At 47.2% G+C, this 103,891-nt stretch overlaps 2 protein-coding genes and 1 non-coding gene across 3 annotated transcripts; 2 read left to right on the top strand and 1 right to left on the bottom strand.

Annotated features, from left to right (window-relative positions):
• Positions 1-10,287: 10,287 nt before the first annotated feature.
• LOC133750165 (small nucleolar RNA SNORD44) lies at positions 10,288-10,344 on the bottom strand. The gene has a single exon (XR_009864667.1). It is a non-coding gene; the product is annotated as a small nucleolar RNA SNORD44 (small nucleolar RNA).
• Positions 10,345-10,875: 531 nt separating this feature from the next.
• On the top strand, positions 10,876-39,580 carry LOC133749424 (zinc finger protein 709). The gene is made up of 4 exons (XM_062178575.1): positions 10,876-10,962; positions 36,607-36,733; positions 36,957-37,017; positions 37,752-39,580. Exons 1-4 carry the CDS (start codon positions 10,960-10,962, stop codon positions 39,487-39,489), a joined length of 1,929 nt encoding a protein of 642 aa, XP_062034559.1. The 5' UTR covers positions 10,876-10,959; the 3' UTR covers positions 39,490-39,580.
• Positions 39,581-52,411: 12,831 nt separating this feature from the next.
• LOC133749851 (zinc finger protein 709-like) lies at positions 52,412-101,301 on the top strand. Its single transcript, XM_062179207.1, is given in 9 exon segments — positions 52,412-52,496; positions 57,103-57,874; positions 62,177-62,303; positions 62,505-62,565; positions 64,330-65,889; positions 85,414-86,163; positions 86,165-86,351; positions 96,511-96,651; positions 99,587-101,301. Coding segments are annotated over 6 exon segments (2,748 nt in total). The 5' UTR covers positions 52,412-52,496; positions 57,103-57,760; the 3' UTR covers positions 86,301-86,351; positions 96,511-96,651; positions 99,587-101,301.
• The last annotated feature ends 2,590 nt before the right edge of the window (positions 101,302-103,891 follow it).

Below are 103,891 nucleotides of genomic sequence, written 5' to 3'. Positions count from 1 at the left end.
GACACCGCTCAGGGTACACCAGCTCTCACAGCGTGCGGCTGAACCCCAGGTTCTCTGCTTCTGATCCAGCCCACTCGGGTCCCTAGCGCTCACGCAGGAGATCCAGCTGCCGCAGGCATTTGCAGGGTGAATGAGTGGGTTGAAGATCTGGCTCTCTGCCTTTCAAATAAAAATGGAAATATTTCTTTAAATGAAATGCAAGTAGCTATAATATTCTTAAGGCAATTGAATTAGATTTGCACTAAAATAAGTGGCAAAGACTGTTTGCCTTCTGGGACTTTAGTTAGAACCCCCTGAACCCTCTACCCAACAAGACCCATCCCTGCACTTTATAGAATCCACTTTGAGCAAGAATCCTGTTGTCAGTTTAGGGAGAATTCCCCCACCCTCTGTCTCTCCATCCCCACGCTCCCCAGATGATCTCTAATCACGTGGCCTGCTTTCAACCAGAATCCTGCCAAACTTGATGTCTCCTCTTACTAATTTTCCATCTATCAGTCTTTGCCATTTGCTCCTTGGCTATCAAATCCCCACTTCTGGTTGTGTTTTGAGTTGAGACTAGTTCTATACTGAATTCTCTTTCTCTACTGCAATAGTTTCTTGAATAAAATCTATCTTCACCATTATAACTTCTGTTTAGCTCTTTTAATGTAACAAGGACAACACAAGCATGTGTAAGTACGCCTTAACTTTTTATATTCTTAGGGGATTGGTTCAGAACTCCTAATACATTATGTATTTATTTGAACAGTTATGTTGTGTGATAAAATTCACATAATCCCTTTAGAATGTACAATTCAAGGGCAGACATTGAGGTGCGGTGAGTTAAGCCACTGCTTGGGGGGCCCACATTCCACCCAGGGGTGCTGGTTCAAGTCCTGGCTGTTTCGCTGCCCACTGAGCTTCCTGCCAATGTACCTGGGAAGCAGCAGGTAATGGCTCAAGTGCTTAAGTTCCTGCCAGGCTTGTGGGAGACCTGGATAGAGTTCCTGGGGCCTGGCTTCAGCCTGGCCCAGCTCCAGTGTTGTAGCCATTTTGAAAGTGAACCAGCAAATGGAAGATCTCTTTTCGTCTTCACTCTCTCTGTCACTCTTTCAAATAAATAAATAAATAAATATTTTTTTAAAGTTCATAGAAAATAGAATTAAAATACAAGTTGTTTTTTTTTTAAAGTGTACAATTCAGGTGTTTCCAGTATATTCACAGATATGTACAAACATCAGCACAGGCAATTTTGGAATATTTCCATCACCTTAAAATGAAACCCCTGATAAATAAATTTAAAAAAAAAAAAAGTGAAACCCCTGTACTCTGCAGCCATCATTCCTCTCTCTTCACATCTTCCTTCAATCCCCAGCTCCAAAAAACCAAAGATTTCCCTTTTGTCTCCATAGATTTCCCTTCTCGAAACTTTCACATGAATGGAACTACATAATATGAGGCCTTGTGACTGGCTTTGCTCACTTAGCATAACTGTCGCAGGAAACAACCATGTGTAGCATGTAGCAGCGCTTCATTCTCTCTCTCTCTCTCTCTCTCTCTCCTCTCTCTCTCTCTGCTTTTGAAATAATTTTAAAAATAAAACTAAAAAACAACAGTTATGAAACTGCAAGCAGCCCACTCCAGTCTTTATTTTTAATTAACTCACTTTTTTTAAGATTTATTTATTTTTTTGAAAGGCAGAGTTACAGAGAGGCAGAGGCAGAGAGAGAGAGAGAGAGAAAGAGGGAGAGAGAGGGGTCTTCCATCCACTGGTTCACTCCCCAAATGTCCACAATAGCCAGAGCTGTGCTGATCCAAAGTCAGGATCCAGGAGCTTTTTCCGGGTCGCCACATGGGTGTATCTTCTACTGCTTTCCCAGGCTATAGCAGAGAGCTGGATTGGAAATGGAACAGGCAGGACTCAAATTGGCAGGCATATGGGATGCCGGCACTGCAGGCGGTGGCCCTACCTGTTACACCACAGTGCCAGCTTGCTTTTATTTTTAAATTTAACTTTTCTACACAGGAAACCATTCTCAGATTTAGTCTTCTAAACACTAACAGTTGGGTGGTGGGCATGTGGCCTAGATTAAAGTGCCACTTGGGATAACTGCATCCCATATTGGGGAGCCTGGGTTCAAATCCCAGCTCTTTCTCTTGAACATAGCTTCCTGTTAATGCAAACTGGGAGACAGCAGGTGATGGCTCAAGTCACTGGGTCCCTGTCACCACTGGGGAGACTTGTATTGAGTTCATGGTTCCTGGCTTCAGCCTGGCACAGCCCCAGCTGGGGCTACACTGGTGTATGGAAGGTCTCTCTCGCTCTCACTCTGTGTGTGTGTGTGTGTCTTTCAAACAAATTTAAAAATTAAAAAATAGGGGCCAGCGCTGTGGCTTAGTTGGTAAAACCGCCGCCTGCAGCGCCGGCATCTCATATGGGCACCAGTTTGAGACCCAGCTGCTCCACTTCCCATCCAGCTCTCTGCTATGGCATGGGAAAGCAGTGGAAGATGGCCCAAGTCCTTGGGCCCCTGCACCCACATGGGAGACCTGGAAGAAGCTCCTGGCTCCTGGCTTCGGATCGGCACAGCTCTGGCCATTGCAGCCAATTGGAGAGTGAACCAGTGGATGGAAGACCTCTCCCTCTCTCTTCCTCTCCTCTCTCTGTGTAACTCTGGCTTTCAAATAAATAGATAATCTCTTAAAAAAATAAAGACTACTAAAAGCAAATGTGTTTACATAAATTTCTCCTTTATTTTAAAGAAATAATGTATGTGAAAGTTTAAAAAGCGGTTGGCATTGTGATGTAATGGGTTAAACTGCCACTTGCAATGCCAACATTCCACATCAAGGTTCTACTTCAAGTCCTAGTCACTCCTTTTTCAATCTGGCTTCCTGCTATTGCACCTGGGAAGGCAGTAAATGATGACCCAAGTGCTTGGTGCCTGCCACTCATTTGGGAGACCTGGAGAGAATTCCTGGCTCCTGGCTTCAGCCTGGCGCAGGCTTAACTGTTACTGCCTTTGTGGAGTGAACCAGAGGATGGAAATCAATCTCTCTATATCTCTGCCCCTATATCTTGCTCCATTTCTATCTATCTCTTTCTCTATCTCTATCTCTATCTCTATCTCCATCTCCATCTCCATCTCCATCTCTCTATCTCTATATCTCTATCTCTTTCTCCATCTCCATCTCTATCTCTATCTACATCTCTGTCTCTATCTCTATCTCTTTCTCCATCTCTCTCTTATCACCATGCCTTTCAAAAAAGAAAGTTCGAACAATCTGCATGGTAGGAAAGTCCAGCTTAAGAAGACTCCCTGCCAGCATGTACGGGTGAGCTCCAGCGCCCTTGCTGCAACCCCAAGTACCTGGTTTTGAAAATTTATTTTTCTTTCTTTTTTTGAGGTATACTAGCACCTCTTTTTTCTTTCTTAATGTATTTTTAAAATTTTAAATGACACATAACAATTGTACATACTCATATTTATGGGATACGGTTGACATTTTCAACCATAGTTACCCTAGTATGCTATAGAGCCTTAGGTGGTATAGTAACAATCAGTCTAGCAAAATTGATAGCTTCTAAAATTGAGGAAACAATTCCTCCTTTGCAGCTGTATCCCAGGACCCTTTTTTTAAAAAAAAAGATTTATTTATTTATTTGAAAGGCAGAGTTAGAGAGAGGCAGAGGCAGAGCGAGAGAGAGAATTCTTCCATCTGCTGATTCACTCCCCAAATGGCCGCAATGACCGGATCTGTGCCCATCTGAAGCCAGGAGTCAGGAGTTTCTTCTGGATCTCCTATGTGGGTGCAGGGGTCCCAGCACTTGGCCCGTCCTCCACTGCTCTCTCAGGCCATAGCAGATAGCTGGATTGGAAGTGGAGCAGCCGGGATTTGAACCGGTGCCCACATGGGATCGGCACTGCAGGCAGCAGCTTTACCCACGATGCCACAGCGCCAACCCCTTTTTTATCTTCTTCATAACTATGATAAGATATCTTTGTGGCTTTGATCTGCATGTATTTGCATTCTCCTGATGATTAATGATGTTGAACATTTTTTCCGTAAACTGTTGGCCATTGTCTATCTTTTGAGAAATGTCTACTCAGGCCAATTGCCCATTAAGGTTGGATTTTTTCTTTTTTTTTTTTTGGCTGTTGAATTGTTTAAGTTCATTGTGTGTTCTAGCTATAATCTGTGTCAGGTGAGTAGTTTACAAATATCTTCTCCCATTCTGTAGGTTGTCTCTTCACTCTGTCGCTTGTTTTCTTTGATGTAAGAATGCTTTGTAGTTTGAGGTAATATTTGCTTCTGTTGACTGTGCTTTTGGGGTCCCATTGAAAAAAATCTTTGCCCAGAACAATGTTATGCAGGATTTCTCATAGATTCTCTTTGAGTCGTTTCATAGTTTTGGACCTTTTTTTTTTTTTTTTTTTTTTGACAGGCAGAGTGGACAATGAGAGAGAGACAGAGAGAAAGGTCTTCCTTTTTCCGTTGGTTCACCCCCCAATGGCGGCTGCGGCTGGTGTGCTGCGGCCGGCGCATCAAAGCCAGGAGCCTGGTGCTTCTCCTGGTCATGCGGGTGCAGGGCCCAAGCACTTGGGCCATCCTCCACTGCCTTCCCGGGCCACAGCAGAGAGCTGGACTGGAAGAGCAGCAACTGGTACAGAATCCGGCACCCCAACCGGGACTAGAACCCGGGATGTCAGCGCCACAGGTGGAGGATTAGCCTATTGAGCCATGGCGCCGGCCCATAGTTTTGGATCTTATATGTTGATTTTTGTGTGTGCTGAGAGGAGGTGGGGCAGAACTTCATTTTTCTGCATATGGATATTCAATTTTTCCAGCACCATTTATTGAAGAGACTTTTCTTTCTTTTTTAAAAAAGATTTATTTTATTTATTTGACAGAAAGACAGAGGAGGGGAGAGGAGAGGAGAGGGAGAGAGGGAGAGAAAGAGAGAGAAAAAAGAGAGAGAGAGAAAGAGAGGAAGGAAGGAAGGAAGGAAGGAAGGAAGGAAGGAAGGAAGGAAGGAAGGAAGATCTTCCATCCACTGGTTTACTCCCCAGATGGCTGCTACAGTCAGGGCCAGGCCAAGCCGAAGCCAGAAGCCACAAACGCCATCCAGGTGTCCAACGTAGGTGGCAGAGGCCCAAGTACTTGGGCCATCTTCTGCCTTTCCAAGCACATTAGCATAGAGCTGGAGCAGAAGTGGACAAGCCAGGACACAAACCACAAGCTGGCACTCCTGGGATGCCAACATCACAGGCAGTGGTTTAACCTACTCTACCACAATGTCAGACCCTCTTTCTTCAATATGTTCTTGCTATGTTTGTCAAAAATCTGTTGACTATAAATAGAGTTCTCCATTTTGTTCCATTGATTTGTGTCTCTGTGTCTTGATAATTTAGCATCTTCTTAGTGTTTTGTTCTATAAGAACAACAACAAAAAAAAGAGCCATGTTTGTCTCATTTTGATTAGTCATACATTTAAAAACATTTTGGGGGGGCATGAGCCTCATGGCAAAGCAGGTTAAGCTGCCACCCACATTCCATATCAGAGTGCCTGGGGTCAAGTCCTGCCTCCATTTCTGATTCAACTCCCTGCTAATGTGTACCCTGATAAGAAAGCAGATAATGGATCAAGTATTTGGGTCTTTACCACCTGCATGCAGATGACCTAGCCCAGGCCTTGCTGTTGGCATTATGGGAGTGAACCAGCAGATAGAGATCTCCATCTACCTTTTTTTTTCTCTCTCTCTGCCTTTCAAATAAAATAAAAATTTAAAGAGTAGGCATTTGGAAAAGAAAAGGAAAGAAAAGAGAGGGGAGATGGGGCAGCTGTCATTATGGTGTGCTTGATGTAGTGTGTAGTGAAGGCCTGAGGACTGCCAGCTGGGGCACCCCAGCTCTGTGTGGCCCCCAAGCCCCACACTCTTCCTTGTCCACTGTAACCACCAGGGGGTTCACTGCTTAAGAGCCTGAACATATATGAACATAGCTGCATAATATTGAACATAGCTGCAGGCTGTGGACCATGATGATCATGAAATTTCCACGACCGGGGGCCAGAGTCATGGTGAAGCAGGTTAAGCCTCCACCTATGATGCCATAGGTGCATTGCATATGGGCGCCGGTTCAAGAGCTGGCTCCTCCACTTCCAATCCAGCTCCCTGCCAATGGGCCTGGGAAAGCAGCCGAAGATTGGGCCAAGTGCTTGGGACCCTGGACCCACATGGGAGACCTGGAGGAAGCTCCAGGCTCCTGGTTTCGGCCTGGCCCATCTCAGGCCATTATGGTCATTTGGGGAGTGAGCTAATGGATGGAAGATCTCTCCGACACAGCGCCGGCCCCCACCCTTGATATCTTATATGTGAGCAAACTTCTCATGCATTACTCCTGGCCTGCCTTCAGCCACAATCTCCACAGATACAACTTCCCACTCACCAACACCTCCTGCCTTCCTGCCAGCTTGCTCCTTGGCTGTGAAATTCACATGTTCTGATCCAAATATGAGTCTCTCTTGCCTTATTACGACACTTTATTGAATGAAATCTATCTTAATTTTGTGTTATGTCTGGCTCTGGTTTTCTGTCAAAGAAAAATCAGTCAATAAAAGGTTACATAAATTTGGCATGTACCTGGAAGCTCTTAATATGCTGAACAACTGACACTGACACCCCTAATTCGTATGTCATGTATTGGGACAGTTGTGGTGAGATAAAATACACATTACAATCTACAATATACAAGGCACCCCTTTAAAGCATACAATCCGGTTTTCAGAATATCCAAAGGTACACAGTCATCAGCAGAGTCCATTTTATAGCACTTTTTTCACCTTAAAAAGAAACCCCTGTCCTTTTTAGCTGACACTCATTTGTTTTTACAACTTCTTCCTTCAGTTGCTAGGCAACCACTAAGCTATTTGTTGGGTCCATGGATTTCTCCGTTGTGGACTTTCTTGTTTGTTTGTTAGCTTTTAAAAAAAAAAGATTTTATTTATTTTTTTAAAATATTTATTTATCTGAAAGAGTTACACACAGAGAGAAGGAGAGGCAGAGAGAGAGAGAGAGAGAGAGAGAGAGAGGTCTTCCATCAGCTGGTTCACTCCCCAATTGGCTGCAATGGCCTGGGCTGCACTGATCTGAAGCTAGGAGCCAGGAGCTTCTTCTGGGTCTCCCATGCAGGTGCAGGGGCCCACAGACTTGGGCCATCTGCTGCTTTCCCAGGCCATAGCAGAGAGCTGGATTGGAAATGGAGCAACCGGGACTTGAACTGGCACCCATATGGGATGCCAGTACTGCAGGCGGCAGCTTTGCCCACTACGCCACAGCACCGGCTCCTTATTTATTTGAGACATAGAGTTACAGACAGACAGAAGGAGAGACAGAGAGAGAGGTCTTCCATCCACTGATTTACTCCTCAAATGCTGCAAAGGCAGGGGCTGGGCCAGACAAAAGCCAGGAGCCAGGAGCTTTTCCGGGTCTCCCACACATGGGCACATGGGCCATCTTGTACTGCTTTCCCAGGCCATAGCAGAGCGCTGGATCGGAAGAAAAGCAGCTGGGACTAGAACCAGCACTCATAAGGGATGCTGGCGCTGCAGACGGAGGATTAACCTAGTGCACCACAGTGCTGGCTCCTGTTTGTTTACTTTTGAAGATTTATTTATTAGGCCTGCATTGTGGTGTAGCAGGTAATGGGGCTGCCTGCGATGCTGGCATCCCATATAGATGCCAATTCCTGTCCTGGTTGCTCCACTTCCAATCCAGCTGCCTGCTAATGGCCTGGGAAAAGTAGCAGAAGATGGCCCAAGTGCTTGGGCCCTTACTGCTCTCTTGGGAGACTGAGACAAAGCTCCTGGCATCAACCTGGCCCAACACTTATTTGAAAGGCAGAGTTACAGAGAGAGAGAGGGGGAGAGAGAGGAAGAGAGAGGGAGGGAGAAGGAGAGAGAGAGAGAGAGAGAGGAAGAGGGAGAGGGAGAGAGAGCTCTTCATCTGCTGGTTCACTTCCTAAATGGCCGCAATGGCTGGGACTGAGATCTGTCCGGTCTGACACGTGGGTGACAGGAGTCCAAGGACTTGGGCCACCATCTGCTGTTTTGCCACCCAGGTCTGTTAGCAGGGAGCTGGATCAAAAGTAGAGCAGCCAGGACTGGAACCGGTGCTCATATGGGATGCAGGCATTGCAGGCTGTGCAACCATGCTGTCCCCTGTTGTGGACTTTGATAAGAATGGAATTATATAATATATAATATGTGCCCTTTATGATTGATCTGTGTAATGGGAAGGACACAGCAAAAGTTGTTATGTAAACATAAGAAGTAGACTGAGGGGCCGGCAATGTGGCTCACTTGGCTAATCCACCTGCGGCGCCGAAATCCCATATGGCCACCGGGTTCTAGTCCCGGCTGCTCCTCTTCCAGTCCAGCTCTCTGCTGTGGCCTGGGAAGGCAGTGGAGGATGGCCCAAGTGCTTGGGCTCCTGCACCCACGCCAGAGACCAGGAGGAAGCACCTGGCTCCTGGCTTCGGACTGGCGCAGCACCAGCCGTAACGGCCATTTTAGGGGTGAACCAATGGAAGGAAGACCTTTCTCTCTGTCTCTCCCTCTCACTGTCTGTAACTCTACCTGTCAAATAAATAAATTTAAAAAAAAGTAGACTGATGGGCTGGCATCGTGGCACAGCAGGTTAAGCAGCCATTTGCTACTCCCTGCTTCTGATCCAGCTCCCTGCTAATGCTACTGGGAAGGCAGCAGATGATGGCCCAAGTGCTTGGGTGCCTGCATCCATGTGGGAGACCCAGATGGAGTTCCTGCCTCCTGGCTTTCTCTGTCTCCTTCTATGATACTCTGCCTTCCAAATAAATAAATAAATAAAAATTTTTTAAGGCAGTAGAGTAGCATACCCAAATGGCCCGAGCTGGTGGCCAGTGACAGGAACTTAGACATCTCTCTCCCACTCAGTGGACTGGGCTCTCAGTTTCCCCTTGCTTCCTTTAAATGAGCCATTCAGGCATTCAGCCTTGAACATGAAGTGACACACACATCCTATTCCCTCACATACACTGCTAGTTGCCTGTCTGTTGCTGTCTCTGTCTCTGTCTCCGCATGAGCTTGGGACAGAGGACTGCCCCTCTGACCCTCCCTGTCCCCCATGCTGGGAGCTGAATAGCCACCAGACCCCCCCAAAAAAAAATGAGTTGGGCCCTTACATCACCCACGTACATTAATTTACCAAAAATAGATCAAAGACTTTAAAGAGGGATCTATTACTCACAAAAAAAAAAAATAGGCAAAGATATTGATGTCTTGGATTTGGCAAAGAATTCTTAAATATGCAGCAAAAGCAAAAAAACTGCATTATACTTACAGTCTGTACTTTATGAAATTAATTTTTCGTGCTTTGAAAGACAGTATCAGGAAGTGTTCATCGGAATGCAAAATGCTGCAGCCAATGTGGAAAACAGCATGACTCAAAAAATTCATAACAGGGTTACCATATGGTTCAGCAATTCCAGTTCTGAGTATATGCCCAAAAGAATTTATTTATTTGAAAGACAGTTACACAGAGGAGACACACACACACATAGACACACACACACACTCTTCCATCCACTGGTTCACTCCCCAAATGGCCAAAATGGCTGAAGCCAGGAGCCAGGAGCCAGGAGCTTCATCCAGGTCTCCCACGCAGGTGCAGGGGCCCAAGCAGGTGGGCCATCTTCGGCTACTTTCCCAGGCGCATTAGCAGGGAGCTGGATTGGAAGTGGAGCAGCCGGGACTTGAACCAGTCCCCATATGGGATGCCAGTGTCACCTTTATCCACTATGCCACAAACTGGGCCCCCCAAAAAAGTTCTTAACATTTATGTATTTTCATTTTACTTGATAGGCAGAGAGAAGGGAGAGGAGGAGGGGGAGGGAGGGAGGGAGGGAGAGAGAGAGAGAGAGAGAGAGAGAGAGAGAGAGAGATCTTCTGTCCTCTGGTTCACTCCTCAAATGTCCACAACAGCTCAGACTCAGCCAGGCCAGGGTCAGGAGCTCCCACGAGGGTGGCGGGGACCCCCAGGGTGTGCATCCTTAGGCAGCTGGAATCCGAGGTCGAGCCGGGCTCTACAGTATGGTTTGCAGCGCACCGGAGCCAGGTCTTAGGAGGCTCCCTGGCTGCCTCCTTTGACCCTAGGCAGCCTAGGGCCCCGGCGGGCATCTGGGATGTCAATCAGCGGATGGGCGATTCTCTCTCTCTCTCTCTCTCTCTCTCTCTCTCTCTCTCTCTCTCTTTTTTTTTTTAAATCAAGTCAGTCAGAGCTAATTAAGACCCTCACATTCAATATTTGCTTATCGTCATCCAGAATTCTCCGTCTCTTTGTCTCTCTAATAAAATAAAACAAAAATCCAGGTCAATAATGATTTTAAAAAAGCCCAGTGGACCCGGAGTCACACTGAAGTGTCTGTCATCCAAAGTCCCAAGTCCACGAACGACGGCCAAGCCGGGGAGGGACCACCGACCCACCCGATCCAGCCCGGCGCGGCCCGGGCGCCCCGTGGCCTCGCTCCGCGGGGACCCTGAGTCCGCACGCCCTGCTCACACTCGCGTCCCCGCATTTAGACAAGGAGCCGCAGGCAGACTCCAGCCGTCCAACCCTGGGTGCCCAGCAAGTTCTGCCGCCAACGCAAAACCTGCCTGAGGGGAGACCGACACCCCGCCCGGCGAACGCCAACTTGGGCTCTGTGACGCGTCTTCCCGCCCGGCTGTCACTCAGGCAACGGGGGCGGGTCCGCCGGCACTGTCCAATCAGAGGAGCCGCTGCACCGGTGGGCGGGGACGACGCGGCGCGAACAGCGAGGACGCGGCGAGTTGGGGGCCGCTCTCCGCCTCGGGTCTCCGCGCCTCGTGAGGGCCTCGGGTGGCGCTGGGACCCCGGCACAGGCCGCGGGCACCGCCGGGGGCACCCCGGAAGCCGGGACATGGTGAGCGTGCGGGGCTGGGCGTCCTGCGACTGGAGAGAGAGACGGGGGGCGGTGGTTGGGACCGGCCGGTAGCGGCTGAGGCGGCGGGACCCGGGCCTCCTCCTCGCGGCAACTCCGGAGTCTGCGGCCCTCGGTGCCCTGGGGTCCGCAGGGTGGGTGGGGCTCGGGCCGGCGGCCGGGACCCCCGGAGGTCCTGTCTCGTCCCTGCGCGCGGCGACTTGGGCCTGAGCCCGCAGCCCCGCGTCTCCCTCATTGTGTGCGGGGACGACGCGAGGGTCGCGGGGGCAAATCCGGGCTGGGTGTGCGGGGTTCGCGCGCGGGAGGAGCTGCGACCGGCGGGGCGGGTCCCGTCCCTCCCCCCGCGTCCCCCTGAGTTTTCCAGATGCCCGGAAGTCAGGGTCTCAATTCCACAACTCTTCCTAGAATTCCTTCCCACATTCCCAAACGCCAACTTCCCGTCTCGGGTTCACAGCGTCCTTTAATCAGCTCTTTGTCCTGGATGCTGCATCGCAACCAGACCAGGATTTTAGTTACAACAAGTGAATGAATGATTTTTTTTTAAAGATTTAACTTAAGTTTGTCGATATTTTTATGAGAGGAAAGCAGAGAATAAGTTTACTTGGAGCTATGCTTGTGTCTCCCCTGGACCCAGACACCATAGAAAATTCCCATGGATGGAGGGCCCTCTTTGGAACCTTTCCTGAATGTTCTGTCGTTTCTGCACGGACCGCCTCTTAAGCTTATCACCTTGAAATCATTTAGGTGCTGATTTTTTTTTTTTTTTTTTGTAAGAAGAAAAAAACAAAATTGCTTGAAAGGCAGAGTGGTGGAGAAACAGACGGGGAGAGAGAGAGAGATCTTCCAGCTGCTGGTTCTTTTCCCCAAATGGCCACAATAGCTGGGGCAGAAACCAGGAGCCCAGAACTCCATCCCGGTCTCCCACCTCAGTTGGGGGGGCCCCAAGCACTTGGGCCAAAACCTGCTGCCTTTCCGGGAACATGAGCAGGGAGTTGGATTGGAAGTGGAGCAGCTGGAACTCAAACCAACACTCCCATGTGGGATGCTGGTACCTTAAGAGGCAACTTTAACCCGTGTGTAACAAGAGACCTTGAGTAAGGATGTAAAATATTTCCAAAGGAAGACGTGAGTTTAAGGGGGAAAAAATAGAATATTCCAGTCTTACATTGCATTTGTTAAAAATTCTTGTTTCTCTTTTTTCTTCCTCTGAGTGTGTGTAGTTATTTTCTTTTAGGTAATTTCAGGTCACAGGCTTATAACACCGGGAGCTATTCAGATATGATTAGTTCTTCACCAAAGGATTTCCTGCCTTGGGAATCATTAGTGTATTTTCTCAGTGGAAAAAGGTTGTTTGTGGCTTTTCTTGTGGAGTTAGAGTGTCTTCAAATTTTGTTCCCTCTTTTATACCCAAACACTGGATTTGAGTGATTTTGCTGAGTTTTTCAAAAACTAGGTTTGTCCCGTGTAATTAATGGTGGTCCAGACTGCTTGCCTGGGGAGCAGAGACTTGAGGCCAGGGACACCAGGCTGAGGCCACCTTGAGCCTGCTTAGGAAGGGGAGATATTGAAGGCTTAGATGCTTTCTCCTGGGAGCCTCGCCAGCAGGCGTGCTGCCTGCTCACACTCCCTACAGCAGAAGCTCCAGAGCCCTTGAAAGTGGGGGATCCACATGCATACTGGGGAGTTGAGGGGTGACGCCCTTTCTGATATGATAATTGTGGTTTCTCAAGGCCTACTCTAGATATTACAGTTTGAGTTTTACATCTACTTTATTTATTTTTAATTAATTTATTTGAAAGGTAGAGTTACAGAGAGGGAATGACAGAAAGAGATCTTCCATGCACTGATTCACTCCCCAAATGGCAGCAATAGCCAGGGCTGGGCCAGGATGAAGCCAAGAGCCTGGAATTCCATCTGGGTATCCCATGTTGGTGGCAGGGGGGCCAAGTACTTGGGTGATCTTTCACTGCTTTCCCAGGCACATTAGAGGGAACTGGATCGGAAGTGAGGCAGCTGGGACTCAGCCAAGTGCCTGTAGGGCATGCCGGTGTCACAGGCTGTTCAACCTACTGTGCCGCAGTGCTGGCCCCACATTCACAGCATAGATGTGTGCTCGGTGAAATTTATCCAGGAGACGCATGTTCTGTCTCCTGAACACAGTGATTTGATGAATTTGGGAATGCATTTAGGTTAGAATTGTGATCTGAATCCAGCTGATTGTTTTGTCACTTCTGAGTGTTAACACTGAGGAAGGAGGCTGGCCCTTAGAGCTTCCAGGTTCCCTCCTGTGGCCCCTAAGGTTCCTTTCCCTCCCTCTCCAGGGACTGACCCTCTCTGGGGGTGGTGTCTCAGCGTGGAGAGTGTTGTTCCCACACTGCGTGGGTTTAACCTCTGGCTGTGGCTTTTCCTTCTTAGTGGTAGGGAAGCAGGCTACATAGCTGAGCTTATTTTTTTTTTAATATTTATTTTTAAAAGTTTTACTCTTTACATTTATCTAAAGGGAATAAGTTTCATGTATAGTTTTAAGAGCATGATGAGGGGCTAGCGCTGTGGTGCAGCAGGTTAAAGCCCTGGCCTGAGTCACCGGCATCCCATATGGGCACCGGTTCGAGACTAGCTGCTCCACTTCCGATCCAGCTCTCTGCTATGGCCTCGGAAAGCAGTAGAAGATGGCCCAAGTCCTTGGGCCCCTGCACCCACAGGGGAGACCCAGAGGAAGCTCCTGGCTCCTGGCTTCAGATTGGCAATGCTCCGGCTGTTGGACCCATCTGGGCAGTGAATCAGCAGATGGAAGACCTCTCTCTGTCTCTACCTTTCTCTATAACTCTTTCAACTAAATAAAATAAATCAAAAAAAAAAAAAAGCATAATGAAACTTCCGACCCTACCCTCCCTCTCCCACTGATTCCCATCCTCCCTCTTCCTTCTTTCCATATTTTTCTTCTTTCACAATGACATACTTTCAATTTACTGTGTAATCACAATCTAAACAACCAACTAAATAGGGTTCAACTAGTAAGTAGAAAAACCGCTGTTTGGTGAGCTAATTTTTATCTGTTGAATATTGTTTCTGTAACTATTGTAACTTCTCTGTGTGAATGTATACAATTTCTAGTTTCTTGGGCTTTGAAGTTTACTTTGGAGAGAGATGATGCAGCTAAGGCAAGAAAATTCTGGAATCAAACAGTACTTGTTCCTTTTAGTCAAGGGAATTTCAAGATTTGAGATGTCTCGGTTTGAGTTGTCAGGTGCATCTTCCATTTTTAGATTAGTTTTTGTGTGTGTATATCCCTGGAGATCTTTGAAATTTAAAAGTCTAGACTATTCCTTTTTTTTTTTTAAGATTTATTTATTTATTTGAAAGAGTTTACAGAGAGAGGGAGAGGGAGGGAGGAAAGAGAGAGAGAAATATCTTCCATCTTCTGATTCACTCCCCAGATGGTCACTATAGCTGGATGTGGGCTGATCTGACGCCAGGAGCCAGGAGCTTCTTTCAGGTCTCCCACATGAGGCAGGGGCCCAAGCACTTGGGCCATCTTCTGCTTTCCAAGGCCATGACTCAAACCAGTGCCCATATGGGATGCCAGCCACTCAGACAGAGGCTCAGCCTACTACGCCACAGTGCCCGTCCTAAGAGAATAGTCTCAACTCCATAAGACTCACTGACAGATATCCTTGTCTACTCCTGGGCCTTTCTTCTTTCTTTTTTCCTTCCTTCTTTTTTCTTCTTCTAGAAATAGAAAGACAGAAAAAGAGATCAATCTTTGATTGCTGTTCATTCCCCAAATGCCCAGAACAGTTAGAAGTGGGCCAGGCTGAAGCCTGGGGCTTGGAGCTCCATCCAGGTCTCTTGTGTGGGTGAAAGGGGCACAAGCACTTGAGCCATTGCCTGCAGCCTGCCACGGTGCATTAGCAGAGAGCTGGATTGGAGGTGGAGGAGCTGGAGCTCAGACCAGCACTCAGATATGGGATGTGGGCATTCGGAGCAGTGGCTTAATCCACTATGCTCCCCTTTCTGGGCTCTTACTCAAGCCTTGCCCAGATACCCACTTTTAATCATTTGGGGCGCTTATCAGTGTTTTTGAAAGCGAACTATTGCAAATGCATATTTTTCTAACCCATATTCTTTTTTTTTTTTAAGTATTTATGTATTTGAAAGGCAGAGAAAGAGGGAGAGACAGAGAGAGCAACCAGGGGCTTCCATCTGCTGGTTCATTCTTCAGATGGCTATAAAAGTCAGGTCTGGGCCAGGCCAAAACAAGTAGCCAGGAGCTCCATCTGTATCTCCAACATGGTGGCAGGGGCCTAAGCACCTGGGCCAATCTGCTGCTGCCTTCCCAGGCATGTTAGCAAGAAGCTGGATTGGAAGTGGAGCAGCTGGGAGTCAAACTGGCACTCCCATGTGGGATGCTGGCATCATAAGCAACAGCTTGACCTGCTGTGCCACAAAACTGGAACTCCCCATATTCTTAAATTGAGTAGTCGGATTCCACATTTTAAAATTTTGGCTTTGGGCGCATAAACAAGATGAAAAAATATAAGGTGGGACTGGAATTTGGCTTAGCTGCCAGGATGCCTGTGTCTCGTATCCCAGGTGCCTGGGTTCAGTCTCTAGTCCCTGACTCCAGCTTCCTGCTGGTGCAGATCCTGGAAGGCAGTGATGATGGCTTAAGTAGTTGTATTATTCCTGTTACTCACATGGGAGACCTGGACTCGGTTTCTGGCTCCTGGCTTCGGCCCCAGTTGGGGGTACTGCAGGCATTTGGGGAGTGAACCAGCAGATGTTAGCTGTCTCTCTGTGCCTCTCAAATACATACATAAAATTTTAAAAGGAAGCACCTAGGGGCGAGAGATTGAAACCTCGGAAATCCCTAAGCAGGAATTCTCATACTGCTGCGTGCACATCCAGGCCAGGCTCTGTCCGTGCTGTCTGAAGCCATTTCACACCTCCCCAGGCTTAACCAAGTGACTGCTAAGCCTTCTCATATCGTCTCCGTGCCATTGTCAGTGCCAGCATTGGAACTACTCCTCTGCAAGTGACCACAGCAGTTGGTGCTGTGAGCATGTTGACCAGACATAGACCGCTACCCCAGGAGTCTGTCTTCCCTTGCTCTGACTTGCTAAACTGCTGTGCTGCCTACTGGCCAGCATGTGTTTCGACCTGCTGCTTGCCAGGAAGCTGGCGCTGTGAGCTGTAGTGCTTGCTGTCACATATTGAGCCCTTCCAAGTCTGCGTTCTGTGTTCAGCCATCGCAGGCTGCCAGTTTTGATTATTCCTTGGCATTTAGCAGCGGGAATATGGGATTGGGGCCCTCCTCTAAGTGGTCCTGCGTGGTGTGCTTTGGTCCAGCCAAGCTGTAACTGTTGCTGTCCCTTGGGCCTGATATAAAAGGGGCTCACAGGAAAGACTGTACCTGCAGAAAAGTTATTTTCTATTTTTAGGTTTTTTGTTTGTTTTTTAAGATTTATGTTACTTATTTGAAAGAATGACAGAGACAGAAAGAGATTAATCTTCCATTTACTGGTTTATTCCTCATATGGCTGCAATGGTCGGGGCTGGGCCAGGCTAAAACCGGAAACTCAATCTGGGTCTCCCATGAGCGTAGCAGGGACACAAAGTACTTGAGCCATTTTCTGCTGCTTTCCCGGGGCATTAGCTGGGAATGGATCAGAAGTAGAACAGCCAGGACTTGAACTCTGGTGCTCTGATATGGGAGGTCAGTGTTGCAGGCAGTGACTTAATCCACTGTGCCACAACACAGCCCCTCTGTAGTCTTTTTTTTATAAAGAATCTTCGGGGGAGGGGGGAGCGCTATGGCAAAATGAGTTAAGCTGCTGCCTACAGTACCAGCATCCCATATAGGCATTGGTTTGAATCTCGGGTGCTCCACTTCCAATCCAGCTTCCTGCTAGTGTGCCTGGGAAAGCAGTGGAAGATGGCCCAAGTACTTGGGCCCCTGTACCCATGTGGGAGACCTGGACGAAGCTCCTGGCTTTAGCTTGGCCCAGCCCCAGCCATCACAGCCATTTGGGGAATGAACCAGTGAATGGAAGATTTCTCTCTCTGCTTCTGTCTGTACCTCTCTGTAGCTCTACCTTTCAAATATAGAAATTAATTTAAAAAAAAAAAAAAGGAACTGGTGTGGGTGTTCTGTGCAGCAGTTAAGATACCCATATTTCATATCGAAGTACCTAAATTCAAGTGCTAGCTCTGCTTCTGATCCAGTTCCCTGCTATTGCGCACCCTGGGAGGCACCAGGTAATGGCTCAAGTGCTTGGATCCTTGGCACCCACATAGGAGACCAACCTGGATGGAGCTCCAGGCTCCTGCCTTCTGCCTGGCCCAGCCCTAGCTGTTATGGGCGTTTGGGGAGTAAACCAGTGGGTGGAAGATCTTTCTCACTATCTCCCTGTTGCTCTGCCTTTCAAACAAATACACAAGTAAATCAAGCTTTAAAGCAAGAGAGACAGGGGAAAGGCAGTCATTAGCCGGTGGACTGAGTCGGTGGTACTCCTAGGAGCACAGGGCTCAGTGCTGCTGCTTTTGTCCCTGCCTCCACCATCATGATTACTGGGAACAACATCCATGGTTTCCCCGAAGCACTGTGAAGAGTTTATTCAAACCCAACTTAAGCCCATGGTTCTTCAATCCTATGAAGCAACCATTGCCATGGAGTGTGTCCCTAAGCCTGGTGATAGTAATTTGTAGGTCTCTCAAAGGGAAAATTCATAAATACTGGGATAGAGAGGACACCTCCTTCCCTGGGATATATCCAGTGAACAAAAAAAAAAAAAAAAAAAAGCAAGCAGGTGTAAAGGAAGGGAGGAAGGGTGGGAAGGAAGGAACAATGGGAAAAATGCTGATAGAGTCCACAGTTTGATCCTGTTGGAAGTCTGAATAGACAAGGAATTATCAAACAAAAGGATAAAAGGACCCACACATTATAGGTTCTGTATCAATTTTAACATCTTTTTTGACAACCGTTTATAGGATTAATCAATACTAGGACTCAAATTACAGTTATACCTGGCTTTGGATAGATGCAGCGCACCAGCCGTAGCGGCCATTTTGGGGGTGAACCAACGGAAGGAAGACCTTTCTCTCTGTCTAACTTTGCCTGTCAAAAAAACTTTTTTTTCATTTATGACTCATTGGCTTAGAGCCCATGAGAGGACAGACAGCCATTGTAGCTGTTATCTTGCCCAAATTTCCCCATGGTCATAGCACCAATGGTCCTAAAATATCCTGTAGTGAACGGGAAGCTCTAAGCCATCCTCCACTGCCTTCCCGGGCCACAGCAGAGAGCTGGACTGGAAGAGGAGCAACTGGGACAGAATCCAGCGCCCCAACCAGGACTAGAACCTGATGCTGGCGCCACAGGCGGAGGATTAGCCTAGTGAGCCACAACCCCGGCCCATAAGTGAAATTTTTAAATCAAGTCCTTGGCATTTGCAAATTGGCTTGACTGGGACCCTGCAGGACTTAGTCACTAGTTAAATTAATTAGTGTAACCCAATATAAATTCATTAGGGCTTTGAAGTTTATTGTACAAAACCTATTTAGTGATGGGGCAATTATTCTTGGTGTTTCTCCTTTCAGCAGCTCACTTTAGCTTTTTTTTTTTTTTTTTAACTTTATTTGTATATTTGAAAGGCAGAGTTAGAGAGACTCTTCCATCGGATGGTTCACTTCCCAAATGGCTGCAACAACCTGGGCTCAGCCAAGCTGAAGCCAGGAGCCTGGAACTCCATACGGGTCACAGATGTGGGTGGCAAGGGCCCAAGCACTTGGGCCATCTTCTTCTGCCTTCCTATTTGCATTAGCAGAGATCTGGATCAGAAATGGAGCAGCTGGGACTCGAACTAGCATTCATATGGGATTGCTGGCGTTGTAAGCAGCAGCTTAACCCACCACCAGACCCTCATTTTAGCTTCTTAAACCTGAAAAGAGTGGCATTTCAGAGTGCATTATTGCCATCTTAAAGCTGTAATTGCACCAGTTAAGCCCTAACGCCTACTGCCAAACCGTGTGAGAATTACTGACACCATCCTGTCCACCCAGCAGCTGGTCAGTGTTCTATCACAGGTTCATATAGGTCTCTTCTGTTCAATGCTTATTTCAATAGCTCCATAGCTACAGTTTGCCTTCATCTCTGAAGGGGATGATACACCTTTACCTGTCTGCCTCCAGGGAACCCCCACATCCTTGCCATCATCACACACTGTCTCCACAGGCACAACTTGAATTGCATCCATCTTTCTGCAGGAGCACAGATGTGATATTAGCATAATGACATCCTCCTCTGGCATTCATTCACTACGTTAAAATACAAAAAAAAAAAAAAAACTTTCAAAAAATAGATGGGTTATTGCCCGAGACATAACCTGAGAGCCCCTTATTCCTTGGTTAAATTCCTAAAAGTTGTTTGGTACGAGAAGGGCTGCGACATCCCTGGCACCATAAAAAAGTAGCTTTTGTCCCTGTCAACACCCATAACCTATGGAGGTTCTTCTGATGTTCTCCACACAACATAGTCTGTGTTCATCTAAGCCCATTATGCTGTTGCTTGCAGATTAGCTCACTTTGAATGGGTACCTCCACCACAAAAGGCTGTAAGGTTTTTCATGCTCTTAGCATAGAGGTTTCATGAAGCAGAAAGTAAAATATTAAAAAAAAAAAAAAGATTTATTTATTTGGGAGGCATATAGAGAGAGAGAGCTTCCATCTGCTCGTTCTCTTCCCAAATAACCTCAACAGCCAGGCCTGAGCCAGGCCGAAGCTAGGAGCCAGGAACTCCATCTTGGTCTTCCACATGGGTTGCATGGGCCCAGGTACTTAGGCCATGATCTACTGTCTTCCCAAGCACATTAGCAGGAAGCTGGATCAGCAATGGAGCGGCCTGGACTTGAACTGGCACTCCATTAAGGGATGCTGAGGTTCCAAGTGGTGGCTTAACCCATTGTGCCACAGTGGTCCCAGAAGTTTTTCATTTTAATGAGATCAAGCATCACTTTTTTCTTTCATGAATCTTATGTCTAAAATTTCATTATTAAACTCAAGATCACCTAGATCTGATAAGGTATCTTTCTGTTAAGGTGTGTTCTGGGTATTTTATAATTTTATATGTACATCTGTGACCCATTTTGGATTAATTTTTGTGGAACATGTAAGATCTGTGTCTGAATTCAGTTTTTGCGAGTTGTGTGTTGATATTCTGTACTTTTAAAAAAAAGATTTATTTATTTATTTGAAAATCAGAGTTACAGAGAAAGGAGAGGCAGAGAGAGAGAGAGAGAGAGAGCGAGAGGTCTTCCATTCGATGTTCACTCCCCAACTGGCTGCAACGGCCGGAGCTGCCGGAGCTGCGTCAGTCCCAAGCCAGGAGCCACGAGCTTCCTCCGGGTCTCCCACGCGGGTGCAGGGGCTCAAGCACTTGAGCCTTTTTCTGCTGCCTTCCCAGGCCATAGCAGAGAGCTGGATAGGAAGTAGAGCAGCCGGGTCTCGAACCGGCGCCCATATATGGGATCTCGGCGCTTCAGGCCAGGGTGTTAACCCGTTGATGCGCAGCACCGGCCTCTGCCTCGATAGTCTGTACTTTTATCACTGCTTTTTTATTATTATTAAATTTATTTTCACTTTTATTTGAAAAGCAAAGACAGAGATCTTCCATCCACTGGTTTACTCCCAAAACTTGCAACACTTGGGACTGAACCAAAGCCAGGAGTCTGGGGCTCAATCCAGGTCTCTTATGTGGGTGGCAGGGAGCCAAATGCTTGAGCCATCATCTGCTGCCTCCCAGGGTATGCATTAGTGGGAAGCTGGATTGGAAGGGGAGAATCTGGGACTTGAACCAGATGCTCCGAAATGGGGTCCAGATATCCCAGGCAGAACTGTTATAGCCCATCCCTGCGCCTCCATCACTGTTCATTGAAAAGACTGTCTTTTCCCACTGAATTGCCTTTGTCAGAGGTCAGTTGACTCTATGAGTGTGAGTTTAAAAGGAAGCAGTTGACTTCTCCATGTTTATCTTGTATCCTTCAACTTTTTTTTTTTTTTTTTTTGACAGAGTAGACACAGAGAGAGAGACAGAGAGAAAGGTCTTCCTTTTGCCGTTGGTTCACCCTCCAATGGCCACCGCAGCTGGCGCATCGCGCTGATCCGAAGGCAGGAGCCAGGTGCTTATCCTGGTCTCCCATGGGGTGCAGGGCCCAAGCACTTGGGCCATCCTCCACTGCACTCCCAGGCCACAGCAGAGACCAGCTGGCCTGGAAGAGGGGCAACCGGGACAGAATCCAATGCCCCGACCGGGACTAGAACCCGGTGTGCCGGCGCCGCCGGCAGAGGATTAGCCTATTGAGCCATGGCGCCGGCGTATCCTTCAACCTTTCTGTGCTTTCTGTTGACCAGCCCTTCATGCCTCTCCCCTGCCAAGTTCCAGCAGTTTCTTTGTCATTCTCTGAGATTTTCCATATAAGCAATCATGTCATATGCAAGCAAGACAGTTATATTAACTTCCTTCTCAATCTACATGCCTCTGTTTCTTGTCTTACTGCATTAATTGTATTTTGAGTATAGTGTTGAATGGACCTGGTAAGAGGGGACTTCCGTGCCTACCTCTTCCTAAGGAAAGTATCTACCTTCTCACCATTACTTGTGGCTTTAGCTGCAGGTTGCTTGTAGATGGCACTTCTTAAGAAGAGGAAGATGCTCGTATTCCTAGTTTTCTGTTTGATTTTCACCCAGCAGCTTTTTCATCTTTATTCTTCCCTACCTTCATTTGTGATCTCAGGAATTTCTGTTCTCTCTTTTATTGTCAGTTTGCCTCAAGCTCCTCTTATCATACATTTTGATCTTTTCAGAGAACACGCTTTTGATTTTACTTTTTCTTTTTAACATTGATTTTTCTGTACTTTAGGTTTAATTTTCTCTGCACTTTAAAAAAAAGTTTATTATTTATTTGAAAGTCAGAGTTACAGGGGCCGGCATTGTAGCATAGCAGGTTAGGCTGCCGCCCCTGATGGCGGCATCCCATAGGGGCACCAGTTCATGTTGTGGCTATTCCTTCAAATCCAGCTCCCTGCTAATGTCTTGGGAAAAAGCAGCAGACGATGGCCCAAGTGTTTGGGCCCTGGCCACTCGTGTGGGAGACCCAGATGAAACTCCTGGCTCCTGGCATCAGCCTGGCCCAGCCCTGGCTGTTGTGGCCATCTGGGGAGTGAACCAACAGATGGAAGATTCTCTCTCGTCTCTCTTTCTCTTTCTCACCCCCTCCCTCTGTATCTGACTTTCAAATACATAAATAAATCTTAAAAGAGAAGGAGGGTCACACCCAGCCTGGCCCCTGGCTTTGGCCTGGCCTGGCCCTGGCTGTTGCAGCTGTTTAAGGAGTGAGCCAGTGTTTGGAAGACAAAATTATCTCTCTGTCTCTCTTTCAAATAAATCTTTTATAAAAATAGAATCACTTAATTTGAGTGAGAATGAGTTCCAATCTACTATTTTGCTCTTCTAGTCCCCACCATAACTGGGACTGGTGTTTCTTGTGTCTGAAACCCAGTTATTTGAGCTATCATTGCTGTCTCCCAGGGCCTACATTAGCAGGAAGCTGGAGTTAGGAACTAGAGGAGGGTATTGGACGGAGGCCCTCCAATATGGGATGCAGGCCCAACCAGCATCTTAACCGCTAGGACAAATACCCACCTCTGCTCCCCTTATTTATGTCCTCATATGGATGTTTGGATTATTGATTATAGGCCCGTCTTCTTTTCTAGTATGTGTGTTCCATGCTATGTGGTTCCTTCTAGACACTGTTTTTTGTTGTTGTTTAAGATTTATTTATTTGAAGGAGTTACAGAGAGGGAGAAACAGAGAAAGATCTTCCATTCACAGGTTCACTCACCAAGTGACCACAATGGCCAGGGATGAGCCAGGATGGGAGCCAGGAGCTTCATCCGGGTCTCACACAAGGGTGTCAGTGACCCAAACAGTTGGGCTATCTTCTGCTGATTTTCCTAGACTATTAGCAGTTAGCTGGATTGGAAGTGGAGTAGCTGGGACATGAACTAGTGCCCATATGGGATGCCAGTGTTGTAGTCTGCAGCTTTACCCACTAGGCCACAGTGCCTAGTTAGTTAAGAATGATAGTTAATTAGCATTGTTAATGGCATTGTGGTCTGAGAGCATAGTTTGAATGTTGTCTGTTCTTTCCGTTTTGTTAAGGTGTGTGTTTGTCCCACAGTGTGATGTGTCTTGGCATAGGTACATGTGAACTGAAGAATGTATATTCTGCTAGAGTTAGATGAAATCTTCCATGGATTTCTGGGAAACTCTGTTTGGTGGTGCTGTTCCACCATGTCCTTCCTGATTTTTCTGCATGCAGGAGCTCTTAATTCCTGATAGGAAGCCATGGAAGTTTCCAGAGATACCAGCAGATTCTTGCATTTCTCTTTGCAGTTTAATGGTTTTTGCCATGATACATATGTGCAATAAAGATTCGTTCCTGGAGAATTGACCTTTATCATTAAGTAATACTGTGCTTTATCTCTGAGTTTTCATTGTTTTGAAGTGTGCTTTGTGTGAATATAACAAAGCTATGCCAGTTTTCCTTTGATTAATGTTAGCATAATGTATCTTTTTCCATTTCATTTAATCTTTTATTTAAATTGTTGTTTTGTTTTGTTTTGTTTTTTTAAGATTTACTTATTTATTGGAAAGAGTTAGAAGGAGAGACAGAAAGGAAGATCTTTCATCTTCTGATTCACTCTCCCACATGGCTTCAATGGCCAGGACTGGACCAGCATGGAGCCAGGAGCCAAGAGCTTCATTTAGGCCTCCCATGTGGGTAGCAGGGGCCCAAACACTTGGGCCATCTTCTGTTGCTTTCCAGACCAGGAAACTGGATCAGAAGTGGAGCAGCTAGGACATGAACTGGCACCCATATGGGATGCCAGCATTACAGGCAGCAGTTTTACCCACTCTGCCACATTACTAGCCCCTAAATTATATTTCTTTAAAAATATTATTTGGGCCAGCACTGTGGTGTAACGGGTAAAGCCACCGCCTTGCAGTGCCGACATCCCATATGGGCACTGGTTCAAGTACTGGCAGCTCCACTTCTGATCCAACTTTCTGCTGTGGCCTGGGAAAGCAGTAGAGGATGGCCCAAGTCCTCGGGCCTCTGCACCCATGTGGGAGACCCGGAAGAAGCTCTTGGCTCCTGGCTCCTGATCAGCGTAGCTCTGATCAGTTGCAGCCAATTGGGGAGTGAACCAGCAGATGGGAGACCTCTCTCTCTCTCTGCCTCCTCTTCTCTATGTAACTCTGACTTTCAAATAAATAAATAAATCTTTAAAAAAATAAAAATAAAAAAATTAAATTATTTATTTGAGAGGCAGAGAGATCTTCCATCCACTGGTTTACTCCACAGATAGTCACAATGGCCAGAGTTGGACCAATCTGAAGCCAGGAACCAGGAGCTTATTCCAGGTCTCATGTGGGTGCAGGGGCCCAAGCACTGGAGCCATCTTCCACTGCTTTTGCAGGCACATTAGCAAGGAGCTGGATCAGAAGCAGAGCAGCTGGGACTTAAACTGGCACCCATATGGGATGCTGGTATTGCAGGCAGTGGCTTTACCTGCTACACCACATCGGCAGCCCAAAATAATGTATCTTAAAGACAGCATGTTAGGTATAACTTTCTAGCCATGAGGGGAATTTATGTCATCTGCATCCATACCACCCTGATCACATGGGGTCTCATCTCATCCCAGATGCTATACCACCCTGATCACATGGGGTCTCATCTCATCCCAGATGCTAAGCAGGGTCGGTCCTGATTAGCACTTGGATGGGAGAGTTTATATCATTTTGTTGTTGTATTTAGACATTGGCATTCAGGGGCCAGTGCCGTGGCTCACTTGGTTAATCCTCTGCCTGCGGCGCCAGCATCCCACATGGGCGCTGGTTCTAGTCCCGGCTGCTCCTCTTCCAGTCCAGCTCTCTGCTATGGCCCGGGAGGGCAGTGGAGGATGGCCCAAATGCTTGGGCCCTGCACCCACATGGGAGACCAGGAGGAAGTACCTGGCTCCTGGCTTCGTATCAGTGCAGCGCTGGCCGTGGCGGTCATTTGGGGGGGTGAACCAACGGAAGGAAGACTTTTCTCTCTGTCCCTCTCTCTCATTGTCTAACTCTATCTGTTAAAAAAAAAAAAAAAAAAAAAAAAAGACATTGGCATTCAGTGTGATTATTGATTGGATTAATAGCCACTATACCTTTTTTTTTTTTTTAACCAATTTCTATTTGTTGTACTTATGCTTTGTTTCTTTTTGTATTTGACCTTTTTCTTGACTTTTCTGGCTTTAATTGAGCATTTTACCTGATTCCATGTTTCTTCCCTTTTTTTTCCCCCTTTAAAGATTTGTTTGTTTATTTGAAAGAGTTAGAGTTAGAGAGGTCTTCCATCTGTTGGTTCACTCCCCAAGTGGCCACAATAGCCAGGGCTGGCCCAGGTTGAAGCCAGGAGCCAAGAACTTCATCCAGGGATCCAAGGTGGGTGGCAGGGGCCCACGCTCTTGGGCCATCTGCTGCTTTTACCAGGCCATTATCCGGGAGCTGAATTGGAAGTGGAGCAGCTGGGGCATGAACTGGCGCACACATGGGATGCCAGTGTCTGGGATGGTGGCTTTACCTGCTACACCACACCAGCCCCAATGTATTTTCCTTTGAATGTGACTTTAAAAACAAAACTTACTTGATGTTTTCCCTTCACTGGAACTGGTGTCCATATGAGATGCCAGCATCACAGGCGATAGCTTTACCCACCACACCACAGTGCTGGCCCCTGTCATAAGAACCTTGGCAAGCCACACTAGGTAGCTTCAGAATGGGATTTGGTCACCAGAGAGACCAGGCCTTGATTAGAGACTTGCAGCTGTCAGCTCGAGCCTTCACCTTCCAGAGAGGTCAGGGTCCACAGGTTGAATTCATCGTCAGTGGCCACTGAATTTCATGCCAACGTGATGAATCCACTATTTGAAAACCCTAAATGATAGATAGGATTCAGAGAGGTTCTCAACTGGAGAATGCCAATTCAGCTGGGAGGGCCATGTTCCCAAGAGAGGGCATAGAAGCCCCACGCCACCTCATCACCATCACCACCGCTACCAGCGGTACTCTGCCCCATGCAGCTCTCCCATTCAGCTGTTCCTGAGTTGTTTCCTTTATAATAAGCCAGTTCTGGTAAGGGAAGTGCTTTTGTGAGTTCTGAGACTTGTTTTTCATGAATTATTGAACTTGAGATAGTACTTTGTCCAGTAATCTCAGTGTGCTGATTGAGCTAAGCAGAGCTGTTTGCTTTAAGTTTGTTCACTTTTATCATGTAAGTCTGGAATGACAGCTTCCAAGCCTCTTACTTGCCAGATTTTTTGATGTTTGCTGACAGCTTTTTTAAAAAATATACACGGGGCCAGTGCTGTGGTGTAGTGGTTACAGCCGCCACCTCTGGCACCGGCATCCCATATGGGCACTTGTTCGAGTTCCGATTGCTCTACTTCTGATCCAGCTCTCTGCTATGGCCTGGGAAAACAGTGGAAGATGGCCCCAGTGCTTGGGCCCCTGCACCTGCGTGGGAGACCTGGAAGAAGCTTCTAGCTCCAGGCTTTGGATTGGTCTAGCTCTGATCATTGCAGCCATTTGGGAAGTGAACCAGTGGATGCAGACCTCTCTCTTTGCCTTTCAAATAAATAAATATTTTTTAAAAATACAGTAGCATTTAAAAATTATTTTTGATTAGTTTTTATTTATTTGGAAGATAGCACAATGGACAAATCTCTCGTACTCTGTTTCACTCTCCAAATGCCACAGTGACTGGAGCTGAGCCAGGCCAAAAACCAGGAACCAAGAACTCCAACTGTGTTTCCATGTGAGTGGCAGGGACCCAGGTGCTTGAACCAGCATCTGCTGCCTCCCAGATGTGCGTGAGCAGGGAGCGGGCTTTGGGAGCCAGGTTGAACTCAGGCACTCCAGTATGGAAAGTGGGTGTTGCAAACAGTGTCTTAGCTGCCATGCCAAATGCCCGCTGACAACTTTAAAGCCTCATCCTTCCTTTTCCATCTGTGCTAACATGTGTACTAACATACATACGTACATACACACATGAACAAGGCGATGGGAAAGCTTGGCACCCCCTGCTTTGGGACAGGCCAGAGTTCACTTCATGCAGTCCTGTTCAGGGTCTGTGAACTCTGACCCCCCATCTGCGCCCCTAAGCTGAGTAAACCCCAGGCCTGGCTCCTTTTGTTGCTCTCCAGAGCCATGTCACACCTGTGTCCGAGGCCTGATCTGCTCTCGCTGGACAGCTCACTTCAGGAAGTAGCAAGCCTCTTGATACCCTGTTGAACCCAACTTTCCCAGAGGTTCACCTGCCTTTGTAGGTGACCATTACACTTTACACAAATGGTGAGGGGTGGGCTTTGGCCTCGTGGTTAAGATGCCTTGTGGGATACTCCCATTCCTTATTGGAGTCCTGGTTTCGAGTCCTTGCTGTGCCACCTATTCCAGCTTCCTGCTAACACAGACCCTGCAAGGCAGTGGTGATGTGTTAAGTAGTTGGGTCCCTGCCACCCAGGAAGGAGACATGGATTGAGTTTCTATGGTGCTAATGAGATTCCTTTGGTCTCAGCTTGAAGGGTTCCCTTCTGAAGTTAGTGAGACAGCTCTAGTAGTGAGCTCCTTTAGTTTTTGTTTCCTGAGAGTGTTTAATCACACCTATAAAGCTGAAGGTTAGCTTTGCTGGGTAAAGTATTTTTGGTTAGCATTTTTTTTTCTTTCAACACCTTGAATATATCATCCCATACTCTTAGCCAGGAAGGTTTTGTGCTGGCAAATCTATTTACAGTCTTTTAGGCATCGGTGAGGATTTGGAAACGCTGGTAATTGTTGGTAGGAATTTGCACCAACCGTCATGGAGGTTTATCAGAAACTGGAAAAAGCTGTCATATGAGCCAGCAGTCCCACTTCTGAGTATTTGTCCACAGGAATTCACATTGGGATCTTGAAGAGATTCCTGCACTTCCATGTTCATTGCCACATTATTCACAGTAGCCATGATATGCAAACAACCTAATGTCCATCAGTGGATAAATTTAGCGTGATCTATACATGCAGTTTTTTGCTTTAAAAAAGAGAAAAGGAAATCCTGCCATTTGTACCGCTGAATGGACATGGGGACATTCTACTAGTTAAATGAGCCAAAGAGAAAGAGAAAAACTGATCCAGGGCCAGCGTTGTGGAACAGGGGGTTAAGCTGTAGATTGGAGTGCTGGCATCCCATGTTGGCATGCCGGTTCGAGTCCTGCTCTGCTAGTGTGTACCCTGTGAGGCAGCAGGTGATGGCTCAAGTAATTGAGTCCCTGCCACCCATGTGAGGAACCTGGATTCAGTTTCTGGTACTTGGCTTCAACCTGGCCCAAGTATGGCTATTGTGGGCATTTGGGGTATGAACTAATGGATGGAAAATCTCTCTTTGTCTCTCTGCCTTTCAAACAAACAAAAATAAAAGAATGTAAATATACATCTGTGTGCACATCAACATTTACGTGTACACACACTCACGAGCAGCCTCAGGCAGCCTCAAGTCTCCTGCTGTTCTCTTGATTAATTCTCATCCTGCCCCATGGACGGCCACAGACCTTTGATTATTCTTCCTGCCTTTGTCTAGTATTCTTTTTTTTTTTTCTTTTTTTAATGATTTTATTTATTTATGGGAGAGGTAGAGTTAAAGACAGAGAGAGAGGTCTTCCATCCGCTGGTTCACTCCCCAGATGGGCTGCAATAACCGAAGCTGGGCCAATCTGGAGCCAGGAGCATCCTTTGGGTCTCCCATGTGGGTGCAGGGGCCCAAGGACTTGGGCCATTTTCCACTGCTTTCCCAGGCCACAGCAGAGAGCTGGGTTGGAAGTGGAGCGGCTAGGACTTGAACTGGCACCCAAATGGGATACCTGCACTGCAGGTGGCAGCTTTACCTGCTCTGCCACAGCACCAGCCCCCAGGATATTTACTTTTTAAGATTTATTTTTATTTGAAAGGCAGAGTGACATAGAGAGGGGGAAAGACACAGAAACAGCTGATTAACTCTCCAAATAGCTGCAGCAGCCAGTTTTGGGCCAGTCCCTTTGGATCTCCCACGTGGGTGACAGGGTCCCAAGTGCTTGCACCATCTTCCACTGCTTTTCTAGACACAAGAGCAGGGAGCTGGATGGGGAAATGAAGCAGCTGGGACTCAAACTGGCACTCAGTTACGGATTTGGAATGCCAGCCTCCAAAGCAGCAGCTGCACCTGCTGTGCCAAGGTGCTGGTTCCCAGTGCATTTATAATGTAAATTTAGAGAGAGGAAAGTGTAAATCCCTGACATTGAACTTACCTGGGTTATGGGATCAGAGAGGCAGAGCTGTGGATAACCTCCTAGGATAGGATAGTCTGAGAAGAGAAGTGTGTGCTGCTCTTGGTTCGCTTGATTAATCCTGCAGGCAGGAAAGGAATGTGGAGCAGTAAGGTGGTATGTTTTTTACTGCTTTTTTGTCATTTTTTTTTTAAGATTTACTTATTTATTTGAAAGTCAGTGTTACACATACACACATAGAGAGATCTTCCATCCAAACTCCAGACTCCGAAGGGAAACGAATTGTGTATATACCATATTGTTAATGTAAACAGTTTAGATAACTGAGCCATTCATTTCATTTCAGTAGATGAGGCCCCTTCCATGCTCCCACTTCCCAGAAACCAGCAGAGGATGAACTTTGTGAGCAGGCGTTTCTAAGGATAAACAGTCTCAGGCCTGCTGATGTTAACTCGAACTCTCCTTTGCCTGCTGGGTAGTAGGACTTTGAGCAAGGGCCACAGAACCATAGTACAAGGAGTGATGAGGGCTGACACAGCAGCACATTTTACTCCTCGCGCACACCAAGACAGGAGTGAATATTCTATTGTTTTGCCAGATAGGTAAATTCTAGAATTAGAACTGGTGTCTGGAAGCTTTGACTCTGTTGCCTGCACACGGACATCAGTTAGTTAATGTTCTTTTTCAAAGACCAGCATTTGAGGCAGAGATGAGAAACACTTTTTTCTACCAAGGGCCATTTGGACATTTTTAACGTCATTTGAGGACCATACAAAATTATCAACTTAAAAATTAGCCTACTAAGGGCCGGTGCTGTGGTGTAGTGGGTAAAGCCGCTGTTTGCAGCTCCGGCATCCTATATGGGTGCCAGTTCGAGTCCTGGCTGCTCCTCTTCTGATCTAGCTCTCTGCTATGGCCTGGGCAGACAGTAGAAGATGGCCCAAGTCCTTAGGTCCCTGCACCCACATGGAAAACCCGGAAGAAGCTCCTGGCTCCTGGCTTCAGATCCGTGCAGCTCCCGCCGTTGCGGCCATTTTGGGGAATGAACCAAGGAGTGGAAGACCTCTCTCTCTCTCTCTCTCTGCCTCTGCCTCTTTGTAACTCTGCCTTTATAAATAAATAAATTATTTATAAATAAATAAATATTTTTTTAAAAATTAGCCTACTGTAGATTTACTGAATTTTGAGTCTCACCCGCAGTTGCCATGGCAGGGCCACACCAAATGATGGGGGGTGAGGGGGAAGCTGGACATTCCACACCCCTGGTTTTGGACATAGCTTCCCAGTGAGGGATTGCTGTGCTCAGATGTTGGGCTGTCACGTGACTGCACACCTAGTGGGAGTTGCACATGGGCTCAGCTGGGAGGGCAGCCTCTAGAGAGGCTGGTTGGAAATCACTTCCTCCTGAACCTGGAGAACAGATTTCATGTTCTTTCAGAGGACAGCATGGATGCACCTTTTTTTTTTTTTTAAAGATTTATTTTATTTATTTGAAAGGCAGAGTTAGAGAGAGCTCTTTGTCTACTTGTTCACTCCCCAAATTGCCAGAGCTGGGATAGACCAAAACCAGGAGCCTCTTCCAGGTCTCCCATGTGGGTACAAGGGCCCAAGCACTTGGGCCATCCTCCGCCACTTTCTCTGGTATATCAGCAGGGAGCTGGGTGGGAGGCTGAGCAGCCAGGACTCAAACCAACAACCACGTGGGATGCCGGCATGGCAGATGGCAGCTTTACCCACTGTGCCACAGCGCCGCCCCCGACTGCTGCACCTCCTATGCATTTCATAATCATGGGCAAACTGAACCATCAAGCCATTGTTGAGCTCCCGTGCAAACTGCAACTTTTAAGTTGTAACTTGAGGTTAGCAATGCTGGGGTACGCCGCCATGACCGTACCAAGCCAAAGAGCTGCTCTGGCTTCTCAGCACAGTCTTAACGCGTGCTAAAAACTGGCAGGAAGTGGCTCTATGGCTCATGGCTGTGGGGTTTTTGTCAAGCTCTAAGTTTGCCATGCGTGTGTTCTTTCTGTTTGTGCCCTTACTTCCCAGTGGCATCAGCTGCGACATGGAGAAAAGGGAAATCCAAGTCTGTGATGCACATTTCACAAACAAGCAAAAATGAATTCTTTTCTAAAGAACTATTTTCAGAATAGTTTAGTTGAAAGAGCTAAAGTGAGCAAGCAAGAGAGAGACTTTTTTTTTTTTTTGACAGGCAGAGTGGATAGTGAGAGAGAGACAGAGAGAAAGGTCTTCCTTTTTGCCGCTGGTTCACCCTCCAATGGCTGCTGTGGCCAGCACATCTCACTGATCCAAAGCCAGGAGGCAGGTGCTTCTCCTGGTCTCCCATGCGGGTACAGGGCCCAAGGACTTGGGCCATCCTCCACTGCCTTCCTGGGCCATAGCAGAGAGCTGGCCTGGAAGAGGGGCAACCAGGATAGAATCTGGCGCCCCAACCAGGACTAGAACCCGGTGTGCCGGCGCCACAAGGCAGAGGATTAGCCTGTTAAGCCATGGTGCCAGCCAAGAGAGAGACATTTTAAACCATCTGCTGGATTCTCTTCCTACAGATACATGGAAGAACTAGAACTGGGGCTGGGACTGGCCCTGGGCTAGGCTGAAGTTTAGGAGCCAGGAACTCCATCTAGGTCTTCCACGAGGGTAGCAGGGACTCAAATTGAGCCATCACCAGCTACCTCCCAGGGTGTGCATTAGCAGGAAGCTGGATCAAAAGCAGAAGTGGGGGTGCCAGAGTAGCGGGTAAAGCCACTCCAGCAATGCCACCATCCCATATGGGCGCCAGTTCAAGTCCCAACTGCTACACTTCTGATTCAGCTCTCTGGTATGGCCTGGAAAAGCAGTAGAAGATGGCCCACATCCTTGGGCTCCTGCACCCACATGGGAGACCTAGAAGAAGCTCCTGACTCCTCGCTTCAGATCGGCGCAACTCCGGCCGTGTGGCCATTTAAGGAGTGAACCAGCGGATGGAAGACCTCTCTCTGCCTTTCAAATAAATTAATAAATCTTAAAAAAGCAGAAGTGGGACTAGATCCCAGGTACTCTGCAATGGGATGTAAGTGTCCCAAACAGTGGCTTAACCTGCTGTGCCACATGCCCACCCCTGGATCTGACTACTTCAGGACAAACATGGCCAGCTAGATGCTGTGACAAACTGGATTTCCGCAACCTCTTGGCCTTAGTGTGGGATTTAGAAAAAAAGGCGTACAGTTCTTCAATATATATGAGTGCATTAAAACTTCATAGATTTTTTTTTAAGAATGATTTTATTTATTTGAAAGAGTTACAGAGAGAGGTAGAGCCAGAGAGAGAGGTCGTCCATCCACTGGTTCACTCCCCAGATGACTGCAACGGCCAGAGCTGGGCCGATACAAAGCCAGGAGCCAGGAGCTTCTTCCAGGTCTCCCACATGGTGCAGGGGCCCAAGGACTTGGGCCATAGCAGAGAGCTGGACCAGAAGAGGAGCAGCCAGGACTCGAATCAGTGCCCATATGGGATGCCAGCGCTGCAGGCTGGGGCTTTAACCCACTGTGCCATAGCGCCGGCCCCAACTTCATAGAGCTTTGACCCTGTATTTATTTCATGGAGTGCTTGAGTATGTTAAGGCAGGAGATGACAGTTTTTCTCACAAAGAATTGTTGGTCTTAAAATGCAAAAGATTTCTTTTTTGCTTTTGTAATTGAAGCATTTCTATTCATTTTTTAAGCACTGTCAGAATTTTAACATCTAAGTCAATTTTAGGGGGAAGGAACACTGTCAAATTCCTCCAGAACAAAACTATTGTTCATTTTTCCAAATACTCAATTGAAGTCTAACAAAACAAAACACAAAAATACAAAGTAATGAAAATCGTATAAGGAGTCATTCCATTTATCAGTCTTCACTCTGCTAACATTCTTATTCATCAAGATAGACATTTTTTCCATTTGCTTTTTAAAGAATGATTTTTTTTTTATTTATTTGAAACGCAGAGTTACAGAAAGAGGAAAAGAGACAGATCTTCCATCCAATGGTTTATTCCTCTAATGGCTGCAACTGCCAGGGCTGGAGCAGACTGAAACCTGGAGCCAGAAACTTCATCTGGGTCTCTTCCATGGGTGATAGGGACCCAAGTACTTGGGCCATCTTATGTTGCTTACCCAGGAGCATTAGCAGGAAGCTGGATGGGAAGTGGAACAGCTGGGACTCGAACCAGTGCTTGTATAGGATGCTGGCATTGCAGGCGGTGGCTTAACCTGCTGCGCCACAATGCCTTGCCCTTCCATTTGCTTTTTTAATTTATAATTTAATTTATAATTTATGATTTATAAGTAGTACTTAAAAAGAGAAAACTAAGGAGCTCACAGGCAGTTGCCTGACTCATTTCCCTGTCGTAACAGCATGTGGAGGTCAGGAAAGCTATTGGTAGCACACACAATTAGATGATATTCACCTCCAAGGTTTAGTTTCTTCCCAACAATGTAAAATACCCACAGTTCCATCTCATTCAGGAATTCCACAGGAGACCAGCACTGTGGCGTAGTGGGTAAAGCCACCACTTGCAGTGCCAGCATCTCATATGCGCACCAGTTTGAGGCTCAGCTGCTCCACTTCCAATCCAGCTTGCTGCTATGGCCTAGGAAAGCAGTGGAAGATGGTTCATGTGCTTGGGCCCCTGCACCTGCGTGGGAGACCCAGAAGAAGCTCCTGGCTGCCAGCTGCATATCAGCTCAGCTCCACCATTGGGCCTTTTGGGGAGTGAACCAGTGGATGGAAGACCAGCCTCTCTGTGCCTCTGCCTCTGCCTCTGCCTCTCTAACTCTGCCTTTCAAATAAATAAATAAATCTTTTTTTAAAAAATTCCACAGGACATTGCAAGTCCCACAGCTGATCTTCATAGAGCAACAGAGCTTCTGTCAAATTCATAGCAGTTCCCCTATGTAAAATATTTCCCATCCTGCTTCATGTTACTTTTTTTTAATATAAGGAATGCGGATTTTTTAAAGATTTAGTTATTCACTTGAAAGCCAGAGTTACAGAGAGAAAGACACGCACACACACAGGGCATCTATCCACTGGTTTACTCCCAAGATGGCTGCAACAGCTGTGGCTGGGCTAAGCCAAAATTAGTAGCTCCTTCTGGGTCTCCCACGTGGGTGGCAGGGGTCCAAGTACTTGGACCATCTCTTGCTGCTTTTCCCAGGCCATTAGCATGGAGCTGGGTCGGAAGTGGAGTGGCCACGACAGTAACCAGTGCCCACATGGGATGCTGGTATTGCAGGCAGCGGCTTTACCTGCGGCTATACCACAATGCCAATCCCCTGCTTCAGTACTTTCATTGAGATCAAGATCAGTCTAAGGGTGGTTTTTTGACCTAGTACTTAATTTTTTTATTTTTTATTTATTTTTTATAATTTTTTTTGGACAGGCAGAGTGGACAGTGAGAGAGAGACAGAGAGAAGGGTCTTCCTTTGCCGTTGGTTCACCCCGCAATGGCTGCCTGGGCCAGCACACCGCGCTGATCCGGAGCCAGGAGCAAGGTGCTTCTCCTGGTCTCCCATGGGGTGCAGGGCCCAAGCACTTGGGCCGTCCTCCACTGCACTCCCGGGCCACAGCAGGGAGCTGGACTGGAAGAGGAGCAACTGGGGCAGAATCCGGCACCCCGACCGGGACTCGAACCCGGTGTGCCGGCGCCGTAGGTGGAGGATTAGCCTAGTGAGCCGCGGCGCTGGCTGGCCTAGTACTTAAGATACCAGTTAGGATGTCTGCATCCTACTTAGGAGCACCTAGGTTCAGGCTCCAGCCCTGGCTCCTGATTCCAGCTTCCTGTTGATGCGGAACCCCAGGACGTTGAAGTGATGACTCAGTAACGGCGTTCCTGCCATCCATGTGGGAGACCTGACCTGAGTTCCTGGCTCCTAGATTCAGCCAAGCCTAGTCTTGACTGCTGTGGGCATTTGGGGAATAAACCAGTAGATAGGAGCTCTGTTTCTCTGTGTCTTTTCTGCATTTGAAATAAATCTTAAAAATAATCAGTCTGAAAAACTCCCATGTAGAATGTTCCTCTGGAGGTTTGGAGATTGGAACCACTGTCACATTGTTAATCATGTCATCAAACACTGTCTCTGCTTTGGTTCTGAAATACAGTCTTCTGTTGGAACCCGATAGGTCTCTCTTAAGACTAAGTTGGGACAACAGGTTTTTCTCATGTGTCTTGTAATCTCTGTCCATCACCAGCCTCTCTGCCATAGTGACATATTCAGTTTTGGTTTGTCTGTTTCACAAATTGTCGTCATCCCTCTCTCTTAAAATCAGCAGTATATCTTTGCCGGTATAATCTTTGCCTCTGTCCATGGTGGTCATAGTATATGCCACATCTGCCAAATTGACATTCCTACTAAGAATGAGAATATTTTCTGCAAACTGCTTCAAGTATGGGATTTCAGTGTTCTGAGAAGATAAATCTTTGTCACATATCACTGTATGTTGCACCCAACATACATATGTGATGCGCAAGTATTTATATAGGCACCCCATATGTGATGCGCAAGTATTTACCAGTGGCCCCTCCTGGAAATATGGTAGTAATCTATTCACTTCCCAGTAGTTTCCTGATTTCCTTTTGTTTTCTGTTGTACAGGATTCAAAAGGTTGTCAATTTCTTTGTCCTGTGCATTGCTACTGTAACACTCATCTGTGTGGGTAGTTCTCAAGTTAGCAAAGCTACCATTTTTGTTTGTGTAGACTGTGAGATAACCATGGTACTGCCAAGTATGCACTGATTTCACCATTCCCTGTCCTTAGAATGTGGACTGGAGGCCTTTTAGAACAGTCTTACTGTCAACTTGGGTGCTGAGCATGAATTTGGGTGTGCTATGCCACACCACTGCCACAGTGAGATGGGGCCCCGTGTGGTGCCTGTGGCAGGTGCCTGCAGGAGACCAGGGGCCATACAGCATGTCAGGCTGTAGCAAACAGCCTGTTTAATATGTATGGAAGTTCTGCAAGGCGCTGTGTTTCCTGTCATGGATAACAATAAGACTTGAGTGAACATGGTAAGAATATGGAAATAATTTCCATGTATTCTTGGTGGCTTTAAATGAGGAAGTACATGTGACCCAAGTTGTAAGTGTTTGGAGAACCCAGAACTGCAGGCAAATTGTTTTTTAATGAAGTGAGTATGGTTCCCAGCACTGTCAGTATCATGCATCCTCCTTTACACATCTGTGGGATGTTTTAGGACTCGGTGGCCTTTGAGGATGTGGCTGTGAACTTCACTCAGGACGAGTGGGCTTTGCTGGATCCTCTGCAGAAGAAACTCTACAGAGATGTGATGCAGGAAACCTTCAGGAACCTGGCCTCTATAGGTAAGAATGAGGTTAGTGCCTCTCTTAGTCAATGAGAGAACAAGTGTTTCTTGTTCATCAGTGAGGTTCCAAGATTTGAAATGTGGAAAAGAAATAGTTTGATAAATAAACTAGGCCTGGTGGCAGCTCATCGTGGGCCTAAATTAAAAAAAAAAAAAAAAACCTAGTAATTTTTCTATAGTTTCTGATAATTTATAAACACTTCTCTGGGTCTGCATTTTAGGGAAAAATTGGGAAGATTCAAACACAGAAGATCAGTACAAAAGCCAGGGGAGAAGTCTAAGGTGAGTTGTCCCCATAAAGGAAGGTAGTGTCTCATAAGAGGAACTTTGTATTTCGTGAAACTTGTCAAACAAATAAACAAAACAAATGAACTCAGTGTCACATAGATATATTTTTAGAAAATTTTTGCCAAGAATATTTTTAAATGAAATAGATATTTAATATACAAAACTTTGTTACTCAACTAGAAACAATAGTGAGATACCCCATATTATTCATATCACTGTTTTGATAGTAGCTATTATCAAATACTCTTCCAAAGCATTCATTACATATGCTCTCCCTGAAAATGACACAAATATATTTCCACTGTTAGTGACTGTGAAAATGTGAATGACCGGCCGGCGCTGCGGCTCACTAGGCTAATCCTGCACCTGCGGTACTGGCAGTCCAGGTTCTAGTCCCGGTTGGGGCGCCAGTTCTGTCCCGGTTGCTCCTCTTCCAGTCCAGCTCTCTGCTGTGGCCCGGGGGTATAGTGGAGGATGGCCCAAGTGCTTGGGCCCTGCACCTGCATGGGAAACCAGGAGGAAGCACCTGGCTCCTGGCTTCAGATCAGCGCAGCGCGCCGGCCATAGTGGCCATTTGGGGGGTGAACCAACGGAAGGAAGACCTTTCTCTCTGTCTCTCTCTCTCACTGTCTAACTCTGCCTGTCAAAAAAAAAAAAGTGAATGACCATTAGTAATTGTACAATTATTACTTAAAAGGCATTAATAATGTGCCTCTTATTTGTTACAGAAGTCATATTATAGAAAGACTCTGTGAAAAGAAAGAAAGTAGTCCATCTAGAGAACCCTATAGTCGGACTCCAAATCGGAAATTGAACAAGAAGACTCTCACGGGAGTAAAACCATATGAATGCACCATGTGTGGGAAAGTCTATATGTGTCATTCATCTCTTAACAGACACATGAAATCCCATACTGAGCACAAACCATATGGGTATAACAAATACGGAGAGAAGTCCTACGAATGCAAGGAGTGTGGGAAAACATTCAGCTTTCGAAGTTCATTTCGAATCCACGAAAGGACCCACACAGGAGAGAAGCCCTATCAGTGCAAACAGTGCGGGAAAGCCTTCAGTTGGCCCAGTTCCTTTCAGATACACGAGAGAACTCACACCGGAGAGAGACCCTACGAGTGCAAGGAGTGTGGGAAAGCCTTCATTTACCACACTACCTTCCGAGGACACATGAGAATGCACACGGGGGAGAAACCGTATAAGTGTAAAGAATGCGGGAAAACTTTCAGTCACCCCAGTTCATTTCGAAACCACGAAAGGACACACAGTGGAGAGAAGCCCTACGAATGTAAAGAATGTGGAAAAGCTTTTCGCTATTACCAGACCTTTCAAATCCACGAAAGGACTCACACCGGAGAGAAGCCCTATCAGTGTAAACAGTGCGGGAAAGCTCTCAGCTGCCCCACGTCCTTTCGAAGTCATGAAAGGATTCACACTGGAGAAAAACCCTATAAGTGTAGGAAGTGCGGGAAAGCCTTCAGTTTCCCCAGTTCATTTCGGAAACATGAAAGAATTCACACCGGAGAGAAACCCTATGACTGTAAGGAGTGTGGGAAGGCATTCATTTCGCTGCCGAGCTTTCGGAGGCACATGATCATGCACACTGGGAATGGGCCCTACAAGTGCAAGGAATGTGGGAAAGCCTTCGACTGTCCCAGTTCATTTCAAATCCATGAAAGGACCCACACGGGGGAGAAGCCCTACGAGTGCAAGCAGTGTGGGAAAGCCTTCAGCTGCTCCAGTTCCTTTCGAATGCACGAAAGGACTCACACAGGGGAGAAGCCTCACGAGTGCAAACAGTGCGGCAAGGCCTTCAGCTGCTCCAGTTCCGTGCGAATCCACGAAAGGACCCACACGGGGGAGAAGCCCTATCAGTGTAAACAGTGCGGCAAAGCCTTCAGTTGCTCCAGTTCCTTTCGAATGCACGAGAGAATTCACACTGGAGAAAAGCCATATGAATGCAAACAGTGTGGTAAATCCTTCAGTTTTTCCAGTTCATTCCGTATGCATGAAAGGACCCACACGGGGGAGAAGCCCTACGAGTGCAAGCAGTGTGGGAAAGCCTTCAGCTGCTCCAGTTCCTTTCGAATGCACGAAAGGACTCACACAGGGGAGAAGCCGTATGAGTGCAAACAGTGCGGCAAGGCCTTCAGCTGCTCCAGTTCCATCCGCATCCACGAAAGGACCCACACAGGGGAGAAGCCCTACGAGTGCAAGCAGTGCGGGAAAGCCTTCAGCTGCTCCAGTTCTGTTCGAATGCATGAAAGGACTCACTCGGGGCAGAAGCCCTACGAGTGCAAACAGTGCCACAAAGCCTTCAGCTGCTCCCGCTCCTTCCGCATCCACGAAAGAACTCACACTGGAGAGAAACCCTATGAGTGTCAGCTGTGTGGAAAGGCCTTCAAGTGTTCCCGATCCTTTAGAGTCCATGAAAGAACTCACACTGCAGAGTAACTCTCCCAGCGTCAGCAGTGTGCTCCTGCCTTCTGTTGCCCCAGCCTACTGGGAAGCCATAAACTCACACCGGAGTGCAACTTTTTGAATGTAAGCAATGTGTTGGAGTCTCCAGCTGGCCCAAATTAGTTTCACCAGATAGGAACAAAAGGAAAAATCACAACGTTTTCAATCTTAACAAATACTCTTGTGCTACTTCCTCTCAGGTGAAACTTCAAACTCATGTGGAAACTCCCACTAGAGAGAGATCCTGTAAATGTAGATTATGTGGGAAAGCCTGGTGGAAAGTAATCCATGCATATTCCATAAAATGCACATTATGACAAAAGGCATAAGTGGATTGTTCTTATGAGTTCATCCTTTTTAAAGTGTAACTAGAACATGGATTTCTGTTTGCTACATTTGCAGATGAGCAATGAGGTGAGAAGTTCTGCAGCCCTCATTAAGCAGTGGTACACAGTTTTAATAGGTAGTTTGAGTTTCTGTTGCATCAGTTTACTAGTGTTTTCTCTTTCCATTCTAAAGTATATGGGATTTATGGGTGAATGGAAGTGTATTTCCAATATGCAAGTAGGTTTAATTTTTATGGAGTTTTTAAATTGCTCTGGAGGGGCCACTGAAAGATATAACACCCATAATTCTTGGGATTTCCCTAATGGCCTGGGTGATAGGTGCTCCATGTCCTTTGCCCATTATGTATATTCCAGTTTTCTTTGTGACTTAAAGTATCTGATTTTGGGGAGGGCAGAGCTGTTGTATTCTGTTTTCTGTGCTAATAAGTAGTTGTCATAAATTTGTGATTATGCAAAATTTATCATATAATATACTCCAATTTGACTTGTTTTGATCTTTTGCTCTTTGCTGTTTGTCATTCCTTTCAGCTGGGATTTGGATAATAGAGTCTGCATTCAGAAGAGATACCTGTAACAGAACAATATAAACTACAATGGGAATAAACTATAATGGGAAACCACATTCCTGTATGTGTTCACATGGATGAATGTTGTGATCTGTGTTTTCTGCAGTTTCTTTGTGGTTACATGTTAGAATTCACCAATAGCCTACTTGCATGAGAGGAATATGGAAGGTAGTAGTTAAGAAGGTGTTAGCCAAGTTTTGTAGCTACCATATATAATGTGGCTGAGTACACAGGGGCTTCAGGGACACGTGTTTCTACTTCATTTTCCCAACACTGCCTGACCAATGAAGAGTACAGGCATGTGCCATGTAACAGTTCCATCAACAACTGACTACATTTATTTACAGTGGTGGTCCTGTGAAATTTTAATGGAGCTGAAAATTTACCATTGCCTAGTGATGTCATCACAAAGTGTATTCCTCAAGTGTTTGTAGTGATGCTGGTGTAAAGAAATCTGTGCTGGCAGCCCCTTAAAAATATATACAACTGTGTACAGTATAGAATACTTGGCAATAATAAACATGTATGTTATTTGTTTTTGTATTATTATTTTAGAGTGCATTCCTGTTTATAAAAATGTTAACTGTAAAACAACTTCAAGCAGATCTTTCAGCAGGGCCATTATCATAGGAGATAATAGCTCTTTGCCTATCATCTCCCCTAAAGGCTTTCCAGTGGGACAAGATGTGGAGGTGGAAGACAGTGATACGGATGGTCTTGACCCTGCGTAGTCCTAGACTAATATGTGTTTCTTAGTTTTTAGCAAAAAAGTTTATAAAGTTGAAAAAAAACTTTCAAAATAGATGACAGCTTATAAAATAAAGATATAGAGAAAAATATTTTTGTGCAACTGTATAGATAGTGTATTTATGTTTCAAGTGTTTTTATAAAAGCTAAAAGTAAAAAAGTTACAGTAAGCTTTTTATTAAAAAACTTTCATAGATTTAGTGCAGCCTAAGTATTCAGTTTTATGAAGTACACAGTAGTAGACGGCGATGTCCTATGCCTTCCCATCCACTAACCACTCACTGATATTCCTTTCCTGGTAAGTGCCCTATACAGCTGTACCCCCTTTTTAAATCTTTTATACTGTATTTTAATGCGCTTTTTCTATGTTTAGAAACACAGATACCATTGTGGTACCAGTTGCCTATGGTATGCAGTAGAGTGACATGTTGTAGACCAGGAGTAGTAAGCTATACCACATAGCCCAGGTGTATAGTATGCCATACCATTGAAGTCTTTGAAGTACATGGATGATCTCATAAGGACACATTGCCTCATGACATAATATCTGTCATTAAATGGTGCACGGCTCTGTTCTCAAAGCCACCACTTGCTTCTACATCTTCAGAGACCCAGTTTTCCACAGGTGCTCATGTCTTCACAAGTTCCAGGGAAAAAATACCCATCACGATTTGATTTTCCTGCAAACTATCATGTGTCCACCAGACGCCTAATTTGGACTCAGGGGTCCCTGATGCACAGACTCAGCTCATCTGTAGATTGAATTTATCCAGAGTCTGAATTCATGTAGTACACACCTTGTTACCACCACTGACTTTCTGATTCTGTCATGACGGTTACAGTAGGGCAGTGAGCACAGAAATTTCTTCCCTCGCTGCACTGTGCGGTGAACTCACTGGCACAGTTCTCAGTACAAGAATGAGCACCTTCCTCCTGTCAAGTAGCTCATCAGTGCTTCCTGTTGCAGTTGAATGTATTCTCGAAGTGCGTTTTCTATTGTTTCCTAGTATGTGATGAAAAACAGTGTGCATGTTTTTGTCAGACAAGAGCGTCTAGAGATGGATGTTACTTGGAAGTAATAACTTTTCAGATAATGTGTATATTATCAGTTATTGTATTTTTCATTTCCTGTAAGGATCTATAAAAATATTCCATTGCAATTGTGGACTCTCAGATTAAGTTTGTAATTTTGTCATGGTAAGATATTTTGAGTAATATGACCAGGTGTACACGAGATTGTGTATTTTTTCCCCTCGGGGAAAATTTTTACTTAATCTTATTCTTTTGTGTGTGAAACTAACTTCTCGTTCATTCTTTCATTCATAACACCAAAAATTTAAAATTTGATTTTTCTCAGTGCTTTCTAGCCAGAGACCAGCAGGAAAACACCTTAAGTCAAAGAGAAAGGTGTTAGGAATTGTCACAATAAGAATGACCAGAAGCCACAAGTCACTCTAGGGAGCATCAGAAAAGTACTCAACAGGACTTTTTGATGGATGTGGGCTTTTTGTTAGGAGACTTCATAGCCCTTCTCTGTATTTGATTCTGTGAGCTGAACAGAATTATGTCACTGGTAATCATAATAGTTCTTACCTAGAAAGCAGAAAGAATTTCATGGAACTAAGCCTAATATTTTTATTCTTTTTTAAAGATTTATTTATTTGAAAGAATTACAGAGAGAGAGAGAAAGTCTTCCATCTGCTGGTTCACTCCCAAATGGCCACAATAGCTGGGGCCAGGCCAGGCTGAAGCCAGGAGCTTGGCACTCCATCCAGGTCTCCCATGTGGGTGGCAGGCTTCCAAGTACTTGGGGCCCTCTTCCGCTGTCTTCCCGGGTAGCAGGGAACTGGGTCAGAGGTGGAGCAGCTGGGGCTCAAACCAATGCATATGGGATGCCAGTGTCATAGGTGGCAGCTTAACCCACTACGTCATGACTCTGGCCCCTAAACAATTTTTAAGAAGCTCCATTTTGGGGGCCAGCATATGGCATAGTGGGTAAAGCCGCCGCCTGCAGGTGCCAGCATCCCATATGGACGCTGGTTTGAGTCCCAGCTGTTCCACTTCCAATCTAGCTCTCTGCTATGGCCTGGGAAAGCAGCAGAAGATGGCCCAAGTCCTTGGGCCCCTGTACCCACGTGGGAGACCCAGAGGAAGCTCCTGGCTCTGGCTTCGAATTGGCTCAGCTCTGGCTGTTGCGACCATTTGAGGAGTGAACCAGTGGATGGAAGACCTCTCTCTGCCTCTACCTCTGCCTATCTGTAACTGCCTTTCAAATAAATGAATCAATCTTTTAAAAAAAAAGCTCCACTTGGCCATATTAGTGAGCCCGAGGCATCTTTGGTCATTTATATGGCTGGATTCTGTTCTCTTACCATTCTAGAGACATGATTGTATAATGCCCTTGTCTTGATTCATCGGGCTTGCTGAATAGATTTGTATGGTGACAGAAGTGTGTGGCATTTTTCTCTTCAACAGGTTGGTACTTAGTCTTGCATGAGTGTGAGGTTATCTCAGTTGTATGTAATTGTTTTTACCTTTCTTAGTGGTTAAATACAGAAATATTTCCTATGGTGTATTAGTATTTTTCATAAAACACGTCAGTTAACATATGTAAGTTGACTTACTTTGAAAAATCATGTATTTTTATTTATGTATTTTATGTATTAACTGAGGCTTAAAAGCTTATGTAAGGTTTTTTTTTAATTTAAAGATTTATTTATTTATTTGAAAGAGTTACACAGAGAGGTATTCCATCAGCTGGTTCAGTCCCTAATTGGCCGCAATGGCCACAGCTGAGCTGATCCAAAGTGAGAAGCCAGGATCTTCTTCCAGGTCTCCCACATGGGTGCAGGGGCCAAGGGACTTGGGTGATCTTCTACTTCTTTCCCAGGCCACAGCAGAGAGCTGGATTGGTAGTGGGGCAGGCGGGACTCAAACCGGCACCCATATGGGATGCCGACACTGCAGGCGGCGGCTTTGCCCGCTATGCCACAGCGCTGGCCCCAGCTTATGTGAGTTTTAAGTGAACACAATCGAGGAAGATGCAAAGACAGGATCACTACTCAAGCCTTTCTTGCTCAGGGACCACGGTCTTGACGCTAATTTTCAGGGGTTTTGTTATTAAGATTTATTTTATTTATTTGCAAGACAGAGTGACAAAGAAGAGAAAGAGAAATGGCCTCAACTGCCCTGTACTTCATCTGGGTGTCCCATGTGAGTAGTAGGGATCCAAGTACTTGTGGTATTTTCTTGCTTTCCAGGCACATCAGCAGGGAGCTGGATCCGAAAGTGGATCAGCCGGAACGCCAGCTGGTGCTCCAACAGGGGATGCTGGCATCGCAGACAACAGCTTAGCTTGCTGTGCCACAATGCAGGCCTCTGTGAATTTTCTAGCATCTCCTATTTGTAGACTGAAAAGATACACAGTTAAACACAAATAATTGGGTACCATAGGTTGTGGATGTAGACGTGAAACGAGTTCCTGAAGTCCTAGTGTTTGTATTTTGGTGGAGAGATGATAAACAAAGGGGGTTTTGATTCGTAAGAGGGAATTGGGAGCTTTGAAATAAATGAAATCGGGAGGGAACTTAAGTAATTTGTAGGGACTTTAGAAAGTTCTTGGGTCTGGACTGTGGCATAGTGGGTGGGGCCGCCTGCAGTGCCGGCATGCCATATGGACACTGCTCCACTTCTGATCTGGCTCTCTGCTATGGCTTGGGAAAGCAGTAGAAGATGGCCCAAGTGCTTGGGCCCCTGCACCCGCATGGGAGGCCTGGAAGAAGCTCCTGGCTCCTGGCTTCAGATTAGCATAGATCCGGCCATTGTGGCAATCTGGGGAGTGAACCGCGGATGGAAGACCTCTGTCTCTGTCTCTGTCTCTGCTTCTCTCTAACTCTGCCTTCCAAATGAATAAGTAAATCCTTAAAACAAACAAACAAACAAAAGTTCTTGGGGAGGGGGCAGGCTTTTGGTGTAATGGTTAGGATGCCTGCATCAGTGCCTTAGTTCAAAACTTACTTTTAGGGGCCAGCATTGTGTAGAGGGTTAAGCTACCGCCTACAGGGCTGGCCTACAGGGCCAGCATCCCAAATGGGTGCTAGTTAGAGTCTTGGCTGCTCTGCTTCCAATCCAGCTCCCTGCTGGTGTGTCTGGGAAGTCAGTGGAGGGTGGCCCAAGTATTTGGGCTCCTGCACCCATGTGGGAGACCCAGAAGCTGCTCCTGGCTCTTGGCTTCATCTGGCCCAGCCCCAGCCATTGTGGCCATTTGGAGAGTGAACCAGCAGATGGAAGATATCTCTGTCTCCCTCTCTCTCTAAACTGTGCCTTTCAAAAAAAAATAAATAAATAGGGGCTGGCACTGTGGTGTAGCGGGTTAAACCACCGCCTGCAGGGCCGGCATCCCGTATAGGTGCTGGTTCTAGTCCTGGCGGCTCCACTTCCGATCCAGCTCTTTGCTGTGGCCTGGGAAAGCAACAAGATGGCCCAAGTCCTTGAGCCCCCACACCCATGTGGGAGACCTGGAAGAAGCTCCTGGCTCCTGGCTTCGATCAGCACAGCTCTGGCCGTTGCGGCCAACTGGAGAATGAACCAGCAGATGGAAGACTCTCTCTGCCTCTGTTTCTGTAACTCTTTCAAATATTTTTGTTTTAGAAAGTTGTTTGTAACGGAGCCACACATTGCTGATGCTCTTGCAGTTCGGTCTGAGCAATTTGCCGTCCTAAGAAGAATTTTTTAAAATTTATTTTAATTTTCTTTAAAAGAGAAATGTCTTCCACCCACTGATTCACTCCCCAAATGCCTGCAACAGCCAGGGCTGGGCCAAGCCAAAGCTGGAAGCTGGGAATTCAACCTGGTTATGCATTAGCAGGAAGATGGTTTGGAACCAAAGATGGGATTCGAACCACACACACTGCAGAATATAATGCCAAATTGTGTTAATGCCCACCCTGTTTTAGTTTCTTTATTGGTTGTTGTCATCTCTTCCCACCTGTTAGCATTGTCATCCTGTACACACCGTTTGGTAACTGACTGTGTCCCAGTGTGGTTTGAACTCAGGCTCTGCCTGTGTTTGGCAGGTGGATTCCAAGGCATGCATGTTAAATCAGTGTTTACACAGCACCTTAACCGGTCAGTACTCTAGTACTGATGACCAAAAATTCAGACTAGAGTGCTGTGGTTACCGGATTTAGCATGTTAACCATCACTGAATACCTGAGATAGTCATGTGGACATCAGTCATCCTTGTACACCCCCCAACACTTAATCCTGACCAGTTATCTAAAAAGAATTCATCCTGGTCAGCTGCCTCAGAAGAGTTTTTGAGCCAAGAAGAGGAGTAGCCTTAGCTCTATAATGGGAAAAGAATACTCTTTTTTTTTTTTTAAGATTTATTTATTTATTTGAAAGGCAGAATTACAGAGAGGCAGAGAGAGAAAGCCTTGCATCTGCTGGTTCACTCCCAAGATGGCTGCAACAAATGGAGCTGTGCTGATCCAAAGGCAGGAGCCTGCAACTTCTTTTTGGTCTCCCATGCGGGTGGCCACAGCAGAGAGCTGGATCAGAAGTAGAGCAGCCAGGACTTGAACTGGCACCCATATAGGATGCTGGCACTGCAGGCAGTGGCTTTACCTGCTATGCCACAGCGCCAGCCCCAGAATACTTTTTCCACACACGGTGCTGGACACCTGAGTCACGTGCAAAATACTAAACTGGAACCCTTATATCACAGCACATACAGCAGTGTACCCAAGTGAGTCAAACATCTAATCAAGATTGATAAAACACTCTGGCACAGTGGGCTAAGCCATAGCCTACAATGCTGGCATCCTATACCAGAGGGATGGTTTGAGTCCCAGCTGCTCATCTTCTGATCCAGCTCTCTGCTAACGTGCCTGGGAAAGCAGAGGAAGATGGCCCAAGTACTTGGAGCCCTGCCACCCATGTGGGAGACCTGGATGGAGTTTTTGGGTCCTGCCTTCAAACTGGCTTAGCCCTGCTATTGTAGCCCTTTGGGGAGTGAATGAGTAGATGGAAGATTCTCTCTCTCTCTCTCTCTCTCTCTCTCTCTCACTCTGCCTTTCAAATTAATAAAATAAATCTTTAAAGTTGATAAAACTATAACACTATTAGAAAAAGCATATGAGAAAATATTCTTGAGTTTGTATTTGGCAAAGAATTCTCCAATATGCCACCAAAAGCATGTGCCGTGTGAAAAATTTTTATTTTCCCCAAAATGAGTTTGGTAGTTCAAAGGACATCATCAAAAATGTGAAAATACCAACTGGAAAGTTTGTGAACTATTGACTGGACTATAAAATGTAAGAAACAGTATGACCACTCCTTAAAGAATTAGAGTTATCATAATACAGACATGTACTTATGGAACTAACATAATTTAAAGCAAGGTTCCAACAGGTATTTTTACATCTTTATTCATAGTAGCTTTATTCATAGTAGCAATATGTTCAAATGAACCCTAACATCTATCTACAAATCAACTGGTAAATGACGTGATATAAGTACATTCAATGGAATACTATTCAGCTTGAATGGGAAGGAAATTCTGATACATCTGGCAACATGAATGAATCTTGCGGAAATTATACTGAGTGAAATCAGCCAACCAGAAAGCACAACTATTGTATAAGTCTGCTTCTATCAGGTCATATGAGTGATGAGGTTCACAGAAAGTAGAAGAGTGGTTCCTGGGACCGGTGGGAGAGGGAAGTTGGTAGTTGTGGTGTAAGGAGTACAGAGTCAGTTCTGGAAAAGGTGAAGGGGTTTTCACTTCACAAATATGAATATGCTGAAGACGTCTGAATGGTAGAACGTAAAAAAATAGTTAAGGGGCCAACACTGTGGTGCAGCTGATTAAGCTGCTGCTTGCAATGTCAGCAACCCAGATTTGAGTGACATTTCAAATCCTGGCTGCTCTGTGTCTGATCCAGCTCCCTGCTGATGCCCCTGGGAAGGCAGCAGAAGATGGCGCAAAGACTTAGGCCCCTGCACCCGTGTGGGAGACCTGGATGGAGTTTGAGGCTCCTGGCTTTGCCTGATCCAGCCCCAGCAGTAATGGGTATTTGGGGAGTGAACCAGAGGATGGAAGATTCTCTCTCTTCTCTTCTCTTCTCTTCTCTTCTCTTCTCTTCTCTTCTCTTCTCTTCTCTTCTCTTCTCTTCTCTTCTCTTTCCCTCTCTCTCTCCTCCCGCCCTCCCTTCCTCTATCTCTCCTGTCAACTCTGCCTTTCAAATAAATACATAAATCTTTTAGAAAATAGTTAAGCTAGGGGACGGTGCCGTGGCTCACTGGCTAATCCTCCGCCTTCGGCGCCAGAATCCCATATGGGCGCTGGTTTCTAGTCCCGGTCGCTCCTCTTCCAGTCCAGCTCTGCTGTGGCCTGGGAAGGCAGTGGAGGATGGCCCAAGTGCTTGGGTGCCTGCACGCATGTGGGAGACCAGGAGGAAGCACCTGGCTCCTGGCTTCGGATCGGCATAGCTCCGGCTGTAGCGGCCATTTTGGGGGGTGAACCAACGGAAGGAAGACCTTTCTCTCTGTCTCTCCCTCTCACTGTCTGTAACTCTACCTGTCAAATAAATAAATAAAAAATCTAAAAAGAAAAAAAAAGAAAATAGTTAAGATATAAATTTTATGGTATGTGTTTTACCACAATTAAATGTAAAAAACAGAAATGAAAATATAACTTACATAATGGAATAAAACATCTACAAATCATATTTTAATAGGGACTTGTATTGATATCATTTAAAGAAATCTTACAACTCAATGATCAGAAATTCAGTAACCTAACTTTATTTGATTTTATTTAAAGGTTTGTTTATTTATTTGACAGGCAGAGTCACAGAGAAAGGGAGAGACAGAAATCTATCTGCTGGTTCAGTCCCCAAATGGCCATAATGGCCAGGCCAGGCTGAAGCCTGTAGCCCAGAACCTCTTCCAGGTCTCCCATGTGGGTGGCAGGGGCCCAAGCACTTGGGCCATTCTCCACTGCTTTCTTAGGCATATCAGCAGGGAGCTGGATTGGAAGTAGAGCAGCCAGGACTTGAACTGGCACCCATATGGGATGCTGGCACTGTGCCACAGCACTGGCCCCTTTATTTTGTTTTAAAAATTTTTTATTTATTTGAAAGGTAGAGTGACAGGGTAGGGATAGACAGAGACAGAGCTTTCATCTGCTGGTTCCCTCCCTAAATAGCTACAATAGCCAGGGCCGAGCCAGGTGGAAGTAGGGAGCTAGGAACTCCATCCAAGTCTCCCATGTGTGTGGCAGGGACCCAATGTCTCGAGCCATCTGCTGCTGTCTTCCCAGACACATTAGCAGGGAGCTGGTTCAGAAGCAGAGCAGTCAGGACTCAACTGATGGTCTGATATTGGTTGCTGGTGTTCCAAGCAGAAGCTTAGCCCACTATGCCAAAACAGTGGTCTCTAATAATCTAATTTCAAAATGGGTAAAAGAACTGAACAGAGGTTTTTCTAAGGCAGATATTCAGATGGACAAAAACACATAAGAATGCTCCATATGTCATTAGGTATTGATGAAATGGACATTAAAACCACAAAGAAATAGAACTTCACACCCACTAGGATTACTGGAATCAAAAAGTGAGATAACCACGTGTTGGTGAGGATCTGGGGGAAGTGGAACCCCATATGCTGCTGGTGGGACTGTCAGATGGCACGGCCACTCTGGAAAGAAATATTGCAGCTCCTCCAAGGACTAAACAGAGAATCACCACATCACCCATCAGTTCTAATTAAACGTCCCGCAGAATTGTACACACGAGTCCACATAAAATATTGTACATGAATCTTAACAGCACATTATTCAAAATACCCAGGAAAGTGGAATCAACCAAATGTCCATTAATGGGTCAATGAATACATACGATGGCATAGTATTCACCACAGAAGCAAATGAAGTATGGATACGTGGTTTATACCGCTGGTCCTTGAAACAACTATGCCAGGTCAGTGCAGTGAATCAGAAAGGCTGTGTAGTAACTAGTGCCATTCCCATGGAAGTCTGGAGTAAGTCAGTCTAGACAGACCACAGATGGGTTGGTGATTGCCTGGGGTTTGGAGAGGAGATGAGAAGATACTGTGTGACAAGTGACAATTAGGGAGTATAGGAGTGGGGGTGGGTGAAGCTACCGCCTGTAGTCCTGGCATCCCGTATGGGTGCGAGTTCGAGTCCTGGCTGCTCCACTTCCGATCCAGCTTTCTGCTATGGCATGGGAAAGCAGTAGAAGATGGCCCAAGTCCTTGGGCCCCTGCACCTGTGCGGGAGACCTGGAAGAAGCCCCTGGCTCCGGATGAGCTCAGCTCCTGCCATTGTGGCCAATTGGGGAGTGAACCAACGGATGGAAGACCTCTCTTTTTTCTCTTTTTTTTTCTTTTATTATTTAATAAATGTGAATTTACAAAGTGCAACTTTTGTATTGTTGTGGCTCCCCCCCCAACCTCCCTCCCTCCTGCAGCCCTCCCCTCTCCCACTCCCTCTCCCATCCTGCCCTTCATCGAGTTTCATTTTCAATTGCCTTCATATACAGAAGATCAACTTAGTATATACTAAGCAAGGATTTCAACAGGCTGCACTCACACAACCGCACAAGGTATAGAGTATTGTTTGACTAGTAGTGTTTTTACGTTTCATAGTAAAACACAATAAGGACAGAGATCCTACATGGGGAGCATGTACCCAGTGACTCCCGTTGTTGATTTAAGAATTGGCACTCTTGGCCGGCGCCGTGGCTCAACAGGCTAATCCTCCGCCTAGCGGCGCCGGCACACCGGGTTCTAGTCCCGGTCGGGGCACCGATCCTGTCCCGGTTGCCCCTCTTCCAGGCCAGCTCTCTGCTGTGGCCCGGGAGTGCAGTGGAGGATGGCCCAAGTGTTTGGGCTCTGCACCCCATGGGAGACCAGGATAAGCACCTGGCTCCTGCCATTGGAACAGCGCGGTGCGCCGGCCGCAGCCATTAGAGGGTGACCCAACGGCAAAGGAAGACCTTTCTCTCTGTCTCTGTCTCTCACTGTCCACTCTGCCTGTCAAAAAAAAAAAAAAAAAAAAAAAGAATTGGCACTCTTATTTATGACGTCAGCAATCACCCGAGACTCTTGCTATGAGCTGTCTAGGCTATGGAAGTCCCTTGAGTTCACCGACTCTGAACTTGTTTAGTCAAGGCCGTGTCACAGTGGAGGTTCCTTCCTCCCTTCAGAGAAAGGTGCCTCTCTCCTTGATGGCCTGTTCCTTCTGCTGGGGTCTTGTTCACCAGGATCTTTCATTTAGATAGTTTTTTGCCACTGTGTCGTGGCTTTCCATGCCTGTGAGACTCTCATGGACCTTTTAGCCAGATCCGAATGCCCCAAGGGTTGATTCTGAGGCCGGAGTGCTGTTTTGGGCATTTGCCATTCCATGAGTCTGCTGTGTGTCCTGCTTCCCCCGCAGGATCATTCTCTCCCTTTCAATTCTATCCTTCATTATTTGCTTACACTGGTCTTAATTGTAAAATGTCTTTGACACTTACCCTATCTTTTTGATCGATCGTGTACTTAAACTTATCACTTTACCAAGTGCGCTGGCATTGGTACCTGCCTCCTTGATAAGATTGGACCTCTTTCTCTCTGTGTAACTCTGACCTTCAAGTAAAATAAATAAATCTTTTTTTTTTTTAAAGTACATTCAAAATTTACCTTTTTAACTTTGACTTAAAGGTACACACACACACACACTCCCCGCCTTCTATCCTTGCCCCCTACAGCCAACGCCATCAGGGTCTCCCCTGTGGGTGGCGGAGACTCCAGTACTTGAGTCAGGGGCGCTGGATCCCAAGCGGAGGGGCCCGGACTCCAGCCCGGCACCGCGGGGCAGGACAGAGCCCCAGCCTGCGGCTCCCTCCGCGTCGCCCGAGCACCTGCGCCCCATCCAGCTAGGGACCAGGGCGCCGTTGGTCCTGGAGAGCCCTGGAGTTCTCTGCACACACCCGCATCGCCGCAGCCAGCAGTGCAAACACCCCTGCGTGTCCTGGGGCGGGGGGAAGGCGTTCGCATTAAACGAGGGACAGGGACAGCCCCCGGACCCCGGACCGACAGACACAAGCCGTGCGCATCCTCCTCTCCGACACCGGAGGGGGCGGGCCGGGCTGCGAGAACCGTCCAATCAGCTGCGCCCGCTGAGACGGGCGGGCGAAGAGGTTGCCGGGTAACCGTACGTGAGTGTCGTAACAGTCGCCGGCCGCCTTGCCGGCGGCCTGTGGTGGCTCCGCCGCAGCTGCCGTCTGGCTGTGACCTTCACGGGGGCGGGAGCCGCTGCGAGGCCCCCGAAATGGTGAGCTCGGCGGGGGACCACGCGTCCCAGCGAGGGGGGACCCGGCTGCGGCTGTGGCCCCGGGGTGGGGCCGGGGGCTGTCGCCATGCCCCCCGGCGCCCTGTCACCGCCCCCGGCCCGGAGCCCCTCTATGGGCGGCTGTGCGCCCGCGGCCGCGCGTCTCCCGCCGACTGTGCGGTGAGGGCTGAGGGGTCCTGGGGGAAGATTCTGGGTTCCGGGGATGGAGCTGGTGCGTGGGACGCGCTGTGTGAGCCTGGGGGCTGCTCTCTGTGTAGGGGACTCGGGTTATCCCCTGAGCTTTCCAGGTTTATGGGTAGCAGGGTCGCAAATTGCCACCAACCCCCCCCCCCCCATGATGTTAGCAAGGTTAGTGTTCGGGTCAGGGTCAGGGGTCTGGCCACTTGGGTCCTGGCAGGGACAACCAAGGGAACCAAGGGAACGGGTGGGAGGGGGTAGTCCCCTAAAGAAGCTGCTGCCCGGAGCAACAATTTGGGTTTTCTTTCTTTCTTTTATTTTTTTTAATATTTATTTTATTGATTTGAAAGAATTACAGAGAGAGGCAGAGAGAGAGAGGTCTTCCATCCACTGGTTCACTCCCTAGATGGCTGCAACGGCCAGAGCTGGGCTGATCTGAAGCCGGAGCCAGGAGCCTCCTCTAGGTCTCCCACATGGGTGCAGGGGCCCAAGGACTTGGGCCATCCTCCACTGCTTTCCCAGGCCCTAGCAGAGAGCTAGATCGGAAGTGGAGCAGCCGGGACTCGAACTGGCGCCCATATGGGATGCTGGCACCGTAGGTGGATGCTTCACTTACTACGCCACAGCACCAGCCCCCAACAACTATTTTTTGTCTTTTTGTCTGGACTTGGCAGATTAAGACTAGGTCCCCTGGAACAGAGCTTTGCAACACCTGGAAGTGTTAACCTGTGACTCACTGTGTTACTAAATGAGTGATGAAAATAATCAGTTCATTGTCTGAAAAGAGAGAGCTTTGCTTTTCTTGCATGTTATGAGGTATGGGTAATATGTGTCATCTCCTCCTACGCACATATATGTGCTTTTGCTGGATTCTGTGAATGCTGTGTGTGTGTTTTGTTTCTTTCTCCTCCTCCCTCCCTCCCTTCTTCCTGGGAATGAGCAGGCTTGTGTGATGGTAAGGCCGAGATTTTAAGACTGCTAAGCAAGGTTGTTGAGGTCCAGTTGGTTGATCCTCGCAGTCCTTCCTAGCAGGGAAGAAGCCCTGTAACCTGAGAGATGCTCCAGCACACTGGACAGCTGAGCAGATGATACGCCTTCATTTATTTATTTTAAATTTCTTTATTTGTTTGGAAGGTAGAGTTACAGAGAGAGGGAGAGACACAGAGAGAGAGAGATCATCCATCCACTGATTTACACCCTAAATGGCCACAACGACCAGGACTAGGCCAGGAGCTTCCTCCGGTCTCCTCCATGGGCAGCAAGTGTCCAAGCACTTGGACCATCTTCCCACTGTTTTTCCAGGCGGATTAAGCAGAGAACTGAACCTGCCACCCCACAGTGCCAGCCCCAACCCCGTTACTGTCCTGGGACTGGTTTAGTTTATTTTTCAAAGATTTATTTATTCAGAGAAAGAGAGAGAGAGAGGGAGAGACAGATCCTCCATTGCTGGTTCACGTCTCAAATAGCTGGGCCAGGCTGTCCCATCCAGTTTGATCCTTGGTCCCCCATCCCCCAGTGTATGGGCAGGGAGTGATTAGGGTCTCTGTCCTCTCTCTATAACTCTGCCTTTCAAGTAAATCTTGCAAAAAGGAAAGAAAGAAAGAGAGAGAGAGAGAGGGAGGGAGGGAGGGAGGGAGGAAGGAAGGAAGGAAGGAAGGAAGGAAGGAAGGAAGGAAAGGAGTATCACAGTAAGGTTAAAACAGTATAATACTTACGTCCCAAAGATTAGGTAGATAAAGGACTTGTCTGTCTCATAGGCAGGAGATAAGCTGGGATCACTCCATGTAGGGGAAGGGGCACAGCTTTGCCTTAGGTGGCCTTGCATGTCTTTGTGGACCTGGATCACAAGGCCCCTGGCAAAAGGTTCTGTAGAGAGTCCCAGATGGCAGTTGAGAATGCCCGAGGGCTCAGGCTGAAGAGAAAGATGACGTTTGGTTTATGATGATGAAAGGGTTTATGGGTTTGAGAGTCTGGGGGTGTATGGCATAATTTTTAAAAAGTGATTTTTTTGGGCCGGCGCCGCGGCTCAATAGGCTAATCCTTCGCCTGCGGCACCAGCACACCCGGTTCTAGTCCCAGTTGGTGCGCCAGATTCTGTCCCAGTTGCCGCTCTTCCAGGCCAGCTCTCTGCTGTGGCCAGGGAGTGCAGTGGAAGATGGCCCAAGTGCTTGGGCCCTGCACCCCATGGGAGACCAGGAGAAGCACCTGGCTCCTGCCTTCGGATCAGAGCGGTGCGCTGGCCGCGGCGGCCATTGGAGGGTGAACCAACAGCAAAGGAAGACCTTTGTCTCTCTCTCTCTCTCACTGTCTAACTCTGCCAGTCAAAAAAAGAAAAAAACATTTTTTTAATGATTTTTTTTCCCCCCAGCTCCTGGCACTCTTAGGGTTTCTGGAGTGTCTCCAGTGTCTTTTGTTATTTGTCACAAGCCCCCCTGCATACCATCTAGAATTGATGCTAATGGGGCCCATTGATAGCTTCCGGGAAGGGAGGGGTCTGCCAATTGGAAAGAGGGTTGGGCCTATAAAGCTCCCCATTCCCCAACCTCTGTGAGGGGAGAGAGGCTGGAAATTGAGTTCAGAACATTCAGAGAGCTTCCGGGTCAGGAGGGGAGACTTGTTTCATCCCTCCCTCTTGCTCCATACACGTCTGACTTCCGGGCTTGTATCTGTTGAGAATGCTGGTAAACCCTCAGACAGTCTGGGCTGAGTTTTACAATCCTAGGGAATTTTTGGAACACAAGGGGCGGGTTGGTCAGAAGCACGGACTTGTGGCTGTCTGCGGTGGGGATCCTGTGGGAACGAGCCCTCCCCTTTGGCCTCTGTGGGTTCTCTGCGTGGTTAGAATCAAGTTGTCAGACACCCGGCTCGTGGTGGAGGATTGGCTGGAGTTCAGCAGACTTTACCCGCTGGGTGTCGGAAAAGAGACCACAGGTCAGAAGCTTAACCTGACTCCAGGTGAACTGGCGAGCCTGCAGGAGGGAGCGATTCCACACCGAGTGGAGGGCAAATGGAGCTCCCCTGGGCTGCATCTCCGCAGTGAGAGCGGTCCCCACGCTTGGGAATGGCTTTAACCTTGGGAGTTGTGGGTTCCCTGTGAGCTGGTGGTGAAGCAGCTTCCCTGAGGGGCTTCCGCTTGTGGAATCTTGATGTCACATCCTTCTAATTTGCCTAAGCATCGCGGAGTGTGACGCCATGGTTTACACATGCGTGGTCCTGTTTGCCAGATCCCTGGATCGAGTGAGGAGATTGGAAGAAAGCAAGGAAATTCTGGAAGCGGAACATTTGTAAACTTAAGACTATGAACGCCTGTGGTGCACCACCCAGTCTGATGCTGTTCCAGGGATTCCTTTGCCTCAGCGCTACACATACATGCTGTCTGAGGCTGCAGCTCAACCCATCAGCCATTGCTTATGGGGCGTCCATGTTCCCGGTTGCTTTGGATGATACTCATGCTGTCCTTTTAGCTTTGATCCCAAGTGCTATTGCATCTGAACTTTTTTCCATGGTGGGGGAAAAAGTGCTGGGCTGTAGATTCTGAGTAAATTCACATTCCCTGGGAAATGTTGGTGTATTGTGGATTCACAAGTCTGCCTGTTCCTACACACTGGAGTGTTTTGATTTCTAAGCTTTGTCAACTGGAATTGTTAGTTTATCTGGTTTGGCCCCTCTGGTGATGGAACACGCTCTGTGTGACTTTCTGGTGCTTTCTTACTGATATTATTGGTACTGAGTGGTTTCCCTCTGTGGTCTTTTCTGTGAAATTATTTTCAGTAATTTTCCCATGTTACTTTTTCATGTGTCATTTTTCCTTACACACACACACACACACCTTCTGCTCACTAGTCCTGTAGGAAGTGCACACATTTTTCTTCCAGATGGTGGTTTTATCTTTTCACCCCATTCTACAACACTTGGATGGGCTTTGCATTTTAATAGAGCTGCATTGGAGAGGTAGAGTTACAGACAGGGAGAGGGAGAGGGGGAGAGAGAGAGGTCTTCCATCCACTGGTTCACTCCACAGATGACCACAATGGCTGGAGCTAAGCCATTCCAGAGCCAGGAGCTTCTTCCGGGTCTCCCATGTGGGTGCAGGGGCCCAAGCACATGGGCCATCTTCTACTGCTTTCCCAGGCCATCAGCCAGGACTAGAACTGGCACCCATATGGGATGCTGGCACCACTGGCAGATGCTTAACCTACTACACCACAGCACCAGCCCCAAGGTAGCCACTTCCTAAGAGAGCCCCGATGGAGCCAGATGGTAGCTTCATGTGTGTCAGTTAGGTGAGACAGAGAAAGCAGGTTAACATCATGTGAAATAAAAGAAACAGGCCTTTCTTACTTAGAGGCCCTGGAGAGAAGGGGGACAGCCATCTGGGACGTGAGCTAACAGATTGCTCGTCTTCCCACAGGGAGTTCCGTGGGTGGGTTTACAGTGAGCTGTCCTGCCTTCCGTGGAATCACACCATGCCTGAGAGCTGGCCGTGCGGTGGATCTGTGTAGCCTGTGTTGGAGGAAGGAGGGTAGGGGCCAGTGGATAAGTCAAGTACGTTGGTTCTAGCTGTCCTGGAGAAAACTGGTCACCAGGAGGCAGCTGTATGATGATCACACTGAGGAGCTGGGAGGAGGGGTGAACTGACTCCTGCTTCTAGTACGAGAAAGTTACACCTGTATTCAGGGCCTGGCCCAGCGGTAAACCTCCCACCTGCAGTGCCCGCATCCCGTATGGGCACCAGTTCAAGTCCCAGCTGCTCCTCTTCCGATCCAGCTCTCTGCTGTGGCCTGGGAAAGCAGTGGAGGATGGCCCAAATACTTGGGCCCTTGCACCTGTGTGGGAGACCTGGAAGAAGCTCCTGGCTCCTGGCTTCAGATCAGCGCAGCTCTGGCCATGGCAGTCATTTGAGGAGTGAACCAGCGGATGGAAGATTTATCTCTTTTACCTGTCTCTATAACTTTTTCAAATAAAAAATAAAATCTTAAAAAAAAAACCCTGTATTCAGCATGGAAGCCGAGGTAGCAGAAAATTAGAACTCACTGCCACAGGCATGCCTATAATTAATCGATTATGATATGTGGCGATCTCGGACAGACAATCCTATGTCCCTGCCGTGTGTGTTCCTGCGTCTGTCATTACCATCACTGGCGATAGCCTGCTCCGTCACACATTCATTCGTGTGCCTTCAGGTAGGAGCTGTGATTTCGGAAATTGCTCTGTTCCATTGTGTCCAGGCTCAGGCCTTTCTCCGCAGTGCAGGTTTCAGGGCCCGGGTGTGTGTGAGTGACAAGGGCTTCTCTGGCTCAGTCCCTCTGGGCTGCTGCCATAGCAGATGAGACTGCGGATCGAGGCAGGCGTTGTGTGCCAGGCTGAGCCCTGCCTGGGAGGCCTGCATCCTGTGTTGGAGTCCTGCTCCCACTTGAGGCCCAGCATCCTACTACTGGGCACACTGGGAGGCACCAGGGGGTGATGGGTAAGCAACTCCCATTCATACCAATGGCGACAGTTCCTGTTGCTCCACGTTGTTGGCCATGTTCTGGATTTCATGCGCTCTGCTGGGACATGGTGGCGCCTCACTGTTTTATGTTGTACTTCTCTAATAATATGATGTTGTTTGTCTTATAGATGAGGTATCTTTTTTTAATTTCTTAATTAAAAATTTATTTAATTGATTTGATAAATGGAGAAAGACTTCCAGCAGCTGGGAACTCAGTCCAGGTAGGGATTTTTTTTTTTTTTTTAAGATTTATTTATTTATTTGAAAGGCAGAGTTACAGAGAGAGAGAGAGGGAGAGAGATCTTCCATCTGCTGTTTCACTCCCCAAACGGCCACAACGGCTGGAGCTGGGCCAGTGTGAAGCCAGGAGCCAAGCCCTTCCTCTGGGTCTCCCATATGGGTGGCAGGGGTCTAAACACTTGGCCCTTCTTCCGCTGCCTTCCTAGGCACATTCGTAGGGAGCTGGATCGGAAGAGGAGCAGCTGGAACTTTGACCAGCCCCCATACAGGATGCTGGCACTTCAGACAGTAGCTTTAGCCTCTGTCCTACAACACCAGCCCCAAGGAACCTGACTTCTTCAGCCAGTGCCTGCTGCCTCTCAGGGTGGGCATTAGCAAGAAACTATAGCTGGGAGCAGAGTCAGGACTCAAACCCGGGTGCTCCATTGTGGGGTTCTGGTGTCCCCGTGGTGAATTATGTTCCAGGTGGTCTCTAGTTTGCCTTTTAAAGGTGCATTTATTTATTTGAAAGTCAGAGTTACAGAAAGAGAGGGAGAGACAAGAGTTTCCATCCACTGGTTCATCCCCTGCGCCCCACGGCCACAATGGCCAGGACTGAGCCAGGATCCCCGTAGCAGGGGCCAAGCACTTGGGACATCTCCCACTGCTTTTCTAGACCAGTAGCAAAGAACTGGATCAGAAGTGGAGCAGCCGAGACATGACCCGGCACCCATTTGGGATACTGGCGTTGCAGGTGGGGCTTTACCTGCTGTGCCATGGCGCCTGGCGCCTGAATTTTGCATTTTACACTTCGATTTATGATCCATTTTGCACTAACTTTGGGAAGGTTTTAAAAGCTGCTTCTAACTCATTTCCACACATATGGGTGTCCAGATTCTTCAACATCTTTTGTTGAAATGATTGTACTGTTTCCATTGAATTGCCTTTGCTCCCTCATCTAAGATCAACTGGCTATATTTGTGTGGTTTGCTTCTGGGTTGTTCTGTTGGTCTGTTTGTACCACTGTAGTTCCACAGCAAGCCTTGAAGTCCAGTGGTATCAGTGCTGCAACTTGATCTGAGTCCTCTGCCTTTCCCTGTGAACTTTGGTTCTAAAGTTTAAAACTGACTATGGTTTCCTAAAAGCTAATGGCGGTTTATTTCCTACAAGGTAACTTGCTAGAATAATCCTTAATTGGGATAATTTATATCTTAACAACGTTGCAGCTTCCATCTATGAGCTTGGGGTATCTCTGCATTTATTTAGATCTTTGATTGTTCCATTAGGAATTTGTAGTGACACACGGAGAGTATGGCATAGTTATGTTTTTATGAAACTTACGTATTGTATATAGTTAATATGGTGTGTTATTAGAGTGTACAGTTTATGAGTGCTATGATAGTGTAACATTGTAGTCTGACTTTTTTTTTTAACATTTATGTATTTATTTGAAAGTCAGAGTTACACGGCGGGGAGGGGGTCTTCCATCCGCTGGTCCGTTACCAGCTGGATGCAACGGCCGGAGCTGTGCCGATTCAAAGCCAGGAGCCAGGAGCTTCTTCCGGGTCTCCCATGCAGGTCCTGGAGCCCAAGGACTTTGGCCATCTTCTGCTTTCTCAGGTCATAGCAGAGAGCTGGATTGGAAGTGGAGCAGCCGGTTCTCAAACCGGCACCCATATGGGATGCTGGTGCTTCAAGCCAGAGTGTTAACCCACTGCGCCATAGCACCGGCTCCTGTAGTCTGACTTTCGTAGTGTGGTGGGTTTCAGTTCCCTGTCAGCCCAAAGAATTATCCATTCCTCCTGTGGGAACCGGAGGACATCTCTGTAGAACAAGTTGTGGTTATCCGCAGTCCTCCTGAGCTTAGACTTGGGGAAAAGATTGTCAGGTAGGACAGCAAAAGCCTTCAGACCAAGAAAAGTAGGTGATTTGTTTGTGATCAAAATTGAAAGCTTTTATGCTTATTTTTTTTTTTTTTAAGATTTATTTATTTGAAAGTCAGAGTTAGAGAGAGAGAAGGCAGAGAAAAGAGAGAGTCTACCATCTGCTGGTTCACTCCCCAGTTGGCCGCAACGGCTGGAGCTGTGCTGATCTGAAGCCAGGAACCAAGAGCCTCCTCTGGGTCTCCCACACGGGTGCAGGGGCCCTGAAAGTGGAACAACCAGGACTCGAACCAGCGCCCATGTGGGATGCCAGCACTGAGGACAGGCAGCGGCATTACCCGCTACGCCACAGTGCTGGCCCCAGTTCTGCCTATCTTTGTACCAAAAAGGCATTTAACTGGGAATTGTATAATAATTAAAAAAAAAAAAGATTTATTTATTTATTTGAAAGGTAGTTGAGGGTGGGGTAGAGAGAGAGAGAGATACTGATTGATTGGTTTCCACTGCTGGTTCACTCCTCAAAAGGCCACGTCAGCCAAGACTAGGCCTAGCTAAAGCTAGGAGCTGGGAATTCTCTCCTGATCTATCACATAGAAGGCAGAGGCTCAAGTACCTGGACCATCTTCTGCTACCTTCCCAGGCACAATGGCAGGAAGCCGAATCGGAGTGGAGTAGCCAGGACTCAAACCAGCACTCTGATACGGGATGCCTGTGCTGCAAGCTGTAACTTGACCTGATGCACCCCAGTGGCAGCCCCAGCTTTGTAGTTTTACCTTTCACCTTGAAATGAATGATACTGTTTTCTGTGGAATAGAGGGCAGTACAATGGAGTATTCCAGTTGGATAGCGGGTTGCCCTCAGCCAGATATTCAGATCCTCATGATATTCAGATCCTCTGCCACTATTCTGAAATGTCTGCTGTGTCATTAAGAACTTTCCCTATAAATGCTGCTCCATTGAAGATGCTTTTCCTGTTTCTCACTGTTTGTTTAATCTCTGCTACTATTATGCTGTTGGAATGTTACCTTTCAAAATCGTAGATTGAAAAAATTAATTTGAGAGACAGAGAATGAGAGAGCTCCTATCCTCCTGTCTGCTCTCCCCATGACCTCCTTGGACAGGGTAGGGCCAGGCCAAAGGCAGGAAGTGGGAACAGCCCAGGTCTCCCATGTGGGTAGCAGCAGTCCAGTTACTTGAGTGATCACTAGTGCCTCTCAGGGTCTAGATTAGCAGGAAACTGGAGTTAGGAGCTGGAGCTAGGCATCAAACTCAGGCATTTTGATATAGGGCAGGGACGTTCTCACCAGCATTTTAAGGTAGCCAAATGCCTGTTCCTAAATCTTTTCTTAAAGATTTATTTTGTTTATTTGAAAGACAGAGTTACAGAGAGAGGGAAAGACAGAGAGAGAGATGTCTTCCATCTGCTGGTTCACTCCCCAAATGGCTACAGTGGCTGGAGCTGAGCTGAGCCGATCTGAAGCCAGGAACTATGAGCCTCTTCTGGGTCTCCCACATGGGTGCAGGTGCCCAAGGACTTGGTCCATCCTCTGCTGCTTTCCCAGGCACATTAGCAGGGAGCTGGATTGGAAGTGGAGCAGCTGGGACTTGAACTGGCACCCATATGGGATGCCGGTGTCACAGGCAGCTTAACCCTCAAAGACCACAACACCGGCTCCTCCAGTGTCCTTCTTGGAATTACATAAGATGGGCTATATGTAAATATATGTATATAGCTATATGCCAGATGAAATGATATCAGCACAATTCTCATACTCTCTCTGTTTCTTAACTACCACAAATAAGAGAAAGACGTGTGGTGTTTGTCTATAGGATTTGGCTTGATTTCACGTAGCATCTCCCATTCTCTTGTACACATACGTGGCATCTCCTAGGACCCAGTGACCTTGGAGGATGTGGCTGTGACTTTCACCCCAGAGGAGTGGGCTTTGCTGGATCCTTCTGAGAAGAATCTCTACAGGGATGTGATGCGAGAAACCATCAGGAACCTGGCTGCTGTAGGTAAGGGTAACATTCCCACACCAAGTCATTAGAGGACAGCTGTTTGTAGGTCAGCACACTGTTCCAAGAGTCACAGTGGGGAAAAGCAGGAGGCTGTTGACTCGGTCAGCAGTGTTGCCATGCACCCTGAACCTGGAACCTACTATGTCTTCTCTAACTGTTGTAATAACTCATAATGATTTTTCTGGGTCTCTGTTTCAGGAATAAAATGGAAAGACCAGGACCTGGATGATGAGCACAGAAATCTTGGGAGAAACCTAAGGTACTTTGCACCTACAACAGGAAACAGTATCCCTGGAGAGAAGCATAGCATGCCAAGAAAGTTTAACAATAAAATACAGAAGTCCAGCTTCAATTTTCTTCCCTTCTTTTCTTCTTTTTTTTTTTCTTTCTTTTTCTTTCTTTTCTTTCCTTTTCTTTCTTCCTTTCTTTTTATTTTTATTTTTTTTTTGACAGGCGGCGTTAGACAGTGAGAGAGAGAGAGACAGAGAGAAAGGTCTTCCTTTTCCCTTGGTTTACCCCCCAAGTGGCCGCTACGGCTGGCACATTGCAGCTGGCGTGCTGCACCGATCTGAAGCCAGGAGCCAGGTACTTCCTCCTGGTCTCCCATGCAGGTGCAGGGCCCAAGTACCTGGGCCATCCTCCACTGCACTCCCGGGCCACAGCAGAGAGCTGGACTGGAAGAGGAACAACCGGGACAAAATCCAGTGCCCCGATCGGGACTAGAACCCGGGGTCCTGGCGCTGCAGGCGAAGGATTAGCCTAGTGAGCTGTGGTGCCGGCCTACCTTTTTTTCTTTTTTAGATTTATTTATTTATTTGAAAGGCAGAGTTACAGAGAAGGAGGGAAGGAGAGAGAGAGGGAGAAAGGGAGAGAGAAAGGGAGAGAGAGAGAGAGAGAGGTTTTGCAACCTGAAGCCAGAAGCCAAGAGCTTCTTCCGGGTCTCCCATGCGGGTGCAGGGACCCAAGGACTTGGACCATCTTCCACGATTTCCCAGGCCGTAGCAGAGACCTGGATCAGAAGAGGAGCAGCCAGGACTCAAACCAGTGCCCATATGGGATGCCGGCACCACCGGTGGCAGCTTTACCCACTGCTTCTCAGTGCTGGTTCCCTCAAATTTTTTTAGCAATCAAAAATTCTGTTCAGAAATATCTACTTGAGTATTACATGGCTGTCCTTATGCATGTGTGGAATGTGGGAAAACATTCATTTGCTCCAGTTCGTTTCAAATACATGAAAGCTGTCACACTGGAAAGAAGCTGTATGAACGTAATCACGGTGGTAAAGTCTTCCGTATTTCCAGTTCCTTTTTTTTTTTAATTTTACTTATTAGAAAGAGTTACAGTGAGAGGTAGAGACAGAGAGAAAGATCTTCCATCCACTCCCCATTTGGTTCACTCCCTAAATGGCCACAACAGCCAGAGCTGAGCCGATCAGAAGCCAGGAGCCAGGAGCTTCTTGTCTCCCACGTGGGTGCAGGGGCCCAACCTGCTTACCCCACCGCATCACAATGACAGCCCCAGTATCGCTATGTGGATAACTATGGTCAAGCTGTGTCCGTTGCCAAGCATTTTCTCAAGTCCCTGATCACGGATGTTGAGGTGGATTCATTCTGAGAGGAGGAGTGTGGTGGGGGCAAGAGGCGCAGAGTCACCACACAGACTCCCCAGGGGAGTCGGGTGAAATCAGGCCAGAGGCTAGCAGCCCGCAGACTCCTTTATTTCAGTTGGTACAGCAGCTTATATATCCAAGACAGCCAATCCGGTCAAGGGGCGGTCTATGCCCTAACCAGTCACACCCTGTTGCCAGGCAATATCCGAAGCCATCCAGTCACAGCCTGTTGCCAGGCAGGCTCCATTGCCAGGTGGGTTTCAAAGCCATTCCTGAGTAACTGACGCTCCCTTGCCAGCAGCCATCTTGGCATGGCCTCCTCATTCCACCACACTTTGACAACATCTGTGCAGTCACTGTTGATAGAAAAATGGTGAAAAAGCCCTTCCTAACAGTGCTTCTCGTTTTCTACAGAAGTCTCCCAGGAGAGGGGCTCTCTGAAAGTCAGGATGACCAGCAACGCCCAGAAACCTTCAGCCCGATTCTCCATCAGCATCTGCACGTGAAAACTTCTGCCGGAGTGAACGCCTGCCAAGGCGGTACGTGGGAAGGCTTCACCGGTCATTCGGCCCTCCATGGGCACAAGAAGACAGACACTGGACGCCCGCCATGTGAAACTCAGAAAGAGGAAGAAACACCCGGAGAGAAGGAACGCGGGAGAGCCGTGCGTGGTCAGCTGTGCTGTGACGTTCCTGAAAGGACGCACGCTGGAGAGAAACCCTACCAATGTAAGGGGCGTGGGCAGAGCTTCCGTTGTCCCAGCTCTTTTGAAAACCACAAGAGGTCACGCGCTGGAGAAAAACCCTGCAAGTGTACAGCACGTGACAGGGCCTTTGATTGTGCCGGTAAAGTTCAAGGGCACGGTCGGACTCCGAGCCTCCAGGACGCGCGCTCCGAGTGCGCCGAGTGCGGGAAGACCTTCATCTCCCTGGCCATGTTTCGCCGGCACATGCTCACTCACACCGGCGAGGGGCCTTACAAATGCGGCCAGTGCGGGAAAACGTTCATCTGCGCCAGCTCGTTCCAGATCCACGAGCGGTACCACACGGGCGAGAAGCTGCACCAGTGCCAGCAGTGCGGCAAGGCCTTCAGCCTGTCCAGCTCCTTTGAGAAACACAGACGGACGCACACGGGAGAGAAGCCACACGGATGCACGAAATGCGGCAAAGCCTTCACGTCGTCCAGTTCCCTCCAAAGACACAAGAAGACCCACACCGGGGAGAAGCCCTACGAGTGCAAGAGGTGCGGCAAAGCCTTCAGCCGCTCCATCTACCTGCACATGCACGCGCGGACGCACACCGGGGAGAAGCCGTACGAGTGCCAGCGGTGTGGCAAGGCCTTCAGCTGCTCCCGAAACTTCCGGATCCACGAGCGCACGCACACGGGGGAGAAGCCCTATGGCTGCAAGCGGTGCGGGAAGACCTTCAATTGTCCCAGTTCTTTCCAAAGGCACGAGAGGACTCACACCGGGGAGAAGCCCTACGAGTGCACGAAATGCGGGAAAGCCTTCAGCCGATGCAGCAGCTTCCGGATCCACGAGCGGACGCACAGCCGCCAGGACGCGCGCTCGGAGTGCGCCGAGTGCGGGAAGACCTTCATCTCCCTGGCCATGTTTCGCCGGCACATGCTTACACACACCGGCGAGGGGCCTTACAAATGCGGCCAGTGCGGGAAAACGTTCATCTGCGCCAGCTCGTTCCAGATCCACGAGCGGTACCACACGGGCGAGAAGCTGCATCAGTGCCAGCAGTGCGGCAAGGCCTTCAGCCGCTCCAGTTCCTTCCGAATCCACGAACGGACCCACACGGGGGAGAAGCCCTATGCGTGCAAGCAGTGCGGGAAAGCCTTCACGTCGTCCAGTTCCCTCCAAAGACACGAAAAGACCCACACCGGGGAGAAGCCCTATGAGTGCAAGACATGTGGCAAAGCCTTCAGCCGCTCCAGCTACCTGCACGTGCACGCGCGGACGCACACCGAGGGGAAGCCCTGAGCCCCTGCACAGTGTGGTGAAGCCTGGCCTTCAGCCTGTTCTGCCAGCTCCAATCCATGAAAACTTCTCAGCGTGCACAAAACGCAAGCGCGGAAGAGCTCTCAGATTGGAGAGAAACCTCATAGAAGAAACGGGCGAAGGCTTTCGTCCTCACCGCCTTTCTAGGGGTGCCCGGTGGATTCAGCCTTGTAAGTATGAGACGCAGATGGGAGCTTCCAGCTAGAGCAGGTGCTCGGAGACATGTGAATATTCTCAGCGTACAGACATGGTCCTGACCCAAATAATAGTAACAGCCTGATGCAAATTCATCTGTATGTAATGTTCCATAAAGCATACAAGGTGAGGCCAGTGGTAAAAAAGTTACAAATTGATTTTTTTTTTTTTTTTTTGACAGGCAGAGTGGATAGTGAGAGAGAGACAGAGAGAAAGGTCTTCCTTTTTGCCGTTGGTTCACCCTCCAATGGCTGCTGCGGCCGGCGTTTCGTGCCAATCCGAAGCCAGGAGCCAGGTGCTTCTCCTGGTCTCCCATGAGGGTGCAGGGCCCAAGCACTTGGGCCATCCTCCACTGCCTTTCCGGGCCATAGCAGAGAGCTGGCCTGGAAGAGGGGCAACCAGGATAGAATCCGGTGCCCCAACCGGGACTAGAACCCCGTGTGCTGGTGCCGCAAGGCGGAGGATTAGCCTGTTAAGCCACGGCGCCAGCTACAAATTGATTTTTTTAAAGATTAATTAACTTGAAAGAGTTACAGAGAGAGAGGGAGAGATGAAGACAAAGTTCCATCTGCTGGCTCGCTGCCCAGATGGTCGCAATGGCCAGGATTGGGCCAGGCTGAAATCAGGAGCTTCATCCGGGTCTCCCATGTGGATGACAGGGACCCAAACTCTTAGGCCATCTTCTGCTGCTTTTCCCAGGCCATTAGCAGGGAGCTGGTTTAGAAGCGGAGCAGGTGGGACATGAACTGGTGCTCATAACGGATGCTGGTGTTGCAAGTGCCGGCTTTACCTGCTGTGCCACCACACTGGCCTCTGAATTGATTTTCTTTATCCAGGGTCAAAATAGGGATCTCTGAACTATGGCTTTCTATTAATTCTCACAAAAAGTATTGAAGTAAGTAATTCTTTATATTTTAAGCAGAGGTACAGAAGTTTAATGGGTAATGTGTTTTTCTTAAATCACTTAATAGAATTCGTATTTATCCATTTTGCAGTGTTTTGGACATGGGTGAATTGAAATGTACTTATAATATGCATGGATATTTAATTTTAAAGTTTTATCTAGTTTTTTAACTGTTGTGAGATTAATGGGCAAATGAAAAATTAGTCTTTGTTGGGATTTTCTTACTGGCCTTGAGGCAACTTCTGGATATCTCTCATCCATATTATATATAGGCTACCTTTCTTTGAGAGAGAGAGAGAGAGAGAGAGATTTTCCATTGAGTGGTTTACTTCCCAGAGCTGGGCTGGGCCAAAACCAGGGGTCTGAAACTTTTCCTGGGTCTCCCACATTGGTGGTAGGAGTACACACACTTGAGCTGTCATCTGCTGCCTCCAGGGTGCATTGGCAGGAGGCTGGACCAGAAGCAGAGAAGCCAGGGCCCAGACTGGTGCTCCATTATAGCTTGGGGACCTGCCTGCAGTACAGTGCCCTCCCCAACTGGTTTTATTTTTTATTTACTTATTTATTTTATGGAGCACAGACGTTTATTTCATTTTCTTCATCTGCAGAATTTATTATAGAGTATAATAAATTATTTTCCTCTGTTGTTGCTCTTTAGTGGCAGTATGTCTGGCCATTATTTTGATGGTCCACTTTGAATCCGGGGAAAAAGACCTGTGACATAGGACCACAGAGTTCAGAATTGGAGCTGGATCTCTGGGTTGTGTTACTCCAGTGTTAAGAATGAGGTTTTTCAGAATCCAGTCACTTTGTGAGTCCGTCTTAAATTTTACTGGCAGCCCAACTTAGAGGTTTGGGAGGTGGAAGTGAAGAAAATAGTCGTATCTGGAGCCACCAGAGACACAGAATAATAAGGGGGTGGGGTAGACACCTTCTTCCATCTCATTTTTCTGATTCTTTTGCCAATCAAAACTACCATCAGAATCCCCCACCAACTACTTCACTACATTTTCTTAGGGGTGTAGGTATCCATGGAGGTCTCCACGTGAAAGACCCACTGGCAGTTTGGGATTTCCTCCAAGCCCTAGGGTGTCTGTGAGGCTCCCGGTTTGTGCCGTCACACTTGGGGATGTTCTCTTGGGGAGGTATGCTCCGCCCTCTCCTGACTTTGTAGAAGGCCTCGTTGACGCAAAACCCTTGTTCGTACAGGTGGCGGCTGCTCTTTATTCACATGACAGCTGCAGCGATGTCACCATGAAGCAGCCTGATGGGAGCTGGTGCCGTGGTGCAGTGGGCTAAGCCGCCACCTACAACGCAGGCATCCCCTGTGGGCACCAGTTCGAGTCCCGGCTCCACTGGGGATCCAGCTCCCTGCCAATGCACCTGGAAAAGCAGTGGAAGATGGCCCAGGTGCTTGGGCTCCTGCCACTCGTCGGAGACTTGGATGTAGCTCCTGGCTCCTGCCTTTGGCCTGGCCCAGCCTTGGCTATTGTAGCCAAATCTGGAAAATCTGTCTCTCTCCTTCTCTGTCTCTAACTCTGCCTTTCAAATAAGTAAAAAAGTGTTTAATAAACAAAGTGAAACAACTTGATGAGAACTTGGGTATTTTTTGCCCTCACGTCATCTTTCACGTGAGAGGCACCACCTTGCTCATTTCTGGAAGCCCATAGGTGTTTCCTGTTCGTCAAGACTCAATGTAATCCCTCGGGTCATTTTCAGTCTTGTTTTATCTGTGTGATTTTTGAAATATGCATTGTTTTTCTCAAGTGGAAGTTTTGTGTGTGTGTGTGTGCGCGTGTGCGTGTCTTAGAAGTATTTTCATATTAAACATTTTCAGGCAGCAAACGTTACCGTCTTCTGTTTCCTGAGAAGTAGATTAAAGCATCTGTCCCAGTGCCATCCTGGGTCTGGTTGACTGTATAATTTTGCCTTGTTGTTCACCAGATACTGTGTGTGGACCACCACAGGCCTTCTGCTCTCATGTAAAATTCTGCTTTAAATACATTACATAGTTGGGATTTTTTATCATGGTTTCTTCTTCCCTCAGCATCAGAAGTGAAATCTGAACGGTTGTGAGTAGCAGGATGGCAGGCGCTGGCAAAGCACTGTAATAAAGTTGTAGCACTGAACCTGACCGTGAACCACATGGCACTGCAGCTCCGTGAGAGTTTTGAAAGGCTTCTAGTACTTTCTGCTTCCTTCATATGGGCTGATTAGGAAGATGGAGTGAGTTCTGTCCATCCTTGGGAATCCCAATAGTTTTTATTTAGCAGGTACAACGGAAGGACTTGGAAGCCCCAGTCATTCATATTAATGAGAAGAAGGAGATGCTGGCCATTTTTGGGATGTGACGCATGTTCTTTGACCAGTGTTAAGGACGAGATTCCAAGATGCCTCTGTTTTCCCCATGATCCTTCACGGCCCCTGAGGAGCAATGTCTGATGTCGGAGGGACCTCACGTTGTCTTTTCAACAGCGTGAGGCTTAGCTTTTGGTGAGGATGAGGCCAGCTCATAAAATACATTAAATAGGTTTTCTTTTTTTTCTTTTAAAAAAAGATTTATTTATTTTATATGAAAGTCAGAGTTACACAGAGAGGGAAGGAGAGGAAAAAGAGAGAGAGAGAGAGAGGTCTTTCATCCACTGGTTCACTCCCCAATTGGCTGCAATGCCTCGAGCTTTGCCAATCTGAAACCAGGAGCCAGGAGCTTCTTCCGGGTCTCCCACATGGGTGCAGGGGCTCAAGCACTTAGGTCACCTTTCACTGCTTTCCCAGGCCATTGGAGAGAGCTGGATCGCAAGAGGAGCGGCTGGGACTAGAACCAGCGCCCATATGGGATGCCAGCACTTCAGGCCGGGGCTTTAACCTGCTGCGCCACAGAGCCGGCCCCTAAACAGGTTTGTTGTTTTATTGTTTTCAGTAAAGTACCTCAGTCAGGATATCTAAACTTTGGGTGACTGTTCTAGTGCAGCAGATCAAACCATGGCTTGGCATCACCTCAGTCCAAATTAGAGAGCTAGCGTGAACCCTAGCTCCTCTGCTCTGCCCAGTTTCTTGCTGATGCACCCTGGGAGGCGGCAGCTGATGACTCAAGTACTGGGGTCCCCACCACCTACATGGGGGACCCTGAGCTCCTGGCTTTGGCCTGGCCCAGCCCTGACTGTTGTGGACATTGACAGAGTGAACCAGCAAGTGGAAATTGTTCCTGTCTCTTCTGTGTGTCTCGCTCTTTCAAATAAATAAAAATAAACATTAAAAAAAAAAAAAAAGATACATAGAGGTTGGCATTGTGGCACAGCGGGTTGAGCAGACATCCCACATGGGCGCTAGTTCCAGTCCCAGCTGCTCTACTTCAGATCCAGCTCCCTGCTAATGCACCTGGGGAAGCAGTGAAAGGTGGCCCAAGTCCGTGGACCCCTGCTGCCCACATGAGAGACATGAATGAAGTTCCAGGCTCCTGGCTCCGGCCTGGCCTAGCCTCAGCTATTGTGGCCACTTGGGGAATGAACAAGTGGATGTAAAATATTTCTCTGTCTCTCCCTCTCTGTAATACTGCCTTTCAAATAAATCTTAGGAAAAAAAAAAAAAAAAGATGAACTCACTAATATATATGGCAGATGAGGTCACACTAGCAAAAAACAAATAGCCTCACCATTCCAACTAAGTCATTTTTTAAAAAAGATTTATTTATTTGAAAGTTACAAAGAGAGGGAGAGATAGAAAAAGATCTTCCATCAGCTGGTTCACTCTCCAGATGGCTGCAACAGTTGGGGTTGGTTCAGGCAGAAGCCAGGAGTCAAGAATTCCATCCAGGTCTCCCACATGGGTTGCAAGGGCCCAAGCACTTGGGCCATCTGCTGCTGCTTTCCGAGGTGCATTAGCAGGGAGCTGGATCCGAAGTGGAGCAGCCAGGATTCAAACCAGTGTTCATTTGAATTGCCGGCATCACAGGCAGCAGCTTTACCCGTTGTGCCCCAGCACCAAACACTGCAACTAAAACACCGTGTCCCTCATAGAACAGTATTGTATACTCAAAAACATAGCACGAAGAATTCAGGCACCCTAGACTCTGAATAGAGACACAGAAAACAAATTCGTACAGTCCTGGTGCTTATTTGTGGGCATGTGAGAGAGAAACAAGATGGTGAGCAAATGGTGAAACTTTGGTGGAAATGGGGGCTCGGAGGAAAAGCTGGGTGCGGGTCTGGATCTTCTCTACGGAGGGTAGGAGCATCAGGGGGTGGATCGGTCTGCTTTTCTTTGCTATCATCATTCTCAAGAAGGTTTGCTTCAGCTCTGGGTTTTTTGTCAGAGCAGTGGGCTGCATCTGATAGGAGGCTTGCCGGCAGCACAGGATCAGGGAGCAGGCCTGTGTATGTGCCTGTTCTGCCTTGCAGGTCTACCCGGATTCAATCATAAGGACTACATCCTAGTATCCTTAGCTATCTTCCCTCGCCCCAGCCCGCCAGAAACTCAATGGGTCACATGTCCATCCCCTCGATAACCTCACTGTGGAACCTGAATTAACACACCAGCCCTGAGGGCCACACTCAAGCTGTAGATGCGTGCTAATGCACTTAGGAAGGCAGCAGAAGATGGCCCAGGTACTTGGACGCCTGCCACCCATGTGGGGAGACCAGGATGAAATTTCCTGGCTCCTGGCTTTGGCCTGGCCAAGCCCCAGCTGTTGCAGTCATCTGGGGAGTGAACCAGCGGATGGAAGCTCTTACTATTTTTGTCTCTTCCTCTCTCTTGCTCTGTGTTTCAAATAAATAAGTAAGTAAATTTTTGAAAAATAAGGTCTATGATAAGAAAATAAACTAGATTTGGAGATGTCCTCCTTGGATTGTATCGGTGTTGGCATTGCAAGCTGAATTTTCTAGAACCTGTTCCCTTCCTGTTTCCACGTTAGAAATCATTGGTGGTGGAACTTGCATGGCGCTTGGAATGTGGAAGTGATGCAGACAGGAGTCACGGACAAAAGCATAAGGACTTTGTGGACACCTGCTTTTTTTTTTTTTTTTTCTTTTAAGATTTTATTTGTTTGAGAAGAACAGTTATAGACAGAGGAAAAGACAGCGAGAGAGGTCTTTCATCCACTGGTTCACTCCCCAGATGGCTACAATGGCTGGAGTTGGGCTGATCCGAAGCCAGGAGCCAAGGAGCTTCTTCTGGGTCTCCCATGAGGGTGCAGGGGCCCAAGGACTTGGGCCATCTTCTGCTGTTATTCCAGGCCACAGCAGAGAGCCAGATCGGAAAAGGAGCAGGCAGGACTCGAACCAGCACCCACATGGGATGCTGGCGCCGCAGGTGGGGAATTAACCCACTGCGCCACAGCGCCGGCTGACACCTGCTGTCTGATACTTTGCCCTGCCAATCAAGAGTATGCAGAAACCACCAGAGGCTGCTCATTCATTTTCTCAGAGGTGCAGGTTTCCACAGAGATCTGTCTGCAGTTTGGATCCCTGATCCCCTGACTTCCGTCCTCTCTGGTGTCAGGTGTGGTGCACTTTGTACACGATGACTATGTGGCCACTGCCATGGTGCAGTCACAGAGCAGCCCTGTCGTGCAGTGCCGTGGATCCCAGCGGTTCCATCTCCCCCACGGCAGGCAGGCTCTGAGTGTCTGATGTCCTCCAGTGGCTCGGAGCCCCTCCAGACATGCTCAGTCAGGTTTGTGACATGTGATTGCAACAATGCATTTCTTTGGTCAAAGGGTTCAGTAGCTGTTCCCTGGAAATATCTTACTGAGTCTTTTCAAACAGCTGGAAACTGGAATGTGCCAGGGCCTCTGCTCATGGGCGCCAGTTCGAGTCCCAGCTGCTCCACTTCTGATCCAGCTCCCTGCTAATGCACCTGGGAGAGCAGGGGAAGATGGCCCAAGTGCTTGGGTCCCTGCCATCCACATGGAAGATGGCCGAAGTGCTTGGGTCCCTGCCATCCACATGGAAGATGGCCCAAGTGCTTGGGTCTCTGCCATCCACATGGGAGACCCAGATGGAGCTCCTGGCTTCTGCCTGGCCCAGCCCTGGCTTTTGGGCCATTTGGGGAATGATGCCATGGATGAAGATGAAACCCCTCCCCCCCCAACTCTGCCTATCAAATAAGTACTTTAAAAAAAAAAATCCCATAGACTTTGTCACTACCCACACACTTAGTCACACAAACTCAGAAATCCCCAAAGCTAACGACCCACAGCCACTGGGTCATACACTAAATAATTCTGCGATCACAGCCACGACATTGGGATGAACACCTATCGAGAAAAGGTGGGAGGGTCTCTTCATAGCCTCCATTACAGTAACGCTGGTAAGTTTGAAGCTGCTCGGAACCTTGAACCCACCACATGTTCTCTATAGCGAAGCTGTTACGCCCGGGCACTAACAGACGTGAGGATTTTCTGTAAGAGCAAAAATGAAAAAGCAAGCGAAATCCTGCCCTACATAGAATGGACACGCAAGTGGGATGGCCCAGGTCGCAAGACCAGCACATGGGAAACACGTGGGAAGGAGGGAAGCCTGGAGACGCCCATCCCTTCATTTTATTTTATTTATTTTTCATTTTTTCTCCATTTTATTTCACAGTTCCAAAGTGGTAAAATTAAGCCAAATGCTGCTCGGTGAGCAATAGTGGATGGTAAGACTGAAGAATATCCATGCAAGTCTACATCGTTAGTAGTGTCTTGAGACAGGAGGGACATGTGGTCAGGCTGTGAAGAGCCCAGGACCTATTAATTACCATAGCTGTGTAGGCCACAGAAATTTATACAATTATTATTTAGCCATAAAACATTTTATACTTTATTTTGTAATTATGATGTACTTCACTCAAAATAGAAATTATTAAATATTTGGAATATTTTGCTATATTTTTTGAAAAGATTTATTTATTTTGAGAGATCTTCCCTGCACTGGTTTCCTCCCTAGATGGCCACAAGGGCCAGGGCTGGGTCAGGCAGGGCCAGGAGCTTCATTCGGGTCTCCAGTGTGGGTGGTAGAGACCCGAGCACTTGGGCCATCCTGCACTGCTTTCCCAGGCCACTAGCAGAGAGCTGCATCAGAAGTGGAGCAGCTGGGACTGAACTGAAACTGGCGCCCATCTGGGATGCCTTGTCGCCCTTCTCTCGACACAATACCGGCCCCCTGTGTCTGTTTAAAGACATAGCTCCTTAGGCATAGCATCTTAGGTACCTTCATTATCAATTAGGGAGGTTACTGACTGGTATGAAAAAAGCTTCATGATGTATTTATTAATTTTATTTAAGGGGAGGGGGAGAGTTTCCATCTGCTGGTTCCGCAACAGGCTAGGCCAACACCAGGAGCCCGGAACTCCATCCGGGTCCCCCACGGGGGCGGCAGGGACCCCAGTACTTGAACCGCCACCTGCTGCCTCCCAGGGTGCGCATGCGCAGGGAGCTGGCCTCGGAGGGAAGCTTGGACTCGAACCCGGGCACCGCAGAATGGGACGCAGGCGTCCCCAGCGGGGTCTCTGTTCTGTGCCAAACACCCGGCCGTCTGCAGCAATGGCATTCACAGCAGCTCAGCGGGAACCAGACACAGGCTTCGTGAAGGAAGGGGGGGGGGGTAACGTTCATAACCTGAGCCCCGCGCAGCCTCGAGTCCCCGTCCCCCCCACCCCCACGATCTGAAACAGCGGCGGGAGGGCGCCAAGGGTCGCGTGGAGGGCTGGCGACAAGTGCGCGCTGAACACCAACGCGCGACCCCCGAACGCGAGGCCCTTCCGCGAAGCCACCGTCCCTGAACCTGTCCATCTCGTAGGCGGGGCCTCGCGGACTGTCCAATCAGCAGCGCCTTCGGCAAGGTGGGCGTGGCGACGCTCCGCAGGCGGCGCGTTCGTGGGCACGCGCCCCGCGCCGCCCGTGTCACGTGGGCGGTGAGCGGCCTCGGGCCTCGGGGTCTCCCGGGTCCTCGCCGCCTCGGGCCTCAGGGTCTCCGCGGCCTCGGCGGGACCGCCCGGGAGCCCGGACATGGTGAGTGCCCGCAGCCGGGCGTCCTGAGGAGGGAGCGGGGGCTGGAACCGGCTGTGGCGGGACGCGGCCTTCGCACGGGGAGGTCGGCGCCGGCGCCCCTCGGCCTTTGGTTCCCGGCGCCGGCGCCCCGCGGGCTGGAGGCCCCGCGTCTCCTCAGCCTGTGCGCTGACGGCGGAGGGTCGCGGGAGCACGCGGACTCGGCGTGGGGGGTCCGCCGGCCCTCTCTGCCCCCAGCGGCCCCCAGCGGCCCCCCGCTTCCATGTGTGTTTTTTCTAAATGTGCGGGAAGCGGCGTCTCGAAGCCCCGCACGGCTGTGCCCAGGGGCCAGAGCCGGAGCCGCGTCCCGAGAGGCGCGTTTCGCCCCGGGGTCCCGCGGGGTCCCCCTTGCGCAAGGGGGCGGGAGGGAGCCCTTGGCCGCCCCGGACGGCTGGCGACCCGTAGGCTGGGGTTGAGCATTGGCGAGGTTTGAGTTTTTTGCATCCGCAGTGCTGGCTGCCGTAAGCATGGTTTGGTTTGGTTTTTGTTTTTCTGTGTGTGTGTTTTCACCCGTTAGGGAGGTCGGTGAAAGTCGCTGGTTGTGTTTCGCGCGGTTTAGTGACTGGGTTAGAACCCCGATGGTGCGCTGTGACGTCTGCAGAGAGCAGGCCGTGCTGGGTCCCCGAGGACTGACCCTCAGTGGAGGGTTGGGGTCCCCAGCAGGGGGAGTGTGGGACCCCCAAGCTGGTGTGCGTGTTTGTTTAGCCTCTGGGCGTGGTTTTTCCTTCTGCAATGTGAGGAAGCAGACTGCGCACCTGAACTGCTCAGAATATTCGTGTTTTTTTTTTTTTCCCTCCTTTGGGTGCCTTTATCTACTGAATATTGTGGCGCTTTCACTTCTATTACCCTTAGCCTTCTGCGATTTAGTCGTTGTGCGAGTGTGTAAGATCTTAGTTTCTTTGACTTTGAAAGTGGAAATTTAGAGACAGGACGTAAGGCGAGAAAATCCTGAAACCGAACAGTCTTTGTTTCTTGCAGGCAGATCCTCAAAATGTGAGCTGGCTGTATCTATCAAGTACTTCTCCAATCAGTTTTTAGATGTGCATATGTCCCTAAAGAAGATTGGAATTGAAGAAGGTTTACTAGTAAGAAAACAAAATAAGGCCGGTGCCGCGGCTCAATAGGCTAATCCTCCACCTGTGGCGCCGGCACACCGGGTTCGAGTCCCGGTCGGGGCGCCGGATTCTATCCCGGTTGCCCCTCTTCCGGGCCAGCTCTCTGCTGTGGCCCGGGAAGGCAGTGGAGGATGGCCCAGTGCTTGGGCCCTGCACCCCATGGGAGACCAGGATAAGCACCTGGCTCCTGCCTTCGGATCAGCGCAGTGCACCGGCCGCGGCGGCCATTGGAGGGTGAACCAACGGCAAAAAGGAAGACCTTTCTCTCTGTCTCTCTCTCTCTCTCACTGTCCACTCTGCCTGTAAAAAAAAATAAAAAGAAAACAAAATAAAAACCTCTGTCTTACTAGGAGGAAAGCTTCTGCAATCTTTGAAATTCCTGCCGTTTATAAGGAATTAAGTCCAATCCCTTATGCATTCCTTAAATCACTCCCAGTGTGAGATACAATGGAAGGACTGTGATGTAACTTCTCATATTAGAGATCTGAAATTTCTATGGTTTACAGCCTTTAATGTTTAAGGATTATATCTATTTTTTCCACAGGCAGAGTTAGACAGTGAGAGAGAGAGACAGAGAAAGGTCTTCCTTCTGTTGATTCACCCCCCAAATGGCCACTGCGGCCGCCGCTGCGCTGATCCAAAGACAGGAGCCAGGTGCTTCTCCTGGTCTCCCATGCAGGTGCAGGGGCCCAAGCACTTGGGTCATCCTCCACTGCCTTCCTGGGCCACAGCAGAGAGCTGGACTGGAAGAGGAGCAACCGGGACAGGACCGGCGCCCCGACCGAGACTAGAACCCGGGGTGCCGGCGCCGCAGGCGGAGGATTAGTCTAGTGAGCCCCGGCACCGGCCAAGGATTATATCTTCAAATGATTTCCATATAGAAGAGTTGAAATTAAATAAAGACGCCAGCGCCGCGGCTCACTAGGCTAATCCTCCGCCTTGCGGCGCCGGCACACCGGGTTCTAATCCCGGTCGGGGCACCGGTCCTGTCCCGGTTGCCCCTCTTCCAGGCCAGCTCTCTGCTGTGGCCAGGGAGTGCAGTGGAGGATGGCCCAAGTACTTGGGCCCTGCACCCCATGGGAGACCAGGAGAAGCACCTGGCTCCTGCCATCGGATCAGCGCGGTGCGCCGGCCGCAGCACGCCAACCGCGGCGGCCATTGGAGGGTGAACCAACGGCAAAAGGAAGACCTTTCTGTCTGTCTCTCTCTCTCTCACTGTCCACTCTGCCTGTCAAAAAAAAAAAAAAAAAAAGAAATTAAATAAAGACTAAGTATTATAAAGCTCCCAGCGTTGTGGCCACGGGGGCAGGGGTTGAACCAGCAGATGGAAGATGCTGCTCTCTCTTTCACAAAATAAATAAATAATAAAGAAAATAAAGAAATAATCTTTTTAAAAAGGCAACAGTTCGATGGTGGGCTGAAAGAACACGTCTAAAGGCAGAGGCCTCCTGGGACCTTTAAGTACCTCTGCTGTTGGTGCTTCAATAAATATCCTTTCCCTGGGGCTTAGAGGGGGTGGCACCCGTGCCACCCCAGTAGTATAAGTGAGTCAGATTAAACCTTACATAGCTGGGGGGTCTTTTTTTTTTTTTTATAGAGGTATTGAATTTTATATTTATTTGAGAGAGTTAGGAGAGAGAGAAATCTTCCTTCTGCTGGTTTACTCTCCAAATGGCCACAGTGACCCAGGGCTGGGCCAGGCCTGAGCCAGGAGCTTCTTCCAGGTCTCCCATGTGGGAGCAGGGGACCAGGAACTTGGGCCATCTTCTGCCACTTTTCCAGGCACATTAGCAGGGAGATGGATTGGAAGTGAAGTAGCCGGGACTCGAACTGGTGCCCATGTGGGTTGTCGTGTTGCAGGTGGTAGCTTAACCTGCTGCACCACAGCACAAGCCCCAGCTGAGGGCTCTTAAAAAGAAGCGGCCGGGCCCGAGGCTCACTTGGTTAATCCTCCACCTGCAGCGCCGCCATCCCATATGGGTGCTGGGTTCTAGTGCCGGTTGCTCCTCTTCCAGTCCAGCTCTCTGCTGTGGCCCAGGAGGGCAGTGGAGGATGGCCCAAGTGCTTGGGTCCTGCACCCCGTGGGAGACCAGGAGAAGCACCTGGCTTCTGGCCAGCGCAGCGCCAGCCATAGCGGCCATTTCGGGAGTGAACCGATGGAAGGAAGACCTTTCTCTCTCTCTCTCTCTCTCTCTCTCTCTCTCACTCACTCTCTCACTGTCTATAACTCTACCCGTCAAAAAATAAAAAATAAAATTTTTAAAAAGCCGTTGCCACTAAGTCCCCTAACTCTGATGGCACTGGATTGAGACTTTCTAGAGGAAAACTTGTATAATTGTCTGATTAGGGAGGATGAAACCCACCCCCCACCCCCCACCCCCGCAGAGTATTTCCAGCAACAATAACAAAAAGGAGCGAGGAAGAAGGAAAAAACTACAAAATGAAGGGCACTGCTTGGCTTTTGGTCTCTATAATGTGATAATGGCCTCACCTGGCAAACCTTCATGGGATTAATACTGTGACTCAAATTAACTACACTTGGGTTGCTACTTAATTCTGCAAGGTACTCATGATAATCTTAGGAAAGTTACTGAATATAAAATAGAACACAAATTGGGTTTGTCTGACCTTAACCAAAAAGAACTCTTCATGCCTGAATTGTAAATTCCCCAAGGTCATGGTACATGTTATCCTACAGTATCTCATGGTGAGTAGGAAGCCCTGTGCCAATGAGTCTTAGTTAAGTCAGGTATTTCACGCATACAAGGTGGCTTGACAAAATAGGAGCTCCCCTCACACCTTACTCCAGCTAAATTAGTTACTGTCCCAGTGTAAACTGAACAGAGCCTTGAAGGATTGAAGAGTATTATTCAAAACCTAGTTGGTGCTTTCTCCTTTAACAGCACAGGTTGGCTTATTCTCAAATCTGTTGGGGACGAATGGCGCCTTACGGTGGTTTGCTGCAGTCTCACAGGGTGGTTGTACCCACTAAGCCGTCTCTCCCATCCATTATGTTAACTACTCCATGCAGCCAGTACATATTGTTGGAAGGGATGTGGCTGAGTCTCTTCTGTTCCGTGCCTGTTTCATCAGCTTCTTAGCGGCAGTTGGCTTCCCAGTTGAGGAGATTTGGTTCACCTTTGCCTGGTCACATCCGGGTAACAGCCTGTGGTCGCACACAGTCTTTGCAGGTGATACCAGAGCTGCATCCTCCTTTCTCCAGGAGCACAAGCATGACATGCCACTAGTGACTTCCTCCTTGGTGATGTCAGTTTGACATCCAGGCACACAGATACTGAAGGGAAGAGCTCACCACCAGCAGATGACCCATCGCCACTGCACGGTGTGGGCCTGAACGGTGCTTGTGAATTCCTGAGCCGACACTGTGTCTGATCCTCTCAGCACTCGCATCTTCTGGAAGCGAAAGGGCACTTGTTTACAAGTTCGACTTACATGCATGTTTGTCTTGATCCTCCTTGAATGGGTGCCCTAAAAAGAGGGCACCAGGTTGTGTTCACTCTGCCCTGCACCAGGAATTCCTGTTAGCACTCTCAGGCTCCCTCACTGGATGGAGGCTGCAGCAGCCTCCTCACTCGGTCCCTGTAGTTACCCATGATTGCTCCAAGTTTCTTTTTAAGAAAACTTTTTAATTTTTATCTGAAAAGCAGAGAGGATCTTCTTTTACAGGTTTACACCCCCAACAGCCAGAACTATCCCAGGCTGAAGCCAGCCTAGTACTCAGCTTCCTACATGAGTGGCAGGGGGACTCAAGTGCTTGACCCCTCATCTGCGGCCTTCCAAGGTACACAGTAGCAGGAAGCCTCGTTGGAAGCAGAGGAACCAGGACTTGAATCGGGCAGTCTGATATGCAATGTGGGTGTCCTAAACAGTGACTTAACCACTGACCCATAGGTTTCTGATAGAAGAAATTATTTACCCTCTACACTATGGTGCTGGCCCTGGTAACATGGATTTCTTTGTTTTTATTTATTCATTCATTTTTAAAGGTTTATTTTATTTATTTGAAATAGTTACAGAGAGAGAGGTAGAGAGAGAGGTCTTCCATCTGTTGGTTCACTCTCCAGATGGCTGCAACAGCCAGAGCTGTGCTGATCCAAAGCCAGGAGCCAGGAGCTTCTTCTGGATCTCCCATGTGTGTGCAGGGGCCCAAGGACCTGGGCCATCCTCCACTGCTCTCTCAGGCCAAAGCAGAGAGCCAGATTGAAAGTGGAGCAGCTGAGGCTAGAACTGGCACCCATATGGGATGCTGGCACTTCAGACCAGGGCTTTAACCTGATGCGCCACAGCACCGGCCCTGGATTTCTTTGTTTTTAAATTTGTTTATTTACTTGAAAAGCAGAGTTACAGAGAGGCAGAGGCAGAGAGAGACAGGTCTTCCATCTGCTGGTTCACTCCCCAAATGGCCTCAATGGCCAGAGCTGAGTTGATCGAAAGCCAGGAGCCAGGAGCTTCTTCTGGGTCTTCCACGCAGGTGCAGGGGCCCAAGGACTTGGGCCATCTTCTGCTGCTTTGCACATTAGCAAAGAGCTGGATCAGAAGTGGTGCAGCCAGGACTGGAACCAGTGCCCATATGGTTTGCTGGCACTGCAGACAGCACCTTTACCTGCTACTCTAAGATGTCAGACCTACATTGATTTCTTTTTTTTTTTGAAGATTTATTTTATTTATTTGAAAGAGTTACAGTGAGAGAAAGAGAAGTCTTCCATCCACTGGTTCACTCCCCAAATAGCTGCTACAGCCAGAGCTGAGCCTATTTGGAGCCAAGAGCTTCTTCAGATCTCCTAAGTGGGTGCAGGGGCTCAAGGACTTGGGCCATCCTCTGCTGCTTTCCCAGGTGCATTAGCAGGGAGCTGGATCAGAAGTGGAGCAGCTGGGACTCGAACCAGCACCCATATGGGATGCCGGTACTGCAGGCTGAGGCTTTAACCCACTACGCCACAGTACCACCACCCCCCCCACCAGCCCATATTGATTTCTAAAAACATGAGTGATCTATTTCATTATTTTGTGTTTTGAAATTACTCAGTAAAACATTTCACATTTTTCTATTAGGATTATCAAAGATCCATTAGTACATAAGTAAATTTGAAACAGGAGAAAACAAAATGCATGCCTCAGAACATTCCCAGTGTCATCACAAAGGCTGGATTCAGTGTTCCCAAGCAACAAGCTGTAACAACATACTTGAACTATCAGGGAAGCTCATGCCCCGAGTGTGTTCTGGGGGTTGATTGGGGAGATTCCTTCTGCTGAGCATGTGATTAAAATTGCAGATTCTCCAGGGAGACCAGGAGTTAAACAGGTACCACCTCGTTTGTGTCAACTATTTAGGCACACTGAGCCCTCTTTATCAGTTGGCTGTTGGGTTTCTTCCTCAAATCTAGTTTGTGGGTACCGGCAAAGGTCAAGCTTTGTAAGCAGTCATTTCTTAGGCTGAGCAGTCAGGAGTGTGAATGTTCACTCTTCTCTGTACACGAGATGGTAAGACTTGGCCAAGACAAGAGCTGCAGATATACTGTACAGAGAGGAGTTAGCTGTGACTCAGGCAGCTCACTTTACTCCCCAGACCCAACAACAAGAGGTGTTTCAGCTCTGCTTACCAGCTGAGAAAATTCAGACATCAGAATAGCCCGGGGAAGCCTCTTCTATGTCCTTTGCCCATGGATATCAAAGGGTAATGATCTTCAGAGATCAGTTTAGAAGTATGACACTGAGGGATTCCTGTGCTCTGATTGGGCTCTCATGCTCCTGTGTAACATATGGGAGCTTGGACATGAGAAGTTGGGACAGCAGCCTCTTGAGTGGCTGGTCAGGAATCACTGCCTCAAACTGCAGGAAGGTTCTTAAGAATTATTTATTTAAAAGTGAGTTACAGAGAAGGAGAGACAGAGAGGTCTTGCATCCACTGGTTCACTCCCCAAGTGGCTCCAACAGCCAGGACTGAGCCAGGCTGAAGCCCTGAGACAAGAGCTTCATCTGGGTCTTCTACATGGATGGCAGGAGCCCAAGGACTTGGGTCATCTCCACTGCTTTTCCCAGGCCATTAGCAAGGACCTGGATTGAAGTGGAGCAGCTGGGACTTGAACCAGCATCGATACAGGATGCAGGTGGTGGCTTTACTCACTGTGCTACAACAGCAGCCCCAGAAAGATTTTATGTTCCTTTGGAGACAAGCATTGCTGAATCTTGTGTATTTTATAATCAAGGGCATATTCACCATCAAATTTGTTGACTTGAATGAACTCCCTGGCAAATTCAGCTCCTTGTCAGTTCAAGATCACTGAGGCCCAGGATACAGTCATGATTCTTCAAGAAAGAGCTCTATTGCTGTTTTACTGTGTTTCCTTCATGTGCATACGTGTGGGCAAAATGGCTCTAAGGCTCATATCTACAGGGATTTTATGGAGGTCTAATGCCTGAGCTCTAACTTCCAACTTCTGAGCACTGACAGAGAAGGAAACACTGAGTCTGATATGTCTGACACACAAGTCAAGTTAATACACCTCCCAAAGAATTGTTTTTTAAAGATTTATTTGAAAGGCAAAGCAACAGAGGGAGAGAGATATCTTTGTCCACTGGCTCACTCTACAAAACACCACAACAGTGAGGTCTGGACCAGGCCAAAGCCAGGAGCCAGGGAGTTGATATTCCATGTGGGTGGCAGGGACCCAAATACTTGGGCCATTTTACACTGCCTTCCCTGGTACACTATTAGCAGGAAGCTGGATCATGTGCAGAAGTAGCCAGGACTCAAACTGGCACGCTGATATGGGATGCTGGCATTTGGCAGTGGCTTAACATACAGGCCACAACAATGGCCCTAAGAATGCTTTCATTCAGCCAGCTAGATCTGACCAGATCAGTCTTTAAAATACAGCCAGCTCAATCTTTTAAAATAATAAATTCCATACTCTGCATGTTTTTGGGATGTAAATGGAAGAAACGCTTCCAGTCCTTCATTGCTTTCATTCATTAAAAACTTGTCCAGATTTGACCTTGTGCTTTATAGACTGCTGAGTGATAGGACAGGTAATTTGGAAAGAGACAGAAGAGTTTTTTCCTCTCAAAAGAAATTAGTGGCTGGCGCCATGGCTTAACAGGCTAATCCTCCGCCTTGGCGGCGCTGGCACACTGGGTTCTAGTTCCAGTTAGGGCGCCGGATTCTATCCCGGTTGCCCCTCTTCCAGGCCAGCTCTCTGCTATGGTCCGGGAAGGCAGTGGAGGATGGCCCAGGTCCTTGGGCCCTGCACCCTCATGGGAGACCAGGAGAAGCACCTGGCTCCTGGCTTCGGATCAGCGAGATGCGCCGGCCGCAGCGGCCATTGGAGGGTGAACCAACGGCAAAAAGGAAGACCCTTCTCTCTGTCACTCTTTCTCACTATCCACTCTGCCTGTCAAAAAAAAAAAAAAAGAAAGAAATTGGTGGCCTTGAAAGGGAAATACTTCATTTGTATGCTGTTTCTTCAAGGTGCTCTGTATGCTGGCATTAGCAGTAAGATAAGAAATCACAGGAAAAAATATGGAAATAAATTCCATGTCTTCATAATACTATGAAACATATAAGCCGTGATGACAAGTCATCCAGTCAGTGTTTTGGGACCATGTGAACATCTTGTGAACTGGATATAGATCCCCAGTGCTGTCCATCTCACCCATTCATTCTCCTGTGCACATCTGTGGGATGTTCTAGGACCCAGTGACCTTGGAGGATGTGGCTGTGACCTTCACCCTAGAGGAGTGGGCTTTGCTGGATCCTCTGCAGAAAACGCTCTACAGAGATGTGATGCTGGAAACCTTTGGGAACCTCGACTTAGTAGGTAATGACAACAGCATTCCTTCACTTAGGGAATGAGCCATGTCGACAGTGCTCCCAGCTTTGGCATGTGGAAAGGGAATGCTTTGAAAAATAAACCAGATGTGATGGCAGCTCATCATGGATCTAACTTTTTTCCTGTAATTTCTCATGATTTGTAATGATTTTTCTGGGTATGCATTTTAGGGAAAAACCCTGAAGATCACAACACTGAAGACCAGTCCAAACACCAAGGGAAAAATCTGAGGTGAGTGGTGAGTGGGTAACAAGAGAATGCAGTGTACCATGAAGGAAACTTAGTATGTCATGGAGTTTTATAAACAAGCAAGGAAAAGAAATAAGCCCAGATTTAGATTAATTCATTAGAAAGATTTTTACCCAAAATGTTTTTTTTTTTAAAGCTTTATTTATTTGAACAGCATAGCAACAAAGAGGGAGAGAGAGAATATTTCCATTCACTGGTTTACTCTTCAGATGGCCATAACAGTCACAGTCTGGACCAGGCTAAAGCCAGGAGCAAGGGACTTCACCTAGGTCTCCTGCATGGGTGCAGGGGTTGGGCCATCTTTCTCTGCCTTCCTAGGTGCATTCACAGGGAGCTGAATCAATGACATAGATGTGGTGCTGGGCTTGTGGCGCCCAGACTAGCCCACGGTTTGTGATGTCAACATCTCATACTAGAGTAGCAGTTCAAGTCCTGGCTGCTCTGCATCCAATCCAGCTTCCTGCTTGGGAAAGCAACAGATGATAGACCAAGTTCTTTGTCCACTGCCACCCATGTAGGAGGTCTGGATGGAGTTGGGGGCTCCTGGCTTCAGTTTGGCACAGCCCTGGCTGTTGCAGCCATTTGGGGAGTGAACCAGCAGATGGAAGATCTCTGTTTCTCCCTCTCTGTCACTCTGCCTTTCAAATAACCTTAAAAAATAGCCTTTAAAATAAAAGATGACATAGATGTTCAGTGTTTGAAAAACAGTTCACTTGTTAACAGTATTAGGAAACTTCCTTTATGAGTATCACAGGCTTTGATATTAGCTATGGTTAAGCCCTCTTTAAGAATCTTCAGCCTATTTGTCTACAAATTCAGACAGGGCAGAAATTACACTTTTCTGAAAATGAGAAAAATGCAATTCTAACATCTTTTAGTAAATACAAAATCATCACTAAACACATCATTAATATTGTGCTTCTCGTTTCTTACAGACGTTGTATCGTAGATAGATTCTGTGAAAGTAAAGACGGTAGTCAGTGTGGAGAAAATTTTAGCCAGAGTTCAAATTTGAATCTGCACAAGAAAACTTCTCTAGGAGTAAAGCCATGTGAATGTAATATATGTGGAAAAGTCTTCACTTGTCATTCATCTCTTAATAAACACATCAGATCTCACCCTGGACACAAACCCTGTGGCTGGCAGGATGATGGAGAGAAGCCATATAAATGTCAGGAGTGTGGGAAAGCCTTTAGTTACCTGCAGTCATTTAGAAAACATGAACGGAATCACAGAGAAAAACACTATAAATGTAAGGAATGTGGGAAGACTTTCCCTTACCGCCAGTCTGTTCTCAGACATGAGAGGACCCACACAGGTGAAAAACCCTATGAATGCAAAGAATGCGGGAAGACGTTCAGTACTCTGACAGGCCTGCAAATACACGAAAGGACGCACACTGGAGAGAAACCGTACACATGTAAAGAGTGCGGGAAGGCCTTCATTTACTTCTCCAGCTTTCGAAGACATGTGATCATGCACACTGGGGATGGACCGTATAAATGCGAGGCGTGTGGGAAAGCCTTCAATTGTCCCAGTTCATTTCGGATACACGAAAGGACTCACACTAGAGAGAAACCGTACCAGTGTAACCTGTGTGGCAAAGCCTTCAGTTGGCCTGGTTCCTTTCAAATACATACGAGAACTCACACTGGAGAGAGACCCTACAAGTGTAAGGAGTGTGGGAAAGCCTTCATTTATCACACTACCTTTCAAGGACACATGAGCATTCACACTGGAGAGAAACCGTATAAATGTGAACAGTGCAGGAAAGCCTTCATTTCTCTTGCAGGTTTTCGAAAACATGTAGTACTGCATGTCGGAGGTGGACCTCATACATGTGCGGAGTGTGGAAAAACATTTAACTCTCCCAGGTCATTTCAGATTCATAAAACTACTCACAGGATAGAAGCCCTATGAACATAAACAGTGTGGGAAAGCCTCCATTTGCTGGATGACTTTTCGGGGACACAGGAGAATGCAGACTGCAGAGAAATCCCTTGAATGTAAAGGATGTGGAAAAGCCTCCAGTCATTGAGAGTCATTTCTGAAGCAGTGCAAGAACATCATGGCACAAAACCTCTCAAATGTAAGTAAGGTGGGAGTGTCTTCAGCTTACTAACACCGTTAACAAAATGTATAGTCAGAGTGCACTTGTAAAAACCTTGTAAGTATGGAAAATACTGAAAAGCTTTCAGTTTTAACCAGTGCTTTCAACATCATACAGAAGTTTCCACTGAAAAATCTAGTAACAAAGTAATGTGGGAAGACCTGACATAATTGATGTACAATGCTACAGAAAATCAACGTGGAAAAAATAACAGAAGTATTAGCTTTATCAGTATTGCATTCTGAAAATGGGTAAGTGAACATTGAGGTGGGAATTCTGTAGATGTTCCTGAAGCCACAGTACATAGGAATAGTAGTGTACCTGAGCTTTTTGACTTGTAGCAGTTAATTTTTCTCTTTCCATTTTGAAGTCTGTTCCATCTAGGGGTGAATTGACGTGCACTTCTAATATGCATGTATGTTTAACTTTTATGTAATTTATAACTGTTTTGTAAAAGGTCACTGAAGTGTCACTTTGGTATTGAGGTATCCTACTGTCCTGGTGTGGCAGGTACTTTATCTCCCTTACCCATCACATGATGTATTCCACCTTCCCTAGGAGAAAAATGTTTTTAAGCCCCCAAGAGCCTTATTCTATTTTCCTTGCTAATAAAAAGTTGCCATCCGCTCATCAGGTAGTTTCACGTTACTTTTATTCTCATTATTTTCATCTTTTACTTTGTTCCTTCTAACTGGAGACTGGATAACAGACTGCAACGAGAAGTCAGACCAGTGATAAGACAATGTCAAGTGTAACTAGAGTGGAGATGGCTCCCTTGGGCCGTCAGGTCAGTGTGGATAATGACAGGAACTATGTTCCCAAGTCACTTCTTGTGGTTTTGTATTAGATTGATCAGCAGTTTAACTTGCTTGAGATTTGGAAGGCAGAAGTGAAGAAGGTGTTAGGCTTTTCAGCCACCATTGAGGAAGACAGATGCCTGGAGGCTTCCAGTTCATTTTCTTGACTGTTTGTCCTGCCAGTCAAAGACTTCCTCAAAGCACCGGAACTGGTGACCTCTGGTTTTTCAGGGGATTAGATTCCCACAGGTGTCTCAAGCAGTGCCATTTTAAAGACCCACAATTTTTCCACGTCTCGTATGTCACTCTGGCAACCCAAACCATCATGATTGGAAATAGTCTCTCATGCTCTTACCCCTTTCTTCTAGGTTATACTTGTCTAAGGTCTAATATTTATAGCAAACACTTTGTTCTGCTAACACTGCTACTGTCCTGTTTCCACCATGATTGCTAAGATAGTGCCATCACAGGGACCATGTGGGACTTTGTTCTGCTACACTGTGTAGTGACTCTTCTGATCTGGCCTCTCGTGACAGTAAGCACCTTCCTTAGATTTTGGTGGTTTCCAGTTACTTATACTTAAACATAACCCCTTGGTATATTTTTAAAAGTAATTTTTTCATATAAAAGCTGCTGTAGGTATTTCTTAGAAATATTAGCAATGTTAAGTAACTTTTACATTAACAAATGCCACTTACTTTCTGAAAATATTAAGATAATCCATTGCAAGTACAAGCTTTCTAAACCAACTTCATAATTCTGTCAAGTTTCTCATTATACCTTCTGAGTCAATATTATGGGCATTTAAACTCGGGTAAGCTTTTTGCCAGGCGAATTTTATTTCTTACATGGAGTTGGTCATGAAACTTTCTCATTCATTTGTAATGCCAGAAACTAAGTTTTGGTTTTTTCAGTGTCCCTTTCCCAAAATCCACCAGGATGTTGTCCATCCTGAAAGGAGATTTGGGGGTGGGCATTGTGGTGCAGCAAGTTAAACTGACATTAAGGGTGCCTGAATATCCCATTTTAGAATGTCTGGGATGAAGTCTTGCCTCTGCTAGTGCACTTGGGAGGCAGATGATGGCTCAAGTTCTTGGGTCCCTGCCACCATGTGGGAGATGCAGATGGAGCTCCTGGCTTTAGCCTGGCCCAACAGCCTGGCTGTTGCAAAGCATTTGAGGAATGAACTAGGGGATGGAAAGTCTCATTCTCTGCCTTTGAAATAAAAATAAGGTGAGGGGATCTAATGAATTCTAATAAGAGCACAAAATATAAATCGGATTCTTAGTAAGAGTTCTTTAAAAAGAACTTACAGGATTCTTATGATAGGTATTTTTTTTTTCCTCCAGAAGATTTATTTATTTTATTTGAAAGGTAGAGTTAGGGAGAGACAGACACAGACAGATCTTCCATCTACTGGCTCATTCCCCAATGGCCATAATGGCTGGGGCTGGGCCAGGCCAATGCCAGGAGCTTCCTCCAGGTCTCCCATGTGGGTAGCAGGGTTTCAAGTACCTGGATCGTCTTCTGCTTTCCCAGGTACATTAGCATGGAGCTGGATCAGAAATGCAGTTGGGACTCAAACTGGCAGCCAAATGGGATGCTGGTGTCACAGGCGGTGACTTAGCCTGCTGTGCCACAATGCTGGCCCACTTTTTTGTTTTGAAGATTTATTTGAAAAGCAGAGTGACAGGAAGACAGATCTTTCATCCACTAGTTCACTCTCCAAATGGCAGCAGCAACCAGAGCTCGGTCAGCTGAAGCCATGTGCCAAGGACTGCATTCTGGTCTCCCAAGTGGTGGCAGGGCTGAAGCGCTTGGGCTATCCTCCACTGCTTTCCTAGTTGTGTTAATAGGGCTGGATAAGAAGTGGAGCAGCTGGGACTTTACTAGCACTGTGATATGGGATGCTAGTGTCATAAGCAGCCCTTAACCCTGGCCCATGATAAAGTGTTTCTATTGCTATTCAAAATGCAATCCAGCCTTCAGCTGTACTGAATGTTGTGAGGCGGTCAGCATAATTCTATCACTGGTCATCATAATAATTCTTTACAAGGCATTAGAATGGAATGGAGGATGTGAAATAGTTAAGAAGCTAGGGATTTGTGAAGCCTCAGTGAGGATGTCATTTATATTTTCAACACTTACATCTTAAACACTGTTCAGGAACTGCTTGGGTGTGGGTGTAGTTTATGGAACAGTACTTAAAAGTCTGCATTTCTGGGATTAACAGTAACAATTCCTCATAAAGGTAAAGGAATAGGTGTGGTTCACCTTTTTTGCCATGGTTAAGTTTAAGAGCGTGTAATTTAGCCGGCGCCACGGCTCAATAGGCTAATCCTCTGCCTTGCGGTGCTGGCACACCGGGTTCTAGTCCCGGTCAGGGTGCCGGATTCTGTCCCGGTTGCCCCTCTTCCAGGCCAGCTCTCTGCTGTGGCCAGGGAGTACAGTGGAGGATGGCCTAAATGCTTGGGCCCTGCACCCCATGGGAGACCAGGAGAAGCACCTGGCTCCTGCCATCGGATCAGTGCGGTGCGCCGGCCGCAGCACGCCTACCGCGGCGGCCATTGGATGGTGAACCAACGGCAAAGGAAGACCTTTCTCTCTCTCTCTCTCTCTCTCTCTCTCTCTTTCTCTCTCTTTCTCTCTCTCTCTCTCACTCTCTCACTCTCACTGTCCACTCTGCCTGTCCAAAAAAAAAAAAAAAAAAAAAAAACATGTAATTTGTGATCATGAGTTAGGAGATGAGTATCTGGAGGTGAAGCTTCTCTGGTTTGCAGGCCACACATGGTTGTGGTGCTGGTGTTTGTGTTTAATGTCACTTGAAAAGATTTAAAATTCTGTTAAGTTTTGCCTTGTATCATTTTTTTATACAGACTGAGTGACTGAGTGAACTCCTTTAAACCATAGAGTTCCTCTCAGTTTGAGAAAGTGTTACATCTGTCTCCACAGTGCTACCCTGTTTGGGATTTTTTCCTCTGAGGAAAGTAGTATCTATGCAAGTTCTCTCTGATTTCCCAGAGGAAACACCAGAAACAGTTATGGATAATTTAGAGGGGAAATGTCCAAAGAACAATCAAAGTGTAGTGTTGAGCTGTAGTGTCATTTTGCATGTTCTAACTTCAGAGGGAAAGGAGGCTTCACGCTGAAACATTTTAACACCTTTTTGTAAGAGGACTGGCCATCCCCTCAGCCTTTGTCTTAATGATCCACATATCATTTCCATGTGTGTAGACTTTGAATGTTAAAGAAGAGGGTGAGAAAAACACATTAGTGTGAAAGAGCAAAGTTCAGTGTTGTGCCTTTTTTTTTCAGGGCTTAGTTGGTTGTTGTTTTTTTTTTTTTCCCTTAGCCCTGTAGATTTGTGATTTGGTAATTCCTGGATAGCTTCCTCCCACCAATCATACATCCCAAATAGAAAAAATATACAAACAGGAAGAAAGCACACAGAGTACAACTTGCCTAAACTCAAGGGGCTCAGAATCGTTGTGTCTCTTTTAAAGGCCTGACGTGAACGTCACCTGTGTTGGATACTGTCATGATCCTGCTGTATTTGAGGGGCAGAGAGATCTCCCATTGATGATTTACACCCTGATGCCTACAATAGCCGGGGCCTGGGCAGGTGTGAAGCCAGAAGCCAGGAATTCAACCCAGGTCTCCCATGTGGGTGGCAGGGTTATTTGAGCCACCACCTGCTGCTTTCTAGGGTGTGCATTAACAGGAAATTGGAACTATGTGTGCAGCCAGGACTTGATCCCAGACACTCTGATTTGGGATGTGGGTATCCCAAGAGTTTTCTTAACCACTTGGCCAATTGCCCATCCTTACCACTATAACATTTTTTTTAAAGATTTATTTTATTTATTTGAAGGAGTTAGAGACAGAGAGGTCTTCCATTGGCTGATTCACTCCCCAAATGGCCACAACAGCCAGAGCTGAGCCCATCTGAAACCAGGAGCTAGGAACTTCTTCCAGGTCTTCCACACAGTGCAGGGGCCGAAGAACTTGGGCCATCTTCTGCTGCTTTCCCAGGTATATTAGCAGGGAGCTGGATCAGAAGTGGAGCAGCCAGGACTTGAACCGGTGCCCATATGGGATGATGGTGCATGCAGGCAGGGACTTTAACCTACCATGCCATAGCGCCAGCCCCACCGTCATAACTTTACCACAGAATAAGTGCAAGAGTTTATTATTGTGCACTTCTACAAATACGTACAAAATTTTACAAAAAGATTCACAACACAGAGATCCATTTATGTGATACTCTGGCAAAGTACAGAGAACCTAACAAGTCAGTAGTGAAGGGGGTACTGAGTAGATAGGCACCACAAGAACAGTTTTTTGGGGCAGAATGGTCACCATCTGGGTGGTGCTGCGAGAGGGAAAGCAAGATGCCAACTGAGATGCTCCAGTGTCCACCTCCCCAGAGACCAATTTGAACAGCCACTTGCACACTACTTTCACAAGAGTGGGGAAAGTCAGGGGAGAGACCACAGAGCCTTATTTCAGCCTAAGCAAATCTGAAGAAAGGAGAGAAAGAACTGTGCGTGTTACCCTTCCCCAGATCACGTAGCACAGAGTGGAGATGCTAAGTGATTAAAACTGGGTGTGGGACAGAGCTGCACAGCCCCTGCCACCAGGCCCATCGCTGCAGCCTGAGTGCTTGGTGCTTCTGTAGCCAGGCAGCCTCCATCAGACCCTAGCCTTGTGGGTTAGAGCACAAGTGGGGGTCAAAGACACTGCCCTGGAGCTCACATGAGACCAGCACCGGGTAAAGCAGAAATGCCTGTACTCCTAGGGTAGTGCTTACATAGAGATGGAGCCTCTGCTTGGTATTTGGCCGAGGCCTGTTCTCCAGTGGGAGCAGGTCCACTCATTTTGGTGTCACCACCATCAGAAGGCGGGCTGGTGTGTATTCCTGGAATTGTGTGGGGCCCAGTGTTTGTAGTACCCACCTGTCATTCAGCCTGCTTGCAGTCTGCTCCAGCTTTGGGCAGACAGCAGGGACCCATGGGACTGTCTTGGGACTCGGTCCCTGTTCCCAGCCCAGTGCCTGTTGACAGCCTTTGGCTGTGCTTCAGTGCTGAATGGGATTCTCTTGTCCCAGTTGATTGACCTTATACCCTAGCCAGCATCACCAGTGGCTGACAGGAGGAGCAGCAGATTATAGCAGGGTGGGCTTTGGTCCTATTCCCTGGCTACACTGGTTTCAGTGGGCTATGCACTCTTGGTATGAGCTCTTATCCTGATATTGGTAGACACAAGGCTGGTAGTCTGAGCCTACAGCCCCAAAAAGCGACTTCAGTCAGACTTAGGGAGAGGCAGCGAGCAAGAGAGAAATTGATCCTCCATCCATTCAGTCACTCCCCAGTTGGCGCCAATGGGCAGGGCTGGGCCAGGCCAAAGCCAAGAGCTTCATCCTGGCTTCCCATGTGGGTACAGGAGCCCAAGTACCTGAGCCATCTTTCGCTGGTTTCCCAGGGCATTAGCTGGGAGCTGGATTGGAAATGGAGCAGCCAGGACTTGAACTGGTACCCATTTGGGATGCCAGTGCTGTACGTGCTACATGCTGCAATGCCAGCCAACCCCTTTTCATGGACTGCCTGTTTCAGGCTTAACACACTAACTGCAGATTTAGGACAGCTTTGTATTTGGGGAGTACTGTAGGACTTAAAATGTAAAACATAAACAGTGGACCTGGGGTGAAGTAGCAGAAGTGTCCCTGGGCTCAGAGAAAACAGACTGCTTAGATCTAGAAGGACAGCCACCAGCAAAACAGATTCAAAAACCTAATCCTTCAATGCACAAACATGCACAACCAGCTGAGTGGTGGTGTAACTGTATGTGAACACGTACAAAAGTACTTAAAATGGCACCATGGCTGGGTACCTCAGAGCTCATAGAAAATGGAATGAAAAGATACTGGGTTGGGGCCGGCGCTGTGGCTCAGCGGGTTAACACCCTGGCCTGAAGCGCCGCATCCCATATGGGCGCTGGTTCTAGTCCTGGCTGCTCCACTTCCCATCCAGCTCTCTGCTATGGCCTGGGAAAGCAGTAGAAGATGGCCCAAGTCCTTGGGTCCCTGCAGCCACATAGGAAACCCAGAGGCTCCTGGCTCCTGGCTTCAGATCAGCACAGCTCCGGCCATTGCAGCCAATTGGGGAGTGAACCATCGGATGGAACACTCTCTCTCTCTGCCTCTCTCTCTCTCGCTGCCTCTCCTCTCTGTGAAACTATGACTTTCAAATAAATAAATAAATCTTAAAAAAAAAGATACTGGGTTATGACAGTGCCTACAACACTGGCATCCCGTTTGAGAGCTGGTTTGAGTGGCAGCTGCTCTGCTTCTGATCTAGCTCCCTGCTAATGCACCTAGGAAGGCAGTAGAAGATGGTCCAAGTGCTTGGGCCCCTGCACCTGTGTGGGAGACCTGGATGGAGTTCCTTGCTTCAGCCTGGCCCCACCCAGCTGTTGTGGCCATTTGGGGAATGAACCAGTAGATGGAAGATCTCTCTTTCGCTAACTCTGCCTTTCAAATAAATCTTAAAAAGATAAGCTGATTTTGGTGCTAAAATTTTCAGATCCGTGTACTTTCTTGAGAATATGCATTTCTATGAACTTTTTAAAGACCCCCTTTTATACTTTAAAATAATTATTAAAAAAAAACCAGTACTTTCAATATGCTTGGAGAACATTAAATTCTCCTCTTGCTTGATTATTATTCCGAAAGATTTGAAAGGCACAGTTAGAATCTTCCACCTGCTGTTTCACTCCACAAATTGCCAGAATAAAATAGCTTTCATGTTGCTTTTGTCATCTGTTTCTTTTCAGAATTTTGCACTCCTTGAAATGCAGGTTAGGGCTGAACTCAGTTTTTATGTAGGAAGATATTTATTAAAGTTTATTTTGATGCCAAAAACACCTGAAATCCATGCATACCAAAGGTCTTCTACAAGAGATCATAAGAAATGTGTTATGAAAAAAATGCATGAATTTCAAGTATTTTTGGTACCAAAATAAGCCTGTCTTTTAATTCCTTTCCCCATGAAGTTTTGAAGTTCCTGCAAAACCAGTTTAGAAATTGACAACTAAACTAAACTCATATTGTCATGTTGCAGGACAAACATAAAATTGGTCTTCTCAAATTTAATGGTTTTAAAAACTGAAAAGTAAATCTTACTGAAATTTCTGGGATACAATGAAAGCATTGTTTAGAAACAGATTTATAGCATTAAATACATACATTAGAAAGGAAAAATAGGCCGACACCTTGGCTCACTTGGCTAATCCTCCACCTGTGGCGCCAGCACCCCGGGTACTAGTCCTGGTTGCTCCTCTTCCAGTCCAGCTCTCTACTGTGGCCCGGGAGGGCAGTGGAGGGTAGCCCAAGTGCTTGGATCCCTGCACCTGCATGGGAGACTGGGAGGAAGCACCCAGCTCCTGGCTTCAGATCAGCGCAGCGCCGGCCGTGGTGGTCATCAGGGGAGTGAACCAACGGAAGGAAGACCTTTCTCTCTCTCTCTCTCTCTCTCTCTCTCTCTCTCTCTCTCTCTCATTGTCTACAACTCACTCTCTGTCTCTCTCTCACTGTCTAACTCTGCCTGTCAAAAAATTTTTAAAAAGGAAAAATATAAAATGTAACCTTCCACTTTATGACACTAAAGAAGAGCAAAAAACACTGGAAAGGCAAGAGTACTTAGACTCACAGACAAGAAGAGAGTAAGCTGTGTTGGCCCACACAGGGAGTCACATGGGAGTAGAGAACAAGTGGGTGTGAAGGGAAGGGGAGATGATGTGTCTCTGTTTCCATGGGAAGATGCGGTTGGTGTTTGAATAAAACTGGGCAAGGCAAGCAGGGAACTGACACACTGTACTATAGTCTGACAAGTCTATAACACTGTATTTATATAATGTTGTAATAGACTCTAATAGTCATTACATTTGTTTTGATTATATATAAGTAGTAAGTATTAAACTATACCACATTATATATATATGAGAGAACTTAAAATTTGTGGGAAAATAAGAGATAAGTATATTTTGGTGCAAAAGTTTTCTGAGATCTCATGAGCAGTTTTACCATTCACATCTATGTCTACAACTGTTGTAACTTATTATCTGGGGGGGACTGGTTCCAGGACACTACCCCCCCCACACACACACACAGACACCAGAATATGCAGATGCTCAAGTCCTTTATATAAAATGGTGCAGTATTTGCATATAATCTAAGCAGTCAGTCCTTCTATAAACTTGACTATATGACTTATAATATGCAAAGTAAATGCCATGTGAAGACATATTGTGTTGTTTATGGGAAAAAAACTGTATGCAGTACAGACACAGTTTCAAATCTGATTACTTGAACCCATGGTGTGGAACCCACACACAGGGCTGTAGATGGTATAGAGAGCACTTCCAAAAGTTCATGGAAAATGCATATTATAACACTACACATGGATTTCACAATTTTTTTGCACCAAAATGAACATCTTATTTCAATTTTTCAGAAACTTTTTGAAATATCTTTGTGTATATGTAAAATAAAAAATCATATTCTGTACTAAGGAACACAAATCTGAGTATGGTTATAAAAGGCCTCAACAAAATACCTTAAGAGAGAGAAATGGAGGCTTTCCTACATTCTTCATAGTCACATCTGTCACAAGGAAAGGAAAGGTTTCCCACATTGTTTACCTGTCATGTCCACAGTGAGATACGATTTACCCAGTCAGGGATGAATAATGAACAAGGACTTTCTCCACACACTGCACTCACATTTTTTCTTTTCAGATCAGGACTTGGCATCTGGCTGAAGATTTCTCCAACTGTTCACTTCCACAGTCTCTAGTAAATAACTGCTGTAAAAACCAGCATAGTATTAAATGCAAAGAGTGAAGGATTTCTGCCACATGTGGTTACCATACAGTGTGACTCCCCACAGCTATCAATTCAGTGATATGTATGCAGTTTCACACTGAGCATGCATGTCTTATTTTAAAAATAATTTTGGGTAGGAACTTTACAAGAATAATTATTTTGTTTGCTTCTTTCTAAATGTTCATGGCAGGTTGATTCCCTCAAGGGGCATGGCTTCCTCTTGTCAGGGTGAATCACCTTTGATTTCTCCCAGGGTTTTTGTTCTTATAGGCAGTGTTCTTGTCTTCCCATTTTTCCTCCTAAAATGGAGAAGTAGAAAAATTACCAGATTCTAGGTGTACTGCAACCATGCCTCATTTATTCATCAAACTAGTATTGTCTTTCCACTTTCCAAACTGTGGAATAGCACTGATAAATACCGTTCTCCAACTGAGTAAGTGCAGAAATCTTCTTACCTACAGAAGCCCAGTTCCTGAAGGTTTCCTGCATCACATCTCTGAAGGATCCAGCAAAGACCACTCCTCTGGGTGAAGTTCACAACCACATCCTCCAAGGCCACTGAGTCCTAAGACATCTCAGGGGAGGATGAGTGAGATTGGCAGGTAGGTACCTAAAATGTTTACCTGAAACTGCGGTCTCAGCATTTATTCCATCCTTTGGTTGTCTCTTACTCTCTTTTCCTACCCACTTTCTCTACAACTGAAACATTCAGAAAGGCAGCAGCAGAGTTGGAACACTGTCACTGATGGATCCAGTGTGCAGTAAACCGAGTTTCTCTTGGTAGAACAGGTGTCTAACGAGTCCCAGCCCCTGATGTGCAGAGGAGGGCTAATGTTAGTTATCCAGAGCTGCTTATCCTTATAAATGCCTGCTCACAGGCCTGATCTTTGCTGGTACCAGGGAAATGAGGCTTTAGGAAGGCTCCCACCACCTTAAGAGGTAAGAGTGAGTGGTTCCAGGTACCTCATTGACTTATGCTTCACCTCTTTCCTTTCCAGCAGTGCCTTGGGGATCAGTCTCCCCAAAATACTCTGGGCACCAGGTCTCTAGTGAGTTTCCCTGGTAGACAACATTTCACCTGTTTTAGTTACAATGTGAATCCATTCTGTGTGACAACACCAACAGAGACCAGCTGGAAACTCAGGTGGTTTGCCTCATGCCCAGTGTAAAAAATCAAGTAATATAAGACTAAGGATGGCTATTTAATGGCACTAACAAAGCAGTTGAGCTTTTTATTGGATAGTGTCAAAGCAGAATGGGACAGGAAAATGGTACTTGTTCCTCAGAGATGGCACCTTTTTCAAATGATGGTCTTAGGTAATTTTAGTCTGACAGAAACGTATACAAGTCTACACACAATAATCACTGGGATGTATCACTCACAGCCTCTGACACCAGTAGAGAGATGTACTAAGACAAGGAGACCACCACTCACATTCTTATTTTAATCTCATTAGTATTAATTTATTCAAAGTTAAGAGGAGGCAAATATAAAGGAACACTGGGTAGTGAAAAATAACAGTGAAGGCCGGCGCCGTAGCTCAACAGGCTAATCCTCCACCTAGAGGTGCTAGCACACCAGGTTCTAGTCCCAGTCGGGGCGCCGGATTCTGTCTTGGTTGCCCATCTTCCAGGCCAGCTCTCGGCTATGGCCCAGGAGTGCAGTGGAGGATAGCCCAAGTGCTTGGGCCCTGCACCCCATGGGAGACCAGGAGAAGCACCTGGCTCCTGCCTTCGGATCAGTGTGGTGTGCTGGCTGCAGCGTTGTGGCCATTGGAGGGTGAACCAATGGCAAAGGAAGACCTTTCTCTCTCTCTCTCTCACTGTCCACTCTGCCTTTCCAAAAAAAAGAAAAAGAAAAAGAACAGTGAAAGTGAAAACTAGCAAGAGAATCAGGATGCTGGCCATCCAGGAGGCAAGAGGGAACTAAGCTGGCATCAGAAAACATGGTTCAACTTCTCATATTTAGAGTAAGATCTTCATCTGTTGGTTTCCTCTCTAAGTGCCTGCAATATGGGCCAGGCTGAAGCCAGGAGCTTGGCAACTCAATCCAGATCTCCCATGTGTATGGTAGGAACCCAGCAACTTCAGCCACCACCACTGCTTCCCTGGATGTGCTGCCGCAAGAAGTTACAACCAGGAGCAAAGCTGGGACTCCAGGTGCCCCAGGCAACATCTTCACTGCTGCACCAAAATGCTTGCCCCCAAAACTAAAGTTAAGCTCAGACTGGCATGTTACATGGTTGTTCAAGCTTAGTGCTATAAAAATGCAGAAGTGGAGGCCAGCATGTGGCTCACCAGGTTAAGCTGCTGCCTACAATACCTGCATCCCATAAGAGCACAGATTCCTGCTTCCGACGTAGCTACTGCTAATGCACCCAGGAAAGCAGAAGATGGACCAAGTACCTGTACCCCTGCCACACACATGGGAGACCCAGATAAAGCTCCTGGCTTTGCTTGTCCAGTCCCAGCTGTTGCGGCCATTTGTGGAGTGAACCAATGGATGGAAGACACTCATTCTCCCTTCTAGTCAGATACCATGGCCAAGTGAGATTGATTCCTGAAATCCAAGGATGGTTCAACATATGCAAGCCAATCTGTAATACACCACAATCATCAGTTTAGGCAGAAAAAGCATTTGACAAAACACAAAATCCACAACAACCTAGGAATTCAAAAATCCCACAGGAACATTAGAATCGATGAAATACGAAACAATTTCCCACTAAGCTCAAGAGAAGACAGGATACTTCTTTTACCATTTCCATTCAAGACTATTAAAAATCCTGGCTAGAGGGGCCGGCACCATGGCTCACTTGGTTAATCCTCCGCCTGCAGCACCAGCATCCCATATGGGCGTCAGTTCTAGTCCCAGTTGCTCCTCTTCCAGTCCAGCTCTCTGCTGTGGCCCGGGAGGGCAGTGGAGATGGCCCAAGTGCTTGGGCCCCTGCACCTGCATGGGAGACCAGGAGGAAGCACCTGGCTCCTGGCTTTGGATTGGTGTAGCTCCAACCATAGCGGCCATTTGAGGGGTAAACCAACAGAAAAGGAAGACCTTTCTGTCTGTCTCTCTCACACTAACTCTGTCAAATTTTAAAAAAGGAAATCCTGGCTAGAGCAATTAGCAAAGGACAAGAAATAATTTTGTTTCTTCCTTTCCAATTTGGATGCACTCATTTCTGTTCACAGGTGAGATGACCTCACATATACAGAAAATCATAAAGAGGCAAAAACAAAAACTGAACTAATAAAGAATTGGGCAAAGTTGCAGGATAAATTCAACATGCAAAAGTCACTTTAATTTGTAATGTGAAAAGGAAGCAAAACAATACAGCAATAGCTTGGAAAATAATAAAATACTTTGGTATTAAGGTAAAAGAATTTTACAAGATGTGCTGAAACAAATTAAAATACAAGTAAAATGGGAATACATCTTGCTCATGATGCCATTATTGCCCCAAATGGTCTACAAATTCAACATAATCTCTACCAAAATCCCAACAATCTCCATCTTTCTCTTTTTCACTTTTTCAACAGAAATTGGAATGCCCATTGGGAAATTCACATGGAATCTCAAGCCACCCTGGAAAGGAACAAAGTTGAAAGTCTCTTCTTGATCTCAAAACTTACTCAGAGTTACAGTAATCAAAGCTCTGCGACTGGCATAACCAATGGAAAAGAAGAGAGAGCCCAGAGACACCCCTTCACACATGTGATAAGATTTTGAACAATGTGCCAGGACATTCAGTGGGAAAAGTGCTGATAAAATGGAGTACTCACATGCTGAAGTCTAGAGCTGGATCCTTACCTGGCTTACACTATCTATAAAAATAAAACCAGCATTGGCACAGTGATTCAGGACAGTGCTTGGGAATTGCAGAGTTCAAGTCCCTGCCCCTGGCCACACTGGGCAGCAGCAGTGATGGGAGACCCAGACTGAATTCTGTGCTCCTGATTTTGGGTTGGACCAGCCCCAGGCGTTAAGGCCATTAGAGGAATAAACCTCTGTGTGTCTGTGCCTTTCAAATAAAATGAAAATAACAATTTATTAAGAGCATGAACTAAGGGGCTGGTCTTTTGGTACCACAGGTTAGCTACTCTGCTTCCAATCCAGCTCCTGTTGATGGGCCCAGGAAGGCAGTGGAAGACGGCCAAATACTTGAGTCCCTGCCACCTATGTGAGAGACCCAGATGGCATTCCTGGCTCAGCCCTGACTGTTGCAGCCACTTAGGGGAGTGAACCAGTGGGTGGAAGGTGTCCCTTTCTCTGTCACTGTGCCTGTCACATGAATAATTTTTTTTAAGATTGTATTTATTTATTTGACAGAGTTAGAGAGAGAAAGGTCTTCCTTTTCCGTTGGTTCACTCCCCCAAATGGCTGCCACAGCTGGCGCTACACCAATCCAAAGCCAAGAGCCAGGTGCCTCCTGGTCTCCCATGCGGGTGCAGGTGCCCAAGCACTTGGGCCACAGCAGAGAGCTGGACTGGAAGAGGAGCAACTGGGACTAGAACCCAGCACCCATATGGGATGCTGGCGCCGCAGGCAGAGGATTAACCAAGTGAGCCATGGAGCCAGCCCCGACATGAATAATTTTTTTAAAGGACTATGAAATCCAAATTTATCAAAGATAAAAGTAAAGCTAAACCTAAACAACTCTTACAGGAAAATACAGGGCAGGGATTGGTGTGCCACAGTGGGTTAAGCTGCTGCCTGCAATGCCAGCATCCCTTATGAGCGCCAGTTCAAGTCCCAGCTGCTCCACTTCCAGTCCAGCTCCTTGCTAACGTGCATGGGAAGGCAGCAGGTGATGGCCCAAGTACTTGTGGCCCTGCCATCCCTGAGGGAAACCCAGATGGATCTCTTGGCTCCTGGCTTCAGCCTGGCCCAGCCCATGCCATATCTGTCATTCTGCATTTTAAATTCATAACATCTTAAAAAATAAAAATTATACTGAACTGGCATAATTATTTTTTTAAAAAGAAAATATAGTGCAAAAGTTTATTAGCACTGGATTTGGCGATGCAGAAACTCAGTCAACAAAGGGACATACTCAGGTCTGACCTCATCAAAATGAAAACCTTATATTCCTCAGGGCCTGCTATCAACATAATAAAAAGGTAGCCCATGGACAAATTATAGAAAATTAGTGCAAATCATATACTTGGCAAGATGCTAATAGCAAGAACATCCAACAGAGTCACACACCCTGTACAATGAAGACACCTGATAAATGAGCTACTATAAGGCATCTAGGAATACCTAGTGCCTGGGAGACCTCATGCTGTCTCCCCAAGGTCAGAAATTACAAGGATGCCTGCTCTCACCACTTCCATCCCATCTAGGAAAGGAGGTGCTACCAAGTCAGATCAGGCCAGACAGCCGTAAAGTCACATGGATTCTGTCACTGCATACAGCTGGGTGTGCCTGCACAGACACCAACTCAACGTCAGAGGCAACGGCCTGAAGACAACAGACTTCCAGAGATACACGCACAGCCTCTGTACCCTTCACTATCTCCCTCTCCTTCTGGCTGTCCTTGCCATTTGATACCTTATGTATTTCATATGTGTTTTCTGTCTCCTGTAATGGCAGCTTTCAGTGGATGGGGCCAGCTGCTGGGTTTTATTCCCAGCAGCACTAGGTCTGGTACGCAGGAGGCAAGTACTTGAAAAACCACTGGGTTCACACTACACAAACAGGCTTTACATAAACCTCATTGACAGCCCACATCCACTGGATTTTCATGGGCTGAATTGGCCTCAACATCATCACAAGTGGCAAAGCGCCATCTTGTCCCCAAAGGCAGGGTTTCCACAAATGAGCTCAAAATGCAGGTGCACACGAAAACCTGCACAAGGACGTCTATAGGAACACTGTCGTAATTTTCAATTTTCAAATTATGGAAGCAACCAAAATGAAAATGTGTTTATCAGGGTGAGAAGTACAAAACTAATACATAAAAACCAATTATACATTGTACACTTGCAACTAAGTATGTGGAAATGCATGGAAGAGAGCATCCATTTACAGTAAGCACTCAAAGACTAAACACATAGGAATAATAAGAGAAACCTTGTTACTCTGAGAATCTACGCACATTGTTGGCATAGTGGGTAAAACCTCCACCTGCAGCACCAGCATCCTATACAGGTACCAGTTCAAGTCCCAGCTGCTCCACTTCCGATCCAGCTCCCTGTTAGTGCACCTGGGAGGGAAGCAGAAGATGGCCCAAGTACTGGGGCCCCTGCACCCATGTGGGAGACCCAGAAGAGGCTCCTGGCTTCAACCTGGCCCAACCCCAGCTGTTATAGCCATTTGGGAAGTGAACCAGTGGATGGGACACTTCTATCTCTCCCCTCTCCCCCCTCCCCCCAACTCTACCTTTTAAATAAATGAATCTTAAAAAAAAAAAAAGGCAGTAGTCCTGGGGTAAGCCACTGCTTTGCAACATGGGCGTCCCATATTGGAGTGTTGGTTCAAATCCAACGTGCTCAGCTTCTGATTCAGCTTCCTGCTAATGCACCTGGGAAAGCAGTGGACAGTGTGACTCTTGGGTCCTGCAGCCACATTGGAGACCTTGATGGAGTGCCTAGTGCCTGGCTTCAGCCTGGCCCAGCATTTGCTGTTGTAGGTATTTGGGGAGTGAACCAGTAGATGGGAGGTTTCTCCCCAACCCCGGCCCCACAACACCTTAACTAAATATATAAATAAATCATTAAACAAAGTGCAGTATTCTTCCTAAACCAATCTACAGATTGAAGACAGTCCCTATCAGAATCCTGGGCGATTGCCTTGTAGAAACAGAAAAGCTGACGCTGAAATTCATATAAAATTTTGAGGGACTCCGAATACCAGAACAATCTTGAAAAAGAGCAAAGAAGGGCAAGTCACACTTCTACAATTTAAAAATGTGATTCAAAGCAGTAGTAATCAAGAGTAGTAATGGCACAAGGAAATGCATTTAGAACACTGAGTGAGCAGCTCCAATCACCAGGCCCTCCACAGTAACAAGGAAAAACGGAGTTGTCAAACTTTTTGTGAATTTTTTTTAAGATTTATTTTATTTATTTGAAAGAGTTACAGAGAGCAGTAGAGACAGAGGCCTTCCATCTGCTGCTCCACTTCCGATCCAGTGCTCTGCTGTGGCCTGGGAAAGCAGTGGAGGATGGCCTAAGTCCTTGGGCCTCTGCACCCACATGGGAGACCCACAAGAAGTTCCTGGCTTCAGATCAGCTCAGCTCTGGCCATTGAAGCCATTTGGGGAGTGAACCAGCAGATGGTAGACCTCCCTCTCTCTCTGTAGATCTGCCTTTCAAATAAATAAATCTTAAAAAAAAATCAAAGGTAGACAGCAACTATGTGAGTACAGGATCAATCTATATATGTATGTGTGTATATATATATATATACACTCATATATACACTTTTAGCCATATAATTTTAGTATACATAACTTTAGCATAAAAACTAATTATAAATTTGTTATAACTAATAAACTATTTTAGTATATTAAAATATGTTTTTATATTTAACTATAAATAGTTATATAAATATAATATTATCAAAGTGTTGAGTCTTAGAGCCAGCATTATGGTTAGCAGGTTGAGCCACTGCCTACAAAGCAAGCATCCCATGAGTCCCGGCTGCTCCACTTCCCATTTTGCTCCCTGCTAATGCACCTGGGAAAGCAGCAGAAGATGGTGTGTGGGTCCCTGCCACCCATGTGGGAGATCCAGATGGAGTTCCAGGCTCCTGGCTTCAGCCTGGCCTTGTCCCAGCTGTTGCAGCCATTTGAGGAGTGAACCAGTGAATGGAAGGTCTCTCTTTCTTCATCTCCCCCC

This window comes from Lepus europaeus, chromosome 20, assembly GCF_033115175.1.
Source record: "Lepus europaeus isolate LE1 chromosome 20, mLepTim1.pri, whole genome shotgun sequence".
Classification (NCBI taxonomy): Eukaryota; Metazoa; Chordata; class Mammalia; order Lagomorpha; family Leporidae; genus Lepus; species Lepus europaeus.
Note: the sequence above shows the minus strand (reverse complement) of the source record. Positions and strands in the feature narration are given on the sequence as shown.

What these genes read in the sequence shown, in the direction of transcription:
- LOC133749424 (XM_062178575.1), top strand. An exon ending in CAGGAACCTGGCCTCTATAG is followed by an intron (nt 36,734 to 36,956) that starts GTAAGAATGAGG and finishes TCTGCATTTTAG; the next exon opens with GGAAAAATTGGGAAGATTCA. An exon ending in AGCCAGGGGAGAAGTCTAAG is followed by an intron (nt 37,018 to 37,751) that starts GTGAGTTGTCCC and finishes TATTTGTTACAG; the next exon opens with AAGTCATATTATAGAAAGAC.